Source organism: Anguilla rostrata, chromosome 19 (assembly GCF_018555375.3).
Source record: "Anguilla rostrata isolate EN2019 chromosome 19, ASM1855537v3, whole genome shotgun sequence".
In the NCBI taxonomy this organism is placed as follows: Eukaryota; Metazoa; Chordata; class Actinopteri; order Anguilliformes; family Anguillidae; genus Anguilla; species Anguilla rostrata.
The window spans coordinates 13,913,379-14,039,709 of NC_057951.1; the positions used below are offsets into that span (position 1 = coordinate 13,913,379).

The 126,331-nt window shown below is 46.9% G+C and overlaps 6 protein-coding genes across 14 annotated transcripts; all 6 read left to right on the top strand.

Annotated features, from left to right (window-relative positions):
* Positions 1 to 19,305: 19,305 nt before the first annotated feature.
* c19h11orf98 (chromosome 19 C11orf98 homolog) lies at positions 19,306 to 21,732 on the top strand. Of its 2 annotated transcripts, none has more exons than XM_064318833.1 (4): positions 19,306 to 19,441; positions 20,061 to 20,185; positions 20,539 to 20,636; positions 20,909 to 21,732. In XM_064318833.1, the coding sequence occupies exons 1-4, from the start codon at positions 19,406 to 19,408 to the stop codon at positions 21,025 to 21,027; spliced, it is 378 nt and encodes a 125-aa protein (XP_064174903.1). In that variant the 5' UTR covers positions 19,306 to 19,405; the 3' UTR covers positions 21,028 to 21,732. The 2 variants fall into 2 exon arrangements, with proteins under 2 accessions (XP_064174903.1, XP_064174904.1); XM_064318834.1 differs by having other exon boundaries at positions 20,915 to 21,732.
* Positions 21,733 to 21,871: 139 nt separating this feature from the next.
* On the top strand, positions 21,872 to 30,193 carry mansc1 (MANSC domain containing 1). 4 transcript variants are annotated; one of them, XM_064318831.1, is made up of 5 exons: positions 21,872 to 23,006; positions 25,277 to 25,336; positions 26,829 to 27,117; positions 27,286 to 27,423; positions 27,558 to 30,193. In XM_064318831.1, exons 3-5 carry the CDS (start codon positions 26,895 to 26,897, stop codon positions 28,982 to 28,984), a joined length of 1,788 nt encoding a protein of 595 aa, XP_064174901.1. In that variant the 5' UTR covers positions 21,872 to 23,006; positions 25,277 to 25,336; positions 26,829 to 26,894; the 3' UTR covers positions 28,985 to 30,193. The 4 variants fall into 4 exon arrangements, with proteins under 4 accessions (XP_064174901.1, XP_064174900.1, XP_064174899.1 ...); XM_064318829.1 differs by lacking the exon at positions 21,872 to 23,006 and adding an exon at positions 23,016 to 23,473; XM_064318830.1 differs by lacking the exon at positions 25,277 to 25,336.
* Positions 30,194 to 33,265: 3,072 nt separating this feature from the next.
* lrp6 (low density lipoprotein receptor-related protein 6) lies at positions 33,266 to 80,548 on the top strand. The gene is given in 24 exon segments (XM_064319484.1): positions 33,266 to 33,843; positions 39,800 to 40,208; positions 52,166 to 52,363; positions 52,710 to 52,906; positions 54,836 to 54,970; positions 59,751 to 60,147; positions 61,336 to 61,507; positions 63,834 to 64,050; positions 64,409 to 64,698; positions 65,172 to 65,398; positions 65,602 to 65,786; positions 67,222 to 67,548; positions 67,719 to 67,921; positions 68,193 to 68,398; positions 69,062 to 69,252; positions 71,401 to 71,610; positions 71,703 to 71,828; positions 73,703 to 73,939; positions 74,314 to 74,424; positions 74,663 to 74,893; positions 75,017 to 75,153; positions 75,554 to 75,651; positions 76,021 to 76,207; positions 76,210 to 80,548. Coding segments are annotated over 24 exon segments (4,833 nt in total). The 5' UTR covers positions 33,266 to 33,788; the 3' UTR covers positions 76,297 to 80,548.
* Positions 80,549 to 81,188: 640 nt separating this feature from the next.
* borcs5 (BLOC-1 related complex subunit 5) lies at positions 81,189 to 85,010 on the top strand. Of its 2 annotated transcripts, none has more exons than XM_064319700.1 (5): positions 81,189 to 81,576; positions 82,118 to 82,229; positions 82,476 to 82,619; positions 83,065 to 83,222; positions 83,505 to 85,010. In XM_064319700.1, exons 2-5 carry the CDS (start codon positions 82,172 to 82,174, stop codon positions 83,730 to 83,732), a joined length of 588 nt encoding a protein of 195 aa, XP_064175770.1. In that variant the 5' UTR covers positions 81,189 to 81,576; positions 82,118 to 82,171; the 3' UTR covers positions 83,733 to 85,010. The 2 variants fall into 2 exon arrangements, with proteins under 2 accessions (XP_064175770.1, XP_064175769.1); XM_064319699.1 differs by having other exon boundaries at positions 81,192 to 81,667.
* Positions 85,011 to 85,389: 379 nt separating this feature from the next.
* On the top strand, positions 85,390 to 91,098 carry LOC135246139 (lamina-associated polypeptide 2, isoforms beta/delta/epsilon/gamma-like). Of its 2 annotated transcripts, none has more exons than XM_064319697.1 (6): positions 85,390 to 86,032; positions 87,394 to 87,511; positions 87,848 to 87,979; positions 88,223 to 88,359; positions 89,031 to 89,134; positions 89,281 to 91,098. In XM_064319697.1, exons 1-6 carry the CDS (start codon positions 85,799 to 85,801, stop codon positions 89,600 to 89,602), a joined length of 1,047 nt encoding a protein of 348 aa, XP_064175767.1. In that variant the 5' UTR covers positions 85,390 to 85,798; the 3' UTR covers positions 89,603 to 91,098. The 2 variants fall into 2 exon arrangements, with proteins under 2 accessions (XP_064175767.1, XP_064175768.1); XM_064319698.1 differs by lacking the exon at positions 85,390 to 86,032 and adding an exon at positions 87,169 to 87,304.
* A 216-nt stretch (positions 91,099 to 91,314) lies between these two features.
* LOC135246138 (solute carrier family 25 member 3-like) lies at positions 91,315 to 98,149 on the top strand. 3 transcript variants are annotated; one of them, XM_064319694.1, is made up of 8 exons: positions 91,315 to 91,453; positions 91,695 to 91,855; positions 92,910 to 93,034; positions 95,394 to 95,573; positions 95,953 to 96,134; positions 96,425 to 96,597; positions 97,107 to 97,217; positions 97,710 to 98,149. In XM_064319694.1, the coding sequence occupies exons 2-8, from the start codon at positions 91,711 to 91,713 to the stop codon at positions 97,868 to 97,870; spliced, it is 1,077 nt and encodes a 358-aa protein (XP_064175764.1). In that variant the 5' UTR covers positions 91,315 to 91,453; positions 91,695 to 91,710; the 3' UTR covers positions 97,871 to 98,149. The 3 variants fall into 3 exon arrangements, with proteins under 3 accessions (XP_064175764.1, XP_064175765.1, XP_064175766.1); XM_064319695.1 differs by having other exon boundaries at positions 92,910 to 93,028; positions 95,388 to 95,573; XM_064319696.1 differs by lacking the exon at positions 92,910 to 93,034 and adding an exon at positions 95,102 to 95,223 and having other exon boundaries at positions 91,317 to 91,453.
* Positions 98,150 to 126,331: the final 28,182 nt, after the last annotated feature.

The following is a 126,331-nucleotide window of genomic DNA, read 5'->3' on the forward strand; positions in this document are numbered from 1 at the left end:
TTTGCGGTTTTTACAATTTCAGTTTATTTTTTTTATTCTTAACAGAAATTGGAAAGGAGCGTGTGTTTTTTTTGTTTTCTTTTCTTTTTTTAGAGTCATTTATTTTTATGTTTTTATGCATCAGCAAGTTCTGCGTTGTCAGTCAATTATTGCCAAGTATTCTTTTGGCTGTGTTTACGTGTTTAAGAGATTTATGCTTGTAGTCTTTGCCAGCTGACAGAATGAGTTGTCATGGATATTGAGGTCATATAAGATGTTGGAGGTCATTGGTCTGGCATATTAAATTATGCTGTACAATCATTTCTGTTCTTAGGATATTTTCCACTGGAAACTATGACCCAGTTTCACATTGACTGAGGAATTTAAAACCTATTAACTAAATCCACTGCCATATAAAAACAATTAATTAATAGCCACTATTGATTATTTATTCATTGATTAATTTGTTCATGAATTTAAATAGTTTATGTTATATTAAAACTAGAAGAACAGGGAATGTTTTCTTTTAAGAGAAGAATGAAAGCAATTATAATTTATTATAATGTTAGGGATACAACGGGACAAAATTACAAAATAAAGCAGAATCATTTAACTGAACCAGTATAACACCACAGCACTGTAATCTAAATCTGCTATCTATTACAAGTGTAATAACAGGCTTATAACAACCAAATGAGTGTAATAACTCATTACACTGCTGGATACATTAAACATTGTGTAATATGCACATTTACAGCGTAGATTAACAAAGCATGTTGGTTATATATCCCTGTACATCTCCAATCTCCCTTACTTAAGCCAGTGTTGTGATGCTTTTAGCCTTCCTGTCAGCAGTACAGTGTCTTCTTTCTGAATGTCCTGGTCAATAGTGCCTTGCCTGTCACTGCAAGAACACATCATCTTCTTTTGTGACAGACCTTTCAAAACAAACGGAAGAGCAGTGGAATCCGAGCGTGTTTGTGGAGTGAGGTCTAACTCTGTGGAGCTCAGAAGCCTAACGGGCATTTTCCCAGATTCAGTGGGAGGGTGAGGATAAACACGTTTATTGCCAGTGACGTGCACAGGTAGTCCTCCGTGTGCCTAAGATCATTACTGAACTTGGGGGCAGGAGCTGTGAAATATCGCTAATGGGGAATAAGTGGATTTCCCCTCTCTCTCTGACCACCGTGGAAGGGACCGGACCGGAGCGTAGCTGTGCTGACGTGCTCTAAAATCGTTATGGAACATTGCACGCTCGGTTTCAACACTTAGAACACTTGAAACGGTTGATCATTAAAACACAATTATTATTTCTGCTCAAAGGTCAAGTGCTGCGGACTCAGTCTGCCAAAACGCCCGGTGATTATGCGGCTTAATTGTTTCAAAATCCTGAAGGGAGGAAAAAATATATATGTATTAGTGTTGAGTAGGGGAGAGGTGGGGGGGTCGATCAAAAATTTGGCATGCCAATATTTTTAATACGCAAATATGTGAAAAGCTGAGAGGGGAGAATGGGGTGGGGGGTGACTGAGAAACGTTTTGTATCTACTGTTTTTTGGGGGGTTTTTCTGTCCTGGACGGGGCAGAAAAGTGTAAATGGAAGTGCTGTGAACAAGCGTGGCATTGTCAGTGCAGGCCGATCACACGCCAGCCCTGTGAGCTCCTCTTTTTTCGGCCCTTAATTGAAAAATTGGAGCAGCTCCGGGGGCCAAGAATGACAGAGAGGTGCCCGGCGCACCGAGGCGCTGGCACGGCGCTCCGCTGGCACAGCACGCCGCTGGCACAGGGCACCGGACCGGACCGGACCGCACCGCGAGCGCCGAGCGCTCAGCTCCTGCAGAACGTCTCTGCTGCTCCTTTTGATTTATTAGGGAAGGCTAACAGAGCGCCTCCAGGACTGCGACCTGCACCCCCGAGCGCCGGGGCGGGGGGGTGAGCTCAGTCGCCTGGCATCCCGCACAGGACGGGGCATCGAGGGCACGTCTGTGCCACCTAGTCAAAATATTTTTTTATTTTTTTATTTTTATTTATTTAATTGCAGTTAATTCCTCATCAGCTCAAAAAGGTGCTCCAATGAGCATAACCAGCCCCCCTTGAGGGGCCAAGCTAAGCAGGAAAATGAGTTTTTGCCTTAAATAAATGAGTTAATTCCAGCGACTGCCGGCCACCCTGACAAGGTCTGCTTTTTTTTTCAACCCGCCCCCCCTTCACCCCCAACTCAATTTATAATTCAGTTTCTCTTTATTTCCAATGGATCCAGGGGATCAGTCGGTCGGGCTCTGAGATGTACGGGACAGGTCATGCAGAGGTCATGCAGAGGTCGTGCGGAGGTCGTGCGGAGGTCATGCAGAGGTCGTGCAGGTGTCTGATTGTCCTGCGAGAGGAAACGGGAAACAGGATTCCCAGGTCACAGCTCACCCACGTCTCTGCTAGGAAGGAAACGGTCTCACCTCTGGCTGGTCTACAGGTTCCCCCCTTCAGGTGTGCCATCCCGCCCCCTCCCCCTGTGCCTCTCTCTGTCCCGGGACCTGTGTGCCAGGGTGTGTGCGCACCCCAGTACTGAGACTCTGCTTTTTTAAGTGTGAGGAACCCGGGGCGTGCTGTACGAGGCCTGTGCCCCGTGCCGCTTCACTGACTTACCATTACCCAGTGTGTTTTCCCTGAGAAGAGCCAGCCGCCTGCCCCCACCCCACCCAAACCCACCCTACCCCGTCACAGAAAAACCCACCGCCATTTCCTGGTGAAATGACCTGTAGCAATGAAAAGAGCCATGCTGATGCAAAATGATTTGTGGATTACAAGGTTGGTTTCATGCAACCCCCCCACGCCCCCCTCCCCCCTCCCCAATGCTCGTTTACCGCCATCCTTACTCTAAATCAACAAGCCCAGCGTAACCACGGCGACCTGCGGTGTTGTGGCACGCGTTTCTGCGGCTCCCCACACTGGTCTCCTGTGTGCTGATTTTCATTCGGCCAATTAGATAAGAGCGACAGAGTAAATCCGTAAATTGGAGGGCGGTGGATTTGTAAACACCCGAATAATTTGGGACCGTGAAGCTCTCGCTGCGGGACGCATGCAGTCAGGCTTCGGGAGGGTTTGGGGGGATCTCCTGGGAAACAGTTCCTGGTTAATTTAGGGTTTCTGGGATGAGAGGCCAGCCTTTGAGTGAGTCTGAAATGGCCTGTATACCACACAGGTGATACTGTGATACGCTAATCCAACCTAGAGCAAACAAAATAAGTCAGTAAATAAGTCCAGTTCCCTAGCCAATAAGCCCTCATGCCACAGACTGTCATATTGTACTTAATATCTTAATTTTGGTATATGTCAAAAGTAACCAAAATTACGATATAGCACAATATCAAGACAGTCTGCAGAAAAAGAAAAAGTAACCAACAGCAATATGTTGTTCACTACATGTTTATGTTGACTACTTTTTCCTCTTTAAATCAACTCACAAATCAGTAGTGTTAAAACTACTCTCAGCAGTGTTAAAACAACTCTAACAGTGTTAAATCAGCTCTACGGGGTTTGTGTGAGTGGCGTGATAGAGAAGCTCTGTATTGAGCACGTCTGACGGAGACGTGCTGTTTTCCTGCTGCAGCGCGTGGGCAGTGGAACAGAGGACAGACCGCACAGTGAAGGCAGGCAGCTCTCCCAGGTGTTTATTTGTGTAGCGCAGAGCGAGCAGCGTCAGCGAGCGCAGGTACAGGAGCAGCGTTTGTGTGGAAGCCGAGCGGAGTCAGGTGTGGTCCGCCCGCCCGCCTGCCCGAACGCCCCGACCGTTCGCCCCTAAAATGAGAGGCGCGCCAGTTTCTGCCAAAGAAGCGGCCGGGATGGCGGAGTGGCACCTGCCTTCTTTTCAGCGTTCCTCGTCTTTTTCTGCCCAGCCGTCGACGGCAGAAATAACAGCCAGTACTCAGAAAGGAGTCATAAATGTGTAAAATACTGTTCCATAATATCTGTACGGGTTTTGTGCAGTGGATATAGAACACTGTGAAAGTGCGGTTTTGGGGGATAACTCCAAAAGAAATTGTGGGAATGGTGCTGTTTATTTTTGGGAATGGTGAAGCTGTGGGGGAATTATCCCTGATGAATTTCTGTGGGATCTCATACTGAATGGTCTGTAATGGTGGGGAGCAGAGATGGGTCTCCTTCTGTGCGGGGAAAGTTTGACTTACATCCCCTGCGAATTAGTTAAAACAACACCTTTCTTTTAAAGCAGGTTAGCTGAATGGCTCTGTTTAATTCGCTGCACAAACATACGCCTTCACGCGAGTTAATGGGATTAACGACCTGCACTTGAGTCGTCTGTTTGTGTTTTAGATTTGGATATTTAGATTTCCATCGCTAAGATCAACATCCTCTCCCCTCCAGGAAGTGCCCCGTGCCAGAGCGAGGCTTTGCCGTCTCGATTGATGTCACGTGACCGTCACAGGGCCAGCGACCGTTTTCCCAAACACCGTCCGCCACCGAGTGTGAAAGCGCTTCTCCGCCCCCCCTCCCCGAGTACCCCCACCCCCCCGGCCCACCAAAAACCAGGCTGCTGCGTAATGGCCTCAGTCAGCCCTGGGGACACAGAGCTCTCTGTGAGTCAGACGCTTTACTGGAACCTCTACAGCTTCATCTGTATCACTCCCAGGTACCTCTTTCCAAAAATGACAAGCTTTTTAAACTAGATTGTCCAACTGTCATTTTTGCTGGACAGAAGGTCTTCTTTTTTAACCTTATGTCTATCTGTGAGAGAGAGAGAGGGGTTCATGCGTAATGTGTGTCCTCTGTATTAAGAGGATGAGCCATATATAGATCAGAAGGAACATCAGCCAAACGCCTGGACCAGAATTTCACACCCGTAGCAAATATAGATTATGATTTGGTGTTGTGAAATTGATGTCGTCTTTATGACCTACTGGCAGACTTCATGGGGGAAGAATGTGTGTGAGTTCTTGAAGTTCAGTCCAGCTGTCTTGGCGATCAGTACAGTCTTTCCATGATTTCAGATTTGGCAGTCCCTTTTGGTGAGTGAGTGAAAATGATGGACATGGGCCACATGACATCATCATCGTAATAATAATAATAATAATAATAATCATCATCATCATCATCATCGTCATCATCACCATCATCATAATAATAATAATAATAATGCACTATATTTGTTAGTGTTTCTTCCATTCTCAAAGCCTGAACAGAATAAAAAACTAAAATGAATAAGTACAACCAATGCGATTATAACTCATAAACGAATATGGATGGCCTCATACTCAGCCATGTTGGTATTCATATTGCATAATGCAGTGAATTCACTCCTAATCTGTATAATTGACCTGTGTGCTATCAGCTCCTGCCAGTTATCCTGAGTGTGGATTTCCGGAGGGGAGTACAGAGCACTTTTCCGCTCCAAACAACATTACACAGGAGATTCTCACTTGTCAAAGTGCAGCGGTAGGTCTTGCTGTCTTGCTGGCTGAATTTGGTTGTGTAGGCTTCCTGGATGTGATCCCTGTGTGTTCCTCTCTTGCCTTGTCTTGTTGGGCATGTGCCTGAGTGCGTTCTCCTGTGCTTTGCTGTAATTGACCTCCCTTATTCCCAGAATTAACACTCCACAATGTTTTGGACTGCACAGGAAGTCCAGGCAGAAACGCAAGAGAGCAACTGCAGCGCTCCCTAATTTCCCAGAAAATAATTTACTGCCAAGTGATTAATGCGGAGAAAGTTCAGCCGGTTCATCTTTGTTAGTCCTCTCCCTCTCTCTCTCTCTCTCTCTATCCCTCGCTTTCTCTCCATCCAAGTGGTGATTGGTTCCCAGGAAGACTCAGAGTCTACTGAGAAGAAGCAAACCTCTCCCTTTCCAGCAAAGCCCGTTAATACAGCTCTTCAGCATCTCAATAAATCCTGCGGCCCCAAGGGTGCACTTGACATGTCCTTCAGATCAAACGTAACGGACAGCATGATGGAAAGAGACCTGGGTTTTTAATCCTTTGACATGCAACAGGGACATCGCTCATTTTACTACCCGCAGACATTTTGGTCGATGGCGGCAGTGCAGATGGATTCGCAAGTCCCAGTGGAGAAACATGTATTTTTAACATCACTGTGTTCCAGCTGAGAGTCTCTCTGCCCTGGTTGGCATCTCCTGGGCAGGGCGTAGCGGGATCAGATGCCAGGGGCTGCTGGGAGAACTGGTAAATCAGAAAGGAGACATGCTTGGCATCTGAGGACAGGGGTCAGCTCCAGCCCCGGACTGGCGCTCTGGAGTCCGCCGGTGATGTGAGATCAAAAGTGGAAGACACTAATAATGGCTCATTTCTCCTCGAAACCTGGACCTCCCTGAGGTCGACGTCCCCCACCCACCCACCCAGCTCTGGATCTTAAACAGAGCGTCTCCTCCTCCTGGGTCCGGGGATGTGCGGGAGCGGTGTGCGGGCAGAGAGGAGAAACACATGTGGGAGCTGGCAGAGGGCCTGGCCCGCAGGATCTCCCCCACCCCGGCTGCAATGGGGCCTGGCCCGCAGGATCCCCCCCACCCCGGCTGCAATGGGGCCTGTCTGCAGGATCCCCCACCCCGGCTGCAATGGGGCCTGGCCCGCAGGATCTCCCCCACCCCGGCTGCAATGGGGCCTGTCTGCAGGATCCCCCCACCCGGCTGCAATGGGGACCTGTCTGCAGGCATCCCCCCACCCCGGCTTGCAATGGGGCCTGTCTGAGGATCCCCCCAACCCCGGCTGCATGGGGCCTGGCCCGCAGGACCTCCACCACCGCGGCTGCAATGGGCCTGTCTGCAGGATCCCCCCACCCCGGCTGCAATGGGGCCTGTCTGCAGGATCCCCCCACCCCGGCTGCAATGGGGCCTGTCTGCGGATCCCCCCCCACCTGGCTTGCAATGGGCCTGGCCCGCAGGGATTCCCCCACCCCGGCTGGCAATGGGGCCTGGCCCGCAGGATCCCCCCACCCCGGCTGTAATGGGGCCTGTCTGCAGGATCCCCCCACCCCGGCTGCAATGGGGCCTGTCTGCAGGATCCCCCCACCCCGGCTGCAATGGGGCCTGTCTGCAGGCCGCTCTCAAGACGCTAGGCAGGCGTTAGCGGCGCCCACGCTTCTCCCCCGACCGCTGCGGGCCGAACACGTCGCCGTGGGAACATCAGCAGCAGGAAGACGGGTTTGACAGTCTTCAGTTCACACAGACTTTCAAGCGCTCATAGAACTCATAAAGCGATCTGACGAAGGCCACTTCCTGTAGAATGATAGCGAATGATTCCCCATTGTAATCGCTGCATTCACTTCCTGCTCTTCATACGAAGGAGAAGAAGAAGGTGGCCATGTGACCTTTCTGTGAGGAATCCCAAGCCACGGGCTTCACTTCCACAGCTTCTGGCCTGTTCTCCTCCTCTCTGGCAAGTCCAGGCTCACGCCTTTCAGAACCAATCCCAGCCTAGCGCTCAGTAGTGCCTCGGACAGTCGCTCTGAGGTCATTTTCTTCTTCTGTGGTAATTGTTCTGCGCTGGAGGTCTCCGCTCCTGGATGCAGCTCCTGACAGTGCGCTGGCCGTTCAGCATGAGTGCGGAGATTTGGCCTGGATGCCCGTTAATGACTCCACCAAAAGGGACCCTTCTTTACGCGCACAGAAAATGGCCGACTTCTGCATTGCCACGTCTCAGACTCATGCTGGCATTGTGTGGATGGGGCAGGGGGGAGTGACATCATCACATCACAGCAGATAAGCAGCTCTAACACACTCTATGATGCTCAGACTGTGACACCGTACCACCAGAGTGCATGACCACTTAGCCAAACCCATGAACAACCTTTCCACCGCACCCCACCCAACCCTCCTCCCCCATCTCCACATCCATCAGGAACACCTGCGGGTTTGTGCAGGACGTCTGGAGGAGGTGCAAGAGACGTGCTAATTGGGCTGCCTTGCCCGTGACAGAGCTACCTGTCACCTCAAAGGGGAAGGGGAGGAGGGCCTGTTCCATTTGCCGGTGCGGTCGGCGTTAGACAAACACGGCGGCCTTAATTGCCCGGGTATTGAGTTGCCAGGCAGTGCTGTGTGGCTGTGTCCACGGGCCAGCTCTGCACTTAGGGACAGTGGATGGATTTCGGCTTTGGGCAGCGCCTCTGATTGTGCTTGGCGCGGTGCGCTGGCACGGGACGGGCGCAGTCATGCACGTAGCGCCCCGCTCCGCCCCGCCCCTGCTCTTTTTAAATTACCTCCGGGGGGATGAAGGACCGAGCGTGCCCGAAGGCCCGCAATAACACACGCAGGCCACCGGGGGAGCCGTCACCGCAAAGCCTCAGGGGGGAAGTCCGCAGTCTGCTCAGGTGCAACTCTATGATCTGTCCTTCCCTCTTTTGAGGAATGCAGGGCTGTGGGAGGGGGGTTGAGTGATTGTGGGGGTGTGTTTTTTACCCACAAACAGCGCTGTGATGGGCTGTGGGGGTCAAGCTAATTTTGCAGTGTGAGCGTTGTTACCTGGCATGAGTTCAATAGAGGGTGGGGCTGCAGGTTGGAGCCCATTTCCTGTAAAAAAGACACGGAGAGCTTGGCGTTGACTCTGTGCCAGATGGAGTAGGTGGGCCAAAGACAGGCTGACAAATGTCACCCAGCTCTGCCAATCAGAGAGAACATGGGCATTCTTTCTCAAACCCCAGACAAACCCCCCCCCCCAAAAAACAAAAAGGCCCTTGGCACCTTCCCCTCCCTCTGGCACAGTAGACAGCACGGAGAAGCCTGATCTTAATTAACACAGCATTTATGAATTACATCCGTAGAGGTTTGCAGACTGTTGTTTTAGGGTTTGCGCAAGAAAAACTGCTTAACCACCCCCCCCCCACCCCGCACGCGATTTGTGGCCGCACACCTCGTGAGAATATCCAGCATCACACCTCCCCACGCAATGCATTATGGGTCGGCGTAGGCTCCTCAGCCGAAGAGTCTGCAGTCCACGATGCAGTCGAATAAGCGAATGGGACTCGACCACAGAATGTCCTGGCAGGATGAGAGGCGCTGCCTGGGAGACGTCTGTGGCCCACAGCACGCTGAGCAGCGAGCACGTTCAGCTGCGAGAACCATTTCAGTTCCAGTCTGAACGCCTGAAAGCTTTGCGCTACCGGGACTGTAAATAGGTGATACATGTCATTGAAAGTCAAACGACTCAGAAGAGCATTACAGTATTTTATGGAAATATTAATATATATACATATATATATATATCCATATGGAAATGTAAAAATGACTCTATGGTTTATAAATGAGGTGCATATGGAATCCCCGAAGTGCCTTAAATAAATATTTCTGCACTTTCATGTCACAGAGGGCACCTGAGCACAGTTGCGTAGTTTTCAGTATGGACGTGAGAGAGAGAGCGCGGTTTTTTAGTATTGGCTGTCCACGGATCAGATGTGAGCTCTTTGTAAGTGTGATATATGGACCGAGCTGTAAAAACCTCTTCTTCCTGCACTTCCATTCTTATTTCCTGCCTGTTTTTTTTTTCTTTTCTCTGTTCTTTCTCTGCGCTGCGCGGTGGTGAGGTCTGCGCTGTTTCACAAACCGTCTGTCGGTTGAAGAGTCAGACTCACTCCTGCTGTGTTTCCAGCAGGTTCCCGAGGGTCCAGGTGAAAGTCCTCCTGGTGGAGACTGTGACCTCCCCTGAGACCAGGTCAGGCAATACTTGCAAAACAGATTTGAATCTTAGGACTAAACTGGTTAAATAAACAAAAGATTCGGAAAGAGTCGAGCACGTCACCTTGATTTTAGTAATGATCCACAGTGGGTCAGTTAATGAAAACCATGTCCTTTCCCTGTGAAATGAACAAGCCTGATAATATCCCTCCATCTTTCTCTTTCAGGACTTTGTGAGCGAGCATGCGGTGTAGCATCGTGACGTACGGGGGGACGGTACAATTCAAGATTGAAACGGGGCGCTGTACGTGTTTGATTCGAAGGGCCAAAAGTGGGAGTGAGGGGCCTGTGGGTTTGGTTGGACCCGAGTTGTGACGTCTGGCAGGGTTTTCCGTTTGCCTCGGTTTCCAGAACTCACTTAATCATTAATTGACGTGTTTTTTGGTCATTTGTAACCCTTAGCAAAGGTTTTAAGTGGAAATAAGGGTTGGATTTCCATCTTGGAATACTGTCTCCTTTACAGTCAATTTCCTGTATGTCATGGAATTCCTGTAAATATGGAATGACTATGAACAGCCTATAAATGGCTTTTTTTTGGTTTAGAAATATCTTTGACTGAAATCTGAAGGCTAGGCATGTGAGAGTTGGGGTGAGCGGGGACGGGGGGGGGCGTTGGTTTTAATAACAGGCTTTTTATTTTTTGTGTTGCTGTCATGGTTTGTTCGTTGCCACTCCGTGGCCCTGAGCTGCTGCTGCTGCAGTGTGCCAGCTTCAATCCCCGAACCGGTCCACTGCCCCAACAAATTTGTCTGGACGATTTCCGTTTTGAAGAGCTGAGTTTCTGAGCGAGATCTGCTTTTAATTCTTGGTTCACATTTGTTTCAAGTTTGTCATGAAAATAACTCATTTTCTCTGATTTCTTTATTTATTTTTGGTTTGGGTTTTCTCAATCCTATTCTCTCATGTTCTGACGGTTTTGTGGCCGCATGAATTAATTTAACTTTTCACTAATGTTTTTAAAAAAAATATCCATTCTCTGATTTGGTACATATTTCATATCTTGTTACAACATCTGAAAAAAAAAATCCTTTGGATTTACTCAATTGAATTGTGGACAGTGGTTCCTCATGATTTGTTTGCTTTAAATGGTACCATCTGTGAAGGACAATCCCATCCGTGACAGACCAATCAGTGAAGCACAGACCTATCAGTGATAGACCCATGTGTGAAGGATAGAACCCTCAGTGACAGACAGACCCATCTGTGAAGGACTGAAAGGGTCATTGTTTCCCATGGGCTGCTCACTCAGCTGCTTTGTGCATTGGCTCTCTTTCTTAAAAGCCTCTTTCTCGTCGGTGGAAATTGATGGGCAGACACATTTCTGCGGGTGGTAACGGTCGGCCTAAGGCTGGGCTTTCCTGCCTTTCTCCTGCGGTCACGTCAGCTTGTACTCAGCTTCGCTGGGCAGGTTTCTCTGCTGGAGATTTCTTTTCCAAGATCAACCTGACTGAGCGAGTCCGTGTTCGAAATGTTTTTTGTGCAGCAGCCACTCAGAAAATGGATTCTTGAAAGGATGTTGGACCTGTGAAGCATCGGGGAGTTCACAGAGGTGGCCCCTGTGTCCTCACCAAGCCGATCGAGCCGAAAAGCCGGGTCTGACAGCAGAAGCTTCGCTTCAGGAGGAGTTGGAGAAGCGCACCCTTTAGAGCTCTCAGAAGACACGTGTGCTTCGGAGAAGATTCATTTCCCCACCGTGGAAATTTTATAATGACCCTGACCCTTATCCGCGTGTCACAGCCTTCACAGTCACCAGAGTGGAGCCCAGTCCAGCGTTTTTTTGGGATACCGTGGAACGACGCCTGCAGGAGTAGAGTTTCTGGTGGAAGAGCAGGCTCATTTTACACCTGTCCTGTAGAATTCCAGACGCTGGCTGACGACTTTAAGCCACACCAGCCCAGCACCTTATTAAGGGACTTCATACTGCTGTTCATATTTTTTGTTCACTGCCTGTATAATACATACCATTGCCTAATATAACATCTCATTAATATGTCTGTAATACTGATATTGGTATGTATAATTGGTAGGTACCGTAGATCACAGGCAGCGCGTGTAGCTATAGGCCGTGTGGCTCTGTAAGACCGTGTTTCCTGGTGATGACTGAGACCGGCCCGTACTTTCATGCTGGAGTATGAGGGATCCGTTCCCAGTCCCGAGCAGAGCGGTGTGAAGCCCGACCGCAGCTTTATTGGTAATTTCATCCAGCCTCCAAAACTGGCTGCCCAGCGCTGTAAGTAATGAATGTGTTTGTACTGGCGCGGGTGGGGATGGGGGCGCGAGTGGGGATGGGGGTAGGGGCGCTGGTGGGGGTGGGGGCGCGGGTGGTGGTGGGGGTACGAGTGGGGTTGGGGTTGGGGTTGGGGTTGGGGTTGGGGGTGGCACACTATTAGCTGGTGTGCGTTTATCAAAATCACCTGGCTGAGTGCTGCTTGCACCCAACTCAGACAGCTTTCCCTCACCCTCACCAAAAGTAAGCCCACAGCCACCCCTGTGCAGGTATGCCCACTCAGTCACCCTCTCACCTGTGTGCTCTCTCACCTGTGTGCACACACAGTTATCCTCTCACCTGTGTGCTCTCTCAGTCACCCTCTCACCTGTGTGCTCTCTCACCTGTGTGCCCACTCAGTCACTCTCACCTGTGTGCTCTCTCACCTGTGCACACTCAGTTACCCTCTCACCTGTGTGCTCTCTCACCTGTGTGCACACACAGTTATCCTCTCACCTGTGTGCTCTCTCACCTGTGTGCACACACAGTTACCCTCTCACCTGTGTGCTCTCTCACCTGTGTGCCCACTCAGTCACTCTCACCTGTGTGCTCTCTAACCTGTGTGCACATGCAGTCACCCTCTCACCTGTATGCTCTCTCACCTGTGTGCCCACTCAGTTACCCTCTCACCTGTGTGCTCTCTCACCTGTGTGCACATGCAGTCACCCTCTCACCTGTGTGCTCTCTCACCTGTGTGCCCACTCAGTCACCCTCTCACCTGTGTGCACATGCAGTTACCCTCTCACCTGTGTGCCCTCTCACCTGTGTGCACATGCAGTCACCCTCTCACCTGTATGCTCTCTCCCCTACAGCGACATGGTAGAAGTTCATTTTAAGTCTCTTTTTTGCAAGTGCTTTTGGGTCCGCTTGTCATGGTCACATGAACTTGCGTGGCTTTGTAAATCAAAAACAGATTTGTCTGCTGAGAAGAAATTGAAGTCGGCTGAGATTGCCTTCGTAATGGGAATTAGGGCAGTCCAGTCTCGTTAAAATCACACAGGAAACATGCATGCTGAAAACAGAGATAGGAATGAGTGTCCGTGTGTGAAATATGAAACTATAAAACATTAAAATTTGTGCGAAAGATGACCATATTGAGTTCATTGCATCTCGCCCATGGACAGAAACCCTCTCGTTAGAGGAAACACGTCACATGATGGATACAGCAGCAGTGAGTTTGTCTTCATTCTGATTTAAAAAATATTTTTCATCCTCTTTTGTTGCTCCAAGGTTTTGTTCTTTCTGTTCCCCTAAAGTTTGTTTTTAATACTCATTTGTATTCATAGTTTTGGCCCTTAGCAGGTGTTCTCGTCCAGAGTGAATTACACAGATTATGTTCTCTATGCGCAGCCCGTTTGTACAGCTGGCTATCTGCTGAAGCGGTTCAGGCTGAAGCGCCTCGCTCAAGGGCACGCTGGCGGCTGTGTCACCTGCTGCCCTGGAGCTGCGGGTTCAAATCCTGAAACCGCTGTACTGCGCCGCTACCGAAATTACCCCCTCGCTACTGAGATTCCCCCCCCCGCAGGGCCCCCGCAGGGCCCCCGCTGTCTGCGCTGGTGAATGCCGCTCGCCCGAGTGCTCGCCTGTTTCGACTGCGGCGGTTCCGTTTAAATCCGCCCGTTGAATGGGGCAGATGTTTCCTCCCCTTCTTTCCGCGCCTGCCGACTCTGACATCTGTACGCCTTTCACGCGCGTCCTTTTAAAATCCCCCCCCCCCCCGACATCTGTCACACTGATACTGATGACGCAGGCAGGCTCGGGTGATCTCTGAATAGATTTTAATGTATTTGTCTTCTTATTTATTTATTTATTTATTGCGCTTCCTCTCTGTGCCATCATGTCACTGCATTGCAAGGGCAGTTGGAATGACGGTCAGTGTGGCAGAATAACATAATGGCTGGTGTGGCTCAGTTGAAGCATCTCTGATAAATGTTCCCTCTGTCCTCTTTCCCATGGTCCTCTATCGGATCCTTTCTGGCCTCTTTTCTTTCCCCGGAGAGTGTCCCGGCGCCATGCTGAAGGGCGAGCTCGTCTCCTCCTCATCCTCTGCCAACCCCCCCCCCCCCAACCCCCAACCCCCCCCCTCCTCAGGCCTGTGGGGTGGATGACTGTAACAGACACCAATGGGAATAGAGTTCAAAGTTATTTCATAATTTATTTTTTCTGAATTTTATGATTGCCTTTCCTGCCTCCTGCTGGAATAATGGGCCTCTGTGAGAACACCCCCCCCCCCCCCCTCGGACTGTTTCAGCATTTCAGCAAAAAAAAGAAATAAAGAATCAGAGAAGGACAGTGGAAAGAGGTGGTGTGGATACCGTGCATGTTCATACTTTGAGATGAAATGTGTGGTTGAGTTTGAGACTGGATTCAGTGTGTGAATGCGTCCCCTGTGGTCTGCTATCAAATCCAGTAGTCCTCTGAACCCTCTTACTTACAACTAAAACTTCCAGAGGGGTATTTAATGGGTGCAAATTCTGACTAAAAGGGAAAATAATGTGCATGTAAAATTAAAATGGCAACCTCTCAGTCATGTTAATTTACTCTTTTTCAAACACTTTCCTTTGATGGCAAATGGCATGTGCTATTCTGCGTTTGACCTGTTAAAAAAAATAATCAATTCACAGCTTTGAAGAGGGATTTTTCTAAAATTGTAAACTGGCTAATAAGATGAATTAATTTCCCTGTTCCCTTCAAGACTGTTGATAATCTGATTAAACTGGTTACCACTTCTGTTTCTACTTTGTTTTTAAATGTCTTTATTTTTTTTTCTGCTTCTTTTTTTAGGCAATGGTTCACTTCCCCTATTTAATTTTTTAATGCTCTTAATTCTCACCTCCTGGTCAACAAAATGACTTGGCTGGCTTCTCTTCACAGAACACCCCCCCAGCGTTGGGGGTGTTCGAATTGTGCATTTTTATGGTTGTTTTGAAAATCGCCCTGGTTCCCCAATATTTCCCTCTTCCTCAAGTCATTGGCAGGAAGGGCTCCAGTCCACACACAGTCCCACCACTGGGCGAGCCGGTAAAATGTAGGGTCTTGAGTTACCGAAAAAAAATCATCTGGAAAATAAATAGGAGCGACTTTTAAAAACGTTGTTTTCGGTTCGTTTTCAAATCCAGGCAGCTTAGATATAATTAATCAGATCACCTGCCTTTGAGCCCAAAATGGCTGAGGCAGCGGGTCGTGACTCCGCCCCTCGCGCCCACGCCAGTGCGAGCGCTGCCCGGCCCGGCCCGGCGCGGCCCAACTGCCGATCGCTCACCGTGTTCTTGGCCCGTTTTTCGCCCGCCGCAAAAAAAGGAGCAAGAAAAGGCATTTTTGTCTTGAAATATATTCTTTTTCAGCGGGAGTAGGAAAACCTCGGAAAAATCAAGCTCTCAAGCTCTTTTTTTTTTTGGAGCGGTCACAAAAAACACTTTTTAAGAAGTCCATTTTCAGATTAAAGGGCCACTGTAGTGCTAAGGGGCGGGGGGGGGGGGGGGGGAGCGAGCGAGGGTGGCTGTTTTAAGAGCCCATTTGGATCCTCCATGGCTACTTACTGGCTGTTTACTCAGGGCTGAGTGTGTGTTGTCTTTGGTGAAGCCACAGGTCCAGTCTAGGCTTTAAAAGGCCTGTCAGGCCACCCTCGCGTATGAGAAGAACTGGCAGTGCTACCTGACATTGTCTCTTTTTCACACCTACTGTAATCAGCCTTTGCTGTAACATTTTCTACACAAAATAATTACAATATAATAGTTTTCAGAGGAGATTTGTATTCTTGTAAAATAAAAGAAGTCATTTCTGGAGCCCTCCTCTGGAAGAGCCTGGTGAGGTGTATGAAACCTGAACATGAGCAACGTGTTATGTAATATGTGGTGCTGAAACAGGATTGTTTTCTCACTAAATCACAGATCTTATTAGGATTTATGACTTATGACGATGGGCAGCACAGTGCTGGTGCAGTGGGTAGCACTGTCGCCTCACAGCAAGAAGGTCATGGGTTCGAATCCCAGCCTGGGCCTTTCTGTGTGGAGTTTGCATGTTCTCCCCGTGTCCGTGTGGGTTTCCTCCCACAGTCCTGCAGGTAGGTTAATTGGAGACTCTAAATAGCCCATAGGTATGAGTGTGTGAGTGAATGGTGTGCGTGCCCTGTGATAGATTTGCGGCCTGTCCAGGGTGTATTCTTGCCTTTCGCCCAATGCCCAAGCAGACGCTCTGGCTGTGTGTGTGTGGTCTCTGTGAGTCATACGAACGCAGTGTTAGAGCTACTGATGCCTCTCATTCATGTTTTTATGTTTATGGGAAGAAAACACAACTGCATGAAAAAACACCAGAATGGAAACTCTGTATGCATCAAAGGGAGAAAAGGAAATTGACCAAACTCTAATGGAAGTAATTTGATCCAAATGTCAAAGGCTTTTTATCTCACCAATTTTAATTAACTGTTAGACTCCCTTGTTGGGAAGAAAAAAAAAATCAATTAACAACCCATGTCACAAAAAATAAATTAACAAGTGAGAGTTGTGACGTGCGAAGTGTCTTTGCTTTGTGACGCAAATCGGAGTGGCAGTGATGCAGAAGAATGGGCCGAATTTATTTTTAATTATCTCTCTAGATCAAATGCAAACCCTGTGCAAGACACCCTACGGGGTGATTCTTTGTGGAAAAAAAGTCCTGGTAAAATAAAGGTTAAATAACAATAAATAAAATAAAATTTAATGAGGCTGTGTACTCTCTCTCTCTCTCTCTCTCTCTCTCACTCTCTCTATTTAAAAAAAAATCATTATTAATAAAGAGAACTTAAAAGTCAGAATGTTTTTCTCTCCATCTCTCTCTCCTTGTTATCAATATGAAAGTTCTTATAACAAACTAACATTAATTTTCCTTCAACTTTCTCATGGAGAATCAACAGCGCACACATGGGTTTGTAGATGGTCCTTGAACGACTGTGAAGACGTGCCTGAGGAAGACGATGGTCCCCAGCCTTACATGACGCGCGCTGTACATTCGCTGATTGACACGTGCGCTTCCCGCGCTGTTAGGCAAACAAGCGATCGTCGCCTTTCATTCGCTCGAACGCGACTGCAAGTGAATGAAAGACTAATCGCAGTGTGACTCACACACATCCATCCGCTGCCAAGTGTTCTGTGTGCATTCAGAAGCAGAGCTCGCGCTCTCTAACTCACAAACAAGTATGATAAACTTTAATTATTATTCATCTGCCTTGAATGAGTATGATATGTACATCATATATCCGGTTTTGCAGGGAATTATTTCTTTTCAGTCTTACAATTCTAATTAGGCTTTTTTTTTATGTATGTGTATACATTTTAAACCCTGCATTTGAAACTGCTAAAATTGACCTCACATGTATATTATAGTTTGCTTGGTCCGAGGGTCTCCATCTGTCTCCCGTCACTATCAGACACCCTTCCCAGACTGCACCGGGGCAGGGAACATCTTTCAAAAAATGGCTTGTGGTCCTTACCACAGGGCACTATGTTCCTTAGTGATGGGAACCTCCTGGGGCCTCTGTACAGTAGCAGCACCGTGAAGCTCTGCACCTGGATCTGTGGGACATTCAGCTCCTCTTTCTGTGTTTTCAGCTGTTCGTTTAAATGGATATATCTCTAATAATAACAACAATCATCATCATCATCATCACAATAAGAAGAATTTTATTAATTCAACACTCCATGCAGCGTTCCTTCCGTGTACTGATGTTTGAGTGCAATAAAACGCGTTTAATCCATGGAGCCTGTGAATTTTAACCTTTTTAGTGCCTTTAAATACACAGCCAATTATATTTAATGGCCTTGGTGTTCTCGGTTCTGTGTTCTCAGTTCTGCACAATGAGACCCTTTGGGAAGCACTATTTTCTCTCAACCGCACTCCAAAAACGCTTAAAAACGTGAGAACACTATAACAGCGTTTAATCCCTCCTATAAAAACCCATAACTTACACTGCTTTCCTTTGTGCGAAATTGATTTCTGAACACACGATTTGCTTCCTGAGAAAAGAGGGAGTTTTATTACTTACCAACCCCAGAATGGAAAACATGGTTACCCAATGAGTTCTGGTCATGTGACGCACATTATGCGCAACCTGTGTATTAGAGAGCAATAAACAAGTTAAAATCTTGGAATCGGCTGCAGTGCATTAACATTTTGTGCTCCCATTTCTTCACTTGGTTCCGAAACTGACCTAATCCGAGCGTTATGTAATGTTATCATTTGACAGATCTCAGTTTATCATACAGAGTGCCATGCTGTTTTTTATGTCATATACTAATACTCTTATGGGAGGAGGGAGTTGGTCTTGAGGGTTTTCAGATCTTTCATTGAAGTGGCCTGAACGGAAGCCAAATTGTCCCTGCTGCGAGCTGGAGTCCCCTCTTTTTCCCCGTTCCACTTTGGCCCTTTCCATGACGGGGTACTGGAGGTCCCTGCCAGGCCACGCCCCTTTCCCAGCATGCAATCTGTTAATGAGCAGGAAAGTGCTCTGATGATTTCAGAATGTTGTCGCGTTGAGGGGCAAATCTTATGAAGAGGCAAGGCAAGAGCCTAGGGCCTCGAACACTGGGATGCCTCTAATGGCTGATTCACTTCAGTCCACAGCTATCCTAGTTTCATGCACTGTGTCCAATCATTATTATTATTATTATTATTATTATTATTATTATCACTTAAGATAATCTGCACTGAATGTATGCATTACTTACCCTTAACATATGTCATGATCTGTGAATTTGGAAGCCTGTTATGTCTCTCATGGTCAAAAGTTTGGAAAGTGTGGTTGCTGGGTGGAACTTTTTCTCTTTACTTTCTGTTCCTGGCGGTCTTCTGTAATGGTGTGTTTGGCTGTGCTGGTACGTATCAAAAAAACAGTTTGGTACACATAGGCCCATTACCAAAAAAAACACACACACGAAACAGCAGATTTACTTGAGTTATACAAGGCTATGCTGCCACCTACTGAACCGAAATATAAATTACCATGAATTTTCCGACAAACGGCAGACCAAATGAGTTTGCAGACGCAATCTTTTGTGCAATGCTGCCATCTTGAGCCAATGAAGATAAACCATCTCTTCAAACAAATGGACCCGCCAGATCATTGCGTGCTCTGAAATCGTTTGCTTGAATATAAAGGACCGGATTTCCTAAGCGTAAATTTACATTAATTATGTCTTATTTAATGCCCTCACTTGGCAGTCATAAGCATATTGCGGAAAAAATGTTTTAATTAATTTCAGAATATGCCCTGTAAAACCTTGTTTTTGCATTTGAGACTTCAGCTGAAGAGTTTTAAATCTGCTCGTTTTACGCTTTCACGAATGTTTTGCAGAAATACTTACCAATACATAATTGAATACCTTTCGGGAGACTGGCATATTTTTTAATCCAATGAAAACGCACAGTCGATCGCAACGTTTCAACCAATTAGAATCCACAACGCTGAACCGGAAAGGACGTTCCACGTGTTGTATGCAAGCATGGCTCCTGGTGGAAAGATCAACAGACCCAAAACCGTGAGTTTATACTCTGTATTTAAAGAATCCTTCCTGAATTACTTTTATATATTACATTTTATGTCTTTCAATTTCATGGGAGTTTACTGGCAAATAAAGAGCAGCTTTTTGTTGGACTTGAAAGCTGTCTTTCAAGCTTTTAAATTCTTCAAATATGGTATAGCTACTGCGTGTGTTAGCTTCGCTAGGTGCTCACACTTGATTGCACAAGATAACTAATTAATTGTACGCGATTGTGGTTTTATTTGAATTTGTAATATTTCGCAACCAATCGACTACAGATTAAATACCAATTACTACCCCGTACATGAAATTGCTGTCTGTTTTGTTTATAAATTTAATGCGCAATGCTGTAAATGTGATTAGCATAAGGAAACGAACAAATACAGATAAGAAAACAAATTATGAATGCCAAATTATTTGTGGAAATGCTCTTACACAGTTTACGATCAAATGTGTACACATGTTTGTTGAATGATGGCGTTTGAGTAAAGGACATGACTGGTGCAAATTGGCATCAAGTACTGTACTCCTCTGCAAGCCAACAGCAAGATGTCAATGAGACTTCATTAAGAGGCGCTCCTGCCCTCCCGCGCGTGCTTTTTCCGTGTGAATTCAGGACCTGGGGAAGAGGCTGTTCAAACGGCGCCGGGTTTTGAGCAAGGAGAAGAGGAGGAAGCACAAGATCGTGGGTGCGGTGGTGGACAGAGGACTCATCACCGTCCACCACCTGAAGAAGAGAACGTAAGTGTGCCTCTGTCAGGAATGCACGCGTAACTCACAGTTGGGACCGCCAGAAAAGTGATCTGCACGTTTACGTTATCCTGGGCAGGGGCGTTGTTCATTGCCATATTGCCTCAGTGATACCCCAGCATTACCTCTCAGATTGCTGTCAGAACTGTTTGTAGTCCTTAGACTAGGTCACATCAAGGCATCTCCAACGGGGGACTTAGTGGTTCTAAATTTAACAATGACAAGAAAAAAGAAAACATTTGGACAGAACGCCTGTGCTGTGTGAAGTGGCCGTTGTGTTTGTGTCGTGTCTTGGCTGCGGTCTCGCGTCATGCCGTGGACTTGGGGTTTTTTTTTTTTTTTAGGTCCAGCGCGCGTGCGAACATCACGCTTTCGGGAAAGAAACGGCGCAAACTGATCAAGCAGCTGCAGCACATGGAGAACGAGAAAGATCCGGAGGAAGGTAGCGCAACGGCCGGCCCACACCACACACTGGACTGAATTTAACTTGTGAGATGTTACAAACCGATAGAAGACCCATTTTTCTTACTGACTGAGGCATGATGGGGCTCTGAGTCTTTTCAGTAAAAGCCTGACAGCCCCCGATTATACCATATGCTTGTCTTGGTGTCACAGAGAACCTCAGAGAACAACAGTATGGTTTTACAGCAGTGAAATTATCCTTGCTTTAATGCTTTTGTGCTTTTTAAAAAAAAAAAATTATTTCTTTCCCAGGGGTAGTTGAAGCGCCCCCGAAGAGCAAGGAAGAGGCGGCCGCTTCCAAACCACCGAAAAGGACGAAGAAGGCCGCAGCCGCCCAGGATGTTGAAATGGCAGATCCCAATGAGGTCTAAGCCGGGGACTTGCTGACCTTCCTACACACCACACACTGTTCTGTGTGACTCAGATTGGCAGGGTTGCCCTTTACCCGTTATGGAAGGTTATGCCTAAACTATTACGTTTGAGTTTTTGGTACGGCTTAAATGTGTTGTAAGCATACACAGCTGGATGTTGTTCAGAAGCAGTTTGTAAGTTACTGTTTTTCTCAGGGGCACATCAACCGTGCCAGAAGTAATATTAAGACTTTGGCATTTCCAGTGCTAGTTAATTATGAGTCTGCACTATATAGGCCTTAGTACAACACCCCCTATACTACTGTGTTAAAGTATATTTATTGTAGTGAAAATGTGGGTCACAAGCCAAAGTGTATGAGAAGCCAGCATACTAGCCACAATCATAGAATTACCAAGATTGTTTTGGAAATGCTGGTTTGTTTTTTGTTTCTTTTTTTGGTAATTTTTTCTTTTATTGTACATTTTATATTTTTACAGGGACTGTGCACGTTAATCAACATTACTGTAAATGTCCCTGTGTGGGCCACATGGCTAATTTCAGCTGTTTTATTTGGACATGATATTAGATGTTTGAGTCCAAATTTAGTTGCAAGCGTTTGTGTTGGCGGCATTCGCTGGGATGTGTTCCAGATCGAGTTTCTCGGCATTTTCGTCTTTGGTTATGGTATTTTACCATTTCTGTTAATAAATGCTTCTGTGTGCTAATTGTGCGTTCTGAAGTAATTAATATCAGCCCTTGGTGACGTTTTAACCTTTTCCAGGGGCCAGATTTAGCTTCTTTCGTTCGCAGTATCACTTGAGGACATCCAGACTGTCTTGTCTGGGCCGTCGGGTACTTTATATGTAGGACAAAACTGGGAGCTGCCGGTGTTTCGGCAATGTTAACTCTTCACTACATCTGAATTAAAGCGCAAATGTGTTCAAACCGACTGGGCGTATGTGCCTTTAAGCATCGTCCACATACCAGCAGCCTATGTTTTCATACTTTGTTCGGATATTAAGTATTTGTAATTTTACTGTAATTTTACAGTATTATTTTGACAGTATAACACTAATTTTAATTAATGAAAATTAATTTGGAAAACGGGACGATTAAGCCTGTCTTTACTCTGGCTTAACGAGGGGGTGCATTAACATTGATATTTGAGCCAGTTGATGAATCTCCTTGATGTAGCCTACTAATGTATGCAAATTGATTTGCATAATCAATTTGCAATTCGGACTTCGAATGCATTTGGTGTCATTTTAAAAGTTCATGTTAATTTTTTGTTTTTGTGGCAATGAATTCGCGGGAAAAAAATTTGAGAATGCAAAACATATAATTTACTTTGTCATTGCGTCGATTCTTTAATTGATTCTGACCTAGTTTTTTATAATTGCATCGTAGGATCGGGTTCATGAAGACTTACGTACATCGATGTAGCCTGATTCCTACAGTTATGAATGACTCCGATGACTTCATTGTAATTTAAGGGGACCGTTGCAATTTGTGTAAGGGGATTTATATTCACGAATAAGCAACTACTTTTCGTTTTCCTAAAATAATCAATTCTGAGGTAAAACTAGATATTTTAAAATATAGCGATCCATCAAACACCAGTGATGTCTGTATTTAGAAGTATATGGGTAGGTGTTTTGCCCATTGATGCTTGGTAAAGGACCCATAACGAGGGAAAAATCCTAAAATAATTTTGGCAGAATTAGGGTAGAGTATGCGTGGGGGAAGATGCGGAGCACGATGCTATCGTACGGAACGCGCACCCATTCATCCTCACCCCGTTATCGTTTGAGGACAAAGAAACTATAACGCCCACACTCAACGGTGGGAAACAGGAGCGAGTCCCTGCGCCTTCTGCATTTTCGCGTTTAAAGATTAAAGTGTTTCGTCGGCGGTGATTCGGCGGCTATATAGGCCATCTCACTGAACGCAGTATGTCGCACTTCGTGTCCGTGTTTCTTTGTCAAGAGAGTGTCAGAAGGTAAGATGCTTTGAATGCGTGCCCCCTTTTTTTGCAATCCAGTCATGACTGCGTTTGTGTCGTGAAATGGGACGCGATGACTTCGCGGTGTTAAATAGCCTTGGAAGAAAAAGAAAATACTGCCTGCCCGTTGCGTTGGAACGGGTTGAACATGTCTCAGGGCTACTGTAATAGATAACTTGTTTAGTACAAAATATTACTGTGATATCAGGCGTGAATGCCAAATCGAGGCATTTCTTGGTGCTCCGGTTGCGTGTAAATGGCACCCTCAGCAGGGAACGCTGTAGCCTGGAAACAATCCTGCTGCTAGGTTTTCGAAAACGCGATCTGAGATGCAGGGGAGAAATTAGGCCAAGGAATAAAAACGAGTTGGTTGAAATAAAAGCAGCGATTATATTGAAATGGAAGATTCTATGAGAACCCGTTTTTGTCCCAACGAACAAAGAATGGAGTAGCCTACAAAGGAGGTATGCCTTTAGACATTTGTGCCTTTTAATTCCCGATGGCGGTTTATGCAAGTGGACTTAATGACATGATTGTTTACTATGTGAATTATTTTATTTCAAGAAGCCTATTCGTGGGTTTTGATCGTTTCCGAAAATGTAACTGCCATTATTAGGTTGAAAAAAATACGCACATCGTTTATTGTGGTTGCATCACGGTACGCCTTGTACTCCGGATACGATTGTTGTTTGATGGTGGCATATATACTGTAACGAATTAAACAAATGCACTCCTTAGACCTCCTGTGCCACCATTTGCTCGTTTACTTTTGCTTCAGTGAACTGTTTGGGGAAATTCACTTATAAAGTATTCTTGTATGCAATGGTAAAACCATGATAATGATTAAAATGTTTGATGTAAAATTCAAACTAACACATGTCTGGGTGTACAAAATTTTCCAAAAATATCTTCTGGGATGTTTTTTTTTTTCTTAAAATATTAGTCATTATTTGGTTATCTGCCACACCTGATGCAGCCCATCAAGGGCCTGATAACAAGCTCATAAATGGAACCAGGATTGATAGAGCAGGGAGAGATCTACAGTATGCATTGTTGTGAGTCCCACGGTAAAGGAGCAAGAAAATCTGCTCTTAAAAAAGCAAAATATCATGCAGGGGTTGCTGTCAGAAACCGCATAGCTGGTCTTCATCAGGCCAACTGTAGCTATTTTGAAATTTACAAGACCCTAAAGGCAGAGGAAACCCCAATTTCTCTATCAGCTATTAAGAGAATAGGTCAACGCTTTGAAACAACAGGTAATGTTGCCAGAAAGAAAGGATCTGGAAGGCCCAAAGCCTCATCATGCAGGGATGACCACCTGCTGAAATTTACAGTTCTCAAAGACAGGAAAAAAAGCCTACAAAAACTGTCAGCAGAATTCAAGACCTAAGAAAACAAGACTCTTGCTAGAAAAACAATAACCAGAAGGTTATCTAATGCAGGTTTTGTGTCTAGAAGATGTGTTAAAAAGCCATTGCTGTCTCAGAAAAACATCAAAGACAGAATGAAGTTTTTGGCAGAATATGGAAAGTTTGATTCAGAATGGTTCAGCAGAGTTGTGTGGAGTGATGAATCACGATTTGAGTGGCATAGTGATGCTCCAGAGAGGTGTCTTCAAAGATCTGGTGAGAAATACAATAGTGAATGCATCTCTACCACAGTTAAGCATGGAGGAAGAGGTGTCATAGTGTGGGGAGCCTTTTCAGCTGCTGGTACTGGTGAGCTGCTTCACTGTGAAAAGTCAATTAATGCTTTGGAATACAGGAGAATATTGCAGAAAGGCTTACTTCCCACAATTGAAAAGTTGTTTTCTAAAGAGGAAGGATCAGATGTTATTTTTCAACAAGACAATAATCCTGCCCACACTGTAAAGACCACACTGCAAAGTGGCTTGAGAACAAGTCCATCAGGCTCATGTTTTGGCCTGGTCAGAGTCCAGATCTGAACCCTATAGAGAATATTTGGTCTCACATTGAACACAAGCTAACCGGGAAACATTTTTCAACTACTCATCAACTGTTTGAAGCCATCAACATTGAATGGAACAACATTGACTTTTCTTTCTGTAATAAGCTGTCCGCAAGTTTACCCACAAGGCTTAAACATTTAAAGAAATCAAAGGGAAAAGCTATCCCATACTAAGTTACTTTATCTATTTGTTTAATTCTTGCTAATTTCCTGACCAATGATTTGTTGTTAAGACCATTAAAAACTTAATATTTTGCTATTTTGGGCTTGGCCCATTTTTTTTTTTTTTTTTTGCCCAGGAGTATAATATAGAGCTTTTCACCAGCTCATGGAATTCTGTGCACGAGAACATTCTATAGGTAAGTGCGCCCCTACTTATACCTGTTATGTGTTTACCTGCGCTAATTTAATGTGCTCTGTGATCCAGTCCTCCCTGAGAAAGTCTGAAAATGCCAAAAGAAAAGAAAAGAAAAAAAAAAACTGAGTGAATGAGTAATGCAGTAGTGGAACATGGTATGGTGTACTTTTAAAGGATGACTGATCCTACTAAGAAAACAAGCTATTTAGTAACCCGAGTTTTATTTTAATAGAAACCATTTTTACTGAGCCAAAGAAACGGTGCTAAAACCACAATTTAAAATGGGCTCTTGTTGCATTTTAGAAGTTTCACTAAGTAGAGGGATTTGTTCCATGGGCCTTTTTTTCCACAGTAAACCGTGTACCATCCACAGGCAGTTTCAGAACAACGTCAGTACCAACCCCAAAACTGCAGAGTTTTCTCTTTTTAACTGAACATCTTGACTTTGTCTTTAGCTGTGAAATCAGGAGTCATGCAGGTTTGCGGCACCAAAATACCTAAATCTGAATCGGCTAGAGATGCTAGTATTTATAATTTTTCTAATTGATTCATTAATAGTGCCAATTAAGGACTCTTACAATATGTATTCTGTGAAATGGTGGCATGGGCTACTTTCTGTGCCAAAATGAGAAGCCAACACACTCAAGTCACAAAACAGTTTTGGAACGCAGAGTGTGGAATCAAATCACTTACGTTTTCACATTGCGTAGCGCTGTAATCGTTGCTGAACTGCGAAGAGGACAGCTCTTCCCAAACGCTTTGAACCGGTCACGTTTAAAAGAGCGAGAACAGATGGTGCTTTGTAAAAGATAACTTTCGTCAAACGGCTGGAGCCGAACCAGATAGCGGTCTGTGTGCGTGCGGTGCGAGCACGCCAATTCCGTGCGCTTGGCAAACCTTCGGAAGCCGGCAACCACAACCAGACAGCGCCATATCAAAGGACATCCGCTAGAACTGCGTTCGGAGTCCGCGTGTCATGTGAAATTAATGTTCTGTGAAAAACCCATTTTTCACAGCCTTGCCTGTCTGGCTGTAGTTCTGTGACTCACACAGGCCAGCTGGGCAGCATAAATCTGGCAAAGTCCACACGCCTTAGGTCAGACGTGATTGAAATTTTTCTTTAATTATTCATGCCGACCTGAGAGAAAGTAAATGTAAGACGTTCAACATCATTGTTATATGCATATATTTTACTGGGACTATTACATTCAGTTACATTCCTATAAATATAAATTTATAATGAAAAAGTGAATAGTGCAATAATATTAATTTGGTGCAGTGGATGTTTACAAACCCAAGCATTTTCACTTTAGGATATGAATGTTTGTCACCAGAATTTAATGAGTCATTAAGTTGTTTTAGACCTTATAATGGTGAATGATCAAAAGCCTTCTGGTGAGTAGCATTGTGGGTTTATTTGACATTCTCCAATGTCTTATTCTGACCCCTGACCCCTTGTCTCTGAACTCTTGCTGCCTGGTTCTTCTTCACAGGACTTCTTGAATCCACGCGCTCCTCCAACCCGCCGGTGGATCCAGTCCACGCCGCGGTCTGAAGCCATGTCCCGCGCTGCGATTGGCCCGCTGGCCGCAGCCCTGCTGCTGATGCTGCGGTCCGTCGCCATGGCGCCGCCCGCGGAGCAGTGCCTCTCCAAGCTGCACGTCAACACCATCGTCAACGTGAGGGTGGCGCTGTCCGCCAAGGGCACCGTCATGGACTCCTGCATCACCCCCACCCAGCAGGCCTGCATCCGCAGCTGCTGCTCCAAAGACCTGGTCCCTGGTACAGCCTCGCTCCCACCGCCGCAGCCAGCCACTCTCTAACGAACTTCTCGTGGAGTCAGGTTTTTAAAAAGGATAAAACAGGCGAAGGTGTTTTTCACTCAGACAGGAGAGAGTTTTCCCCCTGACCTTTATTACTGGACTCAGTGAACTCTGTTCTCTCTTTCAGGTTTCAAGTGCAACATGGTCGTCTATCAGCTCAATAAGCCCCTCGGGAGCGACAACTGCTACTTATTTCACTGTGACAGAGAGGAGGACTGTCCCCTGGTCGCAATGGAGGGAGTGAACAGCTATTACATATTTACGGGTAAGCACAGCCATTCCCACCTTCTGACACACGTTTCCTACTGTCCCCCAAACTTGGGTTATCTGGGAGCAATTGTTTTTTAAATGGGTGTTTGTAGTTGCGCACATCTCAGCTTTATTGATTTCGTTTCACAGGTTTGGACCCGTACAACCCCAGCAACACAATGCTGGCATCGCCCGTCACGTCTGCGTTAGCTCTAGCTCCTGCTACTGTGACAGCAGCCACTTCTACTACCACACAGGCCACAACTGCAGCCACCACTGCTCCCCCAAGCACCACCACCACTACGCAACCACCCACCTCTACCACACCTACTACTACTACCACAACTACTACCACTACCACCACTACTACTACTACACAACCTACTACGAGCACCACAACTGCCACCCCCGTGACACAACCAACTACTACTACCACACAGCCACCCACTACACAGACGACTACCACCACCACACTGCCAACCACTACAACCACAGAGCCCACCACACCTGCTACACAAAAAACCACAACTGCTCCACCAGCCCCGCCCACCGTTTCCATGCACACGACCGCTAGCACCACGACACCGGCCACGACGCCGGCCGCCGCTGCCGTAGAACTGACGGCTCCTGGCGGCTCGGACGGTCCCACCGCAGTACGGGCGACCCCATCCACCCCTCCACCCACACCAAAATCCACGACCACCACAACACCAGCCATCTGCATAACAACCACCTCCACCACCACCACCACCACCACCACAGCAGCAGCAGCAGCAGCAGCTGCCCCAGCCCCCCAGGCCACGCCTGCCCCCGGTCCCGCCAAGATAAACGCAGCCACCAGAAAGCAGAGCAGGCACAGGAACCCCGCCGCCAAGCCGGCGCGGCACGGCGGGAAACCGCCCCCGGGCGCCACGGCGACCGCGAAACCAACCGCCACTCCCGCGCAGCCGGCTACAACCGCCACAAAACCAACCGCGGCCGCCGCGGAACCGACCGCGACGACCACGGCACCCACTACGCCTACCGCTACATCAACCGCGACTGCCGCAAGGCCCGCCGCGTCAACCGCCAAACCGACCACGAAGGCGGCGGCTACGAGGAAGCCGAACCCCACGCCGAGGCAGGGCGTCGCCCCTCACAGGGCTCTGACCCGCAGACCCACCGCTGCTCCCAGACCCTTAACCACCACCACCACCACCACCACCGCTGTGAGACGGGCGACCCTGGCCCCCGCCACGACAACAACAACAGCGGCGGCGGTGACAACCCCAAAAAGCCCGTCGACCACGACCACCGCCACCGCCGCCATCACCACGCCCAGAACCCCGGCCAAGAAAACGGCGCCCCCCGCCGTCGCCGCGGCGGCGACCCCAGCGCACGCTCAGGGCTCGGCCCCGGGGCTCGGGGGGGCCGTGGACCCCAGGGGAGCGCTGAAGACCAGCCTGGCCGCCGCCGTGGTGGTGGGCCTGGCCTTCCTGACTCTGGCCGTCACCCTGCTGGGACGCAAGGCCCTGGAGTCCTTCAACCGGAGACATTACACCCGCCTGGAGCTCAACGACCTCCAGTACGACGTGTAGCCCCCGCTCGCCCCCCCGCTCGCCTGAACGGGGGGAGCCTTTAGAGAGAGAGAGAGAGAGAGAGAGAGAGAGATATTTATATCCTGGATAAAGCCTCTCGTGCTCTGCGGCCATGTCCTGTCGGTAAGCTGATGAGAGGGGAGAGGCTGTCTGATTCTGAGGCATCCCAGCATCCTCACTGGAGGTTTTTTATTTGTTTATTTTCTTGAGGGCAAATTATTTTTGGAGGGCAAGAGCAGAGAGATGTAATCAGCAATACCTCTATTTCCTCAAACTCAGGAACCCTTTAAAAATCTGGTGAAAAGAAAAAAGTACATTTTTACTTAAGTTGAGTGAAATCCTCCACATAACTGTTCACTTCATCACAAAACGATAATTATTCCCTAAAACTCTGTAGTGTGTATCATGTAGTTATGAGATCATGTGGAACTGTTTCTGCATGTAGATATATGTCATAAGTATTTCTTGGGTCAGCACTACAGTGTAATGCCATGTCATTCATATTAGAATCTCCTTATTTTTTAACAGTGCACACCCTGTTTTTCATTTTTTGTTGTGTTTTACTAAAGTAATGGAGACTTGTGAGGGTAAGCCCTAGTGGAATTTGCTTGACCATTGCGAGCCTTGTTCAATTTTTGATACACAATTTTTGTCGCTTTTAAATCATACTTTTCTCTATACGTTTTATATCAAACACTTGTCTCACGAAAATGGCTTTAATTGGTAGATTCCACTGACTGCACATTATACTGGTAATAACATTAGTGTGTGCGCGTGTGTGCAAAAAAGTAGGAGGATGTACAAATGTTTGCCTACAAGTAGGCTGATAAAAATAGTTGGCCTCAATTAGATGTGATATATTTATTGACCACAGGGTGGCAGCACCTAACAAGTGAGTCCACGCTATGCCACATATTGACTCTTTATATTCGCACTGTCGAGCCTCACTATGGAGCTACTTAATTGAATCTAATTGCACAAATTATGTAAGATGTTTTGATACACTTCAGTCAATGTGATGTTTATTACATGTATTGTGTTTTTATTTATTTCTCTAACGATTGCAGTGCATAGATGTAAGTCACAGGTATTGTGTAGTTGTTGTCACAGCTAGTGGATTATGACTGTAGATCAATTTTAAGTGGAAAGACCATGGGGGTGGAGGGGTGGGGGTTTCTTGCTAGAAAATAAAATGTTATTTATACACTATTTTTTGGTTATAATCTGTATGTTTCAACAACAAAAAAGGAGTTTAATTTGGGTGATCAACAAGGTCTCAACAAAACTTAATTTACAAAGGTGGTAGTGGAAATATATTTATTTCTGAATTGATATTGGTAAAGATAGGTATGTGTTAGTTATATTACTGGCATCGCTAAAGATGTACATAATGTCATTGTTGTAGTTATTGATCAAGGTGGATACAGCAGACGGAAACAGGTGTTTGTACACCTGTGCAAACATATCTCAGATCTTACTGCTGTTCTCGCTTTGCCTCTGAATATGAACAAACTCAGGCCAAAGACTGGCCGTTTCTGTGCTGAAGATGAACTACTGTAACCGTCAAAATTCACGTTCAGGTCTGTGAACATGGGCTTCACCAGCCTTCAGAGCTCAGACTGGGCTGGGGAATCCTGCAGTAACACACTCAGCAGTGACTTCCAGCAGCTGATGTTTCTCACTAAAAACAAAAGTGCAGACCAATCGCAAAAACTGTCAAATACAGTCAGAGGCAGGCAAGCAAGCGCAAGCTGTCCCTGTACAGAGCAGCCCCCCCACCCCTCCCTTTCTGGGCCCCTCCTGTTCCCTGTATTTTGGGACTGGCATTTTTAACAGGTTTTTCGCGTGGCGGTACAAATCTAAAAGGAAAGAGTCTCACTGGATTATACTGCCCCCCCCCACTTTTTTTTTTTTTAAACATCTGCCTCACATGGTGGCAGATGTTTGTCATATTAACAGACTGGATGTTGAAGCATTGATTTGTTCAAGATGAATGACGTGTTAGAAAATACGTCCTGCCTGCCTACTGAATGTGCGAATGTGTGCTGGGGATAGATTACCTACTGAATGTGTGCTGGGGATAGATTCCCTACTGAATGTGTGCTGGGGATAGATTCCCTACTGAATGTGTGTTGGGGATAGATTCCCTACTGAATGTGTGCTGGGGATAGATTACCTACTGAATGTGTGCTGGGGATAGATTACCTACTGAATGTGTGCTGGGGATAGATTACCTACTGAATGAATGTTGGGGATAGATTCCCTACTGAATGAATGTTGGGGATGGATTACCTCTTTTTCCCCTTTACTATAGAAAGCATGACCATATGTTGTAGGTTTTTTTAACATATATTATTTTTTGCATTAATCAAAATGTTTCCCATATAAGATACATACAGTTTTTGCTTTTTTTAAAGGAGTGGACAGTCTCAGAAAGTTTTTGTTGTGATTAGAACCACATGCAAAAAATTGGGGTATCCACTGTCATGCGAAGACCAGCTCACTTAATATGAGATACGTGCAGTCGTTACCAATGACCACGTCCGCCCTCCGTAACTCCTGTCGTTAATCTTCATCATGTAACTTTCATGAACAGGATCGTTCCGTTTCGCGGTGTAAACAGGGACCTTCCTCCACGACCTCTGCAGCACTTTCGCATTTGTAGTGAAGATCAAGCAAAAGGATGTCCAGTTTCACAATGTTCTTTTTGATCATAAAGCTGGAACAAACATCGGAACACCCACATGACTTTTATCATTGGTTACACATGAAATGTGCTTGCCCTTATGAAAAAAGAATGCACATTTATTCAATTGAAGGATATACTATATAAATCATGTGAATATAATTTTTAAAATGATTACTATACTTTGCAGCGTACAGCACATACCTTCAAGGGTGTAACCAGGACCAAAAAAAATACCACGGTCAAGAGATTTGGGTAGGATGGAGGGCTGGGGGGGGGCTGAAGTAAATTCTTTTTCCCCTTTAATTCACTCATTTAATTGAGGATGCGTTTTAGGGTGTAAATGCTAGACTTGTACCCCTAGATCTGGCTTAAATTTTGGAAAAACATTAAATGCCATTAATTCCCCTCCTAAATTAACTGCCGGTGATGTTCTCACCAAAGAATGATTAAAGTTTTGAAGGACATGAACCAAAAAAAAAATGCAGACTGATTGTTTCCTCAGAAGTTACACCTGCATAGCTTGATATCAAAACATTTGATTTAATTTAGATCTCATATTTTTTATTTACTTTTCACAAGAGGAAACACGCTTTTGAAAAAATAACTGAATATGAAATATTTGTAAAGGTGATGAGTGTGGCAGAGAGGTTTACTGTGTACAGTATAAATCTGGACTGGTTTAAGGTCTGGCTCTGCACTCCAGTCAGCCATTTTCTTCTTTTTTTATCTTGAGAACTGTAAAGACTGAATAAGATTTACGACCACCAGCCAATGTTACAACACCTTTTTTTCAGCTGGAACAGGACTAGCAAATAACACTCAATATTTGTTTGCAACACTAACATTAGCTGACACTGCAAAAATGCATTTGCCGATAAACACCCCAATAATTCCATTTATAAATAATAACACAATAATGTCACATACTTTAACCTGGAGATTGTGGCAAGTTCACAGGTAGAATTTGTCATAGAAAGTCTCCCTGGTAACCCATAAAATTAATATTGATGCTTTTATTTTTTGGCTTTAACTTCCAAGAAGCGGTGAGTTCAAGACATTGTCTATATGCCTCCAGCTCACTATAGACAGATTGCTTGTCTGGTGAAAAGTGGCAGTTTTCTTGAAGACTGAGAAATATAATTACTAGGTCAATTTTCTGAATTTTCAAGTACAAAGAAGAGCACAGGTCAAAAATATCAAAGTGCACCTTTTGTTCAGATAATGCAATTACAATCATAAGTCTTTAGCTTCATTATACATTTATTATTATTATCATTTGAAGACAACCAATTCTACAATGAGTAGGGTTGCTTACATGAGCAAAATCCACCAAAAACCTTTTATGCATTCATGGTATAGTATTGTATGACCGGTTTTTATCATGCCAAGCGTAGTAACATTTACCCTGAAGCAATTGTCACTCCGTTGATAAACATGGGTCTCCAATCTATGGGAAAGGACAAATTGCGCACAGAATATACGCCGTATTTACTCCCGTTTACCGCACACAAACCAACCCCTTCAGGAACGGAGCTATAGAGACCGAGTAGCTCGAGCAGGGTCACCGGGGTATGTTGTTCTAAACCGGAGCACCAATCACGCCGTGAGAAACTAGTCCCTTTGGAATGTGCTTCTTTGCTTCCAAACAATTGTTGTTGGAATCTGCATTTTCCCTTTTCTTAAAAAGACAAGAGGCTCGGCAACATTATCAGATTTTTATTTTGGCTGCAACGTCTTAAATTTAGGAGTAATCCTCTCGCTGAAGGAGAGCGAATGCAATCAGATAAAACAATAGCCGGGCGGTCGAGCGCTTTGGAGAAAGAAACTGAGAGGAATACGGGAAAAGGGGGGAGGGTTGACATTTTTCTCCCGGCGGAAGGAGACGAATCGAGAGCCAGCGTGTTGTTGCGCTCAGGCAGCCGAATCAGGGATTTGGAATCGCAGCGCCGCCGAGGCTGAGCGCGAGCAGAATGGAACTGAGAATAATTACAGATACATTGTAGCCAGAACCCAGAATCATCCAACAAGCCGATAATTCACAGGACAGAACTCAGCCGAGCGATGGTATCCCCGCGCTGAAGAGGAGCGGCGGGGACAAGAGAAAACGGGAGAAATATGGGCGCCGTTCTGCGGAGTCTGTTGTGGTGTAGTTTTTGTTCGCTGATACGTGGTGAGTTTTTGATGTGGGTTTTTTGTTGCCTTTTTGGAAAGTTGGGAAAAGGTTTCCGAGGAGAAGTGGCCATTTTTTGCACAAGGCCTTGCGTGCAGACGAATGGGGCCCTGCGTTAAGGGTAGCCAGCTAACGTTAGATACCTTGATTGCAAGTACAGTGCAGATCTCTACCATGTATCGAATTTAGTGTGTTGAATGCTTGCGCATATCTAGTTTCTACCAAGCTAGCCAACAACCGAACTAGCTCCAATGGATTTACACAAGCACTTTTGCCAGTCTTCCTCAATATTTCCCTCTTCCAAATGGAGTAAATCTGTTATCACTTCTCACTACTTAATCTAAAAAGAGCACAAACGTTATGAATTTATTGAGATTGGCTATCGGGAACGTTGGGAAGTGGTCGTTGCTTCCCAGTTTTCCTCTACGAAATGCAATGCATTTTTGTTTAGAGAATACACCGGAGAGTTGTGTTGTAAAACAGTTGTTGTATTTTAACACAATGTTCAACGTGAAACTGGCATCTAACTAAACGTATTTGTCAAACAATAAGAGAGTAAAAAAATACAAACAAACATTTTGGTTCGAGGTCAAACGTTGGTGTTGCTTTGTTGTAGCTAGCCAGTTAGCGTAGCAAGCTACCTACTCGAATTCAAGTTGGCTAGCAAGCTACCTCGCTAACTTGGCACCAGAACGAATGCCTGTGCGTTCACTACACTAGCCTATCTGGCGATGCAGTTACGTGGTCTTACAACAGTAAACACATACTATTTTTCTTTATTTCCACCTTTGGGTAAATACTAGTGACTATAACTGGATAGCTGTGTAACTTTCACCAATTGTTATTTAGTACATCTGGAAAGCATATTGTTTTGTTTGTAATCTTGAAAGTTTTGCAAGCTGTTTACAGCAGCCAGCTTCCTAAATTCTCCTGTCATTTAAAAATATTATTCTTGTTGTTTTGAAATGTGTGTGTAGATTGTTTATTGTTTGGTTCGGTGTTTTTTCCTTAAGTGATCCCTTTGAGGTGGTTAACACGTAGGATCGTGGCACGCCGATCTCAGCTGCAACTTAGTTTAAGCAACCACGCATGTCCAGCCTCACGTAATTTGGGTTTAGAGACAATGGTTTAATCTTGCAAAATTTAGGCAGTGTTTGCAAAACTAAAATGTGGTTTTACTATACTTTTCTAAATCTTTGTGTATGCACATCGGTCTGACCAAGGTTCATTTTTAATATAAATTGTAGGCAATAGTTAGGGTTATCTGGTTTTTCTAGTTGTTCCGTGTGCCATTGGGGTAGATATTTAATTGAGCCAGTTGACTGCTTTAAATGTTGTGCTTTTCTCGTAACATATACGCTTTAATCACATTAAACTAGTACATTAAACCTGCCGGGACATAGGTGCAGTCCTGCTGTAATCTGCTCAGCAAATGATCGTGTTCCTTAAGCATGGATGTTTTTGTTGTTGAGCACTAGTTGATTGGATATTCTAGGCATTCCTAGATATGCCTTACTAATACAAACTCTGTATACCCATGCAGAAAACACAGCTTAGCAGCCACTGGGGAATATAGGGTCTGGATGTTGTCATTGTGTGGAAAACAAAATGGATATTTTCCACTGGCGTTTTAGTGGGTGTCTTGTTTTATGTGCAATCTGTAATCCTCCTTAAATGCTCGGTCATTTTGTTTGGCCCGCCTGCTCTAAAATCCAATCCGACATTCACCGTGTGGTTTTTCTCCTTTTATTTTCATTCTGTTCAGGCCTTGAAAATGATTTGACAGGCTCGAATGATTGGACACACCTCATTAGCCTCCCCCTAAACATAAACAAGTGCACACGCAATGCGAGAGCGCGTGCGCTCCTATGAAAGGTGCCCGTGCTTGTGTTTGAGGGGCCGTTTCGCTGCTGCTGTAGTAGTTTCTGCTCTTGCAGAGTTTGTGCAGCGGAGTTTTGTTTCACTAACAGGGGGTTTGGGAGGGGGGATATTGGAGGCAGGCGTTTGGGGCCTGGTCCATCTGGCGGCCATATTGGCCCTGTGTTGTTTCCATTGAGCAGGGCGCCTCAGAGCGCGGCTTTCATGTCGCAACTGTGGATTTGTGAACTTCCAAGATGGTTCCACACCGTCCTAATCCCAGAAACGGGCTGTGTTGTGGGTACACCAAGCCCCCTCTCTCTCTCTCTCTCTCTCTCTCTCTCTCTCTCTCTCTCTCTGTCTCCCTCTCTCCCCCCTCTCTCTCTCTGTCTCTCTGTCTCTCTCTTTCTCTCTCCCTCTCAGAGTTCCACTGGACATCCAGATGCCCTCTGTGCTGTTGGGCAGAGCTGGTGCTTTTGGACATTTTTCTTCTAGTGTCGTACTTGTATGTGCACATTGAGACGAGGAAGATCGCAACTCATTTCAGATGTATCCAGTGAACTCTTATTTGAAACTTTTTATATGTATGGCTGCATTTTGAAATGATGTGTGGAGTGACTTGCGTGTGTGTGTGCATAAAATCATAGTCATATCGAAAGGTTCCAAAGGAGGAAGGCTGAATTTGCCTTGAACAGAGACCCTATCATTGTATGATTGACAAGCAAATGTGCACTAAACTGTGTCAAAATGGACTTGCTGATGATGGTGTGCTTGTAGAATAATTGTATCCAGTGTGTCATGCAAGGTGCCTTCAGTGTGTGTGTGTGTGTGTGTGTGTGTGCGTGGGGAGGCGGCGTTAAGAGAGTGGTAAAGGGTGAACAGAAATCTGAACGCTATCAGTGGCCAAATATTAAGTGTCCTAAAATGTAATTTTCCCTCTGTTTACACTTGGCAGAGTCGAGTGGTAGTCTTGGATCAACTTCAGTGAACTTTCCTGGTGTTCCGTGCGCTTATAAATATTTAGTCAGGGAAATTCCCCCGTGCTAAAAAAGCAGTGAGTGGACCGGTGGCGGGGACCCTGGGGTTGCTGTGAGCGTGGTGCATCCCTGTGGCTGTAGATGTGTCAGATTGGGGTTTGGCCCCGTGCCACTTTTTATGAAATGGAAGTTGCCCCCTGCCCCCCCCACTCCCACCCCCTCAAAAAAAAAAAAAAAAAAAATCTGTGAATAGGACTGGACATTTCAGTAGTATTTTTTTTCCTGGTGTGTTTATAAGTTGCATGCTTTGTCCTACGTTCTGCAGACTTTTAAAGGAGGACCCCACAGTTAGCCAAGTTTTATTCTTAGTTTTGCCTTGGATTTCTACAATTGCCATATTGTGGAGGAAATGATTCTCACCAAATTTATCAATTTTGTTTCTCTCCCTGATTTTTCCCCACAATCCCTAACCTGTCAGCCTTAGGTTAGGCTACTCCTGTTCACAGTGAGTAACACTCCCTTGTTGATATGATTTGTGAGTTTAACGTCAGTTTTGTATGCCTGATAAGTTGTGTGGAGTATTGCCCTACATGTGTCTTTTACACTCTGTTGGAATGAATTGGTCAAAATCCAACCAGTGCAACAGTGTCTTTGGTGTGGAAAATAAACATGTCTGCTGGAAAAGTGGAAGAAATAAAATATCAGATGTAATTCTGAAGCCGTGTATGTCTCTAATGGGAATAGTCTGTGCGGTTCCGCTTTCGAGCACTTTACACAGAGCTGATATGGCCCAGCAGCTAAAAGAGCAGCGCTGTGCCATATCAGTAACAGTCAGGGCACTGACGCGTCTCTTGGCGTCTTGCAGCCGTGGACACAGTGACTGGCGGACGCGGCGGTGCGATCGCTGATCTGTCTCTGCTGTAGGTGGCGCTGTGCAGCGTTGGTTTCTCCCCGTTCTGTTCTTCCTTCACTTTTACAAGCAGAGGCAGCCGGTGTGCACGCAGCGGCCAGATGGTGACGTAAGCCCTGCACGTGTAGCGGCGAGCGTTAGCGGGCTGCGTTAGCGGGTTGCGTTAGCGGGCCGTGTTAGCGGGTTATGTTAGCGGGCCATGTTAGCGGGCTGTGTTAGCGGTTACGTTAGCGGGCCGTGTTAGCGGGCTGTGTTAGCGGGCCGTGTTAGCGGGTTACGTTAGCGGGTTACGTTAGCGGGCCGTGTTAGCGGGCCTTGTTAGCGGGTTACGTTAGCGGGCCGTGTTAGCGGGCTGTGTTAGCGGGTTACGTTAGCGGGCCGTGTTAGCGTGCTGTGTTAGCGGGTTTCGGTTCGGGCACGTGTCCGATTTTGTGCCGCTGGAAAACAGGTGGCGAATGGCGCACCGATGGCAGGTTTGTGGCCGGGGTTTCAGGTGCAGCGTGGAGGACGACACACCGCCCCAGTCAGTCCTCCGTGAGCGAAGAGGGGCGTGTTCACTGGAGGAGAGAGCAGTGCGTTGCAGCAGAGTGCACTGGAGCCAGCCTGGATCTGTGTGCTCTGTTCTGTGCTTGGGGAAAAAAATAAAAACAAGAATTCATTGTGATAAAGCTAATAAAGCATTAATGAGTGAATGGTATTTTTATGGGTTTTAGGTCTTGTGGCTCTGTGTTTGTGTTATTCGGGGTTGTTGGAGATGTAGCCTGTGTTCTAGTGCTCTGGTTCTTGGGTAGCGCTGCTCGGTTTCACCCCTGGAAAGCATTATGAGCCGTAATGGATAACGGGTGTAAGGTTGGCCATTAGTCACGCCACTTTGTGTAGGTGAGTGGTAACATGTGTAACGGGGAGAACTCATCACCTTCAGGAGAGCAGCTCAGCTGGTGAGCAGTGTGCACACCTTGCGATGACCTCATGTCGCATGACTCAGAGATCGTATATAGACCTGTGCTGGACTAGAGTGAAGGAGAAGGCCATGAAATGTGAAACGTTTTTTTGTTGCATGATGTGTCTTGGAAAGGAGAGAGTACATGGTGAGTTACAGACTGGTGCTTCTGATTGGCTGCCATAGTGACCCCTGGGGTCAAGGGTCAGGGGTCAGTCAGGCAGCAGAGTAATGTAGGTTGGGGGCATGAGCAAAGTTGACATCGGTGTCATGATGTATCCATGATGAATGGGCAGTTAGCAGTCTCACCCCAGACAGAGCCGTGTCCCAGGGTGCTGAGCGGCTGGCGCGGGTGCGTTCGGACGCGTTTGGGCCCTGTCGCGCGTTTTAGCGCACGCGTGTGATTGGTCCGCGGCGGGCGGAGCTGGCGTGAGACGGGAGGCTGTGTCCCGCATTCCGGCCGTGCGTGAGCGGTGAGTCACGCCCGCACCTGGGCCGAGCGGGGGGGGGGGGCGTTAGCGCCGCTGCGCTCGCGTGCGTCCCAGGCCCCGCCCCCTGCGTGACTCACCCCCGCTCGCTCTCAGCTCCTCATTTTAAATAAATAAATAAACTTCACCGGCCGCTGGTACGGCACCCCAACGATGGCCGGGCTCCACGTCCACAAGTTCTGTATTTTTTTATTCACTTTACTACCCCTCTTCTTTCATTTTTGGGCTCTGTCGTGAAGAAGAAAAAACGATGAAAGATAATTAGTTTGTTTTTTCCCCCTTTTCCTGACGATGCTTTTCTTCCAGCCCGTTCACGCGCTTGCTCTGTCGAAGCCGGTGGCGTGAAAAGCCAGCTGCACACCTGGAGAGCGTTTCGGCGTGAGGTCATCGCTGCACGCTCCCTGCCGCGCGGCGTTACCGCATCGCTGCCGCTGCCTGATGGTCCGGAGAGGGGCGAGCTCTGCGGAGGGGGGGGCGGGCTCTGCGGGGCGGGGGACGGGCTCTGCGGGGCGGGGGACGGGCTCTGCGGGGCGGGGGGCGGGCTCTGCGGAGCGGGGTTCATGGGTCCCCCCGCGCAGGGCTTTGCGCTCTTCGCGCTTTGCTTGCTCTCGCTGTTGCATTCTTAAGCCGTGATTCGCTGGTGCCGTTAAATGAGCTGTTATGTAAGACTGGCCTCTGCGCTGCTCACAGATAGGACCGCCACGGTGCTGTCTGAGACCGTTCTGTAGGCCTGCAGGCCTAACGTAACTCTTAAACTCCCCCCTCTCTCTCCCCGCTCCCCCAGGTACCCCCCTCCTCTTGTACGCCAACCGGCGGGACCTGCGGCTGGTGGACGCGGCGCAGGGGCGGGGCAACGCCACGGTGGTGGTGAGCGGGCTGGAGGACGCGGCGGCGGTGGACTACGTCTACGCCCAGGGCCTCATCTACTGGAGCGACGTCAGCGAGGAGGCCATCAAGCGCACCAGCTTCAACCGCTCGGGCGGGGCCGGGGGCGGGGCCGCGCAGACCGTGGTGGTCTCCGGCCTGCACTCCCCGGACGGCCTGGCCTGCGATTGGCTGGGGCTCAAGCTCTACTGGACCGACTCGGAGACCAACCGGATCGAGGTGGCCGAGCTGGATGGGTCGCTGAGGAAGGTGCTGTTCTGGCAGGACCTGGACCAGCCCAGGGCCATCGCCCTGGACCCAGCGAGAGGGTAAGGCTCAGTGCTCTCAGGTACCCAGCTCCACCCCTCCCTGTCGCGCTGGCAGCGGAGGGGTGTTTTTTGGCGCCGTCCCAAGGGGGAAGATGGCCACGGTTTACACCCCCTTTCTAGCTGAAGCTCTCGGGTCCACTGTTTTGGGTCTGGGGCGATTTGGGGTGAATTTGTCCTGTTTGTGAGATTGTTCTTGGTTCTGTCCGGGCTGCTTATGGCTAAACAGCTTTATTAGTTATTTGTGTGTGTGCGATTGTGAATGAGTGTCTGTGTGTGTGTGTGCGCACGCGTCTGTGCATGCCTGTGTGTGTGCATGTGTGTGTGTGTGTGTACATGCGTGTGTGTGTGGAAACACAGAACCTGGATCTTGACCCCAACCCTGGAAATCCTGGGTCGGTACTTGGCAGCAGGAAGTACCTACATGCTAAAAAATGAGCAACATGCCATTTCCATTTGTTTGTGATGAAATGTGCTTTGACGTGTGTAAACGCAGTGAACAGAATCGTTTTCCAGAGTCTTTGGCATGGATCGTTGGATTGGGAAAGAGGTTTTGTGTTTTGTACTGGAAAGCGTGAAGCCGGTGGAGGGATTAAGCAAGTTTAACGAGCCCAGCTCAGGAAGTGTGGCACCTCGAGGTGGAGCGGATTGACTGGTGTTTGGTAGTGGGCTCCAGTGCGCTGTGTGGTCTGTCTCAGCCATTCATCTCCTGAAAGTCATAGTTTTTTTTTATTTGTGTGCTGGTTTTTGTTTTCGCTCTGAAGTTGGCAACCAGTTTAGATCCAAGAACCCAAATGAGGTGAATTAAGGCTGGAGGCAACTGCTTCAGTTGTGTGGACTGTGGGAGCGTGTGTATAGTGTACCAAACTGCAGGAGAGGGTGTATAAGGTACTGAACTGCAGGATAGTGTGTGTAGTGTACCAGACTGTAGGAGAGAGTGTATAGTGAACTGCAGAGGGTGTACGCTTGTCTACTAGAGGTGTCATGGAGTGTGTGATCAGTCAGGTTTTGTAAGGTCTAACCAAGCACTCAAGTCATTTTACGAGTTTCATTTACATACAGGAGCATACAAATTTTTATCTCTCCTTCAGAAGGGGGGGAAAACAAGTTTTGATGGAGGGAGTGGGGGCAGCCAATCGCACACACCCATTGTAAAGGGATTAATCAAATAATAGTGTGTATGTGAGGTACTGAAGCATCCTGCCATCTTACTGCTGATAATACGTGTGCGTGCGTGTAAGGTGTGTGTGTGTGTGGTGTGTGGGGGTGTGTGTGTGTGTGTGTGTGTGTGTGTGCGTTCGTGTAAAGGGGGTGTGTGCGTGTGTGTGGGGTGTGTAGTGTGTGTGTGTGTGTGTGTGTGTGGGTGTGTGTGTGTGTGTGTGTGTGCGCGTGTGTGTAAAGGGGGTGTGCGTGTGTGTGCGTGTGTGTGCGTGTGTGTGTGTGTGTGTGTGTGTGTGTGTGTGTGTGTGTGTGTGTGTAAAGGGGGTGTGTGTTTATCTACTTGCTGATTTAACTGTAGTCAGACTGTTTGTCTGCATCAATTTTCCGCCTCATTTCCCTGGAAACACACGCCTGGGTGTTTACTGAGGCAGTGGAGGGTGAGCTCTTTCTGCAGTGCACTGTGGGAAAGAGAGTCTGCGCTGTGATTCAGATTCCCCGCCTGACGGTCTCAGGCCCGGCACCCTGTCCTGTCTTTGCCTGTGGAAACGTTGGTCTGAGAGACCGTGTTTACGCGGGTCTGTGTCTGGTCTGGCTGTCTCCCTCTTTTCATCCGAGAGTCCGTGTCTGAGCCAGATGAGCCGAGCCGTGTGGTAGACGTCTCGCTCTTGGCTTCTTCTAGCGGCTGATTCGGCGCTGGTTACGGTCGGGATCGTGGTGATATTTCGGCTGTCACTCGGGGTAGTGAGTGTGTTTTCCCCCCTTTTGCCACGGCTTGATTTCAGACCGCATTCTATCCTTTTCTGATGAAACGAGCGCCCTTTCTCTGCCATTCCCACGTTTCTGGGTTCTGTCCCGCTGCTACGTGCGCTGTGTGTGTGTCATATCGGTGGCTAGGAGCCTGGTTTGGTCAGATCGGTGGATGTGAGCCAGGTTTGGTCAGATCGGTGGCTGTGAGCCTGGTTTGGTCAGATCGGTGGCTGGGAGCCTGGTTTGGTCAGATCGGTGGCTGGGAGCCTGGTTTGGTCAGATCGGTGGCTGGGAGCCTGGTTTGGTCAGATCGGAGGATATGGGCATTAAATCCAACTCAAGTGTGAACTGGGCCCCTTCTTTCTGATGGACAGAATGCGATGCCTAGCGGGTCTTCCACTTTGCGAGTTCCTTTTAATCGGATTTCCGGAGGAGAAGGTTCGATCTGCGTTGAGTGTTCCTGTTTAACTCAGCGAAAGAGGAAGAGCTGGAGTTTCTAATGTTATTTTTACTGTGAATTTGGTCACTTCTTGAAAACAGACTTTGTGCCGCTGAGAGAGAGCGTAGAGGGAGAGAGGGAGACTGAAGGAGAGAGAGAGAGAGAGGGGGCAGAAAGAGGGGGACTGAGGCTGTCCCGGAGCGTGCTGTTGACAGGCGGTAACTAGGTGACCGTTGGTAACCGGAGCAGCGGGTCTGGGGCGGATGGGCGAAGGCCGGGGGGGGATGGGGGGGGGGAACTGGACCCTGGTCCTCCGCGGTGGTCCACTGACCCCGCCCACATGCCAATCACCCCCCCGCGCCCCGCCCTGCCGCAGCCAAGGCCGACACAAGGCGCCATTGTTCCGGCCCACTTTGGGGACCCTGTCCCCGAACTCGGGGGGCCAGGAGTCTGAGCCAGGGGTCCCCGAGGTGGATGGGGATTGAAAAAAAAATTCTTTGGTATTTTTTGGTCTAATTTATTTTCGCGTGCGTTTCTGTCTTGGCTTGACTGTGAAACTTCCTTGTGAAAGGTCGGGGTGAAATGTGGAGAGGAGGACACGCTCTTGCTTCCGTGTACATTCCGTGCCTACCTGCTGCTCGCATCTTGGCTCCGAGCCAGCCATCTTTGCAGGGGCGTGGCCAACCGGGTCCAGACGGCAGCACTACCAATCAGCTGGTTTAGAAATGCCTTTTCTCGCAGTGAGGGAAAACAAATCTTTATTTTTCCTGAGTGTCGCAGAATCCTGTGTATGTACAGGCTCTGTTGTGTGTTTTGAGGGGAACGTGCGCGCCCTCGGTGTGAGACGCTCGGTATGTTTATGTTTTCGGAGCTCGTTTCGCCCGTACGTTTCCGGGGCTTTCTCCGCGGTGGTCCGGACGCGCTCCACGCGCCTAATCCCCGGCAGGGGGGGGGGGCACACGTTCGCCGCCGTTTCCTGCTGAGAGAGAGAGAGAGGACGGTCGGCGGGGCGACGGGCCCAGCATGCCGTTGGAAACCCCGTCCTTCCTGCGTCTGATTCTCATTCCCTCCCCCCCCGCCCCCCCCGTGCGTATGATCCTCCGCCAGCCCCCACACGCTATTTATAACCCCCGCCGGCAGCTTCGCTGAGTCCCGCCCACCCTGGCAACCCAGCCGCCCCTCCTGCTGTGCTCCCATCTCACCCCCCCCCACCCCAAAGTGACACGAGCTGAGAGCAGCGCTCAGGCACCGGTGGCTGACAGGCTCTGCGTTTCAGCACCGGTCCTGTACCTCACACACCGTTACGCTCTCCCCCTCTCTCTCTCTCTCTCCCTCCTCTCTTCTCTCTCTCTCTCCCTCGCTCTCTCTGTCTCTGTCTCTCCTCCTCTCTCTCTCTCTCCCCCTCTCTCTCTCTCTCTCCCCCTCTCTCTGTCTCTCTCCCTCTTTCTGTCTCTCTCCCCCTCTTTCTCCCTCTCTCTCTCTCTCCATCTCTCTCTCTCTCTCCCTCTTTCTGTCTCTCTCTCTCCCTCTTTCTGTCTCTCTCTCTCCATCTCCATCTCTCTCTCTCTCTCTTTCTCCCTCTCTCTCTCTCTGCGCTGTTTGGGGTACCCCTGTGTCTCCCCAGCCATGCTGGAGGTGAGCCTTGGGGTACAGTGACTGGAAGACCCAAACATGTAAGGGGTGTGTACAGGGGTGTAGGAAAGCGCACATGGCTGCCTCTGTGCTGATGGATTGGGGGGGGTTGGATAATGATAGGACTGGGGCTGGTTACTGTCCCGTGGCCCCGCCCAGACACTGCGGGCCACTCCGCTCCGGGGGATGGTGATGATTGGCGTTTGGGACCCTGGGAGTGCAGAGTGGTTCCGGAATCTTCTCAGCTGTGTGTTCTGTGTTCTGCCCAGAGTGCACATCTGAGGACCAGCGCTGCAGCTGCATGAGCCCCACTCTCCTACCTGCATGTGCCTGCTCATCAGAGGGACAGGGAGAGAGGGAGAGAGAGAGAGAGAGAGGGAGAGAGCCGGGAAGAGAGAAATGTGGACACAGACAGAGTGAGGGCGAGAGGGTGAGAGAGATACAGACGGACAGACAGAGTGAGGGCGAGAGGGTGAGAGGTAGGGGGAGAGAGATACAGACGGACAGACAGAGAGAGAGAGATGAAGAGACGGAGGGATGCAGCGGTGTGTGGGTGCAGCGGAGCTCTTCCCCAGGCGTGGGGTGTGAATGGGCATGGTAATGCACTCAGCCCGGGATAAAGGGCCCCTCTAATGTATTCATTGCTTTTATTTCAGTTGGAGCGACTCCATTCTCCTGGTGTGTGTGTGTGTGAGTGTGTCTGTGTCTGCATTTGCGTGCGTGTATGTATGGATGTGTGTGTGTCTGTATGTGAGTGTGTGTATGTGTGTGTGTATCTATGTGAGTGTGTGTGTGCATGCATACGTGTGTGTATGTGAGTGTACGTGCATGTACGTGAATGTGTGTTTGTGTCTGAGTGTATGTATGTCTGAGTGTGTGTATGTGTGTGTGTGTATAAGTGTGTGTGTGTGTGTGTGTGTGTGTGTGTGTGGGACAGAGAGATGGAGGGCTAACTCCGTGGGCTTCCCTCAGCAAGCAGTGCTGTAATTACTCCATTGTACAAATAGCTTAGTGAGCTTCCGATTAATTACCCTGCCTGCCGGAACAGCCCCCCCGCTGCGGGAGCCTGCCCCCCCCCCCCCCCCCCCCCCGCCGTGTCCCTCCGTCTCTGTGTGCATCACACTCTCAAAATGCTAATGCGCCTAGCAACCCATCAGCACCTCATTCCACAGAGCTTGCCAGAATACATGCTTCTGCCTTCGCGTGCACAGTAACCCGACAAAACGCACGTTTCGTTCTAACGCTTGGATCGCAAAGCGATGTGTGTGTGTCTGTAAGTGTATCTGTGTGTGTGTGTGTGTATATCTGTGTGGAAGTGTATCTGTGTGTGTGTGTGTAAGTGTATCTGTGTATCTGTGTGTGTGTGTGTATCTGTGTGTAAGTGTATCTGTGTGTGTGTGTGTATCTGTGTGGACGTGTGTGTGTGTGTGAGAGAGCCTGTGTCTGTGTTTTCTCTTTGATCCTTGTGGCAGCTGTTTTTGGTTACTGCCTTTTCTTGTAGTTTTTTCCCCTGCAAAAAAAAAAAAATACTCAAAGTGAGCCGGAGCAGTTGTGTAAAATGTGTGAGGCAGAGTGTGGGGATGGCTTCCAAAACCGTGATTCATTGTAAAGGGGGGGGGGGCAGGGGTAGGGGGGGTAAAATGTCCTCTCTTCACCTACGTTCTCCTGCTCTGTTGCGGCTCCAGTGGAAAATACTGTGCAATGAAGACAAATCCTCCATCGGTTGGTTTTGATTTTCGTTTGAATTATTTACAGGAAAAGTGCTGAGTGTGTGCCCAGAGGCTGGGGGTCCTCACAGCGCTGGTGTGTTTACTCTGCGGGCTCCAGCTGGTTGCCTTTTGCCTTTTGTCAGGGATAGAGGTGGAAACCGGCCTTCTGGGTCGCGTTGGGTGCCTAACGTACAGCTCACTCCTGCGCAGAGAGAATGCGCTTCTCAGGAGAGCGAGCCGGGCAGCTTTATTTAAAACCGGAGATGGACACGACGGCCGCCAGGTTGCTTTTTGTAGAGAAGCGATGTCTTTGCTCTTTTGTGATTTGGAAAATATTCCTGAGAATAAAAGGCAACCCACAGAGCTCATGGGAAATTAATTTAAAAAGCAGGTCACATGTCCTTAAAGCAGGGACTATGCAGCTGTGATGTCACCAAAACTACCGCACGTAGCTGCATTTTTATCTTTCACCTGTTTGCTTCTCCCTTGCAGTGTCCGGTGGCCAGTCATTGAACTCTGAAGCAGACTGGAGTTTAGGTTGTGCTTACCAGCTCATTTCTCTGGCAGGAGCTGGTGCTTAAGTTTCTGTGATTTATGTTGTCATAAAGCAGCTGCTGTGGTCAGCTGGACACCTGCGAGCTTCCCGTAGTCACCGCAGCCGTGGTCATAAAACACAGTTCGGTTCGGTGACATCACAGCTGTGCAGTGGTCCAGCACAGTGGCTACTATGACATCACAGCACACAGTTGTCATAGTAGCTGCAGTGGTTTATCCGGTACCTTGAACAGCGGGTGTGTTGGAGGGAAAGTGGAGACACTCTATAAACAGGACTAGAAGAACCCAACACTGCCACTATGTATGATCAGGGCTATGATTTCCTCTGCTGCTGCTCCTGCTCATTCTGATTGGAGGAAATGGTGGAATGGAACAGATGTGATTGGCCCTCGTGTACTGCAGGTTGTGGGGTGCTGGCGCGGTGCCCGCCGGGTTGGCTGCGGGCATTTTTGGGGCTTAAGAGTGCGGGCACGCATCTATACAGCCAGCTGCCCGTGAGGTGGAAGTCTAGCACGGTGCTGGATTGGATTTAACAGCAGGGGGTTCACTTTACTGTATAACGGCCTTCTCACAGGCTCTGACTAAACCCCCCCCCCCAGAGGATCTGACTAAAAACACCCCCCCCGCCATTCCTTTCTTCTTTGTCCAAGTCTTGCCAGAGGGAGCTTTTTATTTTTCTATAAGATATTGGCAGCTATTTAGCCAGGGTAATGGCCAAGCCATGTTGGCATTCTGTGTATGCAGGGCTGTTTCACACGCTCCCCACGCGGGGGGGTGGGGGGTGGGGTAGGAGTGGGAGTGTGGGAGGGGGAGGGGGGTGTGGGGAGGGGGGGGGGTGTGGGTTGGGCTGGGGTTAATGGTCTCTGTGGGTGTCTGCTACACACGTGCACCGCCTGTTTGATCCACTCTGGAGGAGTGGGGCTGCAGCTCACTCACCCTGCATGGGGCTTGGCTTAGGCACCTACACACACACACACACACACACACACACGTTATATACCCTGTCACACAAGTATATACTCACGCGCTCGTATATATACACACACACACACACACACACACACACGTTATATACCCTGTCACACAAGTATATACTCACACACACACACGTTATATACACGCACACGTATATACGCACACATACACTCACACACACATGCATGCGTGCACACTCACCTGCACACGTATACACACACATGTAATTGACACGTGTTAATTGTAACAGCGCACGACGCACGTTCAGCTCCTCTCGCAGCGAGACGCCTGGTTTCGGTCAGCATTCTGTAGGTGGGATGATTTAATCTGCTTTTGCATAAATCTCATTTCCACGCTCAGTTTTGTTTTTCCTTGCGTGCTGTAGAGCTAAACCAGACTGTTGTTTGACGGTGGATCCGTAGGTTTAGGTTCATACTTGGCCCTTCAGCTTGGCTCTTACTTTCCCTGTTTGACTTATGCGCAGCATGCTGTAAGATGCAAACTTGGCTGGCCCCGGGGTGAAGTGATTTGCTTATAAAATACTACGGATATCAGATAACGATGCACATCCTGACCGTGGCACATTTTTAATACCTTCGTGCATTATGGATGGTTATGTAAACCAGGGGAGAAATGTGCCGTGTTTCTGGTTTATGCCAGAACTGCAATTTGAATAACTGGGTTTGCGATCCAATTTGCAAATTCATGGAACTGTGTGGTGTCAAAAAAAATACCCTTGTATGTGTCCCTTGTAATGAAAAAACCTTTAATGGGTACAGAAAAAAACAAGCAGAGTTTTTGTGCTACTGTGGAAGTTTGTGATGAGTATTTGTGTTGTTGTGGAGCTATGTGATGAGTATTTGTGTTGCTGTGGAGCTATGTGATGAGTATTTGTGTTGTTGTGGAGCTATGTGATGAGTATTTGTGTTGTTGTGGAGCTATGTGATGAGTATTTGTGTTGTTGTAGAGCTATGTGATGAGTATTTGTGTTGCTGTGGAAGTTTGTGGATAATGCTCAAAGCTGTTTGGCACACAGTAGGCCAAATACCCAGCAGCCTTTGTGCTCACTTGGATGCAGCTGAGTGCTTTCTGAAGGAGGGCGGCCTAATTATTATGTGCAGGTTTTTTAAAAAGCGTGTAATTAGGGTCATTAAAGGGTCCGGCTGAGCCCCCCCCCCAGAGCTCGTCTCTGTGTTCCTCTCTATGAGGCTTTGGACAGCAGACCAGTGCCCAGACCCAGAACAGTTTTTAACACCACTGAGTACTCCTCCCTCCTCCTCCTCCTCTCCCTCTTCCTCTTCTACCCTGTGAATCTTCACCCCCCCCCCTCCCCCAAAAGCATAAATCCCCTTCAGTCAGTGAGCCTGGCTGCTGTGAGTCAGTGATTCAGTGAGTTTGTGAGCCCAACCACTGAGTCATTGAGTCATTGAGTCATTGAGTCATTGAGTCATTGAGTCATTGAGTCATTGAGTCATTGAGTCATTGAGTCATTGAGTCATTGAGTCATTGAGTCAGTGCGAGTACGCACGTGTGTGTGAATGCGCAAGTGTGCATGTGTGTGTGTGTGAGAGAGAGGGAGTGTGTGAGTGTGTGTGTGTGTGAGAGAGAGAGGGAGTGTGTGTGTGTGTGAGGGAGAGTAAGTGTGTGAGTGTGTGTGTGTGTGAGAGAGAGAGGGAGTGTGTGTGTGTGTGTGTGAGGGAGAGTAAGTGTGTGTGTGTGTGTGTGTGAGGGAGAGTAAGTGTGTGAGTGTGTGTGTGTGTGTGCATGTGTGTGTGTGTGAGGGAGAGTAAGTGTGTGTGTGTGTGTGTGAGAGAGAGGGTGAGAGAGTGTGTGAGTGTGTGTGTGAGGGAGAGTAAGTGTGTGTGTGTGCGCATGTGTGTGTGAGAGAGCGAGTGTGTGAGTGTGTGTGTGTGTGTGAGAGGGAGAGTAAGTGTGTATATGTGAGTGTTAGTCTCTCCGCCCTGCTCCAGACCCACAGGCCGTCCCAGCCGTGGTGAATGGGAGGCGTGAGAAACGTCTCTCTGAGGTTTGTGCTTGGCTTCCGTCTCTGGTCTCCGTGCGTCCCCAGTGTGGAGCCTCTCCCTGTCACTCACATAATTACTGCATGGGCCGGGGAAAGGGCATTCCACACCCCCTGGCACAGAAGTGTGAAAATAAAGTTTTGTGCTTTCAGTGTGAATGAAAATTGATTTATTCAACAGTTTCTAAGAAATCCACGACAGTGGTGAGTGATGGATACAGCACTACAGATGTGATTAGTGATGGATACAGCAGTGTGGATGTGATGCGTGATGGATACAGCACTACAGATGTGATTAGTGATGGATACAGCAGTGTGGATGTGATGCGTGATGGATACAGCACTACAAATGTGATTATTGGATACAGCAGTGTGGATGTGATGCGTGATTGATACAGCAGTGTGGATGTGATGCGTGATTGATACAGCAGTGTGGATGTGATGCGTGATGGATACAGCACTACAGATGTGATTAGTGATGGATACAGCAGTGTGGATGTGATGCGTGATGGATACAGCACTACAAATGTGATTATTGGATACAGCAGTGTGGATGTGATGCGTGATTGATACAGCAGTGTGGATGTGATGCGTGATTGATACAGAAGTGTGGATGTGACGCGTGATTGATACAGCAGTGTGGATGTGATGCGTGATTGATACAGCAGTGTGGATGTGATGAGTGATTGGTACAGCAGTGTGGATGTGATGAGTGATTGATACTGTAGTAATGGATTTGAGTCCCTTTGCTCATTCTACCTTTTGCCCCTGTGTTTTAAGGAGGTGGGGAGGTGTTTGGGGAAACGATGGCAGTCATGGGGCTCTGGATGGGGGATGGGGGGTGGGGGTAGTCCAGCTGGGAGGAGGGTCGGAAAGGCAATTTGGGAAAACAAAAGCAGCCGTTAACAGGCCGGGCCCAGAGCCCCGCTGGGCCTCTTTGTGTTTGTGCCGAATCCGCTCTGCCCCCCGTCTCTCCCTTCCTCTGCGTCAGACGCGTCCACAAACAGGCCCTTAATCCCTCCCCTGGGCCCCCACCGGGCTCCCCAAATACCGTCCCGTGCAGCGAGCCCCCCCGAGCGCTAGCGCCGCCGCGGGCCTCTCAGCGCCAGCGTGTTTTCAGCCCGCTCCTCACAGGTTTATTTTGGGAGCGGGAAAGAGGAACTCGGAACAACGTCAGAAACGTTGTGTATTTGTGTAAAAATGGTGCGTCTTGCATCAGCGGTTCCCTGTCCTGTTCCTGGAGATCTGCTGTCCTGTAGGTTTCACTCCAACCCTAACAAAGCTCATCAGATTCTGCCAATTAGCAGCTCAGCATGATCTGTAGCTGCTGAGTGAGGTGAGCTCTGTTAGGTTTGGGGTGAAAATCTGCAGGACGGTAGATCTCCTGGAGGCGGGTTGGGGAGCCATGGTTTCTGGGGAGCCCTGTTTCTGGGGAGCCCTGTTTCTGTGACGGCGTGTGTGGCTGGGTCGATGCGAGCGGTTTGCCTGTGCAGGTTTATTCACCCCAGTCTGGAACGATGGAAGCTTCTGGATGTTTTGGTCCAGATGAGTCCTGTGTGTGTGTGTGCAGTGGGTTTGCATGGATCCCGTGTGGAGGCTGAGCGGCGCGTTGGCGGCTGAGCGTAGCGGGTTGCGTTGGTGGCTGAGCGTAGCGGGTTGCGTTGGCGGCTGAGCGTAGCGGGTTGCGTTGGCGGCTGAGCGTAGCGGGTTGCGTTGGCGGCTGAGCGTAGCGGGTTGCGTTGGCGGTACAGAAGGCCCTGGTCCTGCGTGTGTTGCATGCCAGGCGGCCCGCAGGCTCGGAGTTCGAGGTGAGGAGAAGGGCGTCTGTAACCAGACCCCCGGCCGCCTCTTATTGGCCAGAATCCAGCGCTCTGGAAGACGGGCCGGCTTCCTCTACCCCCCCTCCTCCTCCCCCCCCCCCACGGTGTGACGCTCCGCTTCCTCGCTTTGTCTGTCACCGGCCTCTGGCCCCTGAGCTCCAGGCTACCCGTGCAGGTCAAAGGTCATAGCCCGGGCTGGTCGGGGCCTTCAGGATGTCATGTCGCTTGTTTAGGGCGGAGTGCGTTTGGGAAGTGCTCTCGGTTGGACAGCGTGCGTTTGGGCCATGTGTTAAGATGTGTTTTATGAGCAGAAAATGATTACAGTCGTCCTCATTCAGTCTCTTTGTGAAAATATTCCTGGATTGCGTGACTGGAATACTCCAAAGCTGGGGGTGTCCTGTCTTATCCGAAAAGGGCCGGTGTGGGTGCAGAGCTCAGACTCATTCTCCTTATCAAAGTCCTGATTAAAGACCAGGATTACTTACCGCTGGGCTAGAACAAAAAACCTGCACCGACATCGACCCTTTTAGGCTGAGATTGGACCCCCCCTGGTGCAGCCCGTGGATGGCTGGAGGGCTGCAGGCAGACTGACCTGCTGGAGTTCCTGTTGGCTGTTTGTGTTCACGGTGAGCCCCCCTGTGCGATTAGGGGCTTTGATTAAAGAGCAGCATGTGGCAGCAGGAGTGGAGTCTGTGGACCACTGCAGTGCACTGAGCCCCCAGGGGCTGTATGTGTGTGTGTGTCTGTCTGTCTGTCTGTCTGTCTGTCAGTGTGTGTGTGTGTGAGAGCCTCCTGTTAGCTCTGCTAATGCTAAAGCTGAGTCCATCGGTGTAGCGAGTGCTGCAGTCCGGGGTGTGAGAAGCCCAGCTGAAGTGTGCTCTCTGTCCCCTCTGTCCCCGCAGGTACATGTACTGGACGGACTGGGGCGAGGTCCCTAAGATCGAGCGGGCGGGGATGGACGGGGCCAGTCGCTCGGTCATCGTGGACAGCGGCATCTACTGGCCCAACGGCCTGACGCTGGACTACAGCGAGCAGAAGCTGTACTGGGCCGACGCCAAGTACAGCGTCATCCACCGCTCCAGCCTGGACGGCACCGGCAGGTACGCCCCTCCCGCCCCCCTCCGCCCGTCTGTACCCCTCCCCAAATCTCTCGGCTTTACCACACCCCTCCGCCCGTCTCTCCCCCTCCCCAAATCTCTCAGCGTTACCACACCCCTCCGCCCGTCTCTCCCCCTCCCCAAATCTCTCAGCTTTACCGCACCCCTCTGCCCCTTACCCTATTACTGTCCCACTGCCCTTCTGCCTGACCCAATACTAAAATAGATTGTTTAGTATTGCCTCTAGAATGGTTTATAATGGTTATCTCCTGTTTCTGTCTGTTTGTGTTTGTGTGCGTGTGTGTGTATATGTGTGCCTGCGCGCGTGCCTGTGTGTGTGTGCTCACAGGGAGGTGGTAGTGAAAGGCTCCCTGCCTCACCCCTTCGCCCTGACGCTGAGCGAGGACACGCTGTTCTGGACGGACTGGAACACGCACTCCATCCACTCCTGCCACAAGGGCACGGGCGAGGACCGGCGCGAGGTGCACACCAACATCTTCTCCCCCATGGACATCCACGTCTTCAGCCAGAACCGACAGCCCCTGGGTAGGCCAATCACAGCGCAGCCGCGCACAGCTGCAGCCAATCACGCACCTGCCCCGCACCTGTCACTAGCACAGCAACCAATCCCAGGCCTGTTGACTTTCACAAGGGTCTCCCTAGTGATTGGCCATCTCTGGTGCTGTTCTCTCTTATTTGATTGTCCATGACCAGCACTACTGTACCCCCCAGTCTCAGCCCATCCTGAGTGCATCCTGCCTGGCCTCAGCCCTGGGGGAGAGACACAGAGACTCTGCCCCTGGCTCGGTTATGCAGGAGGAGCAGCTTCCTGCCTCTCCTCCCTGGCCATTTTTGTCGTTTCTGAGAGCGAAGCAGTGCGTGAGTGTTTTTGTGGGGTTTTTGTGCACCGATGCTGCTCTTCAGAAGCCATTAGAGCACAATCACCTTGCTGCTGCTCCCCCCAGCGGGCCGGGACACAAAGGGCCCTGTGTCCCCCTCCCCCTCCCCAGAATGCGGGGAATCCACGATGGCGGGGGGGAGAGAGCCGTAGCGGACAGGGGGCCCGCCCTGGCGTAGGCCTCAGGTTGCAGGCCCCACTCCCACGGCCCACAGAGACCTGCTTGTGAGGGGGCTGGGGGGTTATCCATTCCATTTTTAGGAATTCAGAGCATTGAAAAATATTTAAGTTACTCTTTCTAGTCGTTGTTATGATTTAAATGGTTTTATGGTTTAGGGTTACTGAAGTGGGAAAGCTTCCTCAGTGGGGGTAAATATATGCTGTTTAATTGCTTGCACAGTTTGGAGGTGGAAAGTGAGGTGTGTGAGGAGGTGGAAAGTGAGGTGTGTGAGGAGGTGGAAAGTGAGGTGTGTGAGGAGGTAGAAAGTGAGGTGTGTGAGGAGGTGGAAAGTGAGGTGTGTGAGGAGGTGGAAAGTGAGGTGTGTGAGGAGGTGAAAGTGAGGTGTGTGAGGAGGTGAAAGTGAGGTGTGTGAGGAGGTGGAAGTGAGGTGTGTGAGGAGGTGAAAGTGAGGTGTGTGAGGAGGTGGAAAGTGAGGTGTGTGAGGAGGTAGAAAGTGAGGTGTGTGAGGAGGTGGAAAGTGAGGTGTGTGAGGAGGTGAAAGTGAGGTGTGTGAGGAGGTGGAAGTGAGGTGTGTGAGCTGGAGTTGAAGGCGAGGTCACGCAGGTGAAACAGCCTCAGGTTCACCCGGAGCGTGAGCGAGGACGCAGTCGCCCTGCTGTGCTCAGGCTGCCAGCGACGGCCCCGCTCAGCACGCCGCGTCACATGACACGCTGCTCACGGCACGCAGAGCGCTGGCCCCGCCCACTCGCGGCACGCAGAGCGCTGGCCCCGCCCACTCACAGCACGCAGAGCGCTGGCCCCGCCCACTCACGGGGCTCACGCTCCGGATTTCCAGGGTGTTCTTTTTTAACCGTGTGAGGGGACGGGGGGGGCGCCCAACACCACGCGTGACGGAGTGCGTGACATTTCCCCGTCTTCTCTCTTCCGGTCCGGCCCGCCCAGGCTCTTAGGCGCTCTATTTTTAAAGCATACCAGACTGAAACCCCAACCCCCCCCCCGCCCCCCGCCCCTGCCCCCCCCCGCCCTCACACGGGACCTGTAGGTATAACCTCCACACTGAAGAGACAGACAACAGTGGGAGCACTGAGGTGTCCTGTTTCAGGCAGTTTGCTGCTGACATGGATCCGCGGGGCTGTTTGTGCCCCAGTAAAGCGACACCGGGGGCCGGGGGAGAGCAGTCCGGCTGTTTCCTGTCCCCACGCGGCTTCCTCTGCGCGCACTTTTACTGCAGCAGGGTGTGTGTGTTCTCACCGCTCCTGTGTAAACCATGTGCTGTGCGCTTCAGCTGGAGCTGTCTTCAGCACTGTGGCGTGTCGCTGCGCCTGTGTGTGTGTGTGCGCGCGTGTGTGTTTGTCTGTGTGTGTGACCGGTGTTCCGTTCCTGCCTCCGTTTCCAGCGGCGACCAGCCCCTGCATGCTGAAGAACGGCGGCTGCTCGCACCTGTGTCTGCTCTCCCCTGTGAAGCCCTTCTACCAGTGCGCCTGCCCCACCGGCGTGCAGCTGCTGGACGACCACAGGACCTGCAGAGAGGGTGAGTCTCTACGGCTTCCTGCTGCACTGCCGTCATCTCATAATACAAATACTATCTCTGCTCCCCCTGTCCTCAGATCCTCTACTTCTCTGCTAGATATCTCTTGCCCCTCTCTTTACTGGAGTAAAATGTCTTCCCTGTCCTACCCTCTGAACTGCCCTTTCTGCCAAATAACCTCCTCTGCTTCTGCATATTGGAATTTGGCCTGCTTCCTGCTGCCCTCTCTGCAGAAATGCTGTCTCTGCTGCTCCTCCGTTCTCTACGGGAGGCTGTTCTGTTCTCTTGTCGGATTTTAGTCTTGTTATGAGCGCAGAAGTGTGTTTTTCTGCCTCCCGCTGATTGTGGGTTTCTCTTTCTAAGCGTCTCGCTGGCCGAGCGCGGGAGTGACCTCGCGTGACACCGCGGCGCGGCGCGGGCGCGGGTCGTCTGAGCGCGTTGGCGGCTCTCTCCCGCGCTCACAGTGAAACGAAGCGCCTCTGAGCTGCGCAGTCGCTGCTCACAGTGAAGCGAAACGCCTCTGAGCTGCGCAGTCGCTGCTCACAGTGAAGCGAAACGCCTCTGAGCTGCGCAGTCGCTGCTCACAGTGAAGCGAAACGCCTCTGAGCTGCGCAGTCGCTGCTCACAGTGAAGCGAAACGCCTCTGAGCTGCGCAGTCGCTGCTCACAGTGAAGCGAAACGCCTCTGAGCTGCGCAGTCGCTGCTCACAGTGAAGCGAAACGCCTCTGAGCTGCGCAGTCGCTGCTCACAGTGAAGCGAAACGCCTCTGAGCTGCGCAGTCGCTGCTCACAGTGAAGCGAAACGCCTCTGAGCTGCGCAGTCGCTGCTCACAGTGAAGCGAAACGCCTCTGAGCTGCGCAGTCGCTGCTCACAGTGAAGCGAAACGCCTCTGAGCTGCGCAGTCGCTGCTCACAGTGAAGCGAAACGCCTCTGAGCTGCGCAGTCGCTGCTCACAGTGAAACGGAACGCCTCTGAGCTGCGCAGTCGCTGCTCACAGTGAAGCGAAACGCCTCTGAGCTGCGCAGTCGCTGCTCACAGTGAAGCGAAACGCCTCTGAGCTGCGCAGTCGCTGCTCACAGTGAAGCGAAACGCCTCTGAGCTGCGCAGTCGCTGCTCACAGTGAAGCGAAACGCCTCTGAGCTGCGCAGTCGCTGCTCACAGTGAAGCGAAACGCCTCTGAGCTGCGCAGTCGCTGCTCACAGTGAAGCGAAACGCCTCTGAGCTGCGCAGTCGCTGCTCACAGTGAAACGGAACGCCTCTGAGCTGCGCAGTCGCTGCTCACAGTGAAGCGAAACGCCTCTGAGCTGCGCAGTCGCTGCTCACAGTGAAGCGAAACGCCTCTGAGCTGCGCAGTCGCTGCTCACAGTGAAGCGAACGCCTCTGAGCTGCGCAGTCGCTGCTCACAGTGAAGCGAAACGCCTCTGAGCTGCGCAGTCGCTGCTCACAGTGAAGCGAAACGCCTCTGAGCTGCGCAGTCGCTGCTCACAGTGAAGCGAAACGCCTCTGAGCTGCGCAGTCGCTGCTCACAGTGAAGCGAAACGCCTCTGAGCTGCGCAGTCGCTGCTCACAGTGAAGCGAAACGCCTCTGAGCTGCGCAGTCGCTGCTCACAGTGAAGCGAAACGCCTCTGAGCTGCGCAGTCGCTGCTCACAGTGAAGCGAAACGCCTCTGAGCTGCGCAGTCGCTGCTCACAGTGAAGCGAAACGCCTCTGAGCTGCGCAGTCGCTGCTCACAGTGAAGCGAAACGCCTCTGAGCTGCGCAGTCGCTGCTCACAGTGAAGCGAAACGCCTCTGAGCTGCGCAGTCGCTGCTCACAGTGAAGCGAAACGCCTCTGAGCTGCGCAGTCGCTGCTCACAGTGAAGCGAAACGCCTCTGAGCTGCGCAGTCGCTGCTCACAGTGAAGCGAAACGCCTCTGAGCTGCGCAGTCGCTGCTCACAGTGAAGCGAACGCCTCTGAGCTGCGCAGTCGCTGCTCACAGTGAAGCGAAACGCCTCTGAGCTGCGCAGTCGCTGCTCACAGTGAAGCGAAACGCCTCTGAGCTGCGCAGTCGCTGCTCACAGTGAAGCGAAACGCCTCTGAGCTGCGCAGTCGCTGCTCACAGTGAAGCGAAACGCCTCTGAGCTGCGCAGTCGCTGCTCACAGTGAAGCGAAACGCCTCTGAGCTGCGCAGTCGCTGCGTTCAGCGCCGGCTTTGAGCACACAGCTGTTGCGCAAACGCAGCCGTATTTCCAGGAGTCCGTCCTCCTGAAACGCTTCGCGTGCCGTGAGCTGTGAGCGGCTTCAGTTCTCGTTTCCAAGTGCATGTTTCTGTTCTGTAAGGGGGGAGGCGCCATTTTAACCAGAACTTGTATCACTGTATCAAAAACATCTCGAGCCGTTCCAGCAAACTCCCTCTGAAAACACCAGCCGTCCCGCAGTTCAGCAATAAGGGAGCTAAATCGCCAACAGCTTCTATTTTGACGGTTCCGTAGAACTGTAGAAGAGTTTTTCCGCTGAATTTCTTAGAACGTATTCGGAAAGCTGGTATGTCCGGTTGTTTGAGTTTCCTTGCTGGTGGATCTGCTGACAACAGAAATTACCGGAACCACACTTAAAAAATATATTTTTTTATTATATTAAAAAAAACATAAGGTTGGCCAATTTCTGTGCTTTAGTAAGGTCAGTTGTATGGTTATTTTTCTGGGTGATCTGTTTATTATGATAAATAAAATGTATGTGCGGAGGTTTAAAAAAAGAAGGAAGCCCATAGGATGTTTTCTGGCAGTTGAGCTGTCCTGCGTTGGGGAGTGTTGGGCTGTAGCTGTACCTCTGGGTTTTTGGATGTGTCAGGAGTCATGTTGCCTCTGTGGTCTGTCGGTGGACTTGAGGAGAAACAGATGACTTTGGGGGGGGGAGGGGGCGTGGCCTGTTTCAGGAGCCCCGCCCCCATGTTATCTCTGATTGATGGTCCCCGCGGCCAGAGGTGACGGGGGCCGCCCTGCGGTTGCCGTGGCGACGCAGGCTTGTTGCTGGGCTGTGCGGATACTCGGGCGCACTCTGTTCCCCCTGTCCTGTGTGTCCTCGTTTTGTTTCAGTACCCCCTAAACACCCCCCTGCACCCCCCACTCTCGCTCTGTGGTGGTGGGGTGGGGGGGGTGGGGGGCTTTTGTCGGGGGTGGTCACATGTGTAACTGCGCACAATGCCCCTTTCACCGCTTGCTTTTCTTCATCCCTCTCTCTTTTCTGCCCTCCTCTTCCCTTCCCCTCCTGGTTACTTTCACAAAAAAAACAAAGAATTCCACAAAAATCAAACTTGTACTTTGTTTTCAAATTGGGATTCTCGCATTTGTAGATGACTGTAAATTATTGCCACTTGCACCCATAGAATGTGGCAGAAATAAAAATAAAAATAAGTGACACTTACAATTCCATTAGTAAAATCTGCCATTTTTAATGTGCTTATTTCTTTTTAAAAACCTGCCTGACAGCATTCAGCGATGCGCCTGAATGTCTGTGAAAGGACGTGTGAAACCTTTCGCGTCTGAAGCGTCTGTTGAGGTGAAATTGAGCGGAGTTTCAGGGCCTGGCCGTGGCGCAGGCTGTCCGGGCCGAGCCCTGAGAACTGAATTATGGGTATTGTTTGGCCCTCCGCTCTGCCCCGCCCACCGGGCAGACAATGGCGGACGGAGGCGTCTAACTGCACACGGAGAACGCCGCCAATTTGTTAGCTGCTGTATGCACACGGCTGTGTCCTAACCCTAACCCTGCCCTTCCGGAGCGGCCAATCAGAAGGAGGCGGAGGATTATATGAAGACGTTCTGATCTCTCTGCCTGTGTTTATCGGTCAGCTAACGGGGGGCAGATGTGACGGAGGTGTGCTGGGTTTCTGTCCTTTGCACAGAGGCTGTGTTAAGCTGCCCCGCTCAGCCGCGTTGGGGTACTTGTCTGTGGGACGGACCCTGCAGGCTGAACACTGCGATTTCACAGGACTGGTCACCTGTTAAGGGCTCAGTCCCTACATGGGCGCGTTTTGGGGGGGAGCTTTAGATTCTGGGCGAATAGGCCTGTGTGACAGCCTGTTTGTAAAAGGCAGGATACAGGAATCAAGGCCGATTGATCTGTTGACTGACTGACTGACTGACTGACTGACTGACTGACTGACTGACTGACTGACTGACTGATTGATTGATTGAGGCTGTGCGTGACGTGCGAATCGCGAGCCGTTGTCGTGGTGATCAGACGGGCTGCGCTGGCTGGAGGTGCAGGAGGCAGGAGGAGGTGCAGGAGGTGCTGAGGGCTCCTCTGCTCCAGCGTTTGAAAGGCTTTCAGGCTCCTACCACCAGCGGGAGGATGGGGGTCTGGGTGCTGGGGGTGGGGGTGGGGTGCGGTGCCCTTTGTTGTCCAGCGCCGGCCCATCTGATGGGGTGGGGGCCTGTGGGGGGGGGGCCTGTATGGGGGAGAGGCAGCGTTGGTCATGCCTGATTACTCAAAGTGGATCCTGATTGAATTCTTCAAAGAGGGGTTCATCAGGAGGGTTTGAGGGTACAGAGCTGCCCCCCTGCCCTGTCCCCCATCCCCCGTCCCCTCACACAGAAGGGAATGTGGGTGTCAGAGTGGACGGGGACACACACCCACGGCTCCTTCCTCTGTTAGAGTCTCTGTGGCATTCGTACGTATTGATATTTTTGTGTGACTGTAAGTCTAACTTACCCGTCCTCCTCTGTCTCTACTGCGTGCTGTTCCTCGCCTGCTCAGGTCGCTCTCAGTGCCGTTACCCATAATGCCCCTGTGTCTCCCGCGCAGGCGCCACGCAGCTGCTGCTCCTGGCACGGCGGACGGACCTGCGGCGCATCTCGCTGGACACGCCCGACTTCACCGACATCGTCCTGAAGGCGGAGGACATCCGGCACGCCATCGCCATCGACTACGACCCGGTGGAGGGGCTGGTGTACTGGACGGACGACGAGGTGCGGGCCATCCGCCGGGCGCGCCTGGACGGCGCCGACGGGCAGCTGGTGGTGACCTCGCAGGTCAGCCACCCCGACGGCATCGCCGTGGACTGGGTCGCCCGCAACCTGTACTGGACCGACACCGGCACCGACCGCATCGAGGTCACCCGCCTCAACGGCACCATGCGCAAGATCCTGGTGTCCGAGGACCTGGACGAGCCCCGCGCCATCGCGCTGGACCCCGTGGCAGGGTGGGTACACACCAGCGCGGGCACGGGTGCATACGGGCGGGTACGGGTGCACACGGGCGGGCACGGGCGGGTACAGGCAGATTTGGGCGGGTATGGGCCCGCTTTCTCTGGGTGCTCCTGCTGCAGTCACTGCGTGAGGAAATGAATCGGAGAACGTGCAGCTGCCGTCGTCATGGTTTCCTCACCTTAAAAAGATCAGTGTAGGTCGGGGCCCCGGCTGCAGTTGTTTCTAATCTCAACCAATAGGAGGGGCCGACTGCGGGCTGGGCGGGGCCTGTCACGCTGTCTGTCAGTGAGTCAGAGTGGCTGGACTTCATTCCTCACTCAGACAGCGAGACGTGGGGGAAGGTGTGGGGGGGGGGATTAGCTGGAGCCCTGCCAGCCCTGTGTATTCCGCTGGCTCCCTCTGGACCTGCCTGTCAAACGGGACAATGAGAGCTTTGGGGTAACAGGCGCCCCCCCCCTCCCCGCGAGCGCCCAGCCGCTGATGACGGGGTTCGGATACGGCCGCCCCGCTCCGTCAGCTGTGAGCGACAGCGACCGGGGGGCATGCTGGGTATCCCGCCGTGTGCGTCCGTCCGTCCGTGTGCGTCACAGCGCGCGGCGCCGGGGGCGGAGTCTGTGGGCGCGGTGGAGCGTGGGAGAAAACCCCGAGCGCTGGAATGTCTGGTTTTGATTCGCTGAGACCTGAATTTCCACATGCCGGAGAGCGCGGCAGAATCCCAGAATCCCTTATTGGCCGGCGCGTCGCCCGCGAGGGAAGGTCAGCGCGTCAGACGCGTCGCTCCTGTGCGATCAGCGATAGAAACACGGCGTAATGCTGTCAGAATGTGACAAAGGGCCTCATCTCACAGCCGTGACTCACCAAATGCACAGCGGGGAAATCCACAGTGGAAATCCACAGGAAACGCTTTGAGAAAACGAGAGATAACAGAGAGAACACGCCACTGAAAAGGCCCGCTGTCTGAACATAATACTGAAAAAACAAATAAAATAAAAAAGGCCGGTCTGAGTATTTGCGGTAACTGTTTTAAGTAAGGCGTGTCTGTGTGCGTTTTCTCTGAGGTGTAACCTGGGCAGCAGTGTAGCATAAGGAGCTCCCTGTTGCTGAATTACTCTTATTTGCGACTTTAATGTCACCTCAGTGTTCCCATCCCTCTGACATCACTTCCTGTTCCTGTTCTGCAGGTACATGTACTGGACGGACTGGGGCGAGATCCCCAAGATCGAGCGGGCGGCTCTGGACGGCACGGACCGCGTGGTGATGGTCAACACCTCCCTGGGCTGGCCCAACGGACTGGCGCTGGACTACGCAGAGAGCAAGATCTACTGGGGAGACGCCAAGACCGACAAGATAGAGGTGAGGGGCACGACCCTGGTCTTCCTCCACCCCCTTATGAACACATGATTTGCTCTGCCATAGTCTTCCGCAAGACACTTATGAGGACATGATGTTCTTCCATAGTCTTCAACACCCTTATGAGCACACACTGTGTTCAGCCATAGTCTTGCTCAACACCCTGCTGTGTTCAGCCATAGTCTTGCTGAACGCCCTTATGAACACATGATGTGTTCAGCCATAGTCTTGCTGAACGCCCTTATGAACACTTGATGTGTTCAGCCATGGTCTTGCTGAACCCTATGACCTATGTGTCAGCAAGTCTGCTGAACCCTTATGAACCCTTGATGTGTTCAGCCATGGTCTTGCTGAACGCCTATGAACATGATGTCAGCCAGCTCTGAACGCCCTATGAACCTGGATGGTTCAGCCAGGTTTGCTGAACGCCTGCGTTCAGCGTGCTCTCCTGCCCTTGGCTGGTACCGCAGTGCGTGTTGTTAGCGGTGACCGTTGCCAGGGGCTCGGGGCCAGACTTCCTGTTACCCATAATAAGCTTTAATTACACACGCGGGGGAGCGCTGGCAGCCACGCCGCTCTGTGTCCAGGGCTTTACTGCGGCTCCCTCTGCTTACTCACCAGTGCAGAGTAAAGCACATTAATGCCAATGACATGAAAGCAAGTCAGTGCTGTAAATAACACCCGAGTCTCACTGGGTAGCTGTGGATGTCTTCTTTCTTAACACTTGTTCTGTGTGGCTTTCTCATCTGCTCTCAGGTGGTGTTTTGGGGGGGGGGATGTGGGGGGGGGTTTGAGATGGGGGGGTGGGGGTGGGTGTGGGGGATTTGGGATGGTCCCCTGACTCTCTGCTCTGAGGTGGTGTTTGAGATGGGCGGGTGGTTGGTGGTAATGGGGGGGTTTTGGATGGTCCCCTGACTCTCTCTGCTCTGAGGTGGTGTTTGGGAGGGGGTGGGGTGTGGGGGGGTTTGGGACCATCCCCTGACTCTCTCTGCTCTGAGGTGGTGTTTGTGGTGAAGCCCACATCTGGTTCCTATTGCTGCCTCTGTGCAGCTGTGGTCTGCTCTGTTTAGAATAGCCCCAGAATGTGAAACCAACACCACAGTGTGGCCTGGGCTTCCAAACCAGCACAGGCCCTCAGCCGTGTGTGTGTGTGTGTGTGTGTGTGTGAGAGGATATTGTGTGTGTGTGTGTGTGAGGATGGTGTGTGTATGTGTGTGTGTGAGAGGATGGTGTGTGTGTGTGAGTGAGAGAGAGAGAGATGGTGTGCGTGCAAGCATGTTTGTGTGTGTTTGTGTATATATGTGTGTGTGTGTGCGTACGTGCATGTGTGTGAGAGAGTGTGTGCGTGATGTTGACTGCAGTTCTAGAATACAAGGGGATAGATTGTTGGGTTAGTATGATGGTTAGTAGATGGTGAATTGTCACAGTTGAGTGGTCTTGATCCTGTGTTGGAATTTGGGGAGAAACTGAAGGTATTGCAGTTTCTGCAGTCCCCACTTTACTCCGGATTATTCCAAACACTCTGGTGAGCTCAACTGGACCGAGGGCAGGCCTTCCAGCTTAAAAAACAAATAAGATACAACTCCAGCTAGTGGCTCAGAAACGTCTGGAAACAATAAAAACTGCACCATTCGGCCAGAAATGTAACCCAGAAAAGTATTCCTGGTGGGGGTAAGGGGGGGAGGTGAAAGTATATTTGAGTGTAGTATTTCAGGAGTGCAGAGATGCCAGAGAGAGAGAGAGGCAGCGGCTGTGCGTTGGGTGAGGTTACTGAGAGAGGCTCCATCTTGCAGAAAGGGCTTTAGTTTCCGTGATTATTTGGGAAGCTGTCCCTCTTGGCTTCCTCTGCTGCAGCCAGAGCACATTTGAAGTTCCTCATTTTGAGGCCTGTGCTCCCCTTGGGCCCCCGGGCACAGGAATGGTGCGTGTGCGTGTGCGTGTGCGTGAGCGTGAGCGTGAGCGTGTGCGTGTGCGTGTGCGTGTGAGTGTGCATGTATGTGTGTGCATGTGTGAGTGTGTGCGTGTGCGTGTGCGCGCATGTGTGTGAGTGTGTGTGTGCATGTAAGTTCTGTTACTATCCAAACTCACGTATCCAGGTCCCACTCCTGCACATGCTGTGAATATTTACCCTTTTACAATGAAGGACACAGAGGGGTACAGTGAATATTTCGTATTGTTTTTGGATGTCCGTCCTGGTGGAAGGTGCAGTGGTGCTGGTTCAGAATGATGTGTGAATGTTCTGGTGAGATGTTCGGAAGCCTGGGTAGCCAATCAGCATCCAGGATCTTGGCCCCGCGCGTTCTCCAAAGCTGTGGTGTTTGCGGCGCAGGTGATGGACATGGACGGGACGGGGCGGCGGGCGCTGGTGGAGGACAAGCTGCCGCACATCTTCGGCTTCACGCTGCTGGGCGACTTCGTGTACTGGACCGACTGGCAGAGGCGGAGCATCGAGCGCGTGCACAAGCGCTCGGCCGAGCGTGAGGTCATCATCGACCAGCTGCCCGACCTCATGGGCCTCAAGGCCACCTACGTGCACAAGACCTTCGGTGAGCGTCCCCCGAGTCCGCAGCCTGTGTCCTGGGAGGAGCACTGCCGGGCTTCACTGTGTGCAGTCTCATTGTATTTGGTGAGGGAGGGGGCGGGATCTAGGTCCCCACAAGTGGGAGGAGTATGTTATTCGCTGGGTGTGCTGTCAATCAGGCAGTGCGCAGTCACTCATTGGTCGTCTGCCCGGTGTGAGCTCAGAATCTGTCCTCCCTGGCAGCCGTAAACAGTCCTGGCTACTTACGCCAGGGATCTGCTGGTTTTGTTAACCCGTTTTGAACCTGCACTTCTGCCTCCTGATTGGGCGATTAGTCTCCGAATCTGAATGTGTTTTTGGTGTGCGCTCCTCCCCCCCCCCAGGCACGAACCCGTGCGCGGAGAACAACGGCGGCTGCAGCCACCTGTGCCTGTTCCGGCCGCAGGGCGTGCAGTGCGCCTGCCCCATCGGGCTGGAGCTGATCGGGGACCTGAGCACCTGCATCGTGCCTGAGGCCTTCCTGCTGTTCTCCCGCCACACCGACATCCGCCGCATCTCCCTGGAGACCAACAACAACAACGTGGCCATCCCGCTCACCGGCGTCAAGGAGGCCTCCGCCCTCGACTTCGACGTGACCGACAACCGCATCTACTGGACCGACATCACGCTGAAGGTGAGGGGAACGCGCCGCCCCCCCCCGCCTCGCCGCAGCCAGGCTGAGTAAGGGGCTCCAGTGAGCCCCCGTCTGGAATTAAACTGACTCTCTCTGCTTCTCTCTCTCTCTCCGGCTGCTGGGTGAGGGCTTTATCTGCTCTCTCTCCTCGCTCACTCGCTCGCACGCAGCCTCTTTTTGCTTTTGTGTTTTTTTTTTTCCCCCTTCTTCTTTTAATGATTATATTTGCAGAGTGGAGGGAAGGGGAGACCTGATATCAAAGTCAAATTTTAAATCTTCCAGCTTTTTTTTTCTTCTTAAGAATAGAAATCCAAACATTAGAAGGTAATTAGTTGTACTGAAGAGAACCCACAGGCAGCCCTCTCTCTCACTCTCACACACACACACCCCGGATCCTTACCCTCCTCTGCTCTCCTCTGCGTGTTTCCTGTCTCTCTCTGACTGCGCGGTGTGTTCCTGTGTTCCCTGTGCAGACCATCAGCAGGGCCTTCATGAATGGCAGTGCGCTGGAGCACGTGGTGGAGTTCGGCCTGGATTACCCAGAGGGCATGGCGGTGGACTGGCTGGGGAAGAACCTGTACTGGGCCGACACCGGGACCAACCGCATCGAGGTGGCCAAGCTGGACGGGCAGCACCGGCAGGTCCTGGTGTGGAAGGACCTGGACAGCCCCCGAGCTCTGGCTCTGGACCCGGCCGAGGGGTAGGGCCCGCTTTCAGCGCTCACCCACAGGGGGTGCTACAGCTCTGCTTAAGAGAGTGATCTCTTTTAGCCATGGTTTGCTGTTCGAAAAGTATTGCACACAGGCGCAGATATCCTGTATTACAGAAACCCCTTTAAATCATTTGAATCTAGCGTTGAATTATTTATTTTTTTGTAATTGCTTTTATCCAATCACATTTCAGCTTCATGTACTGGACCGAGTGGGGGGGCAAGCCCAAAATCGACCGCGCGGCCATGGACGGGACGGGCCGCATCACCCTGGTGCCCAACGTGGGGCGGGCCAATGGCCTGACCATCGACTACGCCGAGCGGCGGCTGTACTGGACCGACCTGGACACCACGCTCATCGAGTCGTCCAACATGCTGGGTGAGCCCTTAAATCCCTCTCTCTGTCCCTCTCTCTCTCTTTCTCTCTCTCTCCCTCTCCCTCTCTCCTCTCTCTGTCCCTCTCCCTCTCTTTCTCTGTCCTCCCTCTCCCTCTCTCTCTCCTCTCTCTGTCCCTCTCCCTCTCTCTGTCCTCCCTCTGTCCCTCTCCCCCTCTCTCTCTCTGTCCCTCTCCCTCTCTGTCCTCCCTCTCCCTCTCTCTCTCCTCTCTCTCTCTCTCTCTCTCCCCCTCTCCCTCTCTCTCTCTCTCCTCTCTCTCCTGTCCCTCTCTCTCTCCCTCTCCCCTCCCCTCTCCCCTCTCTCTCTGTCCTCCCTCTCCCCCTCTCTCAATTTACTTTTTTTCCCCAATTCAGTGTGCTTTATTGGTATGAAACATGGTACAGATTGCCACAGCAAACCAGAATCACAGCCGTGGTCCCGCCTCTATCGCTTGTCAATCTGAACAAACACATGGGGGGGCAAGTGAATGCGTCATGATAAATGAAATAACAGAATTAAGTGGTTTGAATTCAAAAGTAACAGTCAACAAAAAAAAAGCAGTGAATTGAAAGCACACAGCAGTAGATGGCACGACCCACTGCGGCAGTGGAAACAGCAGACCCCTGAGTGCATTGTGGGTAATTCCGTATGACGCAGACTCTGGGTTGACATTCCTGCAGTCCTCCTCTGTTTGTGTCCTCTCTCTCTCTCTCCTGTGAGAGAGAGAATCCGCGGGCTCTGCGTGGCTGGCGGTGAGCGGTGTGGTTCTGCGGTCCAGTCAGGTTTGATTACGCGTTCCCTGTGTGTGAGGTACAGACTCACAGAGGCCCAACGTGTTCTCAATTAGGAGCTCCAGAGAGCCGCTCCACGGGCCTCAGACGCCAGGGTGTGGAACACAGCGCTCTCGCTGCTCATGTGGCTTCGGTTTGGGCCAGAGGCTCCAGCGTACGCGCTCCAGCCCAGTGCCCAGCTCTGCTGTGGAACAGACTACAGCCAAACAGCGCTGTTATATCACGCTTACGCACTGAGCGTGCCCAAGGCTCGCAGTCATATCAGCTTATAGGGGTATGTTACAGGAGGGGGAGGGGTGGATAGCCTCAGTGGTGAATCTCACTGGTATGAGATTTTTTTTTGTTGTTTTTGCTCACAGAAGTTAGGTTTAGTAATATTAGTGAAAATAATGGAATTGTGCTTATGTGCGTTTATGAGAAGTCGGAGCAATTCACATTGGGGAGGGGGGGAATTGACCCCCCACCCACCCCCACCACCTACCAGTGCACGCACCTGGGTACTGCCCGGCAGCCTTGCACCAGAGCGCTCTGCCCACATTGGCTTGGGTGGAGAGGCAGGAAGTAATAAAGCTGTCTGCGGCGGTATGGAGCGTGTGGCTGCTAACTCTCCTGCCTGACTCGCGGATGTTATTCCCTTCGCACACGCAGGCCAGGAGCGGGAGGTGATCGCGGACGACCTGCCGCACCCCTTCGGCCTGACGCAGTACCAGGACTACATCTACTGGACGGACTGGAGCCAGCGCAGCATCGAGCGGGCCAACAAGACCAGCGGGCAGAACCGCACCGTCATCCAGGGCCACCTGGACTACGTGATGGACATCCTGGTGTTCCACTCGTCCCGGCAGGGCGGCTGGAACGCCTGCGCCTCCACCAACGGGCACTGCTCCCACCTGTGCCTGGCCGTGCCCGTCAGCAGCTACGTGTGCGGCTGCCCCGCCCACTACTCGCTCAACGCCGACAACAAGACCTGCAGCCGTGAGTGGGAGGGGCCTCGCGGGGTTAGGGGAGGGGCCTTGTCAGCAGCAACAGGGAGAGAGGGGGTGGGGTTAGGGGAGGCAGGGAGGAGGCTGAGATGCATTATATCCTCCTTGGTGTGACAGATAGCAGCTTTTTAATCCCGCGCCCCCCCTCTCCTCCCCCCCCAGCTCCCACGTCCTTCCTGCTGTTCAGCCAGAAGACGGCCATTAACCGCATGGTGATGGACGAGCAGCAGAGCCCCGACATCATCCTGCCCATCCACAGCCTGCGCAACGTGCGCGCCATCGACTACCACCCGCTGGACAAGCACCTGTACTGGATCGACCTGAAGCAGAACGCCATCCGCCGCTCCCAGGAGGACGGCAACCAGGTACCCCGCACTGCCACTCTCTCGCTAAACTTTCCGTGAGACGTGCGTCCAAACTTGAAATCCAAGCTCGTGTGAATTTGTTGTGCACCTGTATTCTGTTTTGCGAAGCGCCTGGTTATCCCTGTTTAAAGTGGCCAGGTGCGCCGTGCTGTTTTAACTTCAGGTCTGAGACTTATTTTACCAGTGGCGTCCTTGAAAGAGGCCTTTTGAAGTGCTAGGGTTCCTGACGGTGGTCCATCGCTGACCCCCCCCTTCCCCTGCCCCCCCCCAGAGCATGACGGTGGTGTCCAGCACGGCGGGCAGCCTGGGCCTCCAGCCCTATGACCTCAGCATCGACATCTACAGCCGCTACATCTACTGGACCAGCGAGGCCACCAACGTGATCAACGTCACGCGCACCGACGGGCAGCGGGTGGGCGTGGTCCTGCGCGGGGAGCACGACAAGCCCCGCGCCATCGTGGTCAACCCCGAGAGGGGGTGAGTCCTGCGCCTGTCCCGCTCACGCACACATACACACACACTCACACATACACTACACCCACACACAACACACACACACACACACACACTCACACACACACACACACACACATACACCCACACACACACCACACACCACACACACACACACGCGCACACACACACACCACACACACCACACCCACACCACACACACACATACACACACACACACACACGTACACGCGCGCACACACACACACACACACACACACACACACACACACACACACACATACACACACGTATGCATACGCACACACAGACCCTTCCTGTGCAGTAGGCTGGCTGTGCTTTCATGTGTAGCATTCGCACCTGTACCTGTAAGGTGGTTGTAAGTAGGCTGGGTTTTCCCAGGTCATTGTGAGCAATAGAGTAACTGAGCAATGGCAGAGTAACTATGAGTACTGGCAGAGTTCTAGCGTACTATTGTACCAGAGTACTAGAGTAATAGAGTAACTGCATAATGTAACAGTAACTGAGTAATAGCAGAGTGACTGTGACAGTGTACCTGCTCCAGTTGTTGTCAGCTAATAGACTCCAGGTGTGTCCCAGGTGTGTCCCAGGTGTGTCCCAGGTGTGTTCCAGGTGCGTGCTCTGACCCGTCCCCTCTGTCCGCAGGTACATGTACTTCACCAACCTGCAGGAGCGCTCGCCCAAGATCGAGCGGGCGGCGCTGGACGGGACGGAGCGGGAGGTGCTGTTCTTCAGCGGGCTGGGCAAGCCCGTCGCCCTGGCCATCGACAACCAGGTGGACAAGCTGTTCTGGGTGGACTCGGACCTGCGCCGCATCGAGAGCAGCGACCTGTCCGGTGAGCGCAGCGCCGTCCCGCCCGCGTCTCAGATACCTGACCCAGAACCCCTCACCCCACCGCCCCCCCTCCCTCTGAGTCACAGGTAGTGGCAACGGGAGGTTACTTATTTCCTCTGAAAAGAAATGAAGAACAGCCAAGCTATGGACAAGGTCCACCCAAGCTCACAAATAAAAAAACCACGAGCAATAAATGCCTAACCCTACCCCCTACCCCTCTCACCACCAAGGCCGCAGAATGAAGTTTTAAAAATACGTTGACTAGCCCAGCTGGGCAGGAAAATGTTGGGGGAAAGCGAGGATAAAAACAGACAAACCAAAACGTGTGAGTGCTAAGCCCCCAGAGCTGGGACTGTGCTGGGCTTTGAGTTTTGTCACGTCTCCTGGACTGGTTCTCGTCATGTGCAGGGCATTGTGGGATAGCCCCCAAATGCTAGCTCAGCTGCTCTCGGTGCCCAGTAAACAAACACAGCTGCTTATTTCCAAGTGCTGTTTACCGCTTTTGTGAGGTTTGTACTTTTTTTCCCTTTTATTTTAAACACACAAGAAACCTCTTTTAACAGTGCTGTTTGGACCATGTGCTGATTGTCATTTCAAGTTTTTCCATGGGGTTGTACAAAACCAAAACGTTAGTGGTGGAAAATTCATGTTTTTTTCTCCCTTTCTATTTTTCCCAGTGAATGTTTAGAGGGGGAAGGGCTTTTTTGGGATGGGTCTTGTTTTTGTCTCCAGCACCAAACTGTAAGGAGAAATAGCCCATGTTTTTAGGCTTGTTTCAGTTTTGCCAACATCTTCTCCTTCTTGGGGACCCGGCCCCTGAAGATTTTGAAGCGGGCACCAATGAGGTGACATCATGGGGCTGCGTAGGCCAATCAGAGGGGGCGGGTGCCTTTTCCCGTGCTCTGATTGGCCGGCAGGCAGCTGTGTGTGCAGTGAAGTGGAGCTGACACTCAGCACATTCCAGCGCCTCCCCAGCGCCCCACACGCTCCCGACGGAATGCGGAATGCCCACCGTTCCGGTCGGAGCGGGGCGGGGGAGGAGGCGGGCGGGGGGAGAGGCGGGCGGGGAGAAGCGGGGGGGGAGGAGGCGGGCGGGGGAGGAGGCGGGGCGGGGGGGGAGAGCGGGCGGGGGGGGGGGGGGGGGGGAGCGAGCGGGCGGGGGAGCGGGGCGGGGGGGGGAGAGCGGGGGCGGGGGGGTTATGGGTGACTCCTGAGTAACACAAACAGTCCCCAAATGATTACTCTGCGCACTCCTGGTCCTGAAGTGAGGCCCAGTCTGCTTTGGGCTTTCAGCCGATCGAACGGCTAAAAAAAAGAAGTAACAAATGGAGGATCCCATCTATCCGATCAGCCGCGGCATCCTGGCACGCCATTGGCCAGCCGGGCGGTGGCTAAATTTAGGCTGACGGGGGCCGTGATGCGGGTGGCTGTCATCAGTCTCTCCAGCAGATGTGTGTCCACCGCTCTGCTGTAAATAGCAGCAACGGGATGTGGTGGTTGGGGGTGTTCTTGGCTGGGAGGATTTTTAACCCACCGCCCCCCCCCCCCATACCACAACCCCCTCCGGAAAAGGAGTTTGGCTCAGAGGCCGCCTTCTAACCAGCGATACATTTGCACCCTGCCCCCCCCCCAAAAAAACCTCTCCGCAGAAGATCCTGTGAAGTCAGAGTGCGACTCCACTGGCCGTCTCCAGACTCTTCCTTCGTTTGTTTTGGTCAGAATTGACCCCAAAGGAACGCGTAAATCTTTCACTGAGATATTACGAATGTGAAGTATGTCTAGACTCTAAATATTTTAGTCTGGATCTCTAAAAAAAATAAAATTCCACTTTTTTCCAAGTAGTTGTATCAGATTTCAGCATATTTTGATAATTGGGTAGTTGTGCACGTACACAGACACGTGCGCACGTCTGCACAGTGAGGCCTCCCCCTTTCATGCCACACCTTTTTTTTAAGTTCAGCAGCTGTACCTGCGATTGTTACAACTTGTACCATAATGTACTTGTGATTTTTCGACCAATCAGCGACTGTCACTTTCCCCCCCTTATCTAAAAAACCGCCCTTCCTTCCTTAAAATTCTCGTCCCCGCATTGGCCGGTCTGCCCTCCGTTAATGACCCCTCCTCCCCCCCCCCCCCTTCTGTGCCGCAGGGGCCAACCGGATCGTGATCGAGGACTCCAACATCCTGCAGCCGGTGGGGCTGACGGTGTTCGGCAGCCACCTGTACTGGATCGACCGGCAGCAGCAGATGATCGAGCGCATCGACAAGACCACGCGCGAGGGGCGGACCAAGATCCAGGCGCGCATCGCCTCGCTGAGCGACATCCACGCCGTGCGCGAGATCGACCTGGCCGACTACAGTGAGCCACCGCGCGCGTTCCCTGCCTGCTAACCGCCCCGCCCCGGAGAGAGGGTCTCGTCACTCACGTTCTCTCTCCTCCGTTTCCCCTAGACAAGCACCCCTGCACCTCCGACAACGGCGGCTGCTCGCACATCTGCATCGTCAAGGGCGACGGCACCACGCGCTGCTCCTGTCCGGTCCACCTGGTGCTGCTGCAGGACGAGCTCTCCTGCGGCGGTAAGCCCCGCCCCCTTGCATCTCTTACAGTGAAGCCCGCCCCCTTGGGATGCTGTGCTGTGCTCAGCGTGACTGTGCCTCAGCAGCGCTCTCTGTGCTGTGCTCAGCGTGACTGTGCCTCAGCAGCGTTCTCTGTGCTGTGCTCAGCGTGACTGTGCCTCAGCGGCGCTCTCTGTGCTGTGCTCAGCGTGACTGTGCTCAGCACGCTCTCTGTGCTGCGCTCAGCGTGACTGTGCCTCACAGCGCTCTTGTGCTGTGCTCAGCGTGACTTGCAGCCTCTCTGCGCTGTGCTCAGCGGACTGTGCCTCAGCAGCGCTCTTTGTGCTATGCTCAGCGTGACTGTGCCCTCAGCGGCGCTCTCGCAGTCTGTGCTCTCAGCGTGACTGTGCCTCAGCAGCGCTCTCTGTGCGTGCTCCAGCGTGACTGTGCCTCAGCAGCGCTCTCTGTGCTGTGCTCAGCGTGACTGTGCCTCAGCAGCGCTCTCTGTGCTGTGCTCAGCGTGACTGTGTATCAGCAGCGCTCTCTGTGCTATGCTCAGCGTGACTGTGCAGCGTTCTCTGTGCTGTGCTCAGCGTGACTGTGCAGCGCTCTCTGTGCTGTGCTCAGCGTGACTGTGCCTCAGCAGCGCTCTCTGTGCTGTGCTCAGCGTGACTGTGCCTCAGCAGCGCTCTCTGTGCTGTGCTCAGCGTGACTGTGCCTCAGCAGCGCTCTCTGTGCTGTGCTCAGCGTGACTGTGCCTCAGCAGCGCTCTCTGTGCTGTGCTCAGCGTGACTGTGCCTCAGCAGCGTTCTCTGTGCTGTGCTCAGCGTGACTGTGCCTCAGCAGCGCTCTCTGTGCTGTGCTCAGCGTGACTGTGCCTCAGCAGCGCTCTCTGTGCTGTGCTCAGCGTGACTGTGCCTCAGCAGCGCTCTCTGTGCTGTGCTCAGCGTGACTGTGCCTCAGCAGCGCTTCTGTGCTGCTCACGTGACTGCTGCTGTCTCTTCTGTCGGTGACTGTGTCAGCAGCGCTCTCTGTGCTGTGCTCAGCGTGACTGTGCAGCGCTCGTCTGTGCAGGCTGTGGCTCGCTGTGCTCGTGCTCAGCGCGCTCTCTGTGCTGTGCTCAGCGTGACTGTGCCTCAGCAGCGCTGGGTGAAGAGGCTCGCTGGGGGGCGGCGGGCGGGAGATTAAAGTGTTTAGTCTCGCGCGGGTTTCTGCGTGTCTCTGCGCGGCCCTTTGTGATTGGCTGGCTTTAATCACGGCGAGCCCGCTCGCCACCGCAGCAGATGTCTGTAAAAGAGCAGCGAGCGCTGAAGTGCTGTCTGTGGCCCGAGCCGTCGACTGGGACCCGGCCCGAGCCAAGATGGCCCCTGCATACACGCTCTTACAAGCGCGCAGGCGTTTGCACAGCCAAAGCAGAAGTGTATTTCTGTTTAAGTAGTGATCCCACAAAACAAGTGTTACTTAACGGCGCCTATAACCTGTATTTAGCCAGAAATTTAAACGTGGGTTTAAAAAAATGTTAAAATATATATTGGCTCCCCAACAGCTATTAGAGCATGATTAATGAGGTTTGGTTTAATTATTAAAGAGCTGCATCCAATTAGTTTTTAAAAAGTTACTTTTTTTGACTGGGGTGTCAAACCTGGAGGGCTGCTGTGTCTGCTGGTATTTGTAGTTTTCTTTCCATCAGAAGCCATTTCAGGCCTTGAGGACAAGGTGTATGGACTCTTTAGCCAATCAGTGACTCAAATGAGTCGGTGGTGTTAAAAGGGACCACAAACGATCTGCGACTGTGACCCGTGTGGCTTTAAAGCTCTCAGGGGTGTCCGTGTGCACCCCGTCCCACGCTGCGATCCCTGGTCCCTGACGTCCCTCCCCTCGGTGTTCCCCCCCAGAGCCCCCCACCTGCTCTCCGGAGCAGTTCTCCTGCGCCTCGGGGGAGGTGGACTGCATCCCGCAGGCGTGGCGCTGCGACGGCTACCCCGAGTGCGACGACGGCAGCGACGAGCGGGACTGCCCCGTCTGCTCCTACTCCGAGTTCCAGTGCGACAGCCGGCAGTGCGTCGACATGACCCTGCGCTGCAACGGCGAGGTCAACTGCCAGGACCGCTCCGACGAGAACAAGTGCGAAGGTAACCGCTCACCGCTAACCGCTAACCGCCGCAGGAACCTCCCCCTTTCTGTTTACTGGAGAATCAGAGCTCTGGCTGGAGTGGCCACTTACCGTAAACCTGGTGTAGAGGTACCACTAGGTCCTTTTCCCTTGGTGTAGTTCTCATTTACCATAAAACCTGGTGTAGAGGTACCACTAGGTCCTTTCCCCTTGGTGTAGTTCTCATTTACCGTAAAACCTGGTGTAGAGGTACCACTGGGCCCTTTCCCCTTGGTGTAGTTCTCAATTACCATAAAACCTGGTGTAGCGGTACCACTAGGCTCTTTCCCCTTGGTGTAGTTCTCATTTGCCGTAAAACCTGGTGTGTAAGCACTGCTTTATTCATTCATGCAGTTCGGTGCCCGCCTGACCAGATCAGATGTGCGAACGGCCAGTGCATCGGGAAACACAAGAAGTGCGACCACAACACGGACTGCTCCGACAACTCCGACGAGCTGGGCTGCTGTGAGTGGAGCTCAGAATGCCTTTCTGTCTCATCTGAATTATTTCCTCTGTCGTCATGTCGGTGTATTAGAGAAGCGTCCATAGAAACATTGTATTGTAACTGAAGAGTTGCGGGTTCGATCCCCAGCTGCGGCACTGCTGTTGGCCGCTTGAGCGTGGTGCTTGGCCAAAATGGCTTCGGTGAAATTTCCGGGGTGGGTTTGTTGTTGATGATGTCATCTTGCCCCCTCCCCTCCAGACTCCACGGAGGAGCCGTCGGCCCAGCCCACCAACACCATCGGCTCCATCATCGGGGTGATCCTGGCGCTCTTCTTGGTGGGCGCCATTTACTTCGTGTGCCAGCGGGTGCTGTGCCCGCACATGAAGGACGAAGGGGAGACCATGACCAACGACTTCGTGGTGCACGGGCCCTCCTCCGTGCCCCTGGGATACGTGCCGCACCCCAGCTCTCTGTCGGGGTCCCTGCCAGGTGAGCCCCCCCTGCCCCCCCCACCCCTGTCCGCTCGCTCCCCAGCCCCCGGCCTAGCCCCACTCCGCCCCCCCAGCCCCCCTCCCCCCCCCCGCGCTCACGCTGGCCTCTGTCCCTCCCCAGGCATGTCCCGCGGGAAGTCGGTCATCAGCTCCCTCAGCATCATGGGCGGGAGCAGCGGCCCCCCCTACGACCGCGCCCATGTGACCGGCGCGTCCTCCAGCAGCTCCTCCAGCACCAAGGGCACCTACTTCCCCCCGGTGAGTGTGTGCGCACATACACACAGTCTCACACACACACACACACACACACACACACACATACACACAGTCTCACACACTGACACACACGCTCATACACACAGTCTCACACACACACACACACACACACACATACACACACTCTCACACACACGCTCATACACACACTCTCTCACACTGACACACACACACACACACATACACACAGTCTCACACACTGACACACACACACACACACACAGTCTCACACACTGACACACAGTCTCACACACTGACACACACATACACACACTCATACACACACACTCTCTCACACACACACATACACACACTCATACACACACTCTCTCTCTCACACACACACACACACGCGCTCATACCCTCTCCTCTCCTGCTGCAGATCCTGAACCCGCCCCCGTCCCCCGCCACAGAGAGGTCCCACTACACCATGGAGTTCGGCTACTCCTCCAACAGCCCCTCCACCCACCGCTCCTACAGGTACAGTCCAGTCCTTATTCACAAAGCATCTCATTCTCAAAGTAGGACTTCTGGTGGGATGGAATGGGGTCAAACTGCAGCCCAGGCCTTCAGATATGTTCCTAAAGCACTCAGTCACAGCTTCTTTACTTGAGAGAGAGCAGAAGAAGCAGGAAGCCCTTTAGAGTTGTTTGACTTGTGTCCTTATTTGTATTAGAGACTGACCCTGGTTTGTAGTTGGTGATGCAGGTCTCTATGCTGAATTTGGGACTGACCCTGGTTTGTAGTTGGTGATGTAAGTGTCTGTGCTGCTGATTTAGGGACTGACCCTGGTTGTTTTTGTAGTTCCTGCTGCGATTTGGGACTGACCGTTTGCGTCCGCCCACTAAGCAGCTACCGGCACTTTGCCCCGCCCACCACGCCCTGCAGCACGGACGTGTGCGACAGTGACTACACGCCCGGCCGCCGCGTGGCGCCCGTCGCCAAGGGCTACGCCAGCGACCTCAACTACGACTCAGAGCCCTTCCCCCCGCCCCCCACCCCCCGCAGCCAGTACCTCTCGGCCGAGGAGAACTGCGAAAGCTGCCCCCCTCCCCCTTCACAGAGCGCAGCTACTCCCATCACCTCTACCCCCCGCCCCCCTCCCCCTGCACGGACTCCTCCTGAGCCCCGCCCACTGCCCCGCCTCCCCCCCAGGCTCCTCCCCTCTCTGTAAATATCAATTGTGCATAATTACAAAAAAGAAAAAAGAGAGTGAGAGAGACATTTGAAGAGGAGGGCGAAGAATGTGGGGATTCTGTACAGTATGAAAAAAGTTATAAAGGAAAGGGGCGGGGCCAGGAAGAGCTGTGGAACATTTGTACAGTTAAAGAAAAAAAATATTTATATATTTTCTATACCACATCTTCTGGTTGTGCCATAGAAGTTTGTATTAAAAAAAAGAAATTTGTACATTTTTAAAGAAAGAAAAAAAAAAAGTTTTATGAAATCATCACCAACAAAAATACATTGCCTTAACCCAGGAGATAAAACAACTACCTTCATAGAAACCGGGCGAGGGAGGGGGAGGATGAAAGATTGAGGAATGGGACCTTTATCCGATGCCAAAAAAACCAAGTTTGCCGTACGTGAAGAAGGAGGGTTCGACTGGGGGGGGGGGGGCGTGCTGTGTACCTGCTGGAGGTGACGGACAGGCGCGGGTCACCACAGAGCTCTAAGCCCCGCCCCCTCCCTGTCAGTCAGTGGTTGAGCCCGCCCAGGCGGTCCGCTCGCTGCACGTTGACCTTAAAGGTTGGGAAGGGATGGACAGTTTTTTTTGTTTGTTTTGTTTTTAAACCTCTCTCTGTGTTGGGACGGTCCGCACCCCTGGAGTAAGATTCAACTGGAATAACATTAAAAGGAGACGTCATATGGAGTGATGGTGTGCTGCAGGAAGCCTTCCTGACAAGCAAGTTGTTGAAGCAATAATGGATGGGATAGGTTTGATGACCAGCTCTTGCGCTAAACCCCCCCCCCCCCCAAACACACACACACACACACACACACACTTGCACTCACATACATGAACACACACACACACACACACTTGCACTCACATACGTGAACACACACACTCTCTCTCACACACACACACACACACACACACACACACACTAAGGCTTGTTTACAGTAAGACCCTCCGCAGCAGTCTTTCTCTGATCTACCTGAGTGGAGGACGCCCTACATTCAGACAAACGGGACTGCAGAGGGGGCACAACCTCCGCCCCAACCCCAACCCCAACCCCCCACTACCAGCACAACACCTCCCAAACGCCAGCTGCCCCTCAGTCCCAGGACAGACAGCACAGACCCAACAGCAGACGTTTGGTCACATGACCCTGTATCCCTCAGCACACAAAGGTCCTTATAACTCATCCTCTACGGACTCGGTACGTTTAGAGCAGTTAACCAAAATGGATTTTTTAAATCCTTCTATTTTTTTTTTTTTTTCCTCCTCTTCTCTTTTTGAATGCCAGACTGCAACTGTGGACTGAATCCGTTTGGAGGAACCAAGACCCAAAGTATCATTGCATCTCACGCGGCATCGCTTGGCTTTCTCAACCCCGTTTGCCACAAGCAGTCTCTGTAGCTACGTCCCCCGTTAGGGGGGCAGAAGACTTCGTTCAACCAAGGACAAGCTATCGTGCCTGACCCCTTTTAAAACTGTTTTTAATCAAATTTTTAAATCCAGTGCCCGCAAAATATTTTCAATATTTTTGTACCATGTATTGTGTAGATATCATATTTATAAGCTATAATGAAATCTTGTATTAGTTTACTGTAAAATCTAACAGTTATGTCCTTGCAGTACTTTTTCCATGTACGTTCTTACAGTATATGCCTTGTGCTATTTTTCTATCACGTTTGTCTGAAAGTATGGAGACAATCTTAAGACCGACAATTTGGGAGAAAAAAAATAGATATCCAGGTATCCTTGTTTTATTTTCTGCCTCGACACAGTAACCACCCTTAACATTTCCTTGATTGAGAAATATTTTTATACACCGTTTGTGTGTGCAGTTATTTTCTCTACACTTCAGTGCCAAATAATAATTTGTTCGATTTGAAGTGCAAAGGTCACTAATAATCTCTCTCAGTCACTGTCAGTGTCTGTTTCATTTTTTTTTTTTGCATTTCTCCAGTCCTGCTCTGCACTCTTTTTTTAAGCTGTCCTTTCCAGACAAAAATACGAGTTCAGGTTGGCCACTTTAACAGTGAAGACTAGAGATATTACAAGGGCAGTATCTCTGCGGTCAGTTGAGTTGTTTTCTGGTGACTGGTAGTTTTGTAAAGTCACTTTGACATCATGCAAAATTCCATTTTCAGAATCTAATTTAAACTCTCGGACATCATATCAGCACCTGAATTGCTCCTAAAAGCAGTTGGGTGGTTATTGCACACACTGTCCAAACACACACATACACACGTTTTGCCAGGACAGGGGGTGTTCCACACCAATACTGATATATTTTAATAGTTTACTGTGACTGTGTACGATGTCCTGGCAGATGAACTGTACCTTTCTCAAACATTTCACCTGTCTGGACAGCTACACTTCCAGCGCTTGCTGCTGCATGTAGTTATTTACCTGTCCTGGAATAACTGCTCTCTCAAATAGAACTACATTCACCTCTTCCTGCAGTCAGAGTAGGAATCTCACCTGATTACACACCCGCAACATCAGGACAGACTCTTTACCTGCAGTCCTCTGCTTTAACAGGTCTTACCTTTGTATTGTGTTTTCCCCCTCTTTTTCCACTCATAAGAACATACCTCAGCGTCAGATTATTGCAATTCAGTAGCATCTCCATGGCACGGTGTGTGTTGATGTAAAATCGTTCAGCCTTAACCACCCCTTCCAACCCCCCAGTTTTTTTTCGGAGGCCATTTTAGAATATTACAGCTGATGGCTTCCTGATCCCCCTTATGGGTGCGGTTGCCTTCTGCTGTCAATCACTGACCTGACTGCCAATCAAACCACTTTGCTCTCCGCAGCAGATCAGGTTGAAATCACTGTAGTGGCTGGCGGCTGACGATGGCTACGCTACGGGACTCGTGTTCGGGACGGGACACCCCCTCCCGCCCCTCCCTCCCTTCCTGCTGTCCTGTGGGATGGCTGCTGTGTTTTTGCGGCCTTCCCATTGGATGTGCTGTGAAACGTGCGTTGCCGCTGGCCCTCAGTGAACAAAGAAGTGTGCGAACAATCATTAGCCAATCGTGTGGGGTTTTCACCAGCACAGTTGAACAGAATCCACTGCCGTCTGACTGCGTCCTCCGTACATGTGAGTCCCTTTAAGTGAGCGCACTCCCTGTAACGGGCTGCAGGGGGCTCCACTATCTCACTGGTCTTTAATGTACCGCTGCCTGTGGGCTAAACCAGCATTTTTAGCTGATGTTCTCATTCTTGATTGCACTTTATGGTACTTTTTTGCTAGTTATCGGTATAACAAACGTTACACAGTTGGGGAAAAAAAATCATTATCCAAAACTACTTTTTTCAGCAGATTTCCTTGCTATGTTGCAGATTGTGTGTGTGTGTGTGCATGGTGCGTGTTTGTGTGGTTGTGTGCGTGTGTGCAAGTGTGTGTGTGTTCATCTTGGCATTTTACACAAGTGCCAATTTCTAACATTTGAAACTATGTGGATAGACAGGAGACTGGCATGGGATGCTCAGACTAGCTGTAGTGTAGCCGTAATGAGGAAAGTGGTGCAAAGGAAGTTTAAAACAGGAAACCAAAGGAACTGGAGTTTCATTGGCTGCAACAGCATGGGAAATTAGACAAACATACTGTTACACAAATGATCTATCACTCATAGTTGGCATTGTTCTTTCAAAAAGTTGGAAGTAAAGGAATGCTCTTTTTTCAACTAATGGTATTGGTTTTGCCAGTTGTGATATGTAATGTTTTGCATTAAACATTGCTTTTGTGAGGCAAACCGATAGAATAGACTGCGAAAATGCAAATAAAATGTTTTTAGTGAGCGTTCACCTTGTGATGGAACTGGTAGGAAAGATGACTGGTGGTAATGGATGGGATTGCTATGGGTAGTTAGTAAAAGCACTTTTGGCTCCATAGTCTTGGAGAACTAAGATGGGGGGGGGGGTGGGTGGGAGATGGAAAAATGGTCTTGTAAACTGTAGGGTTTTTTTTTTTTCATCCATTTTGATATCATGGTGCTTTGCAAGGATGTATTCAAGATGACCAACATTTGGTTAGTCATGTCCATTTTTCCCCACTAATGCTACTTTTTGTAAATGGATTGCTTGACATGTAAAACGGTGTATAAAACAGACCTGTACAGCCCATTCAATAACTATTATAAGCTGTTGTAACAAATGAAATGTTGATTTTTATAATAAAACTGAGTGAAATTTTAAGCGTTGTCTGGGTCGTATTTACTTTGATCATAAGCATGATTTTTATTTTATTTGTTTTGCTTGGTTATAGATGCTTCACTGAGTAGTCATGTCTGTGAGATCAATCCTTACCCGATGCCTACAAGCTGGGACATGGCATTTTAATAACACAGCCCTATGATGCTAAAAATATATCACAATCCGTCACACAGTAACCCACACCCCCTTATGACATAAAAACTGCTTCAATGTGAATGTCAAAAATAAACACTTTGGTTCCAAATATAAGGGAAATACACTGACCGGCCAATAGGTACACCTGTCCAGTACCAGACAGGACCCGGTTTTTCCTCAGAACAGCCTGAATCCTTTTCTGTATGGGTTAAACAAGATACTGGAAACATTCCTTAGGGATTTTGGTCCATGCTGACTCAATAGCTCCGTTAAATGCCAGACGAGCAGGCTCAGTGAAAAATGCGATCCCAGTCATCTACCTGCGTTTGCCTGGCAATAATACATTTTTTATATTTGTAGAATCTATGGCTGTATTGTGAAATGGTCCATCTCCGAACACGGCAGTCACAGAAGAATGCATTGCATGTATGTTCTTTGTGCGCTACCTGGTGGATAAATTCGGTATAATTGCATGGATTTTGGCTTGCTTCTGTTGGGTTTAACTTGTGTGCAATTTAAGGTTCGCTGCTTAAAAAAATAGGATATCCTTGTTAGTTGAAGGCTTTTTGGGTACGTGGAGTTTTGGGTCATCGGAAAATATATTGTGTGGAGACTAAATGGCACATTGATTTTTTTCGGCCATTTTATTTATCTTACATTTGGTGGCTAAGTTAGCTAACATACGCGTTTTTATAAAAAAAATTAATGGCTGTGAATTATTAAACCGGATTCACACACTTTACACATTTTCTAACATGCCTAAACAGTGATTGTTTTGTAATCACGTTGATTCATTTACATTGTTTACGTTACATTTTAATCCGACCCGGAAGTAAATAATCCAGCTGACATCTTTTGGCATGGAGGATGTTTTGGTAAAGGCAATACTTTACACTTCATTTTTTTAGAACAACTGAACAAGAAACAGATTTAAACGATTAAACAAAGAGGACGTTTCAAAATACGGTATGGGCTTTACATGTCATATCTGCCATATTACGTCTGGATGGCTAAATCGCTAGCAATTAACTAGTCCAGTTTAATTTCGGAATACTTTTGTTATATTGGTTTTTGATGCATATATCACTGTCAACCGAAAACAGTTATTCTTCAAGCATATATATGCACTCTGTCTGTGACTCCTAGTTACCTAGCAAACAATATATTGCTGTAAGCAGTTTGCTAGCTACATAACACAGCCGGTTGTTGATAAATTAGCAAGCCTGCTAATAACCGAAAGCACGCTTGCATTAATTGTCCAGACATTAGGTTAGCAGTGGTAGACTTTGTTTATTGAGGTGACACCGTTACCTAACCAACTGCTTTGGAATCGCAAAGATCACCGATGGAAGGTTTTGTTACTTTTGTCAACGTTGGGTCTTTATTCTTTGTTGATGTCTGCATTGTGTGTTGCAGGTGGAGGCTTGACTTGGAATCGGGATTTTGAGTCGTTAACGTTAAATATTCACGATGGGAGCGGAGCAAAGTGGTGATTCGGAACATAAGCATTCCGATTACAGCACTGCAGGTCCAAGTTCTTTTATTCTTGATTGCATGTTGCGATTTGATTTTCTAGGTGATGGTAAACTGTGTTGGATGTGAAGTCAACTTCATCACTTCCCATTTGAAATCATTTAACGTCATTCGTTTATGAGTAAGGACGCCACTGCATTTGAATAGATCAAGAAGGTTCTTTATTTGCACGCTTAAATTTGAGCAACATTGCATGAAATTTAGCTACACTAAACTAAATTAAATTCTCTGACTGTTGCAGTGGTGCCCTCCCCAGCGAAACAGAAAGCCAAAATGGACGACATTGTTGTGGTGGCTCCAGGAACGCAGTCCTTGCGAAACATTCACAACGACCCCGATGTCATCAAGCTTCAGGAGATACCGACCTTCCAGCCGCTATTGAAAGGTGCCCTGGAAGGGGGGGAAGTGATTAGCGTGATTAACATTTGTGCCCTTCCAGCCTGACCAACTACCTGGCAGCCAAACCCAGACGTTTGCCCCCTTATACTGTCCATCCATGTTTACGCGCAATATGACCCGGTCGCCTCTTCGTGTGTGTGAGAGAGACTGACTTCAGTCTGACTAGGGTGCGCATGCGTGCTTGTACCTGTCTCTGATTTACTGATGAGATCTAACCCACATGCATATGTGGGCACATTTTCATATTAATATTTTGCGTGTGTGTTGATACAGATATGACATCATATTTATGTAATAGCCTGTGTTTGTATGCAAGCAAGCGCATGAGACTGTTTAATGTCGGCCTTACTGTAACTGACGCGTCCCCTGGGAGAAATGAACCCGGTTGTGTTTGGGAGAAGTGAACCCAGGTGTGTTGTGTTGTGTGGCAGGTGTTCTGAGCGGACAGACATCTCCTAGCAGCGGTCGCCTGGAGAAGCTGGACTCTGTGCAGGTGCTGCAGCTCTGCCTGCGGTACCAGGACCACCTGCACCAGTGCGCCGAGGCCGTGGCCTTCGACCAGAACGCCCTGGTTAAGAGGATCAAAGAGGTGGGTGGGGGGGGGGTGGGGGGGGATAAGAGACGGACCGTGCTTATGACTGGACTCTTCTTCAGCTAGATCCTGCAGCTGGCTATTCATTGATGGTACACGTGGTCAGAGAAGCCCAGACAAATGAATGGGATACTTTCAGCTGGTTACTTGAAATGTGCTGGTGTCTCTTTTTTCATTACAAAACGCTTTTGTTTTTAGTGCACACCTGCAAAAAAAAGTATATTTGTATTTTGTGCTAGCCTTGACTTTAGCGATGGGGGTTTCTCTCTTTGGCCACAGATGGACCTGTCGGTGGAGACGCTGTTCAGCATCATGCAGGAGAGGCAGAAGCGCTTCGCCAAGTACGCCGAGCAGATCCAGAAGGTGAACGAGATGTCCATGATCCTGCGGCGCATCCAGATGGGCATCGACCAGACCGTGCCTCTGATGGACAGACTCAACAACCTGCTGCCCGAGAGCGAGAGGCTGGAGCCCTTCAGCATGAAGCCTGAGAGTGAGGCTAAGTAGGCCCGCCCCCCTGACCCTCAACCAATCAGCTTTGCTCCTCTGCAGGCAGCTCCGCCCCCATCACTCAGGGAGTTTCGCCTGCCACCAACCCAGGTCTTGCTGCCCACTGTTTATTTATTTATTTTTGTTTAGCTTTTTTTTGTTTTTTACTTTTTTTCCTCACTAAAAATGGGGTGGAATCTCACTGGTGTGGGTGCCGTGCTGTCCTGTCTCGCTGTGCGTGAGGGGATTGGCAAACACAGTCTTGGGCAATAACGTGCTGGCAAATTGCCCGGAATCATGTTGTGGGGAACGCCATGAGCCGTTTGCATCTCCAAATTACATCTTGGATTGCCATGTAGTGTGTGGGGAAAGGGGAGGAGCTTAGCTGCATCATTTCCCCCCTGGGGCTGTTTCACAGAGGGAAGAGGCACCAGGGGGGCTGTTTTGAGTGAAGAGAAGAAATGCAAGCATTGAAATTAGTTTTCATTCCATGTTTTTTTTTATTTTTTTTTTAAGGTTTGTTAAAACAGTATTTCTCATTGTATGTGTAGGTCTTGCAAACTTTAACACTCAGGTGGATGTTGTTTTTTTTTGTTAATTTGCCAAGCATTCTTCTGATTTTGAGAGCAAAATGTGTGTGAGTCTGTTCCTGCATCAGTCGAAGCTGAACTGTGTCTGAACTTGGCGGTCCTGAACGACACTTCAGGGTGTTACATGAGACATTGAATTGGAACTGTTTGTCTGTTGCTAGCTGTCACCTTCAAAAAGGCAGGTTGAAATATTTTAATTTATTTATATATGAAGAGATGCACAGTTTACCTGTTTGATTTGAAGCATATCACGTCTCAAAGATGCAGACCTGTCGAGTGCCATCGTTTCCGCTTGGGCACACGGCCGTGTCTCGCCAGGGAAAATGAATATCTTTATTAATCTGTGGTTAAGTAGGAGTGCCTTGTTCTGTATGTCACAGCTGCTTCACGTGTACGTTAATCGGTGCTTGGATTAAATATGGCATTAACTGTCGCTGCACTTGTGGCTTTTGGGCCTTTATGTGTGAATTTAACTCTCGATGGTGTAACTGACCCTGATCTGTGGCTGTTTGAAATGCAGTTGATGTCCATGATGGGATCCTTTTTTATTTCGTGTCGTAAGTTTTTGAAAAAGGTGCAAATGTCCCGCAGAGTTCTGGTGTTAAACTAATGAAAACGCTTTGGGTTTATGTTCTGAAAATTAATTCAGAGTGTGAGTTTTTGTCCCACATAAATACCAAATAAAGGCTCTTATTCTGAAAATCCATACCACATGGAAACGTTTGTTCTTTTTGAATACTTACTCACTATTGTAGTCATGTATGTAGCAGTTCAGTTTTTAACCTACATTTTACTATGTACAAGTTTTTAAAAGGATGTTTTCTGTCAGTATTTTCCAAATACATTAATCAATTTAAAATAGTTTAGAAATAACAAATATTCTAATATTGATCCAAAACGTTTTATAGTCTTTTATAAAATGTTTATTTTAATTATTTAAATTAAATGAATGGTAGCCGTAAAGCATATTGACCAAAACTGTCAAATAAATGTTCAATGTGAACTTTAACCTTTGGCCGCTAGATGGTAGCATATAAGTAGCGACATAATTACCAATGGTCTTAACAGGTGCAGTCGAAAACGAAAATATTTACTGTGGATCCGTAACTTTAACTAAGCATACATAAAAATGAACCAGGCACGTTTAGTATTTTAATATTTTTAATTTAGAAAAAAAATCCTTTGTTGTGTTCACGCCTGGTGGCCACCGGAAGTGGTTTCCCCACGAGTGTGGTTCTGAGTAGCGTACCGTGGTCACGGTGGACCTTCTATATGGGTTTTTCCTGAAGTCAAAGAAATAACTTAACCAGCTTCAAACAATTACTTGAGGCTGGTGTAGCTTTACGGTGATCCCACCGGCTTGATAAACTGTTTCTTTTTTTCTTTGTTTGTTTCGCTGTTTGATTCAAACAAGAAGCGCCCGTTAGATAACAGCAGTGCTTAAGTGCGGCTGCACACCAATAGAAAATCTAATAATTCTCCAAAGCAGCAGACATGTCTGAATTTCTGGAAGACCCGTCGGTTCTTACGAAGGAAAAGCTGAAGAGTGAGTTGCTGGCAAACAATGTGGCACTGCCCAGCGGCGATCAAAGGAAAGACGTTTATGTGCAACTGTACCTGAAAACCTTAACGCTCCAGAATAAGGAAATATCCCAGGCGACGGACACGTTTTCCAGCGATGAAGACCTGCCTCCGGCCGTGGTTACGAACTCAAGTCGATCGGGAAAGGTGCGTGTTATATTCTGTCACATGCAATCAGTTAGTTTATGGACTGTTAGTTAACCTCAAGTACATAAGTGCAGCTATCTTATTTTTGCACTGTAAAGGGCTAAGGAGTTATCTTAGAATTGCACCGGGTTTGATTTGATTTTACTTGCTCGGAATGAAAGTTTGGCAGCTGTCAAATTTTGAATCTCTGCCCTTGTACGTGTTATGCAACACCATTTGTGTTGACAGCAGTTCCGCACGGGTCAATAGCTAGTAGCTAGCATTAAGTAGCTAGCTCTCGAACTATTTAGCCAGGATTACGCAGATTAACTCGGTGCTGCGCATGGCAACCATAACTACCCATTAGCTAAGGATATTCCGTTATGATAGCGCAGGAGTGCGACATTTATGAATGAACGGAGTTGCAGTTCTAGCAGGATGACACTGAGCGTCCCACATGCATACTTGTCAGACCACACATCGGCGTTCTGAGACTTGACAGCTTGACGGCTGCCAATTTGCGGCTTATGCTTTATATCTTTGTTGAATAACAGCATCCCTGGTCGGTGGGAAATTAGTGCTCGTTTCCCTGCCTGCGACAGCTTGGGTCGGGATAATCCGTATATTTACAGATGGTTATGCTCGGGCACCGATCGAGCGAGTGCGATATGCTATCCCTTAATTGTCCAAGTGCTGTAAAAAAAAAAAAATGCAATCGTAGTTCGCAGTTCTTGTGTAATGTAATAAATGTCCAGCTTTGCTATTTGTAAGTAATTTTGTGGTAACTCCTCCACTATATAAATCTGAAACAATAACTCTATGATATTAGTCACTTGTGAGTTGATCTAGTGACTGCATTTGTGGTATTACCACAAGGTGACTGCAACGAACGGGTAGGGAATAAGACTTGGGGCCTAATTTATCAGCCTGTGTATATGAAAAAATTCACTCTCGGCCATGCATGCAACTCCACTGTGAAAACTGTAAGTGAAAACATCTGTGCTGGAGAGGGGCGTGGTAGGATTCTGGGAGAGAGTTTGAGGCTGTTTTTTTTGGGGGGCGGGCTTCTGCTCCCTACGCTGCTGTTTTTGCTTTTGAGCTCACTTTATTGAGGAAATGCTTTCATAGGGAGAGGAATGTGTGGACTGCCCCTGACCCCCTCCTCCCTCCCTGTCGTATTAACAGTGCTGTTGAAGAAAGAGTTGTCCATTTTGTTTAAATTTCACCAATAAAACAGACAGAGCTTAAATCCCAGGCTATATGTTTCAATGGCGACTGGTGGAGGTCCCTCAGGTGATCAAAGTTTAAAGCCTTTCCCCTTTCACACACACACGTTTGTATGTTTGTGTACGTATATATGTATATGTTTGTATATTCCACAGAAAGCCACGAGGAAGACTGACAAGCCTCCACCGGATGACTTGAGTATCGCTGACCTGCCAGACCAGAGCCTGAAGGAGCAGCTGGAGAAATACGGAGTCAGCGCTGGACCTGTTGTGGGTGAGACACGCACACACACACACACACACACACTGAAACACATGGATGCACACACACACACTCACACACACTGAAACACATGGGTGAACACTTGTACACACACACACAAACATACACACACAAACTGGAACACATGGGTATACACACACAAACACATGGATGCACACACACACACACACACACACACGTACACAAGCACACACACACTCTCATACTGGCCACACATATTGATGTCCTGTGAACATAAGCATCCACATGACACCTGTACATTGCTCACAGCCCCTTCTGTCCTCCACCTGTAACCTGTGTTACTGCCTTCATCACCCCCCCCCCCAGCCTCCACCCGCAAGCTATATGAGAAGAAGCTGCAGAAGCTGCTCGAGCAGGGCCCCCCCGAAGCCCCCGCTGTGGCCAGCAGTAGGCTGAACGGGAACACTGACTCTGACCAGTACAGCGACAAGGAAGAAGGTGAGGTCACAGGCAGTGCATCCACTTACTGAGTGACCGGCAGTAACCCAAAACCACACCCACTGCACTGCCGCTGAGCTCTGTAACCATAGCTACATAGCTGGTAGACCAGTACTATGTGGACACCTTGTATTCAAAAAGCCACATAATTATGTTACATTATATGCTGTAGAAAACAAAATCTTGCTGGTTTATTGAGAGCAGTATTGCCTCGAGCTCCAGGTGAATATGTGTGTTTATCAGATGAGAGGGTGGTGCCTGGGCTGAAGTCTGCACCAGAGGCAGAAGCGGAGCCACTTCCTGTGGTGAGCAGACCTGGGGGAAGTAGGGGGAAAACCTCTGTCCAATCAAAGACCAGTCACCACCAAGACCACAATCAGGTGAGTTTCATGCACACATATATACACACATGTGTATGCGCACACACGCACACATAGTGCATGCTGTTTGCTTGTTGTGTATTTGTACAAGAATGAAAAAATATAACTGGACTGCTGAGAAACACATGAAGTGCATGAGAGATGAGAATACCCAGAGGGTTTTATACTAAAACCACCCTGTGAAGTTAACATACTGTACAAAAACTTACTATTCTTATCACAATTCACAGATACATCAACGGTATCCATTAAACTACGCAAGCGAATAAAACCGCACTTCAAGCATCTTGTAGCATTGAAACAGTCTAAGCTTACTGAGTTGCGGTTTAGCCCTGAGGCTGTAATGTGGGGATTTCCCTGTCCAATGGAGCATTAAAACCCGCAGCTGACTGAGCAGAAGGACACTGAGCTCTGCGTAGGAAGGCTCTGGACTGGCAGCCATATTGTGTTCTTGTTACTGACACCTTCTGCCTACTGTTTGTTCAAGTGTGATCCATGCCAAGGAAAGTGACCTTGGGTGAAGGTCACAAGTTTAGATAAACAGAGTCTGTGTGTGAGAGCTGGCGTGTGTGTACAGCTTTTTTTCACAAGCTCCATTTGCTTGCACTTACTTAACATGTGATGTGTGTGTGTGTGTGTGTGTGTGTGTGTGTGTGTGTGTGTGTGTGCAGGTAGTGGAGAGGGTAACAGCGGGTGACGAAACCCCCAGCATGAACGGAGATGATGTTCTGAAGGAATTGTTTCCCAACGAGGCCAGCACCCCAACAGGCATAAGGTAAGACCCTAGCCATAGCTCTCTAATACAACCCCAACCATTCACTACACAAACATAACTACTGACAGCTCTCCAACTCAGCCCCACCTTTCTCCATCCCCTCCTCTGTCTCTTCCCCTCCCTCTCTCTCTTTTTCTCTCTCTCAGTGCCACCTGTAGGAGGCCCATCCGGGGGGCAGCAGGCCGTCCCTTGAAAGAGAGCGATTTCTGGCTGAACGAGTCCCTCCTGCAGCGCAGAAATTTCGCGGAGAGCAGCGTCTTCTACAGCGAGAGCCACGCTCCCCTGCCTGGGGCTAGCCATCTCTCCTACTCTTTGGCTCCCTCTGGTGGCTGGAAGCGTGAACTGCGCTTCCTGCCCATGTGGCTGCAGCTGCTGTTGCTGAGCGTAGTTGCCGGATTCCTCATCTTCGTCTACCAGACCATGGAAACCAATGAGCTGAGCCCTTCTGGCCAGTCCCTGAGTCCCTGACCCCACCCTGACCCCCCCCCGCCATCGCCTCTCCCTGCATCCCTCCTTCCATTGTTCTCTATTTAGAAATAGACCCTCACTGCTGGTAATACACATTTTTACCCCGGTGTTCCTTTCTGTGGCGTTTTCCTTATATACTTTTCTGGACCAATTTGGACTGTCCCGTTGGACCCCTAAATTTCCATTTTAAAATATTGAATTTAAGCACCTTCATCATCTCCCAACAAGCTGGGGCTTCTGCATAATTTCTCCCCTCTTTTCCTTCCAATAAGACAGCCCCCTTCAAATACCCCCCTCCAAACAGCGGCTTCCAGAAAAAAAAACGTGGACTGAATTCAGCATAGACTCTTCCTGTATATTTGTCCTCAGAACGACGGTATTACTGCTGGATATATAATATATCTCAGTCTGGCACACAGGGACGCAGTAATGACATTGTTACACTAAAGGTCAGGTCTGGATCCAAGAGGCAGGGGTGTTCAGTCGCTGATTGCACCTCTCTATCAACTGTGAGCATTTACTGTGAGATTTTAATCATTGTGTCTGTGACCATCTGCTGGGATTCTGAATCACTGCATCTGTGAAAGGGGTTTATCTTTTATTCTTCAGTCGTGTCTGTGAGCATTTTCTGGCGTTGTTGTAGTGTCTCTGGGCACCTGTGTGTTTCACTGGGTTTGAGCTTCTGCTCTGAAAATGTGCTACTTGGGTGGAAAGGAATGGAAAGAAAAGGTCACTTTGCAGGTGAGTGAGGCTTGGTCTGAGAAATCTGATGGGACATACATACACACACTCTGTCTCTTTCTCTCTCTCTCACACACACACACACACACACACACACACACACTGCAGTCTCAGTCACAATGGGGCATTTTATGCAGCCTCTATGAACAACAGTCTCTGAACTTTAATTACCCGTTTACTTATAGCACTTACGGTCCACCTCCTTTTATTTTTTAAAGCACAAACCCTTCTGTAGTCCAGTATTTTTGTGTAGATTTAATGTAATGATATTTTAAGAAATTGTGATGTTGGTCGTTTATTTCTGAGGTTTTAAAGATCATTTTAATCAAGCATATGTTAGGTTCAGCCAGGTGTCTTAATGAAGTTGATGAAAGTCCTAAGTTCTGGTGTCATAACTATACGATCATGGGTTTAAATGCAATTTTAAATGCATGGTTTAGATGTTCAACTTGTTGCTCATGTAAGTGGTACATGTATAGTTTTTGTAGCATTTTCTAGAAACAAAGAAAGACATGGAGTGAGCATCTGTTTTCAGTAATAAAGGGGGGAAATGACAAACGTGAACTAAAAACATTTTTTTACTTGAAAATCTGGTCAGTTACCATTTTATTAGGACATTTGTGGTATTTTTGCCACAGGGCAGATGTCTATTTCTCCCATTTAAATGGCTGTGAAAGTTTTTTGTAACTGTATTGTTTTTTCTAGTGTATCTGTCATAAAACAATAAAGCATCAAAAGGCTTTTTCAATAGTAAACGAGCCTTCATACTTTGCAGATCACTGACTCTCCCAGCGTAACATATTTTATCTCTAGTCTACATTTTATTGTTTTATATAATTTTGACTAGTTAATTTAAGGGGGCGTGATTGCTGCAGGCAGTACTTCTACAACAGCACCTTTTGGAAGCTGTTCTTCTGCCTGCACTGTATTCGACAGTGTATAATCCCTGGCTGGGCAGATTGTAGACTGACACCGCCTACAAAAGATGATGCTCCACCCACATACGCATTTTGATTGGACGGAGCAGCGAAGGGCGTTACTCTGACACTGGGAAAGGACAAAACCACCGGCGTGCAGCAAGGGAAGGCGCCATTTTATAACACTGAGGAAGTGAGTGAAATCGCTAGTTCATTTTTTTGTTGAAGATGTTGTATTATACATTAATTCTTTAATCAAGGGAATGTGAAGAGCATGTTTCTGAGTATTTTAACGCCATCGTATTAACAGATCTACTTCAGGAAATAGCGCACGCTAGCTAGCTGCTAACCTTACATTGTCAATCAGATTGACTTGCATTGATTCATTTTGCAGATATTCTGATAAAATGCTTTTCTGTTTCATCTCCTCACAGCCTTTTCCCCAGAAAAATGTACCCGACCACGCTGACGCAGTTGGCCCGGGCCAACCCGTTCAGTGCCCCGTTGTTCACCTTGCAGCAGATCGAAGAGCCGAAAGGCAGGACCGCAGCTAGTGAACCCAGCAATCGCAGGTTGGCCGCCGCTGCAGTTGAGGGTAAGAAAACCAGAATTTTATCCTTTGTGCATAATGTTTTTTCCCCCAATTATAGGCAAGGAAAACGACAACCGGGTTACAATGACAAGCCGAGTAATGCTAGTGTCCTAATTGTATGCAATGTTAACTGGCCCCGCTGTCGGGATTATCTTTGGTGCAGAATCTCAGACTTCGGTAACATTACAACGCTAGCGTGGTTGCTTTAGCTGGTAGCTCAATGTTTATTTGTTGTTCATTTATACCCATTGATATAGTTGATTCTGTGCAAATTATTAGGCCTTTGTAATATACAGGAGACTGGTTACCGCCCCCCGAGGCCCAGCTAGCCAGCGCAATGTTGACTTGCTAGCTCTATGTTCCCTGGAGGACACAAAAGGATAACCTTGAGAAAAACGGAAAAACAAGTTAAATATGTGCGATTGTTATTTGATCTAGCTGAAGGGACACACTTTATGTGGACGTCGGTGAGAAATTACTACGGAAACTGACGACCTTCTGAAACTGAAGGACGAAGATAGCGTTCCCAGCTGATCGCAGAGCTTTGACCCCTCGTTACGCGTTTGACCTGCCAACAAGAAAGAATTTCATTGGTCTTCGTCTTTGCAACATGGGCAAAGGACATGTCCTGTGTAAGGGCAGTATTATTAGTATTAAACCAAATACTTTATTACCAAAACCAAGCGCGTTCTTGCATGACTTTAATTCGGTTGACTACAATTGTTCATATTTGGGTAATTTGCCATGTTCAAGTCGGTATATGTAACGTGTGAGATTATTGAGGGCACAGGTTGCTGCCAGACTGTGTAAAATTGTATGCAAGACTGCTGTCTGCAAGTAGGTTGCGTAAGAGCCCGATCGTGAACACGCCGTTCTGTCATTCGAACAGGATATGATCAGATAGAGTGCCTCGGAATCTAGGTTGGAGGTCTTGGTACGGATGCAGCTAGATTCACTGGACAGAGTTCAAATCGGATGACGACTGCATGTGCGCGATCCGGACCCAAACCAAATGAAAGCGCGTGTTTATGAACGCTCCTGATCCGTGTCTCCACAGAGGGTGACAGCTGTGAGTTCGGCTCTCAGAAGTACTTTATTCTTTGCGGGTTTGGCGGGATTTTGAGCTGCGGTACCACACACACGGCCGTCGTGCCCCTGGATCTGGTGAAATGCAGACTTCAGGTCTGAAAGTTCTGCATGTCCCGAGATCTCAGCTGCTCACTTCGTAGCAAATAACGGCTCTCCTGCGGAACGGTGTGCTGTGCGCTAACCTGCCTCCAGAATGTGGGTGATAAGAGATGTCAGCAGCGCATCATAATGACCCAGCCAGCTCAATATTTAAGGTGTGTGGCCTTTTGGGGGGGGGAAGTGTGTGTATGGTTGCCTTCTGCACGTGCTTAACAAAAGGACAGCGCTCATTCTTTGACCTGTAGTCCCTTGCTGGCATGCCTGTGCTGTCTGGTGTCAGATTTCTCTCTCAAGGGCAAGTTCCTGTAAAGGAAAGGAAAAAACATCCGGATATTTGATTGGTCCTGGAGTCCACATAGTAGGCCCTAATTATTTACAAATAGATTTTGTGACAGAAAATCAGAACAACCAGAAAAGTCCAGGCGTAGGACAACACAAGGCTGTGTTGGAACTACACAAAAGGTCTTTTCACTTTGTGTGCCTGTTGTGGAAATGCCGGCGTCCTCTCCAGCTAACCACAAGGACAGCGTAAGTGTGAGAGGGCACAGCCAGTATTTGCTGTTGCTTTTGTGACACTAGGTCAGAGTTCATGGGCACTCTCCCAGCACGCCAACTGGAACTTCTTTTCCTAAATGTCACAATAAATCACATTTACAGTACCTCTCATACCTGGACAGAAATGGCTCAGAGTGCTTCACAGTGGAATAAAAAAAAGACATAAATAAGACTATAAAAACATGTTAGAAGAATAAAATGGTGGGTGTCCATCCCCATCGGACTTATTTCAGTGATGTCATTGGGACTGTACAGTTTGAACGCAGAAAGCATGTGCATCTGGCTGTGTTTGCTGTGTGATAACTAGTGCTCCTGTGTGCGGCTTAATTTTCTTGCGTGGGATAAAGTAGTCATAGAAAGCGATGGGTTTTGATTGAATAGTCAGCAGGGCTCAGAGTGCTGGGAGAACAGCCTGTAGAACAGCCCTGTGCTTAAATGAATGGATCGGTCATAATATCTTCCATTTGAAAGGGCCTACAGGGAACCAGCCTACAGTCTATTGTGGTCCTGGTCAGTAAAAATAAAAAGCCATTTTGGGTCTTTGCCACAAAATCCACTGAAAAGTACATGTCGTGCATTATTAGTGCTGTGGATGTGGTGTCATAAGAGCCCAGTGGAGTGTGTAGCCGTTGGCCTTAATGGTGGCTTGCTGGCAGGATGCTGGGTTCTGTGGCAGCTGACCAGTTTGGGAAAATCGTTGCCTTCATTTGCATTTGCGGAGGGATGGCTGCCCTGCTGCAGGCCAGGCAGTGCTGATGAACTAGTGCGTATTTAAATGGAATGGACGATTAGCGTGTGTTTGTATGGTACAGAGGATTAGTGTTTGTTCATATGGAGTAGTGAATTAGTATATGTTGATGTGGAATATAGGATTAGTGTGGGATAGTGTGGTGGGTTTGGTGTTGGTGGGGATGGTGTGGTGGGTTTGGTGTTGATAGGGTGGGGTAGGGTTAGTGTGGGAGGGAGTGGTGGGTTTGGTGTTGGTGGGGTGGGGGTAGGGTTAGTGTGGGAGGGAGTGGTGGGTTTGGTGTTGATAGGGTGGGGCAGGGTTAGTGTGGGATGGTGTGGTGGGTTTGGTGTTGATAGGGTGGGGTGTTGGTAGGGTTAGTGTGGGATGGTGCGGTGGGTTTGGTGTTGGTGGGGTGGGGTAGGGTTAGTGTGGGATGGTGCGGTGGGTTTGGTGTTGGTGGGGTGGGGTAGGGTTAGTGTGGGAGGGAGTGGTGGGTTTGGTGTTGGTGGGGTGGGGTAGGGTTAGTGTGGGATGGTGGGTGGGTTTGGTGTTGGTAGGGTTAGTGTGGGAGGGAGTGGTGGGTTTGGTGTTGGTGGGGTGGGGTAGGGCCAGTGTGGGATGGTGCGGTGGGTTTGGTGTTGGTGGGGTGGGGGTAGGGTCAGTGTGGGATGGTGCGGTGGGTTTGGTGTTGGTGGGGTGGGGTAGGGTTAGTGTGGGACCCCTGCATGGTGTGGCACTAACTGCATGTGGTGCTGTGTCCGTGTTTGTCGCTGCAGATGTGAGCTGCGAGTTCGGCTCCATGAAATACTACGCTCTGTGCGGCTTTGGCGGGATCCTGAGCTGTGGCATCACGCACACGGCTGTGGTGCCCCTGGACCTGGTCAAGTGCCGCCTGCAGGTCTGTATGGGTCCCCCCCCGCCCCCCCAGGATCTCCCGGCAGCTGCGTCTCTGCTCACCGGTCTGGGAGGGCTGTAGGCTAGATCTGCTGCTTCTGCTCGTGTCACGCAGGTGGTCCGTCTTGTGTGATGTGATGTGATGTAATGTAATGCTCTTTCGGTGACCTCCAGGTGGACGCAGCCAAGTACAAGAGCATTTTCAAGGGCTTCTCGATCACGGTGAAGGAGGACGGGGTGCGGGGCCTGGCTAAGGGGTGGGCCCCCACCTTCTTCGGCTACTCCATGCAAGGCCTCTGCAAGTTCGGCTTCTACGAGGTCTTCAAGATCATGTACAGCGACATGCTGGGGGAGGTGAGACCGCAAGTGCTGCTACACCCTCCTTATCCTTCTCTCTGTCTTCCTCTCTTCTTACTCTCCCTCCTTATCCGTCTCTCTGTCTTCCTCTCTTCTTACAGTCCGCCCTTCTCTCTCCGTTTGCAAGAATTCAAACTGGCATTATTGTCAGGAAAAAATACTATGTTTTCATCCGACAAAATGTATTGATGGTAGATGAGCAATGCTGTCTCTCCCTCCCTCTCTCTGTCTCTCCCTCTCTCTCTCTCTGTCTCTCCCTCCCTCTCTCTCTCTCTCCCTCCCCCTCTCTCTGTCTCTCCCTCCCTCTCTCTCTCTGTCTCTCCCTCTCCTTCTCCCTCCCTCCTTCCCTCCCTCCCCCCCCTCTCTCTCTCTGCAGGAGAACACCTACCTGTGGCGTACGTCTCTGTACCTGGCTGCGTCGGCGAGCGCGGAGTTCTTCGCGGACATCGCCCTGGCCCCCATGGAGGCGTGCAAAGTGCGCATCCAGACGCAGCCCGGCTACGCCAACACCCTGCGCCAGTGCGCCCCCAAGATGTACGCCGAGGAGGGGCTGTGGGCGTGAGTGTCCCCTTCCTGTCTTTGTACAACATGGCGGCGGCCACAAAACTACACTTCCCAGGCTTCAAAGCGCTTTTCACCAAGCCCATGGAGATTCAATGGGTGACGGCACAGTGATGTGTCCGTATTTTTCTGCAGTCTGTGGGTTACACTCAGGCGTGTAGCAGGGCCTCTTACCCGAGCGCTAGGCGGTGAGTGGGTCTGCTGTCATTAGCATCACGCGTGCTAACGGTAGGTAGCATATAGCCCCATTAAGGGGCATAGTTTGGCTGATCCGGTCTCTCCTGCAGCTTCTACAAAGGCGTGGTGCCGCTGTGGATGAGGCAGATCCCGTACACCATGATGAAGTTCGCCTGCTTCGAGCGCACGGTGGAGCTGCTGTACAAGCACGTGGTGCCCAAGCCGCGCAGCGAGTGCTCCAAGGGCGAGCAGCTGGTCGTCACCTTCGTGGCCGGGTACATCGGTGAGTCCAGGGAGGGGAGGGAGACACGCCTGTGTGTGAGTGAGAGTGTGTGTGTGTGTGTGTGTGTGTGTGTGTGTGTGTGTGTGTGTGTGTGTGTGTGTGTGTGTGTGTGTGTGTGTGTGTGTGTGTGTGTGTGTGTGTGTGTGTGTGTGTGTGTGAGAGTGTGTGTGTGTGTGTGTGTGTGGAGTGTGTGTGTAAGTGTGTGTTGTGTGTGTGTGTGTGTGTGTTGTAGAGTGTGTGTGTGTGTGTGTGTGTGTGTGTGTTTGTGTGTGTGTGTGAGTGTGTGTGTGTGTGTGTGTGTGTGTGTGTGTGTGTGTGTGTGAGAGTGGTGTGTGTGTGTGTGTGTGTGTGTGTGTGTGGTGTGTGTGAGACCCGTGTGTGTGTGAGTGTGTGTGTGTGTGTGTGTGTGAGAGTGTGCTGCGTGCACACACACAGCCCTGACTGACACTGTGTGTGTGTGTGTGTGTGTGTGTGTGTGTGTGTGTGTGTGTGTGTCTCTCTCTCTGCAGCTGGAGTGTTCTGTGCCATCGTGTCCCACCCTGCTGACTCGGTGGTCTCTGTGCTGAACAAGGAGAAGGGCAGCACCGCCGCCCAGGTGCTCAAGAAGCTCGGACCCATGGGTACGTTCCACTAGTCCCCCAAATGCCCCCTCCTTGCCCCAAATGCCCCACTGCCCCCTGGGCCCTGAGAACACCATCTTCTCAGCACCTCTTATTTCATTACATTGTCATAATACTGATCTCGTTCCCTCTCTCTCTCCGCTTTCACCCTTTTTATGACTGCCTTCCCCCGTCTCTCTGTCTCCCCCCACCCTCTCTCTAACTTTCTCTCCCTCTCTCTGTCTCCCCCCACCCTCTAACTTTCTCTCCCTCTTTCTGTCTCCCCCACCCTCTCTCTAACTTTCTCTCCCTCTTTCTGTCTCCCCGTCTCTCTGTCTCCCCCACCCTCTCGCTAACTTTCTCTCCCTCTTTCTGTCTTCCCCCGTCTCTGTCTCCCCCCACCCTCTCTCTAACTTTCTCTCCCTCTCTCTGTCTCCCCCATCTCTAACTTTCTCTCCCTCTCTCTGTCTCCCCCCACCCTCTCTCTAACTCTCTCCCTCCCTCTCTCCCCAGGTGTGTGGAAGGGCCTGGTCGCCCGTATCATCATGATCGGCACCCTGACGGCCCTGCAGTGGTTCATCTACGACTCGGTGAAGGTGTACTTCCGCCTGCCCCGCCCCCCTCCCCCGGAGATGCCCGAGTCCCTGAAGAAGAAGCTGGGCCTGACTGAGTGAGCGTGGCGGGGGGGCGGAGCCCCACGAAGGGGCGGGGCTGTTCCAGAGGCTCGTCTGCGACGCACTCCTCCCTTTTCTGTATTTATCTACCCACCGCAGTCCACTGCTCTGTGCTGCTGTTCATTTGTGTTGGAAAGAGTCTGGCAGATGGGTTTTTCCGCCCTCCAGTGGCGGGGAAGAGGAATGACACCCGGGACACTGTTTTGGTTTGATCAACTCCTGTCTTTTAGTTTTATGTGGAAATTATAATAATTAAAAAAACAAAACCTTGGAAACAAAGCTGCTTGGTGTGTTGCTTTTTTTTTTTAGGAGTGCTGATGCACATGCTCGTCACATGCCTCAAACTGCGTTACAAACACAAGCCAGGAACTGCGTTCTGCATTCAAATGTGTAGGTTGGGGGGATTGAGAAATGGAAAAATGTCTATGGGAGTTACATGCATACAGAGATGTTAGCCTGGTGTGATCTGAACTACTGCTGCACAGAAGTAATAGGTGCTCATTTTGAAACATCTGATGATCTATACAAGTATTGTCTTATACATAATCAAATAAATTACTCATAATGCATTTGTGTATTACCCAACCACGAATGTGATTCTCTTAGTCATTTCTATGCATTTCACCATATCATATTAATTAATAGGCTATTGAATTACTTTTGATTCACTTGTAAAAAGCATTATAAACTGTTTTGTAGTGATTGCAACTCGCAGTAAAAAGGTGTAGCAGAAGGATTTATGTTATAATGACTCAGAATGTCTGTATGGCGTATTATAATGTAATTGTTATTATTTTCGTGTTTTAAAAAAGCAATGGGGTACTTGTCAAAATGTGGGTCGAACTGGTCAAATATTATACATGCTAAGTTGCTACCCATAATGCCTTTTGGATATTATCACACAACCATGAATGATATTGTATAGCATTTTATAGGCACTCTAACAAGTCAGAATCAGTATTACATTTGGTTGTTTCTTATTCTGGAATAAGAGCAACAAATGTCATGTAAAGAATAGATTAATTTATTTTGGTGTATCTTTATTATGAAGAAAACACCAACTTCTTTTATTTTGTTGATCAATGTTGTACAAACATAAAAAAAGAGCCTTTATTTATTCCAATTTAAACATCTTTATATTTAAACTAGTATTTCAGAGTAAAATCTATAGTTTAATAACTATGCATATTAAATATATCCATAAAAACTCTAAATATTGCCTATTTACTTTTGAGCAAACAGCAGTGGCCCCAGAAAATGATGTGCAAGTTCACTTACTGGGATCCCTATAAAATACCATTCTGTTCCGTCCATGGTTGTATGAGAATATATTAAAAGCAGTGCGGGTATTCAGAATAAACCAATAATAAGAAATGCATGTATATTAGTTTAAAATGCATTTTGTATATTCTCACACAACCATGGACGGAACAATATGGTCTTTTTTAGGGATCCCAATAAGTAATCTTTCACAGTATGCTTGGTAAGTTCCATTTTGTGGGGCTACTGCTGTTTGGTGTCTAATAAACAATAAGACATCAATGGTTGCATTAAACATACAAAGTTAATTGTGGATATTCAGAACAAACCAATAAGAAGAATATTATGCATAATACTTAAAATGCATTTTGGGTATTTGTCACATAACCATGGATGGAACAATATGGTCTTTTTTAGGGATCCCAATAAGTAATCTTTCACAGTATGCTTGGTAAGTTCCATTTTGTGGGGCCACTGCTGTTCAATGTGTAATCGAAAGTAGATAGGCTATATTTTGAGGATCCCTATTTTCAAAAAATAAGGATATTCTCTGTCCTGCTTGTTTGTTCAAAACAAGTGACTTCATATCTACAAGATCTCATTTAAATAAACTAAGATGCCTAGTTTTAGAGTTGAAGTCACTTGTTTTAAACAAACAAGCAGGACAGAGAATATCCTTATTTTTTGAAAATAGGGATCCTCAAAATATAGCCTATCTACTTTCGATTACACATTGAACAGCAGTGGCCCCACAAAATGGAACTTACCAAGCATACTTTCAAAAATCACTTATTGGGATCCCTAAAAAAGACCATATTGTTCCATTCATGGTTATGTGACAAATACCCAAAATGCATTTTAAGTATTATGCATAAATTGCTTCTGATTGGTTTATTCTGAATATCCACAATTAACTTTGTATGTTTAATGGAACCATTGATGTCTTTATTGTTTATTAGACACCAAACAGCAGTAGCCCCACAAAATGGAACTTACCAAGCATACTGTGAAAGATTACTTATTGGGATCCCTAAAAAAGATCATATTGTTCCGTCCATGGTTGTGTGAGGATATACAAAATGCATTGTGGATATTCAAAATAAACCAATCGGAAGAATTGAATGTATATTAATTAAAATGCATTTTGGGTATTTGTCACAAAACCATGGATGGAACAATATGGTATTTTATAGGGATGCCAGTAAGTGATCTTTTACAGCATTTTCTGGTGCCACTGCTGTTGTCTGTCTCATCAAAATTAGACATGTAGTATTGTGTGCATTCTTAACAAATATAGATATTCTCTAATCTTTTTGTGTACAAAACAAGTGGTTCAACTATAAAACAAACATCTTAAGGTTATTTTAAGTTGTGTCTCTGAGTTCAATCCTTTGGTTTTTAATAAACAAGTAAAACCAAAAATATCCTTTATTTCATAAACAGGTATTCTCAAAACTTTGCTTATTGACTAGACAGTGCACTGCACTGAATAGATAAATAGGGAAATATCACTTTTTGGTATGCACAGAAAATGCTGTAGATCTCATTCATGGTTGTGCGATAAATGCCCAAAATGCATTCTAGTAAAATAATACACTTGAATACCCTTGAAGAGATTATCCTAAATACCTGCAATTCGTTTTTTATGTTGCCCATTTTCAATGACATCTTTCAACTACGCATCAAACGTTGTTGCTCTTTTTAAATTTTTAACCAGGCATGCAATGGAGTTTGACTCTTTGGCATATGCATAAAATGGCATACAATCACATTCATGGTGTGATAAACAAGAAAGGCATAGTGGTGAATCAGAACAAATTAAACATATATATTCATAACAGTTAGCCACAAAAATAACATAACCCTGTTCAGTATTTGCTGGAGAAGAGAGATGTCAAAAGAGAATCCTTCCCAAATGGTGGTCATTAATACAAGGCTTGTCGTCATGACAGATGTACAATATGCTCAGAACTTCTGGGAGCAACTATGCCATTAAACATCTTCATTATTGTGAATTACAGGGCACAGGATACAGCAGGAAGTCACTACATGGTGTTGCAGTTTCACACATTTCGGAAAAACAAAAAAATTCCAACAACATGTACTAGTAGTTGCTCTATTGTAATATTCGTTCTGTGTTTCACGCTCTTTCCTTGTGCCTCAGTGTGTTACACACTTGCCCTGTGACAAACCTGTAGCACCTATGCTCATTCTACCGATGCGCTCAAAAGGTGGTTCCTGTTAAAACAAGCATTTCAACATTTTTAAAACGAACTATTTGACAATAAAACTTAAGTATGTTAAGTCAGATATACGTATACTGTATTTTGGTACAGAAACTGAACGTAATATATGCTTTCCAAACCCCCGATTTATACTAATGTCACTAGTTAATGCCAGAAAGATATATAGCCGCGTAGTCATGTTCTTACCACCTGAAATGCAATTTGTGCATCATTACACATTAGATTCTGACAGGTAAATAAACTGATAGATCTCCAATGGTAAATTATGCTCAACATAAATATTCACATACATTTGACAACCATACAAAAAAACACTTTATAGCAGTGCGATTATATTTTAAATCCGACTCTCTCTACTGCAATTCCACTTTTTGTCCGCCAGAGGGAGACACCTGTAGCGCCCTACTACTACTACTACTGCAATCCTTCCAACTCACGGAAAGCGAAAATGGGCCCATTTGAAACAAGCACGTAAAATTATCAAATAAACAAATTAATCAACAAACCGAAACATGTAAAGTATGATGATCCCTGTTAAAACGAGCATTTCAACATTTTTAAAACTAACTAATTGATAATAAAACTTAAATATGTTAAAACAGATATGCGTGTACTGTATTTTGGTACAGAAACTCAACGGAATATATATAATTTAGTTGGATCATACACAATCACTTATTCAAATGCGTTTTGTGTCCACAAGAGGAAGTCATATCTATTCACTGCAATGCCCTACGCCAATTCAATTCAGAAATTCAACGCTTTCCAACCCCCGATTAATACTGATCGCCCTAGTTAAAGCCGAACAGATAGTGTACATAGCCGTGTAAACGACAATGTTCAGATCACCTACAGCAAGGCATATTGCGTATCATTACACATAGCACTCCTTCCCACTCACTGAAAGCAAAAATGGGCCCAATTAAAACATGCCCTTAAAAATGATAAAATAAACAAACTGATCATCAAATCAAAATGTGTAAAGTCAGATCTATGTATACTGTGATTTGATACAATAACGTAATTTTATTACAAAGACGTTTTATATCCACTAGAGCGAGCCAAATCTATTAATTGTAGAACACAACGGCAATTCAGCCAATCTATTCCTTTCCTTTGCTTTCCAAACCCCCGATTAATACTAATGTCACTAGTTAATGCCAGAAATATATATAGCCGTGTAGTCATGTTCTTACCACCTGCAATGCATATTGTGCATCATTACACATTAGATTCTGACAGGTAAATAAACTGATAGATCTCCAATGGTAAATTATGCTCAACATAAATATTCACATACATTTGACAACCATACAAAAAAACACTTTATAGCAGTGCGATTATATTTTAAATCCGACTCTCTCTACTGCAATTTCATTTTTTGTCCGCCAGAGGGAGACACCTGTAGCGCCCTACACATGTAAAGTATGATGATCCCTGTTAAAATGAGCATTTCAACATTTTTAAAACTAACTAATTGATAATAAAACTTAAATATGTTAAAACAGATATGCGTATACTGTATTTTGGTACAGGAACTCAACGGAATATATGTAATTTAGTTGCATCATACACAACCAGTTATTCTGTTGCAAATGCGTTTTGTGTCCACAAGAGAAAGCCATATATATTCACTGCAATGCCCTGCGCCAATTCAGTTTAGAAATTCAGAGCTTTCCAACCCCCGATTAATACTGATCGCCCTAGTTAAAGCCGAACAGATAGTGTACATAGCCGTGTAAATGTACATGTTCAGATCACCTACAACAAGGCATATTGCGTATCATTACATATAGCACTCCTTCCGACTCACTGAAAGCAAAAATGGGCCCAGTCAAAACATGCCCTAATATATTATAAAACAAACTAACTGGTTATCAAATCAAAATACTTCATAGCAGTGCGATTATTTTTTAAATCCAATTTACTCTGCTGCAATACCAGACACCTGTAGCGCCCCACACTCATTCCACTGAAGTACTCCTTCCAACTCCCTGAAAGCGAAAATGGACCTAGTTAAAACAAGCACTTAAAATAATCAAATAAACAAATTAATTAACAAACCAAAATATGTAAAGTCAGATCTATGTATGCTGTGGTTTGTTACAAACAATTACGTAATATGTGTAATTTGGCATCATACACATTTAATTGCTGAGGAGTTTTATATCCACTAGAGGGAGCCAAATCTATATATTCTAGCGCCCTGCTCCAATTTAACTAATCCATTCATTTTCTTTCCAAACCCCCGTTTAATTAGAAAAAAAATTTTATTGCAGAAAACATTTACAACGTTTAACAAGAACACATACGGAAAACAATTAAATTACATTTGCCTGAGGAAAAAAAGGACAATACGTAAGAAAAAGAATATAAAAACGATTAGAGGATTACAATATTCAGCTGCACTTCACAGAAAGCCGTACATATACAGTAGTTTTATGCACTTCGCAGATTTGTTTTTTTTATATCTTGCAGTGGCGTGAGATAACTATTCATTTAACCAGAACCCTTGCTAACAAAATTAATTAATCAAAAAATTAGTTTGCACCATACAAAATCGGTTATTTTTTGCAGAGGTTTATAATGTCAAATCTATTCACTGTAGTGCCATGTGCCGATTGAGATAATCCATTCTTTACCTTTCCAATCCCTGTTAATTCTGATGGCCCTTAAAGCCAGCCAGGTAGTGTAACTAGCCATGTAAATATACGTGTTCTGACTACCCAGATGCATATTGTGCATCACAAGAAGAGGAATATTTCTCAACATGTTCATTTGAAACATCTGATGATCTATACTAGCATTTAAATTTAACGTTTTAATTAGCTACAAGAATCGCATTTGTGTATTACCAGCCCGTAAGCGTGGTTGTCCTGTTTGTATATAGGCAAAATATTCCACAATCACCTTTAATGCGCCGCATACGCGTCTTTTTCTTGTTCATGTGCTGGCTTTCAGTGGTTAATTATGATGATGCGCGATTTCCCCGGACTCATGTCATCGTAAGTATTACGATATCTGTGCACGTGAGACCTGTTCTGATATTGCTCTTATTTTGAAGCCGTGGTATTGTTGTGTTTATGTGAAGACTGCTTGTATGTGAGCGGACTTGTGCATGTGTATTTTGCAACAAATTACTTTGACTTTTGGTTGTCGAGTGCTACTTTTGTGCTTTTTTTAAATTTCCGTTTATGGTCTGAATTTAAACATCATTTTCAGATTTCATGTTGGGTTACATCGTAAATGAACGTCGTTTAGACAGAGAAACAAATTAATCTAGTTCAGATAGGCATTGTGCAAAGCATGGAAATGACTGATTGAGGCTTTTAAATTTTTAAGGGGATCAAGAAAGCGAACTACTAGATTCTTCATGTTGAGTTCTGTTTGTAGAATGAGGGGACATAAATGAAAATTAGCAAAAGGTAAATTCTGTACAGCCATTAGGAAGAATTATTTCACGAGTAGTCAATGTGTGGAATAGCCTGCCAGGTCACGTAGTAGAGGCAGAAACTCTGGGGATTCTCAAGACCGGGCTATCTAGTCTGTAGGTAATCAAAGCACTAGGTACAATTTAGTCAGTCCTGTTCTCGTCGTTACGTTATTTTATGTCGTGCCATGTTATGTTAATGTTAAAATCAGAATGTCATGTTCCCCTGACTTTTGACAGAGCGTACACGTCAAACATGTGTCAGGTCGCGTTCCTTTGGCCAGCGATGTGCTGCGTGTTTTATAACTAGAAGGCAATGTTTCTGTGGCTTTTGGAAACTTGTGCATGCTTATGTCTCTGTGGCAGTAGCCTTGTTTCATTCTAAACCTAAATTGGCTTCCCAAGAGAACAGAAACAGGGTAAGTGTGACTATCACTACCAATAGGCCTTGCCATATACCAGAGATTTGTTTTATTTCAGTTGCTAGTGGCTTTGCCCAGAAGATTGTGGCTGATTGTGCTGCCACTCTTGTATTATTCTGTGTGTCTGCATAATGGGGCCTGTGGCAGATACTTTTTTATGAATCAGGAACTTCCAAAGCAAACGGTACGGAATGACTGTGGTATCAACATGTTGATGGTGAGACACACATGAACGTAATCCTGTTCATTTCTGTAAGCTGTGTACTTTACAAGAAGAATTATTACAAACGACTGTGTTATATTTGCAGTATCCATCATAAATAGTCCTGTAATGCACCCAGGATTCTTTGCAATTGAATTTTGAAATAGTTTCTGTACACAGATTAGTGCATTGGTAAGCTCTGTTCAACTCAAAGGCAAGGCCAAGGTAAATGTATTCTGCAGGGATATTCTCATGGCATGTTACAGGTGACCTATGTCCTGATGCTGTTACATCCTTTCACACACGTGTATGTCTCCCAGCCCTCTGTGTCTGTTTTCATCAGGTTGATTGACCAACGCCTGTGTCCATGGACCCAGAAACCGGAAAGTGTTTGTCTTTCTTTCAGACAGTGTCTTTTGACCAGCACATCACCAGAAGCAACAGATGCAAGGAAGAACAGGAGTCCTGCCAGGAGTTTTGCTCAGCCACTGAGGATCCTTTAAATGCATTTCTGTTGCGGTCTGTAATGTAAGCAGGAAGCAAGTGCAAGTGTTGAGCTGATTTATTTGGGGATAAGAAGCTGGGAAACAGGTGACACCATAGTTTTCTCTGAATTTTAACCCAACGCACCAGTGGCCTTCACCAACATTTATCAGTGAGTACTTCTCTAGCAAGGTTTTAATGTGTGAGTAAGGGAAAAATAGTGTATTTATAAAAACTGGGAAATGACAGTTGAAGCTTTATAAGATGCACAGGTGAATTCATGGCGAGTAAATAAATGTATAATTAGTTGGCCTTATATTGCAAATGTCTGAATTCAGAAAGCTGGACCATTACCTCCAGATAATATAGTCGAGCAAAGCTAGCTGTGGTTTGGCACTCCGGGTTGCAAAAGCGATTTCCTTTATTGTTCTGATACAGTGCTGTGGTTAGAATGAATCTCATCCTCATACAGTAGTATACATCCATATATCCTGCTGTACAAGAAGAGGAGTATTTCCCAGTGCGCTCATTTTGAAACATCTGATGATCTATACAAGTATTGTCTTACACATAATCAAATAAATTACTCATAATGCATTTGTGTATTACCCAACCATGAATGTGATTCTCTTAGTCATTTCTATGCATTTCACCATATCATGTTAATTAATAGGCTATTGAATTACTTTTGATTCATTTGTAAAAAGCATTATAAACTGTTTTGTAGTGATTGCAACTCGCAGTAAAAAGGTGTAACAGAAGGGTTTATGTTATAATGACTCAGAATGTCTGTATGGCGTATTATAATGTAATTGTTATTATTTTTGTGTTTTAGAAAAGCAATGGGGTACTTGTCAAAATGTGGGTTGAACTGGTCTAATATTATACATGCTAAGTTGCTACCCATAATTCCTTTTGGATATTATCACACAACCATGAATGATATTGTATAGTATTTTATGGGCAGACCAACAAGTCAGATTCACTATTACATTTGGTTGATTCTTATTCTGGTATAAGAATAACAAATGTCGTGCAAAGAACAGTTGCATTAATTAAACTGTCTTATGATATAAAACTTTTTTGTTCTGAAGACTTCCTTTATTTTGTTGACTAATATGGAATAAAAATGTTTTTTTTTTCTTGTTTATGTTAAAATGAGCATTTTTTTCATATATTCAAAAATAGATGTTCTAAGTTTATTTTATGATTAGCATTTTAAAATCAGGCATACGAGAGAATATCCATAGAAACTCTCTAAATACTGCCCATCTATTTTTGATTAGACAGCGAACAGCAGTGGCCCCAGACAATGCAGTGGCGGAGCATTTATTGGGATCCCTAAAAAAGACCATATTGTTCCGTCCATGGTTTTGTGACAAATACCCAAAATGCATTTTAATTAATATACATTCAATTCTTCCGATTGGTTTATTTTGAATATCCACAATGCATTTTGTATATTCTCACACAACCATGGACGGAACAATATGATCTTTTTTAGGGATCCCAATAAGTAATCTTTCACAGTATGCTTGGTAAGTTCCATTTTGTGGGGCTACTGCTGTTTGGTGTCTAATAAACAATAGAGACATCAATGGTTGCGTTAAACATACAAAGTTAATTGTGGATATTCAGAACAAACCAATAAGAAGAATATTATGCATAATACTTAAAATGCATTTTGGGTATTTGTCACATAACCATGGATGGAACAATATGGTCTTTTTTAGGGATCCCAATAAGTAATCTTTCACAGTATGCTTGGTAAGTTCCATTTTGTGGGGCCACTGCTGTTCAATGTGTAATCGAAAGTAGATAGGCTATATTTTGAGGATCCCTATTTTCAAAAAATAAGGAGATTCTCTGTATTGCTTGTTTGTTTAAAACAAATGATTCAACTCTAAAACTTACATCTTAAAGATTATTTTAAGATGAGTGTTTTAGAATGAAGTCACTTGTTTTGATAAACAAGCAGGACAGAGAATCTCCTCATTTTTTGAAAATAGGGATCCTCAAAATATAGCCTATCTACTTTCGATTACACATTGAACAGCAGTGGCCCCACAAAATGGAACTTACCAAGCATACTGTGAAAGATTACTTATTGGGATCCCTAAAAAAGACCATATTGTTCCATCCATGGTTATGTGACAAATACCCAAAATGCATTTTAACTACTATGCATAACATTTTTCCAATTGGTTTATTCTGAATACCCACAAAGCATTTTGTGTATTCTCATACAACCATGGACAGAACAATATGGTATTTTATAGGGATCCCAATAAATTATCTTTGATTGCATTTTCTGGGGCCACTGCTGTTTGCATTGAACAAATTTTTTTTTTTCTTGTTTATGTTGAAATGAGCATTTTCTATTTATTCAACTAAGTTATTTTGTGATTAGTATTTTAAAATTAAGTGTAATATAGAATGTCCATAGGACTTCTCTAAATACTGCCCATCTATTTTTGATTAGACATATAAACCAACAACATAAAGTCTTCAAAAGAATAACACACTATACCAAAAAATAATTTAATTAAAGTATCTGTTTTTTGCACGACATTGGTTGTTCTTATACCAGAATAAGAATCAACCACATGTAATAATTAACTTGACTTGTTAGTGTGCCCATAAAATACTATACAATATCATTCATGGTTATGTGATAATATACAAAATGCATTATGGGTAGCAATTTGGCATTTTGTATATTCTAATGGTTGTATATACAACCATGGACGGAACAATATGGTATTTTATAGGGATCCCAATAAATGATCTTTGACTGCATTTTCTGTGGCCACTGCTATTTGCTGTATAATCAAAAGTAGATAGAGAATATCCACAGGCAATATTTAGAGGATTCCTATCACACTTAACTTTAAAATACTAATCATAAATAACTATTTTTGAGTAAATAGAAAAATGCTTATTTTAACATAAACAAGAAAATAAAATTTGTTCAATATAAATCAACAAAATAAAGAAAGTCTTTATTACAATGATACACCATACGAAAAAATAATTTAACGCAGCTGTTCTTTGCACGACATTTGTTGTTCTTATACCAGAATAAGAATCAATTAAATGTAATAATGAAACTGACTTGTTTGTGTGCCCATAAAATACTATACAATATCATTCATGGTTGTGTGATAATATACAAAATGCACTATGGGTAGCAACTTGGCATGTATAATATTAGACCAGTTCTATCCACATTACAGCAAGGTCCCCATTGCTTTTCTAAAACACAAAAAAATAACAATAACATTAACACACCCTACAGATATTCTGAATGATTATAAGATAAACTCTTCTGTTATACTTTTTTGTTGTGTGTTACAATCACTACAAAACAGTTCATAATGGTTTTTTACAAGTGAATCACAAAAAGTAATTCAATAATCTACTGATTAACATGCCATGTTGGAATGCATAGAAATGAATAAGAGAATCACATCCATGGTTGGGCAATACACAAATGCATTATGAGTAATTTATTATATTATGTATATGAAAATTCTTGTATAGATCATCAGATGTTTCAAAATTAGTACACTGGGAAATACTCCTCTTCTTGTACAGCAGGGTATATGGATGTACACTGTATGAGGATGAGATTCATTCTAACCACAGCACTGTATCAGAACAATAAAGGAAATCGCTTTTGCAACCTGGAGTGCCAAACCACAGCTAGCTTTGCTCAAATATATTATCTGGTGGTAATGGTCCAGTTTGCTGAATTCAGACATTTGCAATATAAGGCCAACTAGTTACACATTTATTTACACGCCATGAATTTACCTGTGCATCTTATAAAGCTTCAACTGTCATTTTCCAGTTTTTATAAATACACTATTTTTCCCTTACTCACACATTAAAACCTTGCTAGAGAAGTACTGACCGATAAATGTTGGTGAAGGCCACTGGTGCGTTGGGTTAAAATTCAGAGAAAACTATGGTGTCACCTGTTTCCCAGCTTCTTATCCCCAAATAAATCAGCTCAACACTTCCACTTGCTTCCTGCTTACATTACAGACCGCAACAGAAATACATTTAAAGGATCCTCAGTGGCTGAGCAAAACTCCTGGCAGGACTCCTATTCTTCCTTGCATCTGTTGCTTCTGGTGATGTGCTGGTCAAAAGACACTGTCTGAAAGAAAGACAAACATTTTCCGGTTTCTGGGTCCATGGACAGAGGCGTTGGTCAATCAACCTGATGAAAACAGACACAGAGGGCTGGGAGACATACACGTGTGTGAAAGGATGTAACAGCATCAGGACATGGGTCACCTGTAACATGCCATGAGAATATCCCTGCAGAATACATTTCCCTTGGCCTTGCCTTTGAGTTGAACAGAGCTTACCAATGCACTAATCTGTGTACAGAAACTATTTCAAAATTCAAGTGCAAAGAATCCTGGGTGCATTACAGGACTATTTATGATGGATACTGCAAAATAACACAGTTGTTTGTAATAATTCTTCTTGTAAAGTACACAGTTTACAGAAATGAGCAGGATTACATTCATGTGTGTCTCACCATCAACATGTTGATACCACAGTCATTCCGTACTGTTTGCTTTGGAAGTTCCTGATTCACAAAAAAGCATCTGCTACAGGCCCCGTTGTACAGACACTCTGAGTAATACAAGAGTGGCAGCATAATCAGCCACAATCTTCTGGGCAAAGCAACAAGCAACACAAAAAAACTAATCACTGGTATATGATGAGGCCTATTGGTAGTGATAGTCACACTTACCCTGCTTCTGTTCCCTTGAAAAGCCAATTTAGATTTCGAATGAAACAATACATGTAACAAAGCATGCACAACTTTGCAAAAGCCACAGAAACATGGCCTTTTAGTTATAAAATAACACATCGCTGACCAAAGGAACATGATCTTATACATGCGTGACACATGCACTCTGTCAAAGGTCAGGGGAACAGGACACTCTGATTTTAACATTAACATAACATGGCATGACATAACATAACATAACGATGAGAACAGGCCATTCTGCCCAACAATGCTCGCCATTTATTGACTAAATTGTGCCTAGTGCTCTTATTTCCTACAGACTAGACAGTATCTAGCACCGTATCAAGCCCAGTCATTAAAATCCCCAGAGTTTCTGCCTCTACTACGTGACCTGGCAGGCTATTCCACACATTGACTACTCTCTGCGTGAAATAATTCTTCCTAATGGCTGTACGAAATTTACCTTTTGCTAATTTTCATGTATGTCCCCTCGTTATACTAACAGAACTCAGCCTGAAGGATCTAGTAGTTCATTTTGTTGATCCCCTTCAAAATTTAAAAGCCTCAATCAGTCATTTCCATGCTTAACACAGTGCCTAGCATCTTAACTAGATGAATTTGTTTCTCTGTCTGAAAGACGTTCGTTTAAGATTTAACCCAACATGAAATCTGAAAATGATGTTTACATTCAGACCATAAACGGAAATCAAAAAAAGCACAAGAGTAGCACTCGACAACCAAAAGCCAAAGTATTTTTTTGCAAAATACACATACACCGATCACATACAAGAAGTCTTTACGTAAACACAACAATGTCACTGCTTCAAAATCAGAGCAACATTAGAACAGATATCACGTGCATAGATATATTAATACTTACGATTAAATGAGTCCGGAATAATCGAGCATCGTCATTATTAACCTCTGAAAGCCAGTACATGAACAAGAAGAAGACGCGCATCGCGCAAAATGTTTTACTCATAAAATTCAATTATCTGCGCAAACTCCTAAATACAGGGTTCTGGTTAAATTAAATAGTTATTCCCACGCCACTGCAACGTATAAAAAAACATCTATATATACTACTATATATGTACGGCTTTCTGTGAAGTGCAGCTGCATATTGTAATCCTCTAGTCGTTGTTTTATATTCTTTTTCTTACATTATGTCCTTTTTTTCCTCTGGCAAATGTAATTTCATTATTTTCCGTATGTGTTCTTGTTAAACTATGTTTTCTTTCAATAAAATATTTTTTTCTAATTAAACGGGGGTTTGGAAAGAAAAGGAATGGATTAGCTGAATTGGAGCAGGGCAGCAGAATATATAGATTTGGCTTTCTCTAGTGGACATAAAACTCCTCTGCAATAAAATGTGTATGATGCCAAATTACACATAGTATGTAACTGTCTGTACCAAACTACAGTGCCTCAGTGGAATGAGTGTTGGGCGCTACAGGTGTCTGTCAAAAAAATGAAATTGCAGCAGTGCAAATCGGATTAAAATAATAATCGCACTGCTGTGAAGTGTTTTTTTGAATGGTAGTGAAATGTATGTGAATATTTATGTTGAGCATAATTTAACATTGGCGATCTAATAGATATGGCTCTCTCTTGTGGACACAAAACGCATTTGCAACAGAATAAGCGGTTGTGTATGATCCAACTAAATTACATATATTACGTTCAGTTTTTGTACCAAAATACAGTATACGTATATCTGACTTAACATACTTATGTTTTATTGTCAAATAGTTCGTTTTAAAAATGTTGAAATGTTTGTTTTAACAGGAACCACCATTTGAGTGCGTCGGTAGAATGAGTGTAGGTGCTACAGGTGTCTCCCTCTGGCGGACAAAAAATGGAATTGCAGCAGTGCAAATCGGATTAAAATAATAATCACACTGCTATGGTGTTCTTTTTGAATGGTAGTAAAATGTATGTGAATATTTATGTTGTGCATAATTTACCATTGGACATCTATCAGTTTATTTATTTATCTATCTGGTTCCTTCCAAGGTTTCTCCCCATCTGCCACAGGGAGTTTTTCCTTGCCACTGTTGCCTTAGGCTTGCTCCTGTGGGGGTTTAGGCTAGGGCTGTCTGTAAAGCGTATTGTGACAACTGTTGTAAAATACGCTATATAAATAAAATTTGATTTGATTTGATTTGCCAGTCAGAATCTAATGTGTAATGATGCACAATATGCATTTCAGGTGGTAAGAACATGACTACGCGGCTATATATCTTCCTGGCATTAACTAGGGACATTAGTATTAATCGGGGGTTTGGAAAGCAAAGCAAAGGAATGGATTGGCTGAATTGGCGTTGTGCTCTACAATTAATAGATTTGGCTCGCTCTAGTGGACATAAAACTGATTTGCAATAAAATTACGTTATTGTATCAAATCACACTACACATAGATCTGACTTTACACATTTTGATTTGATTATCAGTTTGTTTATTTTATCATTTTTAACGGCATGTTTTAATTGGGCCCATTTTTGCTTTCACTGAGTCAGAAGGAGTGCTATGTGTAATGATACGCAATATGCCTTGCTGTAGGTGATCTGAACATTGCCATTTACACGGCTATGTACGCTATCTGTTCGACTTTAACTAGGGCGATCAGTATTAATCGGGGGTTGGGAAACTATGAATTTATAAATTGAACTGTCCCAGAGCCTTGCAGTGAATGGATATGGCTCCCTCTTGTGGACACAAAACGCATTTGCAACAGAATAAGTGGTTGTGTATGATCCAACTAAATTACATATATTACGTTCAGTTTCTGTAACAAAATACAGAATATCTAACTTAACACACTTATGTTTTATTGTCAAATAGTTTTAAAAATGTTGAAATGCTTGTTTTAAGAGGAACCACCATTTGAGTGCATCGGTAGAATGAGTGTAGGTGCTACAGGTGTCTCCCTCTTGTGGACAAAAAATGACATTACATCAGTATAGGTTGGAAAAAAAAACAGCACTTACTGTGTTAGAAAATGTTTTTGTTTCTTTGTTTTTTTGTATGGTTGTCAAATGTAAACGAATCAGAAATGTTACACACAATTTTTCCTTCGGGGACAATAAAGATCTATCCAAACTAAACCTGCTCTTATTGCATATTATTTTTGTTGAGCAATGAGAGCACAATTAAAATTTTCAAGGCAGATATTTAACGTTGGAATACAATTCCAAAGTACACGCAGCACAAATCATATGGGGTGCATTGGAGATTCAGAACCCTTCATATTCAAGCAAGACAAGATCCAGCATTCCCATGTTCAGGCGAGTGGCTGCATACTTTCTGGGGAAACGTGATGTTTGAATGGGGAAGAGGATGGGCTCCACAGGATTTGGCCTGTTCAGACTGAGCGATGTAAACGAACCCTTCCCTGGGAGTGATAGTTTACATTCTCCTGCCACATCTTAGAATATTTTTCATTCAGAGTAAGAGTGAATGGAGTGTTTGCTGAGATGCACAGCATGGTGCTCTCCTCAATCCCTGCCTGTCATTCAGTGAGGAGAGAAGTGAACTGGGACAGGTACCATCTCCAGCAGCTCTGTTTCTGCTGCTCCCATGCATACTCACAGGGTAAAGGAGAATAAGATCACACCTACACACCCCTTAATTTACAGTTTATCACACATGCTGTGTGTGCGCATGTGTGTGTGAATATGTTGTGTGTGTGCATATGTGCGTGTGAATGTGCTCTACGTGTACACATAGGAAAGGAGTCACATAGGGAAAGAGTATAACACATACTGACACGCATTGTCACAGGGCAAGTGTGTAACACACTGAGACACAAGGAAAGAGCGTGAAACAGAGAACGAATATTCCAACAACATGTACAACTATTAGTACATGTTGTTGGAATTGTTTTGTTTTTCCTGAAATGTGTGAAACTGCAACACCATGTAGTGACTTCCTGCTGTATCCTGGGCCCTGTAATTCACAATAATGAAGATGTTTAATGGCATAGTTGCTCCCAGAAGTTCTGAGGATATTGTACATCTGTCATGACGACAAGCCTTGTATTAATGACCACCACTTGGGAAGGATTCTCTCTTGACATCTCTCTTCTCCAGCAAATACTTAACAGGGTTATCTTATTTTTGTGGCTAACTGTTATGAATATATATGCATAATTTGTTCTGATTCACCACTATGCTTTTCTTGTTTATCACACACCATGAATGTGATTGTATGCCATTTTATGCATATGCCAAAGAGTCAAACTCAACTGCGTGCCTGAAAATAGCAAAGCAACAACAATGTTTGATGCCTAGTTGAAAGATGTTATTGAAAATGGGCAACATAACAAAAATAATTGTAGGTATTTAGGATCATTTCTTCAGGGGGAAAAAAAATGTATGTGCATTATTTTACCAGAAGGCATTTTGGGCATTTATCGTACAACCATGAATGAAACCTACAGCATTTTCTGTACATGCCAAAAAGTGATATTTCCCTGTTTATTTTGTCACTCTAGTGTACTGTCTATATTTTCTATTTTGCTTGTTTACTAAAATAAATTTCTGAAAGACACAAATTATAATAACTTTAAGATGTCTGTTTTATAGTTGAATCACTTGTTTTGTATACAAAAAACAAATTAGAGGACATCGGTATTTTTTTTTAAGTTAAAAATTCACACAATACCACATGTCAAATTTTGATTAGACCATGAACAGCAGTGGCCCCAGAAAATACTATGGAGAATCACTTATTGGGATCCCTATAAAATACCATATTGTTCCACCCATGGTTTTGCAACAAATACCCAAAATGCATTTTAACTAATATACATTCAATTCTTCCGATTGGTTTATTTTGAATGTCCACAATGCATTGTGTATATTCTCACACAACCATGGACGGAACAATATGGTCTTTTTTAGGGATCTCACTAAGTAATCTTTCACAGTATGCTTGATAAGTTCCACTTTTGTGGGGCTTCTGCTGTTCGGTGTCTAATAAACAATAAAGACATCCATGGCTACATTAAACATACAAAGTTATTTGTAGATATTCAGAACAAACCAATAAGAAGAATATTATGCATAGTAGTTAAAATGCATTTTGGGTATTTGTCACACAACCATGAATGGAACAGTACAGTCTTTTTTAGGGATCCCAATAAGTGATTTTTGGAAGTATGCTTGGTAAGTTCCATTTTGTGGGGCCACTGCTGTTCAATGTGCAATCGAAAGTAGATAGGCTATATTTTGAGGATCCCTATTTTCAAAAAATAAGGATATTCTCTGTTCTGCTTGTTTGTTTAAAACAAGTGACTTCATTCTAAAACACTCATCTTAAAATAATCTTTAAGATGTCAGTTTTAGAGTTGAATCATTTGTTTTAAACAAACAAGCAGAACAGAGAATACCTTATTTTTTGAAAATAGGGATCCTCAAAATATAGCCTATCTACTTTCGATTGCACATTGAACAGCAGTGGCCCCACAAAATGGAACTTACCAAGCATACTTCAAAATACTTATTGGGATCCTAAAAAGACTAGTTCCATTCATGGTTGTGTGACAAATACCCAAAATGCATTTTAACTACTATGCATAATATTCTTCTTATTGGTTTGTTCTGAATATCACAATTAACTTTGTAAGTTTAATGTACCATGATGTCTTATTGTTTATTAGACACCAAACAGCAGTGCCCACAAAATGGAACTTACCAACATACTGCAAAAGATAACTTATTGGGATCCCTAAAAAAGATCATATTGTTCCGTCCATGGTTGTGTGACAAATATCCAAAATACATTTTAAGTATTATGCATAAATTGCTTCTGATTGGTTTATTCTGAATATCCACAATGCTTTTTGTATATTCTCATGCAACCATGGGTGTAACAATATTGCATTTCATAGGGATCCCAATAAGTGATTCTCCATAGTAGTTTCCGGGGCCACTGCTGTTCACAGTCTAATCAAAAGTAGATAGCGCGTTCTGATGGATATTCACTAAATATTGCCTAATATGTTTGGTTAGTAAATCAAATGATTTAATGACACTAACTGGATTAACTCAAGACATTTATTTTTGCATAAATAAAAATGCTCATTTTTACATAAACAATTAAAACTGTTTGTGCAATATAGATTGACAAAATAAAGTTGGCATTTTCTACATAATAAAAATACTCTAAAATAATTTAACACACCTGTTCTTTTTTCTATGACATTGGTTGCTCTTGTTCCAGAATAAGAATCAACCAAATGTAACACTGAATATGACTTGTTAGAGTGCCTATAAAATACTATATAATATCATTCATGGTTGTGTGCTAATATACAAAAGGCATTATGGGTAGCAACTTGGCATGTATAATATTAGACCAGTTCTACCCACATTTTAACAAGCTCCCCATTGCTTTTCTAACACAAAAGTAATAACAATTACATTAATACGCCATACAGACATTCTGAATCATTATAACATAAACTTCTTGGTTACACTTTTTTTATTGTGTTGTAATCACTACAAAACAGTTCATAATGATTTTTTTATAAGTGGATCACAAAAAGTAATCCAATAGCTATTGATTAACATGACATGTTGAAATGCATAGAAATGACTAAGAGAATCACATTCATGGTTGGGTAATAAACAAATGCATCATGAGTACTTCATTAGATTATGTATATGAAAATGCTTGTATAGATCATCAGATGTTTCAATATGAGCACACTGGGAAATACTCCTCTTCTTGTACAGCAGGGTATATGGATGTATACTTCTGTATGAGGATGAGATTCATTCTAACCACAGCACTGTATCAGAACAATAAAGGAAATCGCATTTGCAACCCGGAGTGTCAAACCACAGCTAGCTTTGCTCGGCTATATTATCTGGAGGTAATGGTCCAGCTTTCTGAATTCAGACATTTGCAATATAAGGCCAACTGATTATATATTTATTTACTCGCCATTAATTTACCTGTGCATCTTATAAAGCTTCAACTGTCATTTCCCAGTTTTTATAAATACACAATTTTTCCCTTACTCACACATTAAAATCTTGCTAAAGAAGTACTGACCGATAAATGTTGGTGAAGGCCACTGGTGTGTTGGGTTAAAATTCAAAGAAAACTATGGTGTCACCTGTTTCCCAGCTTCTTGTCCCCAAATAAATCAGCTCAACACTTGCACTTGCTTCCTGTTTACATTACACACTGTAACAGAAATGCATTTAAAGGATCCTCAGTGGCTGAGCAAAACTCCTGGCAGGACTCCTGTTCTTCCTTGCATTTGTTGCTTCTGGTGATGTGCTGGTCAAAAGACACTGTCTGAAAGAAAGACAAACACTTTCCGGTTTCTGGGTCCATGGACAGAGGCATTGGTCAATCAACCTGATGAAAACAGTCACTGAGGGCTGGGAGACATACAAGTGTGTGAAAGGATGTAACAGCATCAGGACATGTGTCACCTGTAACATGCCATGAGAATATCCCTGCAGAATACATTTCCCTTGGCCTTGCCTTTGAGTTGAACAGAGCTTGCCAATGCACTAATCTGTGTACAGAAACAATTTCAAAATCCAAGTGCAAAGAATCCTGGGTGCATTACAGGACTATTTATGATGGATACTGCAAATATAACACAGTCGTTTGTAATAATTCTTCTTGTAAAGTACACAGCTTACAGAAATGAGCAGGATTACATTCATGTGTGTCTCACCATCAACATGTTGATATCACAGTCATTCCATACTGTTTGCTTTGGAAGCAGGCCCCATTATGCAGACACACAGAATAATATAAGAGTGGCAGCACAATCAGCTGCAATCTTATGGGCAAAGCCACTAGCAACTGAAATAAAACAAATCTCTGGTATATGGCAAGGCCTATTGGTAGTGATAGTCACACTTACCCTGTTTCTGTTCTCTTGGGAAGCCAATTTAGGTTTAGAATGAAACAGGACTATTGTCACAAAGACATGTAATAAACCATGCACAAGTTTGCAATAGTCACAGAAACATTGCCTTCTAGTTATAGAACACGCAGTACATCGCTGGCCAAAGGAACATAACCTGATACATGCACGACACATGCACTCTGTCAAAGGTCAGGGGAACATAACACTCTGATTTTAATACAACATACAATAATGAGGAGAACTGGCCATTCTGCCAAACAATGCTCGCCTTTTTCCAGGCTAAATTGTACCTAGTGCTTTGATTTCCTACAGACTAGATGTTATTTAACACCATATCAAGCCCGGTCTTGAAAATCCCCAGAGTTTCTGCCTCTACTACATGACCTAGCAGGCTATTTCACACATTGACTGCTCTCTGTGACCTCACTATATTTTTTGTTCTGCATTGAATCAGGAAACAGTTTTACTCCCTGGGCTGGTTTCGCCACATATCTATAGATAAATTGGTTTCCGTGACTAAAAAAACGTTCCTTTGGGATTTAACCCAATACGAAAGCTCAAAATGATGTTTACATTCAAACTATAAACTGAAATGTTTTTTAAAAAGCACAAGAATAGCACTCGACAATCAAAAACAAAGCAGATTTTTTAAATATAATAATACCAATACCACTGCTTCAAAATCAGAGCAATATTAGAACATACTCCGCATACATAGTTATCTCAATACTTACGATAAAGACAGTCTGGAGAAATCGAGCATCATCATTATTAACCACTGAAAACCAGTACAGGAAGAAGAAAAGAGTGATTGTTCAATATTTTGCGTATAGGCAAACAGGACAACCACGTTTGCGGGTTGGTAATGCACAAATGCGATTGTCGTAGCTAATTAAAACGTTACATTCAAATGCTAGTATAGATCATCAGATGTTTCAAAATGAGCCTGTTGAGAAATATTCCTCTTCGTGTGCAGCACAATATGCATTTGGGTGGTCAGAACACGTAAATTTACACGGCTAGTTCCACTACCTGGCTGGCTTTAAGGGCCGCCAGTATTAACAGGGATTGGAAAGGTAAAGAATGGATTATTTGAATCAGCACATGGCACTACAGTGAATAGATTTGTCATAAAACACCTCTGCAAAAAATAACCGGTTGTGCATGATGCACTGATTTTTTGGGTTAATTTATTCTGTTAGCAAAATGTTTTACTCATAAAATTCAATTATCTGAGCAAACTCTTAAATACAGGGTTCTAGTTAAATTAAATAATTATCCCACGCCACTGCAAGGTATAAAAAATAATAAATCTGCGTAGTGCATAAAACTACTATATATGTACGACTTTCTGTGAAGTGCAGCTGTATATTGCAGTCCCCTAGTCGTTGTTTTATATTCTTTTTCTTACGTTTTGTATTTTTTTTTTCTCTGGCAAATGTAATTTAATTGTTTCCGTATGTGTTCTTGTTAAACTATGTTTTCTGCAATCAAATATTTTTTCTAATTAAACGGGGGTTCGGATTAGCTGAATTGGAGCAGGGCGCTAGAATATATAGAATATATTAGATTCCTCTGGTGGACATAAAACTCCTCTGCAATAAAATGTGTATGATGCCAAATTACACATATTACGTAATTGTCTGTACCAAACTACAGCATACTTAGATCTGACTTTACATATTTTGGTTTGTTGATTAATTTGTTTATTTGATCATTGTACGGGTTTGTTTCAACTGGGCCCATTTTCGCTTTCCGTGAGTTGGAAGGAGTACCTCAGTGGAATGAGTGTAGGGCGCTACAGGTGTCTCCCTCTGGTGGACAAAAAATTGTAGTGCAGCAGAGTAAATTGGATTAAAAAAAGAATCGCACTGCTATGAAGTATTTTGATTTGATAACCAGTTAGTTAATTATATAATATATAAATGCATGTTTTAACTCGGCCCATTTTTGCTTTCAGTGAGTCGGAAGGAGTGCTATATGTAATGATACGCAATATGCCTTGTTGTAGGTGATCTGAACATGTACATTTACACGGCTATGTACACTATCTGTTCGGCTTTAAGTAGGGCTGTCAGTATTAATCGCGGGTTGGAAAGCTATGCATTTCTAAACTGAATTGGCGCAGAGCATTCCAGTGAATATATATGGCTTTCTCTTGTGGACACAAAACGTATTTGCAACAGAATAACTGGTTGTGTATGATGCAACTAAATTCTATATATTACGTTAAGTTTATGTACCAAAATACAGTATCCGTATATCTGACTTGACATACTTAAGTTTTATTGTCAAATAGTTCGTTTTAAAAATGTTGAAATTCTTGTTTTAACAGGAACCACCTTTTGAGCGCATCGGTAAAATGAGTGTGTTCTACAGGTGTCTCCCTCTCGTGGACATAAAATGGCATTACACCAAAACAGGTCGGAATAAAAAAAAAACAGCACTTACTATGTTAAAAAATGTTTTTGTTTGTTTTTTTTTTTTGTATGGTTGTCAAATGTAAGCGAATCTGAAATGTTGCACACAATTTCTCCTTCGTGGACAATAAATATCTATCCAAACTGAACCTGCTCTTATTGCATATTATTTTTGTAGAGCAATGAGAGTGCAATTAAAATTTTCAAGGCAGATATTTAATGATGGAATACAATTCCAAAGTACACGCAGCACAAATCATATGGGGTGCATTGGAGATTCAAAACCCTTCATATTCAAGCAAGACGAGATCCAGCATTCCCATGTTCAGGCGAGTGGCTGCATACTTTCTGGGGAAACGTGATGTTTGAATGGGGAAGAGGATGGGCTCCACAGGATTTGGCCTGTTCAGACTGAGCGATGTAAACGAACCCTTCCCTGGGAGTGATAGTTTACATTCTCCTGCCACATCTTAGAATATTTTTCATTCAGAGTAAGAGTGAATGGAGTGTTTGCTGAGATGTACAGCATGGTGCCCTCCTCAGCCCCTGCCTGTCATGCAGTGAGGAGAGAAGTGAACTGGGACAGGTACCATCCCCAGCAGCTCTGTTTCTGCTGCTCCCCTGCATGCTCACAGGGTAAAGGAGAATAAGATCACACCTACACACCCCTTTATTTACAGTTTATCACACATGCTGTGTGTGCGCATGTGCGTGTGAATATGTTGTGCGTGCATATGTGCGTGTGAATGTGCTCTACGTGTGCACAGGAAAGGAGTCACATAGGGAAAGAGTATAACATAATACTGATACGCATTGTCACAGGGCAAGTGTGTAACACACTGAGACACAAGGAAAGAGCGTGAAACACAGAACGAATATTACAATAGAGCAACTACTAGTACATGTTGTTGGAATTTTTTTGTTTTTCCTGAAATGTGTGAAACTGCAACACCATGTAGTGACTTCCTGCTGTATCCTGTGCCCTGTAATTCACAATAATGAAGATGTTTAATGGCATATTTTCTCCCAGAAGTTCTGAGCATATTGTACATCTGTCATGATGACAAGCCTTGTATTAATGACCGCCATTTGGGAAAGATTCTCTCTTGACATCTCTCTTCTCCTGCAAATACTTAACAGGATTATGTTATTTTTGTGGCTAACTGTTATGACTATATATGTTTAATTTGTTCTGATTCACCACTATGCCTTTCTTGTTTATCACACACCATGAATGTGATTGTATGCCATTTTATGCATATGCCAAAGAGTCAAACTCCACTGTATGCTTGGTTTAAAATAAAAAAGCAACGACGTTTGATGCCTAATTGAAAGATGTCATTGAAAATGGGCAACATAAAAAAATGAATTGCAGGTATTTAGGATAACCTCTTCAGGGGAAAAAAATGTATGTGTATTATTTTACCAGAATGCATTTTGGGCATTTATCACACAACCATGAATGAGACCTACAGCATTTTCTGTACATACCAAAAAGTGATATTTCCTTGTTTATCTATTCAGTGCAGTGCACTGTCTAGTCAACAGAAAATAAGAAAAGTTTTGTGAATATCTGTTTATGAAATAAAAGATATTTTCTGTTTTGCTTGTTTATTAAAAACCAAAGGATTGAACTCTAAAACATAGCTTAAAATAACCTTACGATGTTTGTTTTATAGATGAATCACTTGTCTTGTACACAAAAAAAAGATTGGAGAATATCTATATGTGTTAAGAATTCACACAATACTACATGTCTAATTTTGATAAGACATAAAACTGCAGTGGCCCCAGAAAATGCTGTAAAATATTACTTATTGGGATCCCTATAAAATACCATATTGTTCCATCCATGGTTTTGTGACAAATACCCAAAATGCATTTTAATTAATATACATTCAATTCTTCTGATTGGTTTATTTTGAATATCCACAATGCATTTAGTATATTCTCACACAACCATTGACGGAACAATATGGTCTTTTTTAGGGATCCCAATAAGTAATCTTTCACTGTATGCTTGGTAAGTTCCATTTTGTGGGGCCACTGCTGTTCAATGTGTAATCGAAAGTAGATAGGCTATATTTTGAGGATCCCTATTTTCAAAAAATAAGGATATTCTCTGTCCTGCTTATTTATCAAAACAAATGACTTCATTCTAAAACACTCATCTTTAAAAGCACTTGAGTATTTTAGAGTTGAATCATTTGTTTTGAACAAACAAGCAATACGAGAAAGTCCTATTTTGAAATAGGATCCTCAATATACCTATCTACTGAACACATTAACACAGTGGCCCCACAAATGGAACTTACAGCTACTGTGAAAGAATACTGGGTCCTAAAGACCATATTGTTCCATTCATGGTTATGTGACAAATACCCAAAAAGCATTTTAACTACTATGCATAATATTCTTCTTATTGGTTTGTTCTGAATATCTACAATTAACTTTGTATGTTTAATGCAACCACTGATGTCTCAATTGTTTATTAGACACCAAACAGAGGCAGCCCCACAAAACTGGAACTTACCAAGCATACTGTGAAAGATTACTTATTGGGATCCCTAAAAAAGACCATATTGTTCCATTCATGGTTATGTGACAAATACCCAAAATGCATTTTAACTACTATGCATAATATTCTTCTTATTGGTTTGTTCTGAATATCCACAATTAACTTTGTATGTTTAATGAAGCCATGGATGTCTCTATTGTTTATTAGACACCAAACAGCAGTTGTCCCACAAAAAAGGAACTTACCAAACATACTGCAAAAGATAACTTATTGGGATCCCTAAAAAAGACCATATTATTCTGTCCATGGTTGTGACAAATACCCAAAATACATTTTAAGTATTATGCATAAATTGCTTCTGATTGGTTTATTCTGAATATCCACAATGCTTTTTGTATATTCTCATGCAACCATGGGTGTAACAATATTGCATTTTATAGGGATCCCAATAAGCCAGCGTCGACATTTTCTGAGGCCACTGCTGTTCGATGTCTAATTGAAAGTAGATGCTGTATAAAAGGATTCTCTATTTTGCTTATTAGATGTTATGGTTGAATTTCAAAAGATGCATCTTAAAACAAGTTTAATGTATGCATTTTAGAATAAATTATTTGATTGTTAACCCAGTTTAACAGAACAGCAGTTGTTGGTGTTCCACATAAGCAACCAAATACACTATGAAATGTGACTTCTTAGAGTGTACATAAAATACTAAACAATCACAGTCATGGTTGTGATAATATACAAAATGCACTGTGGGTAACAACTTTACATCTATGCATTTAGACCAGGGAAAATAAAAATTGCAGATTGTCAAGATTAGTATGTAAATGTTATGTATATGTTTTCATTCTACAAAGAAATGCAAAATAAAGAACTTGTCAGTGTATAGATAGAATCTGCAGAGTCCACCTATGTATACTGTTTATAATCTTAGCATGCCTTTTTAGCTTCTGGGAGCTTTCAGTGCATGCTTTAAACCACTGGGGCCTGCGTTGTCCATACAGCCAAAGCACACCAACGCCAGAACACCAGTATCCAATCCACCATACTCAGAGCATGGGATTCTGCCACACTGTGAGAGTGCCAGGCGGTGCATCGAATGCGTCAGCAAACCTGTTCGTGGTTGTCGCAAAAACTAAAAATGAAAACTACGGGTTACCCTTAGCAAATTTCTGTTCCAAAACTCCTAAAGAACTTGAAAGCAACTTTTTTTTTAGTGCAGATGGTTAATTTGCACTCTTCACTCTGAAAGTTGCCAATTACAGAACCAATCAGAAGTTAGCTCACCCAAGATGAACATTGTTGCTTTGAAAGTACGGACATTTTCCACATAAGAATTTCAGTTCTCTACCCTTCACAGCATTGTAACTAAAACAGAGGCTACACACATTAAATACCAAAGGAAAAACAGAAACTCAACTTCATTTTAGTGCAATCACAGGACATAATAAAAACATTTTTTTTTAAAATTTATATATGCTGTTATTGATACAATAGTTTCTGCCTTTAAAGAATTCACCTTTAATATCAACCAAGCCCCACTATTCCTAACTTTCAGATGCTCACTCATAAGAGCTTCGAGGAGCTCATGGTGCATGTTTTGGACCAATACAGGTCTGAGGGACCCATACAGCAGACATACTGAAAACCCAGCTTCAAGACTGAATACCACACCCTTTAGAGAACATGGAATTCTGCCCTACTGTGAGGGAGCCAGGCTCTGTTCATGGTTTCATTGCAAAAACTAAACAAATGCATTGTGGGTAGTAATTAAAATGTGCAATATGAAAATGCTTGCCTCAATGTTAAATGTGCATCTCTGCAAGAACAGGTTGTATGAGACACCAAATTACATATGTATTTTGATATAGCTAATTGTGTAATATCTGACTTTAAATATCCTAGTTTGAATATCAATTAGTTCATTTTTGAATTCTTTAAATGTTTACCAGGGTCCATCTTTGTTTTGTGTTGAGGGGGCACATCAGTAGAAGTCTGTTTGTGTTAAGTCGGTAGCTGAACTGAACCGGAGCCTGTTCTTACTGCATATTTTTGAGCAATGACCACACCATTCAAAACTTTAATGTCACAAAGTTCCAAAGCACACACTGAACTCCTGCAATATACATCCAAAATTATACAAAAAACCACACAAAATAATCTTTTCAAAAGCCAGTAAACACCATACAACAACCCACAACCAGTAATAAAACCACACTAAAAACAAAAATAAAAGGACAGTACATATCAAACAAACTCTGTTCTTTCCCACTCCATCAGTTCAGAGAAGTCCAGTCTCATCATTCTCTACAGTTTCTCTCCATTTGTGCTTCAGCAGTCTCAGTCCCCCACTTTCTGCAGTCCCGCCCCATGTAGTCCTCAGGCAACAGTGGCAAGGAAAAACTCGGTGGCAGATGGGAAGAAACCTCGGAAGGAACCAGGCTCAAGGGGGGAAACTCAAACCTCTGGGCGGCTCAGGGTGCAGATCGGTGGATTAACACGGTCAGTCAGAGTTTACCTCGTTCGTATTGCGGCTCAGATGATGGGCGGGGCCGGGTGGCGGTGGTGGGGCGCAGCGGGTGGCGACAGATGTGGGCAGGGTGGAGGTGCTTCGGAAAGAGGGGGTGGACCGCAGTGGTGGGGGAGTCCAGACAACTCAATCTGGGGCAAAAGCCCCGCCGGCAGCGTGGGGAAGAAGGTACAAATGGCGATTAGGGAGTGTGCAGTAGAACAGACAGTGGGTAAAGTGGCAGTGGGATGAATTGGGGATTACAAAGTGGCCCCAAAAGATACCAGACCAACC

Coding starts and splice junctions, on each gene's coding strand:
- c19h11orf98 (XM_064318833.1), top strand. CDS start 19,406: ATGGCTCCTGGTGGAAAGATCAACAGACCCAAAACC. Junction 20,186..20,538: donor CACCACCTGAAGAAGAGAAC/GTAAGTGTGCCT, acceptor TTTTTTTTTTAG/GTCCAGCGCGCGTGCGAACA. Junction 20,637..20,908: donor CGAGAAAGATCCGGAGGAAG/GTAGCGCAACGG, acceptor TTTCTTTCCCAG/GGGTAGTTGAAGCGCCCCCG.
- LOC135246138 (XM_064319694.1), top strand. CDS start 91,711: ATGTACCCGACCACGCTGACGCAGTTGGCCCGGGCCAACCCGTTCAGT. Junction 93,035..95,393: donor TGGTGAAATGCAGACTTCAG/GTCTGAAAGTTC, acceptor GGTGACCTCCAG/GTGGACGCAGCCAAGTACAA. Junction 96,135..96,424: donor GCCGAGGAGGGGCTGTGGGC/GTGAGTGTCCCC, acceptor TCTCTCCTGCAG/CTTCTACAAAGGCGTGGTGC.
- borcs5 (XM_064319700.1), top strand. CDS start 82,172: ATGGGAGCGGAGCAAAGTGGTGATTCGGAACATAAGCATTCCGATTAC. Junction 82,620..83,064: donor CTTCCAGCCGCTATTGAAAG/GTGCCCTGGAAG, acceptor GTTGTGTGGCAG/GTGTTCTGAGCGGACAGACA. Junction 83,223..83,504: donor TGGTTAAGAGGATCAAAGAG/GTGGGTGGGGGG, acceptor CTTTGGCCACAG/ATGGACCTGTCGGTGGAGAC.
- LOC135246139 (XM_064319697.1), top strand. CDS start 85,799: ATGTCTGAATTTCTGGAAGACCCGTCGGTTCTTACGAAGGAAAAGCTG. Junction 86,033..87,393: donor ACTCAAGTCGATCGGGAAAG/GTGCGTGTTATA, acceptor TATATTCCACAG/AAAGCCACGAGGAAGACTGA. Junction 88,360..89,030: donor ACCACCAAGACCACAATCAG/GTGAGTTTCATG, acceptor GTGTGTGTGCAG/GTAGTGGAGAGGGTAACAGC.
- mansc1 (XM_064318831.1), top strand. CDS start 26,895: ATGTCCCGCGCTGCGATTGGCCCGCTGGCCGCAGCCCTGCTGCTGATG. Junction 27,118..27,285: donor CTCCAAAGACCTGGTCCCTG/GTACAGCCTCGC, acceptor TCTCTCTTTCAG/GTTTCAAGTGCAACATGGTC. Junction 27,424..27,557: donor CAGCTATTACATATTTACGG/GTAAGCACAGCC, acceptor TTCGTTTCACAG/GTTTGGACCCGTACAACCCC.